The following is a 144,179-nucleotide window of genomic DNA, read 5'->3' as shown; positions in this document are numbered from 1 at the left end:
ACCTTCAGTTTGATGGCCCTTTAGTAATATTTCTAGCCATAAGGAAGAGGAAATAATTGCAGTGTAGCCTTTCTATCTTTATTTCTTAGTTCAATAAACACTACTGAATCCCTAGGATATGTTGAAAACAAGTGAAGCCAGACAGGAAACATGAGCCCAGAGTCTACTGCCCCAACACTGATGGCTGAAGAACAGCCCGGCCAAGAGCACTGCCTGAAAAAGATAGAGAAAGATGGACAAGAACACTCAAATGTAGTTAAATATAAAAGACACTGTGGATCTGACGTATTGTATATTCGAGGGTGAATAAGACAACATCCTTGTCTTCAAAGACTTCATAACCTAGTTGGGAAATAGACATTTATACAAATAATTACAATGGCTCCTGTAATTGTACAGCTCATTACACTGCAAGGAAGTAGATATGACATGCAGTGGATGTGAGATCCTCACTGCATGTCTACTACACTCAAACAAGAGCTGTTCAGAACTGTTTGTCAAGCATTGCCTGAACATAGTAGGTAAAAACAAAGTATGAGATCCTTAAAATGTCCTTACACTCAAGTTGCTGTCTTTCGAGCTTAGGCCAGAAAACTAACATACAAAGAATACTGGACAGAGCCCTGGCAAAGATGTAAATTCAACTGATATTTTAATCCAGCAATTGTAAAATCTCTGTGTTTCATTTTCAACATTCCCAACCCTGTAGAATTCACAAACAATAAAAGATCTTGCATCATGATCACACATACAAAAATATTGGATAACAGTGAGTGTTAATCTAACACTGACTGTAAATTATAGATTGCTCATAAAGGTGAAAATCTGTTTAAGCAGCAGTAGTCTAAGAGGAACGTTTGGAAGAGACACAATTTAGCTGTTAACCTCTCTGCTCTACTGAAGCTGCATTTTCCAGGGTCTACAATGAGTTCTTAACTGAAGGTTCAAACATTTTTCTGGTTTACATCATGCTTTACCTTTTGTTATGTCATTCTTTCTCTACCTCCTCACCATACCCAGCCAGACTGCAAGCCCTTTAGCTACCACCACAGTGTCTCTCACATCCTTCCGTTCTTTTCCAATCTCATTTTCCTGTATTACTGGCAGGATACAGAGTCCTCACCTTTTATTATAAGAGCAAAGGGAAGTGGGCTTCCCTGGTGGTGCAGTGGTTGGGAGTCCGCCTGCCAATGCAGGGGACACGGGTTCATGCCCCGGTCCGGGAAGATCCCACGTGCCGCGGAGCGGCTGGGCCCGTGAGCCATGGCCGCTGAGCCTGCGCGTCCGGAGCCTGTGCTCCGCAACGGGAGAGGCCACAGCAGTGAGAGGACCCGCGTACCACGAAAAAAAAAAAAAAAAAAAAAAAAAAAAAAAAAAAAAAGAGCAAAGGGAAGAAATCACCTGATTCTCTGCCCAGTGGGAGCCAAAACAGTAACATATGACCTATTCCCAGCCAATCATATGCTTCCACTTTGAACCTTGGAGGAATGACAAACAGAAACACGTTCTAATCATGACTTCTTATCTCAAGAATGCATCAGAGATGCCTATTAAGGTATTTCCTGTTAAGTATAAATTTTGGGGGCTGATAGTTCAGATTTGCCAGATCTTTCTTGTCTGTAATTAGACTAATTAAGTAAGAGCTGGAATTAGAGTTCAATGTCAGGTCAGTCCAACAAAAAACCTATGTTCTGCCCATATATCCCACTGTCTTTTTGACAGATGTTACCTGTGGCATCTAATGAGCGAATCAGACAAAAAGAATTAGTGAGTTGTGCAGATGTGTTTTTATTTTACCCTACAATCCAGGGAACTGATATTATAGTCACAAGATCTGTCTTTTAAATTTTCTAAACATGCCTTTCAAATGAGAATTTACTCTTTCATTGTGAAGGTGTCATGGCAACTTTTAACATTAAGAAGCCGTTTCTTTTCATCTTCTTTACGGAAAACAAGCAACTAAAAAAATCAACAACAGTGAAGAAATAGTGTACTTCTCTAACTGGTTTCATAAAATTGATTTTGGTTTTTTACAAAAGTCTTTAAATCACAAAGTAATAAATGGTATACGTGTACAAATGTCTTAATTGAACAGTTTTATTGAAAATTCACGACTAATTGATTAAAGAATAAGAAAGAAATAAACGTAGAAACAGCATTGAAAAAGATGTTTAGAGAATGGTGATAGTCATTTCTAATCCCAAACCACAAAATTTCCAGTTCAATTCAATCAGGGGAATATAAAAATATACATTACAATTGGCAGGTAAATCCTTGAGTGTGCCTCTGATCTGAGACATCATTCTTGCAAATAGAGGAGAACAATGAAACTAGAGATAAAGAATACAGGGCTATATCTAGGTGGCTCATATCTTAAGTTAATGATGGTATAAATAAAATAATAACTATAGGGCTTCCCTGATGGTGCAGTGGTTGAGAATCTGCCTGCTAATACAGGGGACACGGGTTCGAGCCCTGGTCTGGGAAGATCCCACATGCGGCGGAGCAACTAGGCCCGTGAGCCACAACTACTGAGCCTGCGCGTCTGGAGCCTGTGCTCCGCAACGAGAGGCCGTGATAGTGAGAGGCCCGCGCACTGCGATGAAGAGTGGCCCCCGCTTGCCACTACTAGAGAAAGCCCTCGCACAGAAACGAAGACCCAACACAGCAAAAATAAATTAATTAATTAATAAAAACTCCTACCCCCAACATCTTCTTAAAAAATAATAATAATAACTATAACCCACCACTTATAGGTCCTCTTAGTCTTTTATTAGCCTTTGTTTAAGATCCTGATTCTAGATCCAATATTAGCAATTAAGGAATGAATAATTTAGCTGGTGACTTTAAAAATAATATTTTTTCATGAAAAAAATCTCCCATTAATAGAGAGTGATTATAGAGCACTAGAAGTTAAGACAGATTATGGATAGAAAGAGACAGATAGATGATAGAAAATGATCGCTAGGTAGCTGTTCAGATAAATTGAAAGCTTACTGGTATGGTGTTAAAAATAACACTAATTTTCCTGGGCATAGTTTCCACTATATAAACATTAGTAAAACTTGAAAAATGTTTCAATACATAATTTCTGCAATTTATCTCAAGGAAACAGAAAACCCCTGAATGGTCCCCGGTGTAAGAAGAGTTTAAGTCATGTCATTTCTTATTAAGTCTGTACAAAGCACTTGTCAGCAGCATTAATACACCTACACTAGTAATTACTGGTATTGGTTTGCAATACTCCAGGATTTCTCTACTAATCTTGAAGGATGTCACGAAATTATCAAAACAAAATTAACACCCTTAATTAAAAAAAAAAAAAATATATATATATATATATATATATCTTAAGACTCTGCAAAAGGAAGCAGGGAATATAATCAAATAAATAATAAAATATTGCACTCCAAAATTGCAGGAAATCAACATTTTTTACATATCACAGCGAAGCAACTTGATGGCTGCAAGGCAGGGACATTCCTCCTTGAATCTACAGAAAGACCATTTGCTTGATACTACAGCGCCATCCAGTGGCAGTTAATGCTAACCTGACCAGGAGGACTCCAGCCAAAGAAGAGCAAAGGAAAGAACAAAGACGTTCACAGTGGGGAAGGGGCTTCTGCAAATGGTCAGGTTCCAATCACACTAGAACTGCCTTGGACCAACATGCATTATCTCAGACTGTTCAGAGAGTCTCAAAGCTGCAAGACCATTTAAAATGAGGAAATTAAATCATTCGAGACACCACAGTTATGTCTACGATGTGTAAAGAATCCGGTGGAAAGTGAAAAATTAGGTCAACTGTCCAGATATTTGACTCTCCATAAATAAGAACCCTGGGACTGACTTTTCCACTGTATATTCTTGGGTAATATATGTATAATCTGAGATTAGAATGTGAGCATTTTGCTTTCATTGTGTTTGCTCTAATTGATTTCCATGACATTTCTTGTGAAACGTGGCTCTCTTGGTACATAAGTTCAACGGAAGAAGAATCTATCTGTCTGGTTCACAGCTGTATCTCAGCCTCAAAACAGTGCCTGTCCCACATTATATTCTCAATGCACATTTATTGAATTAATGAAGAAATGTGATTCCTTCAACAATGCTTTAGAGATGCAGTCTTTTACGTTCACAAATACCTTTGAGGATATGATAAAAAGCAATAAACTCTTTATCCCCAAATATGCATGTATATAATTACGCATGCAGTTTCCAGGGTTTCTTGGACTCTCTGTCACTCATGTTTATGAACCACAGGTTAAGGAGCTCTGCTCTAAAAAGAACATCACGACCAACTTCATAATTGCGGAATTGAGATGGTCAAGGGCATGCATTAATTTTGCCTGTTTTGCTTCAGCTATCATTGTCCCAGATCCTGGTCTGAGAAATGCTGGACTTACTGATGGTGAAATTAAAACTAATGGGGGAAAAGAATCAGTTCTATTTGAAAGTTATACTAAACATCAAAAAATGTATGAGAACACAGAAAAAAAAAAAGATTTATCTGTGAACATAGAACATTCAGTGTACTGTTGCCCCTTTCTAGTCTTCTCAGGCATGTGTCCAAAGTGATCATAATGATCAGCAGGCTGAAAAGAATGAGACTCACCAGGTCCACAGGCTCTAAAGAAGGCACTCCTGGAATTCTACCTGAGTCCTGCCAAAAGGGCCAAGTCAGTGCCTAGACGTTTCCCCATAAAGCCATAATTCGGTTGTCAAAATGCCTTAACACCAAGACTCTGTCCGAGTTCTGGGCTCTAAAATCTTTATTGCACCAGCAGCTGTACAATCTCCCTTTTCTGTGACCTAGGTTTGCAACCTTTCCTTACCTTCAACTTTGTCGTAAAACATACGAATTTTCCAATGATTCTCTCCTGGAGCGTTTCTATGAGCAGACCTGGTGATGGCTCACAACCTTAGTCGTCCTAGGGGGGAAATTCGAAACTGGCCTCCCCTGCCATACACGAAGGGCAGGAAGGGAACAAAGAAAGAGGCAGCCACTCCGAATTGGTAGGTGGCAGCTTTAATAAGCAAGGGAACTTACTTACGAGGCTTGTCTTGGGCGGCTACAAGTAAATCTGCATACCCGCCCACCAGAACCTTAAAAGTTTATAGAGAGGCCTTAATGGGTTCAGTCACATACACCGTTCAGAGGGTTTCAACAACACTTTTCTCTCAAGACTGCATCCTTGAAGCGGCTGCTAGTATGGGAATAGTAGGCGGCCCATACATTCCAAGGACAGGGGAGGGGGTCAGGAGTCCAGCTCACAGTCAACCAGCAGTTGTGTCCTCTCGATGACCTCTTCCAACACCTGGCTATAGCCCATGACAGCCATCTACTTTAATTCAATTGAACCATTATTTATTGATACCACTTCTGACCGAGACTCTCTACTAAATATTGCAGAGATAGATAGAAAAAAAGAAAAAAAAAAAAAGATGGCCCAGCAATTCAACTCCTATGAATGTACCTGAGAAAATATAAAACATGCTCACACAAAAATTTGTTCATAACAGTATTATTCATAATATCCAAAAAGTGGAAACAACCCAAATGTCCATCAACTGATGAACGACCAAACAAAATGTGGTATAGTCATACAATGGAATACTAATTCAGCCATAAAAAAAAGTAAGTATTGACACATGCTAACTGAAGGAAGCCAAATACATATTGTTTGATAACATTTCCATGAAATGTCCACAGGGCTAAATCCATAGAGATGAAATATGTTAGTGATCGCCAGAAAATGTGGCAAGGGTGGAATTAGGACTAACTGCTAATATGTACGGGATCTTTTCTGTGGGGGGCAGTGTAAGGAGGGGAATGGAAAAGTTCTGGAATTAAACAGTGGGGATGGTTGCACAACATAGTAAATATACTAAAAACAACTGAAGTGTACACTTTAAAATGATGAATTTTGTACTGTGTGAAGTGTATCTCAATTTTTAAAATGCTAAAAAAATTCTAGTCTTTTGTTAAGGATGGTAAATGGGAAGGGACACACAGGCGGTTGGGGGAACTGGTAATATTTTACTTCTTGATTTGGGTGGTGGTTACACAGGTGTTTGTTTAAGATAATTTATTAAGCAATGTATTTATGTTTTATGTACAATTCTGAATGTATGTTATAATTCACAAGAGAAATTTTTAAAAGAAAGAAAGTAGGAGATAGTTACCCACACACTTACGGTCAATTAATCTACCACAAAGGAGGCAAGAATATACGATGGAGAAAAGACAGTCTCTTCAGTAAATGGTACTGGGAAAACTGGACAACTACATGTAAAAGAATGAAATTACAACATTTTCTAACACCATATACAAAAATAAATACAAAATAGATTGAAGACCTAAATGTAAGATCGGAAAACATAAAACTCCTAGAAAAAAACAGGCAAAACACTCTTTGACATAAATTGTAGCAATATTTTCTTCAGATCTGTCTCCTGAGGCAAAGGAAACAAAAGAATAATAACCAAATGGGACTTAATTAAACTTAAAAGCTTTTGCACAGCAAAGGAAACCACTGACAAAACAAAAAGACAACCTACGGGATGGGAGAAAATATTTGCAAATGATATGACTGACAAGGGGTTAATCGCCAAAATATATAAACAGCTCATACAACTCGACATCAGAAAAACAACCTCATTTAAAAATGGACAGGGGCTTCCCTGGTGGTGCAGTGGTTGAGAATCGGCCTACCAACGCAGGGGACACGGGTTCGAGCCCTGGTCTGGGAGGATCCCACATGCCGCAGAGCAACTGGGCCCGTGAGCCACAGCTACTGAGCCTGCGCGTCTGGAGCCTGTGCTCCGCAACAAGAGTGGCCGCGACAGTGAGAGGCCCGCGCACCGCAATGAAGAGTGGCCCCCGCTTGCCGCAACTAGAGAAAGCCCTCGCACAGAAATGAAGACCCAACATAGCCAAAAATTAATTAATTAATTTTAAGAAAAAATGGGCAGAAGACCTGAATAGACATTTTTCTAAAAAAGGCATACAGATAGCCAACAGGCACATGAAAAGATGCTCAACATTGTTAATCATCAGAGATATGCAAATCAAAACCACAGCGAGATATCACCTCACATCTGTCAAAATGGCTACCGTCAAAAAGAACACAAATAACAAAAGTAGAAAAAAGGAAATCCTTGTACACCGTTGATGGGAATGTAAATTGGTACAACCACTATGGAAAACAGTATAGAGGTTCCTCAAAAACTGAAAATAGAACTACCATATGATCCAGCAATTCCACTCCTGGGTATATATCAGAGAAAATGAAAACATTAATTGAAAAAGATATATGCACCCCAGTGTACATAGCATCATTATTTACAGTAGCCAAGATATGGAAGCAACCCAAGTGTCCATCAACAGATGAATGGATAACAAAGCTGTGGTATATATATACAATGGAATACTACTCAAACATAAAAAAAAGAATGAAATTTTGCCGTTTGCAACAACATGGATGAACTTGGAGGGTATTATGCTTGGTGAAATAAGTCAGACAGAGAAAGACAAATACTGTATGATATCACTTATATGTGGAATCTAAAAAATGAGACAAACTATTGAATATAACAAAAAAGAAACAGACTCACAGATATAGAGAACAAAGTAGTCATACCTGTGGGGAGAGGGGAGAGCGATGGGCAAGAGAGGGGTAGACGATTAAGAAGAACAAACTATTTACTAAGTATAAGATAAAAAACAAGGTCTTACTGTATAGCACAGGGAACTATATTCAATATCCTGTGATAAACCATAATGGAAAAGAATATGAAAAAGAATATATATATGTATAACTGAGTCACTTTGCTGTACAGCAGAAATTAACACAACATTGTAAATCAACTATACTTCAATAAATTTTTTTAAAAGTTAAAAAATAAAATAAATAAGCTACAAGGATATATTGCACAGCACCAGGAATATAGTCAATATTTATAACTATAAATGGAGCATAATCTTTAAAAATTGTGAATCACTATGTTGTACACCTGAAATTTATATAATGTTGTAAATCAACTATACCTCAATTAAAAAAAATCTTATGAAGAACAGAAAAAAAATGTAGGAGATAGTAAACTAATATCTATATGGCATTGTTACCAAAAAGAAATTAAAGTAACAAAATTAACATGGAATTTCATTTCTTTGGACATGGGATTAATGAATATATATTTAAGACAGTGAATTTTTATGCTTACTGTATACATTAAGAATATATACAGTGAGCATAAAAAATGCTTACTATAATATATTCTTATATTTCAAATAGGTATCTTAAAAGATGTGCATTGTTGGGGAAAGGATTATTTAAAACTAAAGTAAAATCAGAGAAATAATCATATACAAATAGAAAACACTGACCTTAAAATTTTACAAACAATAAAAAAGGTAATGATAACCTTCCATAAAATGTAAAAACAATGACAAATTAATTTGTAACTAAATCAAGAGTTTTGTGGATTGCGATAAAAATCATCAGAGAACTAGACAGAATTTTGTTTGAAAAATAAACACTAAAAATTACCTGTAATATATTGAATTTGTATTCTTTGCCCACTCACTGCTCTCCTTTTTCCTTCTTTTCTCCTTCTCCTCCTCCCCCTTCTCCTATTGTCATTGCATATTAAACGGGTGCGAAAAGGGAAGCAGAATAAAGTTGAATAAAGATAAAATGAATAAAGAATTACAAGGGGAAAAATTCCCTCAATTTCACCATTTCATGACTTTAAATAATGGGTGCAACTTATAAAAGGCTCTTGTAAATCAAATTACTTTAAATGTTCTAAAAGAGCTGCATGAAAGAATACTTAAGAATGTATCCTTCTGGGGCTTCCCTGGTGGTGCAGTTGTTGAGAGTTCGCCTGCCAATGCAGAGGACACGGGTTCGTGCCCGGTCCAGGAAGGTCTCACATGCCGCAGAGCAGCTGGGCCTGTGAGCCATGGCCGCTGAGCCTATGCGTCCGGAGCCTGTGCTCCGCAACGGGAGAAGACACACAGTGAGAGGCTCGCGTACCGCAAAAAAGAATGTATCCTTCTAAAAACTGAAGAGTTCTATTGCAGTTCAAATAAACATTTCCAAATTTTGTACCATTGGATTATTACTCTATATTGAGTTTTCTTAAAACAGGATAACATTTATAATATACTTATTATATAGATTTTTTATTTTTCCCATAATTGAAAATTTTTATTTTCATCTTGGATGGCAGTATAATGTAATAATTATGAACTATCACTCTCAAATCAAAATATTATTTTATATCCTAACTACACCATCGATGAGCTGTGTGATTTGGGGCAATGTAATCAGCCTATTTGGCTTTAGTCTCCTTATTTGTAAAAAGAGGATAATAATGATATATACCTTGTTGGGTTTTCGTGAGGAGTAAGTGAAATAAATATGGGGGGGGTGTGTGCAGAGAAAAAATAAATAAAAAATGAATAATGAATTCCAAGGGGAAAAAATTCACTCAACTTCATCATTTCACAACATTAAGTAATAAGTACAATTCATAAAAGGCTCTTGTAAATCAAATTAAGTATTCGGGAAGAGTAACTGCATAAAGGAATACTTAAGAATTGTGTATCTCTTTCTGCAGAGAGAGTTTTACACAATAAAATTTCAGCACATGATAAGTAATAGTAGAACAGGTAGTAATAATATTAATTACTTGACATACTATATATCTTTCTCCAAGAAGTCTGGCATTTCTAAGAATGCATGAAAAAAGTAAATCCTTCCTACTTAAAATCCTCCTTCCAACCAAAAAGCAAACCATGATAAAGGTATCCTTTAAATCTAAACCTATTTACTTAGCTACTATGCAGCTTAACGTACCAATATATTGGAAGTTATAAATATGCAAGGCTTTGTCCATGCAGAACATCATATTTTATCTGCCAGCTACTGACATTAATAGAATTGCAAAAAAAGAGAGAGGAAAGAGGGAATTAATCCTTTTACTCCTGTATGGTAACAAAAAGCTAAAATTTAGTCTGATGGTAGACCCACAGAACAGAGACCTCTTACTATATCTCACAGTACATGTAAAACATCATTACTTCCTGATATACCTAGTTCTGTAGTTAATTCCAAAAATCCTATATTTCCAAACAATTCTTTGTGTTTATTCTCTCAAGTGGGTACAATCTGTTTTAATCACTGAAGCCGGAGAGATTTTTTTTTAAGAAAAAGAACCTCCTTTCCAGCCTCATTGCTGACCACTGTCCCTTTAATCGCTGAGCCTTGGCGCCCAAACCAGCTTTTCACTCCTTCTATTCAGCCACCAAATATGCTGCTCCCTCTGAAATATTTTCCTCCCTGCCCTCTTCCACCCCCTCTCTTTCTTATATGCCTCCTACTCATCCTCCGAGTTTACTCATCCTCTCAGTTTAAACGTCTGTTCCTCAGGGACCAGGTTACATCCTCACATTATTATCTCACAGCACTTTATGCTTCTCCTTCATCACACTTAGCACAATTGAAGTTAAGCATTTGTGCAAGTGTTTGTCTAATATTTCTTGCACCCACTAGATTGTAAGCTTCATGAAAACAGCAAGCATAAATGTCTGAGTTGCTATTGTATCCCAACATCTAACCTGATACATGGTACTAAATAAATAAATAAGTGGAATATCGTATTTTTATTCCCTTGCAATCCCTTACGTTAAAACTCAAGAAATTTTACGATGAATTTAAACGCCAAATAAGACACCTGATACACATGCTTAGCCTAGGACAGTGCTCGGCTCCATAAATATTTATTGCTTAATAAATATTGAGCAATAGTATATGAGTCAATACATGGCCATAAAGTTATAAAACATTTACTATAAATTGATACTATTCTTAATCTCTCCTGAGATATTGAATTTCCATAAACAAGAGGAAAACTTAAATATAAGTCCTCTCTTTTAATATCTGTGACATTTAATCAAAACATAGTTCTATAGCAATGAAACCAACATGGCCCATATCCCAGGCTTGGAATGCATGTTTGATCACATCTTATATTTTTCCACTAACTCACTCTCCTGATCTGCCTTCATTAATAGAAGGTCCATTATCTCTCTCTTGAGACCTACCCATTCCCACTCTAAGCCCAGAGGGTTACTCACTCTAAATGCCTGGCCGATGGAGAAAAGAAAGCCTCCTTGGCCCAGCACAGCTGTTGTTTCTTTCACTGCCACAAGATGTCACTGTTGAAAACCAGGTCTTCACAGTTTAACCTGCAGCAAAATCCTTTCCATCTTAGTGCCTGCATAACTCCACCCTTGAATGTAAATTCATAGCTCTTTAATTTCCTCCTCAGATGCTCAGTCTTTTTTTGCAAAGCATGGCAATTACGCCAGAATGACTGAGTCTAAAGGGGTTTACAACCTCAGCTGTATACTATGCCATAACCAGCCCATTTGTGAGGTGCAAATCGGGGACCTCAGTTCAAACATGTCTACTTGCTTCGTTTTGCTTATCCACACTCTTTGAAAATTCACATAAAGTTTTTTACATAAAAGAGAATTTCCAGTGTCTCGTGAATAATATTGCAATACTGAGCTCATATCTGACAGAGACAACCTTCTGGAACTGAGCTACAGGTATAGTGGCCCCTCAGTATCTGCAGACACCAAAACCTGCGAAGTTTCAAGTCCGTTATACAAAATGGCTTAGTATTTGCATATAACCTATGCACATCCTTCCGTTTACTTTACCTCTAGATTACTCATAATATTTAATACAATGTAAATACTTTGTAAATTATTGCTGGCCTGGGGAAATTCAAGCTTGGCTTTTGTGTACTTCCTGGAATTTTCTTTCCAAATATTTTCAATCCATGGTTGGCTGAATTCTTGGATGTGAAACCTGCCTATGTGTTGGGCTGACTTTACCTCCTTCCACCTCCTACATGTCTGGTTACAAGGCAAGCACTTCACCTCAGTCTTTCTCCACCCCAGATTCTTTGATGTTGGCTGTTTACTGCCATTCAATTTATGATGCCTATTCTAGGCTAGGCCTTGATGATTATCCAAAGTCAACAGTCCAGGTTTCCCCCCTTTTCCCACAAGTTTCCCTATGTGGACCTGCGGGTCCTTACCCCGCAGATGTCAGTCAAGGCCACTTTTGTCATCAGAGAGGTCTCAGGGCCTTTCCTCCCAGAAGACTCACTTGACCCCCCACCCCAACCATTCAGTAACAAGCTCTGCAGACAAGGCCTGCTACATAATTGGCAAATCACAGCACAAAATAAAATTGTGGGATCTCTTGTTCAAAAATCAGGGAAAAGTATCAGTAAAAGTACTACAATATAAAACGTTTTCCTTTTTTCCACAGTCCTTTTCTCTCAGCATGTCATGGTGGGTTTTATTTGCTATTTAGTGGTGTTCACTCTTAGGCATGGGGGCACTCATATGGCAAGTACAGAACTTCACAGGTACCCGGGGCTCCTCTGTGACTCTGCACATGTGGCCCACCAGCTGCCAGGATCTGTTTCCCGGCAGCCACCAGGTGCCATGCCATAGCCAGGGGCAGGGAAGTCATCTTCCCTTCTCATGGCTCTACTGCTCCAACCCATGGTGGACAGGCAACTACCAAGGGACCACAACTTCCAAGCCAGGAGGCATGCAGTACCTGGATAGAACGTGAAAAAAAGACTCTCCCTCACTTACTGAGCTGCCAAATATACAATGGAATTGCCAGTCCAGGGCAGGGATAGCCACCACCTTGCCTTGCCTTATGGTGCTGCAAGGCACACATTGACCCTGAACTTCCCACATTTGTTCACAAGCCACTCCTAGGGCCAAAAAGTGGTGGCAGAATGCTGCCTACGGCACCTCCCAACTTCCTCCCCACCAATCCAACCTGGTTGCCAGCTCAAGAAGAGGGCAGCAGTAGTCATGGGGCACAGGCAGGGAGGGTGTGAGAGACTGGGGAGCAGACAGCCAAGAACCCATCCTGGGGAAGTGGAAGGAGGAGGGACCAGGAGTGAGAGTGAGCTGAGGCTCCAAGCCCCCAAAGCATGCTCCAAAATACAAACTCTAAGATCAAATTATTAAGAATTTCATAACAACAACGCAGACCATCAAACACGAAGTGTGGGCCTTCTGAGCAGGGGATCCTGTGTGACCACACTGGTCCCACACCTGTGAAGCCAGCCCTACCAGCAGACCGTGGAATCTAGAGAGAAGGATCTCTGTCAAGCCACAAAAAGTCTACTACACCTTTCCTCCAGGGTCATGGGTGTATACTCACTTTAAGTTTCATAACCTGGTGGGGTACTCAAGTGACTAATGTCTGAAGATGAAAATCCTGTTTCAAGGTGATTGGCTCCATCCACCTAGGCGTAGAGGTGGCTGGCAGCTTCTTACAAAAATAAATAAATAAATAAATTCTATATCACCAAGCACCGTAGTTAAGAAAAGCAAATGCTCTAAGAAATTCAAACTTTTTGAAGAGACTGATTAGATGATTAGTTAGATAAAATAACAACAATAACAATAATGATAAATTCATACACAACTTCTCCATCCATAGTGTCTCAGTAGAAGAAAGGATTTCACAAGCACATCTGTGTTCATTAAGATGTGACTGCTGTTCTTCACTTTTAACTGAATTTGGTAGAAAAGAGAACTAATAAAAATGCATATTTTCTCAAGTCACAGAAGAGAGAAAGTTAAATAGTGTGATACTGTGGCTTATAATAAGAAATATATATTTGGTCTTCATGCCTGCTTCAGGCATTGAGCTCCTAAAATCCTGGGCATTTCCTACATGATAAGAGCGATTAAGGTGTCAATATTCATAACAAAGCCCTTTCAACCACACCTGAGTTAATGTTAATGAAGTGACTTTTGGGAAGCACCTAAGCATGGGGTCTCCTTGCCAGGAGAACCAACTATGTGATTAGAAGATTAGAAGGTTGGAATTTTCAGTCCCATCTCCAGACCTCTGGGGAGGGGAAAGAAACTAGAGATTGAGTATAATACCAATGGCCAGTGTTTTAATCAATCATGCTATGTAATGAAGCCTCTATAAAAACCCAAAACGACAGGGTTCAGAGAGCTTCCAAGTTGGTGTACCAGAATGCTTCCACATGCCGCTGTGCCAGGCCCCAAACTCTATGACGATAGAAGTTCCTTTGCTCAGAACCTCGCTCTATGTATCTCTTCATCTAGCTGTTGATTCGTATCCTTTGATATCCTTTGTAATAAACCAGCAATCTAGTGAGTAAACTGGTTTCCTGAGTTCTATGATCTACTCTAGCGAATTAATCAAACTCGAGAAAGGGTCATGGGAATCTCTGATTTACAGCCAGTCTGTCAGAAGCATAGGTAACAACCTCGACTTGCGATTAGCATCTGAAGTGAAGGGCAGTCATGTGGGACTGAGCCATTAACATGTGGAATCTGATGCTATCTCTGGGTAGGCAGTGTCAAAATTGAGTTGAATTGTAGGATGTCCAGCTGGCATTGGAGAATTGCTTGGTGGTGTGAGGAAAACCCCTGGCCACACATTGTAATTGGTGACTAGAATCATTACATCGTATGTTTATTATGAGAAGTTATCGTCATATTGGCCAAAGTCTTCCAAAAATCATCAAGTAACAAATACTAAAACAATCAGGCTACAGCTTAGTGAAGAGGATCAGCTTTTCCTTCTTAATTAAACAGGCTCGTAAGAAGCAGAGAATCAATTTTCTTCCTTTGCCTCACCTCTTTTCTCTTTCCGTCTATGCACATTACATTATGAATATCTCTGAACTTTGCCACCTTTTCCTTTTTTCTACAACATTATTTTATCATGTTTGATAGTAAGCATATTTGACTGTGTTCCTGTTTCATAATTACATCATTTGAATTTAATGCTCGGTTAATGTCAACTTTGAGATTATGATAGTTTCATTAAACATATTTTATGCTATAGTATGTGTTGGTCACTGGTTAAGGCTACAGCAATAAGGATACTAAAGAAACAAAAAAAATTTTAGTTTTATATGAGGTAAATCATTATGCAAACATTCAACTTTATTTTATGGTCTGTTTATATTTCATAATTCCCTTCCCTGATGTCAATGGTTTTCATTTAAGTGTATGAATGCAACATACAATATGCAAATTGTTTTGTGTGGCTGTTTCAATAACAAGAAAACAAATAAAATGAAAGTAAAAGGGGCTTTTCCGGCTGGAAGTGGGATTTCTGTGGGTGCCGAGGCTAGACTGGAAGTGGTGCTGTATAGGGGATGGGGGCCGAGGCGCACCCGCGGGTCGGCAGGCGAGGCGTGAGGCTCGTGGCACTGGGCTGGAGGTCAAGGATGCATTCCAAGACAGTTCTAAAAATATGTCACCAGCTCCAACCTTATAGTTGACCTAGCCATGGAAAAACTCATTGGAACCTCATGAGACCAGACCATACGGGCACTCTTAAAAACCCTTCCCATCAAAAAGTATCAGGAATCAGGAATGATACATACCTACCACTTCAAGAAAGTTCCTGTATCAGCCAACAGTTTAGCAAATCAGCTAGTTTCTTTGATCATCAAGCAGACGTAGTCAAACCACTGACACAAAAGAGAGTGTCTCTATGTCAGTGTTTTTCACATTATACATGTGACCCATTTAGTAGGGCATGAAATCAATTTTGTGAGTCAGGACGAACATTTTTAAAAACAAAATAAAATATAAAATATCAGAGTGCTTTGCATGAATCCTTTGCCAGAAGTATATACCTTGCAAGGAATACTAAAGTCAGTTTCAATATGTGGAAAGATATTTGATGGAGGCAATATGATGAATAGAATGTACATTGATTGCCTAAGAAATGGTTTTTCAATCATATGCCCACTGACGTCTTATTTGGTTTTCATAATAACAAAGTTGATGTGCAGTCTAGTTGTATATTACCATGACTTGCACGTGGATATAAAGTCTGAGATGTTCCACTGAGATTCAGTTGCAAACTGCATTTTTTGGAAAGATGTTATCTAGCCTATAAATATATATATATATATATATATATATTAGTGGCAATTATAATATTTTATTCAAAATTGCTTTTAAAATGGATCATTTCTTTTTTAAAAGAAAGAGGAATAATGAAGCGAAATATGCAGAAGCATGTTCAAGTTCTACTGCTGGATCTGGAAGTATGAATAGTGACAATATTGAGAATAATATTGACTCTAATCTGCAAACATCAACTTGGTTTGAGCCACATTTCAAAAAGAAAAAAGTAGCTGCAATACGTTATAATGAAGATTATTTTAAATACGGTTTTATCAAATGTGAAAAACCCTTTGAAAATGACAGACCTCAGTGTGTTATTTGTAATAAGATTCTTGCAAATGAAAGCTTAAAACCTTCAAAATTAAAAAGGCACTTAGAAACACAGCATGATGAACTTATTGATAAGCCTCTTGAATATTTTCAAAGAAATAAAATAGAGGTAAAGTCATCAACACAATTTCTTAGCTGCTCTACTACTGTTAGTGAGAAAACCTTATCATCATCATATTTAGTTGCATATCATGTGGCAAAAGAGAAAATGGCTCACACAGCTGCTGAAAAAATTATTCTTCCAGCATGTTTGGACATGGTGCATACAATTTTTGATGATAAATCTGCTGATAAATTAAAAACTATTCCTAGTGATAACACAATATCTCTTCGAATTTGTACGATTGCCGAACATTTAGAGGCAATGCTTATTACTCGGTTACAGTCGGGAACAGATTTTGCAACCCAGCTTGATGAAAGCACGGATACTGGAAGCCGCACAGCACTTTTAGTCTATGTCAGATATGCGTGGCAAGGCGATTTTATGGAGGATTTTTTGTGTTGTTTAAACTTAACCTCACACCTAAGTGGATTAGATGTTTTCACAGAATTAGAAAAGTGCATTGTTGGTCAGTATAAATTAAACTGGAAAATCTGCAAAGGAATTACAAGTGACGGAACAGCAAACATAACTGGAAAACAGAGCAATTTAAAAATTGCTAGAAGTTACTAGTGCTGCATGGAATCATGGTTTTATACATCGTGAAGCGTTAGAATCCAGAGAGATTCCACAGAAGCTCATGGAAGTATTGAAAAAGGTAGTGAAAGTTCTTAACTTTATTAAAGGAAGCTCACTAAATAGCCGACTTTTTGAAACATTTTGTTTGGAAATTGGAGCTAACTATACCCACTCACTGTATCATACCAAAGTTCGTTGGTTGTCTCAAGGGAAAATACTAAGCAGGGTTTATGAACTCAGGAATGAGATCCACGTTTTTCTCATTGAAAAGAAATCTCATTTGGTTTTGAGGATGATATTTGGGTAACGAAACTGGCATATTTAACTGATATTTTTGGCATCCTTAATGAACTAAGTTTAAAACTATAGGGGGAAAACAGTGACATATTCCAACAGGCCGGACGTACCCAAGGATTCCAAAAGACATTATTGTGGCAAGCGAGTCTTAAAAGCAACTGTCCTAGCTACTACACGTTTCCAAGGTTTTTGCAGCACATTGAAGAGAATGTTATCAATGAAAATATTTGGGAAGAAATAAAACTAGAGATATTGTTGCATCTCACTTCTCTCTGTCAAACCTTTAACCATTTATCCCCAGAAGAGAAATTTCAAACATTAAGACAAAATTGTTGGGTAAAAGATCCATTTGCTTTTCGAAACCCAGAATCAATAATTGAGTTAAACTTGGTGCCTGAAGAAGAAAATGAATTACTGCAGCTCAGTTCTTCATATACATTGAAGAATGATTATGAAACATTAAGTTTATCAGCATTTTGGATTAAGATAAAGGAAGACTTTCCTTTTATAAGTCGAAAGAGTGTCCTGCTATTACTACCATTCACAACTAGTTTGTGTGAACTAGGGTTTTCAGTCTTAACCCAGTTAAAAGCAAAGGAAAGGAATGGATTAAATGGTGCAGCAGATATACGAGTAGGATTATCCTCCTGTGTTCCAGACTGGAATGAACTTATGAACAGGCAAGCACACCTACCACGTTAAATAAATCTTTTTTTTTTCAATTGGAGTATAGTTACTTTACAATGTCATATAAATAAATCTTACCTGGTTTTTATTTTTGCATTTCTTATTTTGTGATTTTTTATATGTTGTATTTAAATGTTAATATAGCACTGTATGTGATACCTTTGTTTTTATTTTGTTATGTTTTAATACTAATAAAATCATAATGTAATTTTTTAAAAAAGAAAGTAAAAAATTTGCCATCTACAACTTCAAAGGAATATTATCATATCAATATGCTTAATCTAATTAGTGCATAACTATGTGATTCTCTGCCTCTTTATTACTTTTTTACCTCTGGAGTAAAAATTCTTTTTAAAATCCTAGCTTCAAAGAGCTTTAATATGTCCTCCATTCTAGGAGCTTCAGTGTACTTCAGTAAGTCTGTCTTACATCCTCAATTCCAGTGGCTTCAATACACTTGAGTAAATCTCTCCCACAGCCCCACTTTGAACCTTGTCTTCAACTCCAACATTTAACCTAAAAATACCTCTCTCTGACTAAAGTTTCTATCACGCCAGCTCTCTCTTTCCTACACCCCACATTTAGACTTGGACTACATGCCACTGACTCCTCCAATGATCCATGCTGGCCTCATGTCCTTCCCTGTCTAACTGGGACACTGTGGTTTACCACTTGATGTATCATCTCTCTCCAAGTTTACCTCCCTAGACCTCTGCCCAGTTTCACAAGAACTTCAACACAATTTATTAAATTTTTTGTTGGTCTTCTCCCTCATTATTCACTTAACATTCACCTCGAGTTCCCAATCTGACCCTAACCTCAATCTCAGCAGATGGTCTTGTCTTAAACACCACTGCATAAATTGTTAAGTCTCAACAACTTTCCTCCCTTTGTCCGTGCTCAGAGAAAAAAACATGCCTCCATTCCTTCACAATCAATTCTCTACCATTTCATCATCTCATGCCTCCCCAATCTTCTACTACCTTGGAGACCTTGCCCTACTTCTATCTCTCCTATAGGTTCAACCTCACTCTCTCTACTAAATCCTTCCTTTCAGATTATAAGCATGCCCACCTTTCATCCATTTTTTTTAAAAGCACAATAAAGAAACATCTTCTGATGCCATAGTGGCTCACTCTCATTTCTACCTACAATATGAGTTTACATTTCACATCATATTTTTCCCACGTTACCCTCACCCTATCTCCCTTCAGCCAGTTAAACTCAACTCACATTTTGGGCATCAATACATGTATCATTTCCTTGGGAAATCATTCTTGCTGCCCAAGATGGATAAATATCCTTTGTCAAACACGTTCAATAATCTGTGTTCCCTTCCTTCAGAGATTTATCCCAATTTGTAATTATATGTAATTACCATGATTCATTTATTAATTTTTCTCCCCACTACTCTTAAAGCTTTGAGAGAGGAGGCACTATGTCTGTCTTTGATCAACAATGTCCCTTCAGTGTATTACATAGATCCTAGAACATATTTGGTGTTCAATAAATGTTTGTAAATGAATGAATAGGTTCATTGATTATTTCTCCTAGATACATCTTTTAAAAGTTTATTGTAGCTCTTAAATCTAGACAAACAAATATGAGTCTTTTAGGAAAAATAAAACACCTACTTTTTTCTTCTTAGTAGTGATGCTAAAAGGGGGAAAGCGGGAGGAAGCAAGATGGCAGAGTAGAAGGATGTGCTCTCACTCCCTCTTGCAGGAACACCAGAATCACAACCAGCTGCTGGACAATCATCGACAGGAAGACACTGGAACTCGCCAAAAAAAATACCCCACATCCAAAGACAAAGGAGAAACCACAATGAGATGGTAGGAGCGGCACAATCACAGTAAAATCAAATCCCATAACTGCTGGGTGGGTGACTCACAAACTGGAGAACACTTATACCACAGAAGTCCACCCACTGGAGTGAAGATTCTGAGCCCCACGTCAGGTTCCCAACCTGGGGATCCAGCAAAGGGAGGATGAATTCCTAGAGGATCAGACTTTGAAAGCTAGTGGGATTTGATTGCAGGACTCTGACAGGACTGGGGGAAATAGAGACTCCACTCTTGGAGGGCACACACAAAGTAGTGTGAGCATGGGGACCCAAGGGAAAGACCAGTGACCCCAGGGGAGACTGAACCAGACCTACCTGCTAATGTTGGAGGGTCTCCTGTAGAGGTGGGTGGTGGCTGTGGCTCACCGTGGGGACAAGGACACTGCAGCAGAAGTTCTGGGAAGTACTCCTTGGTGTGAGCCCTCCCAGAGTCCACCAATAGCCCCACCAAAGAGCACACATAGGGTCCAGTGTTGGGTTGCCTCAGGCCAAACAACCAACAGGGAGGGAACCCAGCCCCATCTATCAGCAGTCAAGTGGATTAAAGTTTTACTGAGCTCTGCCCACCAGAGAAACAGTCAGCTGTACCCACCACCAGTCCCTCCCATCAGGAAACTTGCACAAGCCTCTTAGATAGCCTCATCCACCAGAGGGCAGACAGCAGAAGCGAGAAGAATTACAATCCTGCAGCCTGTGGAACAAAAACCACATTCACAAAAAGATAGACAAGATGAAAAGGCAGAGGGCTATGTACCAGATGAAGCAACAAGATAAAACCCCAGAAAAACAACTAAATGAAATGGAGATAGGCAACCTTCAAGAAAAAGAATTCAGAATAATGATAGTGAAGATGATCCAGGACCTTGGAAAAAGAATGGACGTAAAGATAAAGAAGATGCAAAAAATGTTTTAAAAAGACCCAGAAGAATTAAAGAACAAACAAACAGAGATGCACAATACAATAACTGAAATGAAAACTACACTACAAGGAATCAATAGCAGAATAACTGAGGCAGAAGAACGGATAAGTGACCTGGAAGACAGAATGGTGGAATTCACTGCTGTGGAACAGAATAAAAAAGAATGAAAAGAAATGAAGACAGCCTAAGAGACCTCTGGGACAACATTAAACGCAACAACATTCACATTATAGGGGGTCTCAGAAGGAGAAGATAGAGAGAAAGGACCCAAGAAAATATTTGAAGAGATTATAGTCGAAAACGTCCCTAACATGGGAAAGGAAATAGCTATGCAAGTCCAGGAAGTGCAGAGAGTCCCATACAGGATAAACCCAAGGAGAAACACACCAAGAAACACAATAATCAAACTGGTAAAAATTAAAGACAAAGAAAAATTATTGAAAGCAGCAAGGGAAAAACGACAAATAACAAACAATGGAACTCCCATAAGGTTAACAGCTGATTTCTCAGCAGAAACTCTACAAACCAGAAAGGAGTGGCATGATATACTTAAAGTGATGAAAGGGACGAACCTACAACCAAGATTACTCTACCTGGCAAGGATCTCATTCAGATTCGATAGAGAAATCAAAAGCTTTACAGACAAGCAAAAGCTAACGGAATTCAGCACCAGCAAACCAGCTCTACAACAAATGCTAAAGGAACTTCTCTACGTGGGAAACACAAGAGAAGAAAAGGACCTACAAAAAACAAAAACAAAACAATTAAGAAAATGGTCATAGGAATATACATATCGATAATTACCTTAAACGTGAATGGATTAAATGCTCCAACCAAAAGACACAGACCTGCTGAATGGATACAAAAACAAGATCCATCCATATGCTGTCTACAAGAGACCCACTTCAGACCTAGGGACACATACAGACTGAAAGTGAGGGGATGGAAAAAGATATTCCATGCAAATGGAAATCAAAAGAAAGCTGGAGTAGCAATACTCATATCAGATAAAATTGGCTTTAAAATAAAGAATCTTACAAGAGACAAGGAAGGACACTACATAATGATGAGGGGATCAATCCAAGAAGAAGATATAACAATTAAAATTTTTATGCACCCAACATAGGAGCACCTCAGTACATAAGGCAACTGCTAACAGCTATAAAAGAGGAAATTGACAGTAATACAGTAATAGTGGGGGACTTTAACACCTCAGTTACACCAATGGACAGATCATCCAAAATGAAAATAAATAAGGAAACTGAAGCTTTAAATGACACAATAGACCAGGTAGATTGAATTGATAATTATAGGATGTTCCATCCAAAAACAGCAGATTACACTTTCTTCTCAACTGCACATGGAACATTCTCCAGGATAGATCACATCTTGGGTTACAAATCAAGCCTCAGTAAATTTAAGAAAACTGAAATCATATCAAGCATCTTTTCTCACCACAACGCTATGAGATTAGAAATTAATCACAGGGAAAACAAAAGTAAAAAACACAAACACATGGAGGCTAAACAATACATTACTAAATAACCAAGAGATCACTGAAGAAATCAAAGAGTAAATCAAAAAATACCTAGAGACAAGTGACAATGAAAACATGATGATCCATAACCTATGGGATGCAGCAAAAGCAGTTCTAAGGGGGAGGTTTATAGCTATACAATCCTACCACAAGAAACAAAATCTCAAATAAAAAATCTAACCTTACACCTAAAGGAACTAGAGAAAGAAGAACAAACAAAACCCAAAGTTAGCAGGAGGAAAGAAATCATAAAGATGAGAGCAGAAATAAATGAAATAGAAACAAAGAAAACAATAGCAAAGATCAATAAAACTAAAACCTGGTTCTTTGAGAAGATAAACAAAATTGCTAAACCATTAGCCAGACTTTTCAAGAAAAGAGGGAGAGGACTCAAATCAATAAAATTAGAAATGAAAAAGGAGAAGTTACAACAGACACCACAGAGATACAAAGCATCCTAAGAGATTACTACAAGCAACTCTATGCCAGTAAAATGGACAACCTGGAAGAAATGGACACATTCTTAGAAAGGTATAACCTTCCAAGACTGAACCAGGAAGAAATAGAAAATATGAACAGACCAATCACAAGTAATGAAATTGAAGCTGTGATTAAAAATCTTCCAACAGGGCTTCCCTGGTGGCACAGTGGTTGAGAGTCCGCCTGCCGATGCAGAGGACACGGGTTCGTGCCCCGGTCCTGGAAGATCCCACGTGCCGCGAAGCGGCTGGGCCCGTGAGCCACGGCCGCTGAGCCTGCGCGTCCGGAGCCTGTGCTCCGCAACGGGAGAGGCCACAACAGTGACAGACCCGCGTACCGCCAAAAAAAAAAAAAAAAATCTTCCAACAAACAAAAGCCCAGGATTAGATGGCTTCACAGGTGAATTCTATCAAACATTTAGAGAAGAGTTAACATCCATCCTTCTCAAACTCTTTGAAAAATTGCAGAGGAAGGAACACTCCCAAACTCATTCTATGAGGCCTCATCACCCTGATACCAAAACCAGACAAAGATATTACAAAAAAAGAATATTACAGACCAATATCACTGATGAATATAGATGCAAAAATCCTCAACAAAATACTAGCAAACAGAATCCAACAACACATTAAAAGGATCATACACCATGATCAAGTGAGATTTATCCCCGTGATGCAAGGATTCTTCATATATATAAATCAATCAATGTGGTAAACCATATTAACAAATTGAAAAATAAAAACCATATGATCATCTCAATAGATGCAGAAAAAGCTTCTGACAAAATTCAACACCCATTTATGATAAAAACTCTCCAGGGCTTCCCTGGTGGCACAGTGGTTGAGAGTCCACCTGCCGATGCAGGGGACACAGGTTTGTGCCCCGGCCTGGGAGGATCCCACATGCCGCAGAGCGGCTGGGCCCATGAGCCATGGCTGCTGAGCCTGCACGTCTGGAGCCTGTGCTCCACAACAGGAGAGACCACAGCAGTGAGAGGCCCGCGTACAGCAGAAAGAACAAAAAAAAAAACCTCTCCAGAAAGTGGGCATAGAGGGAACCTACCTCAACATAATGAAGGCCATATATGACAAACCCACAGCAAATATCATTCTCAATGTTGAAAAACTGAAAGCATTTCCTCTAAGATCAGGAACAAGACAAGGATGTCCACTCTCACCACTATTATTCAACATAGTTTTGGAAGTCTTAGCCATGGCAAACAGAGAAGAAAAAGAAATAAAAGGAATACAAATTGGAAAAGAAGAAGTAAAACTGTCACTGTTTGCAGATGATGTGATACTATACATAGAGAATCCTAAACATGCCACCAGAAAACTACTACAGCTAATCAATTAATTTGGTAAAGTTGCAGGATACAAAATTAATGCACAGAAATCTCTTGCATTCCTATACACTAATGATGAAAAATCTGAAAGAGAAATTAAGGAAAAACTCCCATTTACCATTGCAACAAAAAGAATTAAATACCTAGGAAAAAACCTACCTAGGGAGACAAAAGACCTGTATGCAGAAAACTATAAGATACTGATGAAAGAAATTAAAGATGACACCAACAGATGGAGTGATATACCATGTTCTTGGATTGGAAGAATCAATATTGTGAAAATGACTCTACTACACCAAGCAATCTACAGATTCAATGTAGTCCCTATCAAATTACCAGTGGCATTTTTTATGGAACTAGAACAGAAAATCTTAAAATTTGTATGAAGACACAAAAGACCCCGTATAGCCAAAGCAGTCTTGAGGGAGAAAAACGGAGCTGGAGGAATCAGACTCCCTGACTTCAGTCTATACTACAAAGCTACAGTAATCAAGACAATATGGTACTGGCACAAAAACAGAAACATAGATGGAACAAGATAGAAAGCCCAGAGATAAACCCACACACCTATGGTCAACTAATCTATGACAAAGGAGGCAAGGATAGACAATGGAGAAAAGACAGTCTCTTCAATAAGTGGTGCTGGGAAAACTGGACAGCTACACGTAAAAGAATGAAATTAGAACACTCCCTAACACCATACACAAAAATAAACTCAAAATGGATTAGAGATCTAAATGTAAGACTGGACACTATAAAATTCTTAGAGGAAAACATAGGAAGAACACTCTTTGACATACATCACAGCAAGATCTTTTTTGATCCACCTCCTAGAGTAATGGAAATAAAAAGAGAAATAAACAAATGGGACCTAGTGAATCTTCAAAGCTTTTGCACAGCAAAGGAAACCATAAACAAGACCAAAAGACAACCCTTAGAATGGTAGAAAACATTTGCAAACGAAATCAATGGATAAAGGATTAATCTCCAAAGTATATAAACAGTTCATGCAGCTCAAAATTAAAGAAACAAACAACCCAATCCAAACATGGGCAGAAGACCTAAATAGACTTTTCTCCAAAGAAGACATACAGATGGCCAAGAAGCACATGAAAAGCTGCTCAACATCACTAATTATTAGAGAAATGCAAATCAAAACTACAATGAGGTATCACCTCACACCAGTTAGAATGGGCATCATCAGAATATCTACAAACAACAAATGCTGGAGAGGGTGTGGAGAAAAGGGAACCCTCTTGCACTGTTGGTGGGTATGTAAATTGATACAGCCACTATGGAGAACAGTATGGAGGTTCCTTAAAAAACTAAAAATAGAATTACCATATGATCCAGCAATCCCACTACTGGGCATATACCCAGAGAAAACCATAATGCAAAAAGACACATGAACCCCAATATTCATTGCAGCACTCTTTACAATAGCCAGGTCATGGAAGCAACCTAATTGCCCATCGACAGATGAATGGATAAAGAAGATGTGGTACATATATACAATGGAATATTACTCAGCCATGAAAGGGAACGAAATTGGGTCATTTGTTGAGATGTGGATGGATCTAGAGACTGTCATACAGCATGAAGCAAGTCAGAAAGAGAAAAACAAATATCGTATATTAATACATGTATGTAGAACCTAGAAAAATGGTACAGATGAACCAGTTTGCAGGGCAGAAGTTGAGACACAGATGTAGAGAACAAATGTATGGACACCAAGGGGGGAAAGCTGTGGGGGGGTGGGGGTGGGGGTGTGATGAATTGGGCTATTGGGATTGACGTGTATACACTGGTGTGCATAACATTGATGATTAATAAGAACCTGCTGTATCAAAAAATAAATTAAATAAAATTCAAAAATTAAAAAAAAAAAGTAAAGGCAACCCAAATACCCCTCAAAGGATGAATGGGTAAACAAAATGTGATGCATCTATACAATGGAATATTGTTCAGCCATAAAAAGGAATGAAGTGCTGATTCATGCTACAACATCGATGAACCTCAAAAACATTATGCTAAGTGAAAGAAGCCCGACTATAAGGGCCAAGTATTATATGATTCCACTCATATGAATTATCCAGAATAGGCAAATCCCTAGAGACAAAAGCTAATTGGTTGTTGCCAGAAGCTGAGGGGGAGCAGGGGGAAGAAAGAGTGACTGCTTAATGGGTACAGGGTTTCCTTTTGGGATAACAAAAATGTTTTGGAACTAGAGATGGGTGGTGGTTGCACAACATGTGAATGTACTAAATTCTACTGAATTGTAAAAAAGAATTAAAAAAATAAAAATAAAATAAAAGGGAGAAAGCATGTGTAGAGAGAGAAAAAAAGGATTGGCTTGGGAATTGGGAAACCAATTCTCTGCCTCTGTCTCCCTATTCACTGTGAGAAATAAATGTGAATTTCTTGAAGCTTATATCTTCCACTGAAATCATCTAATTTTCATATTATTGTCCACTAAAGCAATTAATGGGCTATTCCTAGAAGGAAACTTTGAAAAAAGTTTTATATATCTACACATATTTTGAAGTTCCTTTCACTAATCAAGCACCTATGAAACAAATGTTAATTTGACCTATTGACTTGTTTTAAAATAAGATACTATGTAATAGGTCATGCATCCATGGTGACCTTCATTCCTGAATATAACTACTTTAATATGCTACAGAAAAAGTTTTCTTTAGCAGCCCAACTTCAAGTATACATTGAAACTGGGGACTTCAATACCATTTAATTTCTCTGATGAAAAGATGAAAAATATGTGTAAATATGTGTAAAATATGTAAAATATGTGTAAAAATATGATAATAGAGTGCCTATTTCTAGTTGGAAATTTTAACAATCTATTAGTAATTAATTTTCCATGGATTTTCCATTTTTCTTTTTCCTAGAAGATATGGTTTCATTTTTTTTTCCCAAGTAAGTTTCAAAGTGTGTCTTTTTCAATACTTTTATATTCTTATAATGCATCTTCCAACAAACTGTGTCTGCCTTGGATTTGTCTAAAAAAGGATAAAAAATTAAAAACTAACACTTTAAAAAAATTTTATTATGAGTTTACCAAAATGAAACTCCCATCAAAGAAAACTGTATCCCTCTCCCTCTCTTATTATTTTTTTCTTTTTTGAATATTAAGTAATAGACTGGCTGGTACTCCAATAGTTCTACCACAGAATAAATTTAAGTTAAATTCCTGAGGTAGGTTTCATCTGGTACTCCTATTTCTAAAGACACCACCATGTGGAAAGATGTTCTAAACTAATAAATGTAAACCTGAAGGAAAATACATAGCTGGTCTTTAGACAAAGAGTTCAATTGTGCTTTATGAAAGTAATGCCACTAAGCAAAAAAGAGAAAGCCCTTTTTAAAGTCCTCATAAGTAACTGTGTTAAGTCTCATATCCAGAGGACTGATATTTACTGAGATTTCCAAATGACATTTAGCAACAATGCTGACTATAAGAAAAGAGACATACCTCAGCAAAATATTTAGGTTGTAAACGTTTAGGGAATTAAAGAGCTTATAAGTGGTCATTAACACAAAGGGATGCATAGCTAAAGAAATAGAAAATGAAGCAGGAACTGTTAATGTTTTTCATAGTCAGCATATAAACCAAAGAATGTGGTTTGTAATTATCACGTATGCATAGATTTGTCTTTAAAGACACTGTGGTAAAGCCAATGTCAAAGTAAGCTCAGCGTGCTGGAACAAACACTTCTGTACACCACTGACCTACTAACAAAGGTATCGACCTCAATTTGCCTTGAAACTCTTAGCCTGTGCCAAATGAGAGTCATCTTTGAAGATTAAAACTAGGCAGCATTCACCAGTCCAGCTGATGCTCAAAACTAATATTGAGCATGGTGGTTCCTCAAAATATTAAACATAGAATTATCATATGGTTTCAGTAATTCTACTTCTGGAATTGGGTTTATACCCAAAAGAATTGAAAACAAGGACTCAAACAGATATTTGTACACCAAAGTTCATGGCAGCATAATTCACAGCAACCAAAAGGTAGAAAGAACCCAAATGTCCATTAAATGGATAAACAGAAAAACGTGGTATACACATACAATGGAATATCATTCAGCCTTAAAGGGGAAGGAAATTCTGACACATGCTACAACATGGATGAAACTTAGACATTATGCTAAGTGAAATAAGAAGCCAGTCACAAAAGGACAGATACTACATGATTTCATTTTTATGAGGTACCTAGAGCAGGCAAATTCATACAAACAGAAAGTGGAATGCTAGATGCTAGGGACTGAGAGAAAGGAATGGGAGTTGTTGTTTAATGGGTACAGAGTTTCAGTTTGGGAAGATGAAAAAGTTCTCAAGATGGACAGTGGTGGTGGATGCCAACGATAGGAGTGTACTGAAATGTGACTGAATAGTACACTTAAAAATTATTAAAATGGTAAATTTTATGTTATGGATACTTTACTATTGTTTTAATCTCATATAAGAAATAGCCATATAAAATTTAGAAAATACTGATAAGCAAAAAGTTCTCATAATTTTACAAGCCTCATGTAACTACTGTTAACTGTTATTGTAGGAGGAAAAAACCCTAAAACCAATGATTATGCTAAATTGACACACCTATTCACATCCCTCAAGGAAAAACAAAAAGTGGAATAGTTTAAGCAACAGTTTTAAACCAAGTTTAAAGGATCTTAAAACTCATCTTTTACATATGGAAAAAAAGAAATAAAAAAGAGTTCCAGAGGGGTTAAGGAACCTCCTCAACTTCATAAAACTGAAAATATATCTTGACTCTTATCTAGTACTCATTAACAAAATATCTATTTTATAAATATTTTATCCTACCTGGGAAAAAGCTACCTGAGTCCTAAACAAATTAAGTCTATCCATGTAGCCAATGTGTTTCACATTTAAAGCCTTGCTGAAGAGATATAAATAGTCCAAGGCTGTAGCACTTTAATAATTAGCAGATAGAAAGGAGGTGGAGAGGACCATTTAGATGACAGCAGATCTTCTATTAGGTATACAAGTACCGGAAATGATGTAAATTTGAGTCAAACATTATTGTTACTGCTTTGTGTTTTCATCTCTTTTTTTCCCATATTTATAGATTACTCATTGTCATATGGTTTCTTGAAAGCCTGAAAGTTAATCTTTAATGTGGAAAGGAAAATTGGTTAACACACTGAGAGCTTGTGCCGTGGCTCTTAATACTTCACGTGCTCTCACTGCAATAAGAGGGAAAGAATCCACTTGATCTGGAATATGGCCCCTGGAAATTGAACCTGACTTGAGTTTTAAACAAATATACACACTTTATGTGCACTGTTCAAAATTGAGGTTTATCGAGAGTATATGTCTATTAACCACGTGCTAAAAAGAAGAGTTGGGAGGTCTTTAAAGTACACATATCTGCATTTATCACACAAACTCGATCCAACTTATTTTTGTCTGTGTGGATTCTTCCATTCACACTTCATATCCCAGAGAAAGGCTAAGTAATTTGTTACTTAAAAACAAAACAAAACAAAAAATCTTGATGACACTTCTTGGTTAGGTCCCAACATTATTAAGGTATGAGAGGACAGCGTAGTAACCGATTCAGGAAGGGAATGTGCTCTCTTCTCAGTGACCCTTGGCCTCATTTGTGACCATGTTTCCTCCTCCCCTGAGTGCTTATCATTCCCGTGACCCGAGAGGAGAAATGATTCATCTCCTCAAAGATGAACTTTCCAGGGTGTTTATTATTTGGCATTTGGCTGACTCACACACACAGCAGAATTTTTTATTACTCTTCCTTTGATTTCTGTTTAATGCTTAGGTTCCCGAGCATGACCTTTTTCCCCTCCCATGACTTGTACATGCATTTCCTTAGGAAGAAATGCCCTTCCTCAAACACTACTCTCCTGGTGAGCACCCTCAAGTCCAGCTTAGTAAGGAACCTCCTCTGGGAAGCTTTCCAGGCACCTCCCTCCTATCTCTCATTGGATTGATCACACACAGCCCTGTGTTACAGGGGTGTCCTGACACAGACGTCTATTGTTCCATTTATTCCACTACATTGCAATGTTCTTACACTCATAAAAGAAGAAATATGGGCTAATTTTTGTCTCTGTATTACCTGCACCTAAAACAGTGTGACGTACTAACAGATCCCAATTAATTTTTGTTAAATGTTGATTATTTGAACTCTGAAAAGTAGTCTATTACTTTACCAGAGAAGCTGAGATTTAAATCTAGGTGTGTGTCCAAAGCCAGTATTTCCTCTCCAGCATGCTATCTGTGTATCTGCTCACTAAACTCCATTTCTTCTGCCTTCTGACCACACAGCTAGATTTCATTTCCCAGCCTTATATAAGTAGAAGTGACATATGCCCCTTCAGGGTCTGGCCCCTCAAAATAAGTTCCTGCCAATCTTCTACCACTATTTCGCCTCTTGTTTGCTGGCTAGATTCAGTAGATCCAATAGAGGGATCTAAGACCCTAGAAAATGGCAGAGCCACCCAATAGAGAAAGCCTAGGATCCCAAGTCACCATGTGAAGGAGACCAGGAACACCCAAGTAGAACTATTATGTGAGCAACAAATAATTTCATCTGGCTGTAAGCTCCTAAAATTTTTGAGGCTTTTTTCAGCAGTTTGCCTATCCTGATTAATACAATTCCAGAATTGTAATTTTCATACCTTTTTTGTTTTCATTTTTTAAAGCTATATGTACACTGTGGAAATTTAAAGATATAAAAAGAATAAAGAAGAAAAATAGTTCTCATCAGTCAGAGATAAACCCTGTTTTATTTTTCTTATATATCTTCCCAGTCTTCTTTCAGGGAGTGGGGGAGTGGGCCAGTGGGAGGTATAGATATAATAAAGAGAACAAAGAGATGTTATTTAAAAGATGGAAGCAGAGGTTTTCTTGAAGAGAACTTTTCATTTTGTTCCTTAATGGATTCTTTTATTGTGAAGTGATGGGCCTCAGGGCATAGTATGGAAAGCAGAAAAATGACTAAATTAGATCGCTTTGCATAATAAGTAAAAGGATTTTGAGATTCCCTGGGCCATGCAGGAGCTTAAGAGAAGAGTGAAGGAGCCAAGAGGAGGAGAAAGGAAAGGAGGCTGGTGAGGAAGAGAAAGGTTCCATCAGGACAGGAGAAGGCTAGGACCTGGACCTGGGAGAGCAATACCAATGAGAACTTCCCAGCACTGGGAATTCCCAAAACACATTTAAGAATAAGAGTGTCTATTATTTGGTCCTAACATTGTTGCCATGGTGTGTCCTGCTGGCCCATGATGCAAACCCCTTGCCATTTATACCCCTGAGTGTTTAATAAAGTCTCATCTCTATGAATGTTTATATGAGTTGTGTTTTAAGAAAGAAAATCAAGGGAAATGGCAAGAAGTGAGACGTAATAGAAATTACAATCTCAGAGGGGGCAGGATGTCAGAGAAAGAGATGACAAGGAAAAACTTAGCACTGGGGACTTCCCTGGTGGCGCAGTGGTTAAGAAGCCACCTGACAATGCAGGGGACACAGGTTTGAACCCCGGTCCGGGAAGATCCCACATGCCAGAACAACTAAGCCCGTGCGCCACAACTACTGAGCCTGTGGTCTAGAGCCTGCGAACCACAACTACTGAGCCCTCGTGCCACAACTACTGAAGCCCATGGGCCTAGAGCCCATGCTCTGCAATGAGAGAAACCACCGCAATGAGAAGCCCACGCACCGCAACGAAGACTAGCCCCCGCTCACCACAACTAGAGAAAGCCTGAGCACAGCAACAAAGACCCAAAGTAGCCAAAATTAATTAATTAATTAATTAGCTAGTTAAAAAAAAACTTGAGACTGCTTCATCAAATAACATGTCATGTACATTTGCCCAATCTTTAATGTCTCTGAAAATATGCTTTTTAATGGCTGCCTGCCATTCCAGTGTATGAACGCACCATCACTTACTTAACCTTTCCCTATTTGGTGCATTTAGATCGTTTCCAGTTTTCCACTGTTAAACATACTTCCTCACGAAACACACGCATGTATAAAACCTGGGTCCAGATTTTCTGGTTTAGCCAAGGTTTTGTGTGTTGTAATGAACAAAAAGTCACTCAGATCTGCTTAAGTAGAGAAGTGCAACTTAATATAAGGATCCAGCATTACTGCACAAAACCCACAAGCTCATGTATTCAGTCTCATGAGGAACCGGTACAGGAGGTGCTGCAAAATCACCAGAAATTGCCATCTCATTGCTTCTTTCAGAGGATACCCATTTTCTCTGCCTCTACACATGTGTATGAGAGAGAGAATTTACAATTGATGTTCATATTAAATAGTGTATAAAAGATACACAGTAGGTTCTAATAGCAATCTCCAATTCCTTCTAAGAAACTTCTAGATGTCATATAACTAATGTGACTAGGCTACTTTCCTTACCTGTCCTGTATCCTATACTTATGTCTCTTTTTCTCATGTGTATTCTTATTCCATGTGTTTGCAATGGGAGTCCTGTTTCTCACTTCAGGCCCAAGAGGCCCCAAAGTCTTATTCATTCACTGTTTATCAGCTCCAGAAATGGCTACTTAATACTTCCAACCCATCTGTCTCTCTCACTTGAGGGCTCTGTCCCTGTGGAATGACTGCTACATTCTCTCTGCAGAAGGAGCCTTCTTCAGTATGAGTGGTGGGGGCAGTGACAGTGGTCTGTGTCTCCTCCATAACCTCAGTCAACTTCTGCTGTCTTTGTGTCCACATTGGCATCTAACGTCTGGCAGACTCTTGACTTCACCCCTGTTCACTACTATGATTTTCCATTTGTGGTCCATGGAGGTGTTTACCTTGTTTTTGAGTTGGCAAGGTCCTCACAGATATCTCCTTATAAAGATTATCTATCATTGCTCTTTGAAGCAGAGAGGATGTGTTCTTAGCCTGGAAGTCCTCTTTGCTTAATTCTTCTCATCCTTGTACGTATTGACTTTCCTCAAGCACTATGACATGGGGTCTTCCCCCAGTGTCCAGAGAAGGAGGGCATGGGCTGGGCAGATACCACAAAAGATGTCTATACACATCCTTAGGATAAATTCTTAGAAGTGGGATTTTTGTTTGAAAGGTATGACACTTATAGCTTTTGATATGTATTGTAATATCACCCTTTAGAATGGTTAAATCAAGTTATGCTTCTACTAGCAGTATGAGAGAGCAGCCAGCCCTAGGCATTCTCAGGAGCTGTCATTGAAATCGGCATTTATTCAACATTACTTCTGATGAGGTCAAAATCATGCATCACCTTTCCCTTTCATCAGGGTCATACTTCAGGGAAAGCCACACTGAGATAATAGTTTGGCACTTCCTGGATGGGGATCACAGAGTTCTCTTCCTGTCACTTTGCATCTTTGGACTACCTTCACATTCTTGCATAAACGCAACTGGGCATATGGGATGTATAATATTGTGTTTTATAATAAGAAATATGTATTTGATCTTTGTTTCTGGCATAGAACTCCTAAAACTCTTGGAATTTCCTAAATGATAAAAGTCATAAAAAGTGTTTTGATATTCACAACAAACCCCTTTTAACCACACCTGAATTTATGTTAATGAGGTGACTTTTGGAAAGCACCTAAGGATGGGGGCCCATTGTCAGGAGAACCAACCATGTGATCAGAGGGTTGGAACTTTCAGCCCCACCCCCTGACCTTAAAGGGGAGAAGGGCTGGAGGTTGGATCAACTGGCAACACCAATGATTTCATCAATCGTGCCTATGTAATGAAGACTCCATAAAAACACAAGAGGACTGGGTTCAGAGAGATTCTGGGTTGGTAAGCATGTAGAGATTTGGGGAGAATGGCAAACCCAGAGAGCCCCTTCCCACATACCTCGCCCTGTACATCTCTTCTATCTGGCTCTCCCTGAGTTATGTCCTATTATAATAAACTGGTAATATAGTCGTAAAAGGTTTCTCTGAGTTCTGTGAGCCACTCTAGCCTATTAATAGAACTCAAGGAGTGTGTCATGGGAACTTCAGATCTATAGCCGGACGATCAGAAGCACAGGTGAGAACTTGAACTTGCGATTGGCATCTGAAGTGGAAGCAGCGGACAGTCTTGTGAGACTGAGCCCTTAACCTGTGGGATTGGATGCTATCTCCAGGTAGGTGGTGTCAGAGTTGAATTAATTACTTGGTGGTGTTGGAAAAAACATATACCAAAGAATGCATAGTTATTATTACATAGAGTCTGTGGACTAAGCATTAGTAGTTTAGTACAAATTTTACCAGAATATATGATGCTAGATCCAGGTCACATAACATTCTAAAGGCATATAGGCATATGCTTATAAATTTTTATTATTCATAATTTCTAGACTAAGCTTTCTAAAGGCTATGTTTACAACCATCCAAAGCAATTATGCTGGAATTTTAGGAGATTTTATTGAGTATAAGACACTGCCTCTGGCATTTCCTCCAACCTGGCTGGGTCTCCTCCTGGAGGGCATGGCCACATAACCCCACGTTTGACCCTAAGAAGCTGGGAAGTTAGGCTCACTAAGCATACCCAGCTGATAACTCCTGTTTTGTTTTCGTTTGGTTTTGGTTTGTTGGTTTTTCTTTTTTTCTGAGCATGTGTTCTTTGCATTTTTCTCAATAAATCATAATTTTATACGACTTAGGGTCAAAGGGCTCCCTTCCACCGAGCCCCCATGGGACCACCATAGCGCTTTTACACACATTGTCTCACCAAATCCTCAGAGTAACACTTGAATAGATATTGTTATCCTTCCCATTTCACAAATGAGAAAGCTCAGGGTGCTCACCTTATAGACACAACCGACATAAATTATGTAGTGGGAGTTTGTTGTTTCTGCCTCAGGCTCAGGTTCCCCGTTTGTGGTATTTGCATCCGGATTTTGTTTTGCAGCAAGTTCTTGTCAGTCCGTGGAATGCAAGTGTGTAGACTCCGCATTACCTTTGGAGGTGTCCACGTGACTCAGGCCACTCCACTGTCTTCTGGACACAGAGAATGGTTCAGGGATGGACACCATTAGGAAGGAGTAACTTCTTCCTCACTCTTGATAGTTCCCTTGTGTCTTAAGGACATTCAAATATTGTAACCAGCCCTCTTTTCCCCTTTCCTCACTCCACCCAAGGAGAGGTGAAGAGACTTACCTGATTGTTACAGTTGGGAAGAGAACACTGGACATGTTCATCTCCACAACTCCAGGTATTCTCTTAAGAGCCAGGTCTGTGAAAACAAGGGGTCTGCTTTGCCTCCCAAGGGACAGGCTGAGCCCTTACAGGGGGAAAAAAGGCTGCCAGAAAGGCTTGGGCCAATTTACTATTGTCATGGCCTGGTGGCTAATCTGCAATAGTCTCGGGTTCAGTTGTTAAACCCATTTTGTTCTCACACTAAGATAAATTTTAAGGTTTTTGGAGAAGACCTATAGTTTAATAAATCAATAAGGTGCTGAGGGCTTTGCTGGTGGTGCAGTGGTTAACAATCCGCCTGCCAAAGCAGGGGACATGGGTTCGATACCTGGCCTGGAAGGATCCTACATGCTGCGGAGCAGCTGGGCCCACACCGCAGCTGCTGAGCCTACACTCTAGAGCCCATGCTCTGACACAACGATAATGAGAAGCCCACGCACCGCAATGAAGAGTAGCCCCCGCTTGGCTTGCCTCAGCTAGAGAAAGTCCATGCACAGCAACGAAGACCCAACACAGCCAAAAATTAAAACAAATAAATTAATTAATTTAAAGTAAAATATGCTGCTCACAAGCATATCTTCTTTTATCTCACTTTTTTTTTTTATCAGGAGGCCTGATTAAAAGCAAATCAGGGTTTCCCTGGTGGTGCAGTGGTTGAGAGTCCGCCTGACGATGCAGCGGACACGGGTTCGTGCCCCAGTCCGGGAAGATCCCACATGCCGTGGAGCAGCTGGGCCCGTGAGCCGTGGCCGCTGAGCCTTCGGGTTTGGAGCCTATGCTCCGCAACGGGAGAGGCAACAACAGTGAGAGACCCGCGTACCGCAAAAAAAAAGCAAATCAATATAGGGGGGAAAAAAGGGAAGCACCTGTACCACCACCATTAACTGCAACACTGATCACTGAAGCCAAACCCTCAGCCTTGCTGCCAATAAAGCACTGAGTGCTCCTGACCTCCTGGCATATGTCTTGTCGATTAATGCAGTTCATGGATGGATTGCCACTTCAGCTGATGTCTTGAGTTTCTGCAGCTGATAAGAGCAGTGGTTCTCAAACTTTAATGGATACAAGATACTCAGCTACTATTTGTTTTACTGGTTGCAGACTGTACCCCCAGAGATTCTGAGTCAATAAATCTGGGGTAGGAACCTTTCATTGATCACACACCCTAGATGATTCTGAGGCAGGAGGAGCTCCATGTACCTTGTTTTAAAAATAACTTGCTAGGGCTTCCCTGGTGGTGCAGTGGTTGAGACTCTGCCTGCTATTGCAGGGGACGCAGGTTTGAGCCCCGGTCTGGGAAGATGCCACATACCATGGAGCAACTAGGCCCGTGAGCCACAACTACTGAGCCTGCGCGTCTGGAGCCTGTGCTCCGCAGCAAGAGAGGCTGCGACAGTGAGAGGCCCGTGCACCGTGATGAAGAGTGGCCCCTGCTCGCCACAACTGGAGAAAGCCCTCGCACAGAAACAAAGACCCAACACAACCAAAAATAAATAAATAAATATATTATAAAAATAACTTGCTATCTTACTATGTTGTAAATATCTGGTTCAGGCTGTGAATCTGACAATGTGATATGGGCTCTAATTGGGGAATAGTGGCACAAATGAGAGACTAATTTTGCTCAGTGAAAAGGAAAGGCAAGAGGAAGGTAAGAGAGACTCTCAAATATTTGACCTCTTATTTAAAAGATGAGAAGAAATTTTACAGCTAGGAAGGGGCAAGAAGAGAAAGAATGAGGAGGGAGGAAAGTGCATACAGAAGAATGACAAGTACGATAGCAAAATACTATCCTGTGGGCTTGTGGTTCCCAAATACAACAGCTGCACCAGAAATCTCCTAAGATATTTATCAAAATGCACATTCCCAGAGCCTCCAACAGACTGACTCAATAGAATCTCTTAGGCAAAGACCTGGGTATCTGGACTGGTAACAAAGGTCACCAGACATTCCGATAAGCAGACAGTATGGGAACTATTGGTAGACCAAGAACTGGTCCAACCTGAGACTCTAGGTCCTTAAGAGGATACAGCATCTGAGAGTTAATGTCAGGAAATATACAGCCAGGGGATAAAAATATAGCCAAGAAGAAATTCCAAAGCCAGTAATAGGTCAGTCAGAAATTTTCCACAGAGAAAGGGATAGATTACAAAAATGGGAGTTAGGTAAATGAGCTGAACTTCAAAAACCAGAAGATGTAGACAAAGAAGGCAGTTTCTAGAAATAAAGACAAAGTGAGACTGAAAATCACCCTGTGAGAGATCAGGCAGAGGTAGACTTCCTGAACTCTACAAGGTACTGTGCAAGGAGATGGCTTAACAGCAGCCTTAATGTAACTGACCACTTCCACCTGGAGTTGAAAAGCCATCCAGTTCAATTAGCTGCTGAAAAGACAAATCTGAGGAAAAATCAGGATTTTCAGAGATTAGAGATTACGGAGTTCCAAGATTATGGTTCAGTAGAAACCTGACTTTTAAAAGACAGAGTGAAGAGACACTGAATCATCAAGAGGAGAAAAGGGTAGTGTGAGCTGTCTCTCTTCATTTTATAAATTACCAGAGCCACAGGATTCAACTCCTGGTTCCCCTTAATCTATGCATATAGAACTGTTCTTTAAACTACCAGTAGGTGGCACTGTGGTTTTGGTTTAAAAAAAGCGTATTGCCAATGATAGTAAATTTAGTACCCTGTTTTAAAAAAAAAGAACAAGACAAACTTGTGTTAAGGAAAGACTAAAAACAAATTAAAATACCAGATCAATATCTGAAGGCTTATGTATTGTCCTTACTCAGAATTCTACACACTACGCTAGTTTTAATTTATGACCAATAAATTGCATAATTTAGCCAGAAATGGAACAGATCATCAAATCGACAAACATAAAAATCTGAAGGATGTCAAATATGGTTGTAAGTTAAGAGATGTTTATTTGCAGTAAAGCAGCTAGCAAATTTCCGTGTGTATTCTGATTTTTGTGAACTTTAGGTTCTATTGCCTTCATGGGCTCTTTCCTCCAGAAAACATATAAATTATAAAATATTTTATGATTGCTTTGATATAAAGACACATATACTCCAGGCTAGATTCTTTTTTTTTTTTTTTTTTTTTTGCGGTACGCGGGCCTCTCACTGTTGTGGCCTCTCCCACTGCGGAGCACAGGCTCCGGACGCGCAGGCTCATACGCCATGGCTCACGGGCCCAGCCGCTCCGCGGCATGTGGGATCTTCGCGGACCGGGGCACGAACCCGCATCCCCCGCATCGGCAGGCGGACCCTCAACCACTGCGCCACCAGGGAAGCCCCTCCAGGCTAGATTAATCATTAAATGTTTTCTTTTTTTTTTTACTGAACTTAAAACAGAGTTAAAATATTTTTGTGGGCCGCTAACCATGCCATGGGCCCTATACCCTGTGTCTACTATGTCCAATGAATAAGTCCACCCTGGCTCCTTTAAGTTATCCTAGGAAATGAAACCTAGAGAATAAAACTAGAAGGAGAGAATGAGGGTGAGCATGAACATAGCCTAAGCTGTCCACAGCAAAAGTGAAATTTCTTTGAAGCTTTGTGCATTAGCTTAAAGTTATATTCAAATATTGCAAGAAGTATGTTTAAAGTTACTTCCCATCAGGGAAAACTAAGGAAAACAAAACTTCTTACCTGAGTCACTGGTCAGTGGATAAGATGCAATTGCAATGAGTTGATTCTTCTCTGAGAGTTGTTACTCAGGAATTCCCTGCTGAGGGAAGCAGAATTAAGTGTACACACAAGACATTGATCAAGGGCAGTTGCAACAGGAAAGTAGAACCAATTTATGAGAAAGAATATTTTCATTCTGAGAGTTCTAGGTTTCTATTTTGTCAAGGGGGGAAGAATGAAAGCAGAAGGGAGCTGCTGTTATTTTTCTCAGGATCTAATTCTGAAAAAGAAAGTATATGAATTTGAGAGTCTACAGTTTTAAGTAAGGGTCTACACAGTATAATAATAGCAACTTTAAATAGAATCCGGGGAATTTCCTGGTGGTCCAGTGGTTAGGACTCGATGCTCTTACTGCCGAGGGCCCAGGTTCAATCCCTGGTCAGAGAACTAAGATCCTACAAGCCGCACAGAGTGCAGAATGAATAAATAAATAAAATCCAAGAATCAGAAACCCCGAGAATAGGAGGGGCAGATAACAGAGATTCTTGGGGAAGCAAAGAGAGCCATTCTAGGGCATTCTGAGAGACAATAAAATAAGGTGAAGCAGTGTTGGGTGTCTGGAGCCAGGGATCCCAATCAGGGATCAAGGGTCAGGAGTGTGGAGCAACTCTCCTAGGGCAGTGATAACTTTGAACACCATCCTTGAGGTGATTACTTCAACTGAACCTAACTCATGATATTTTGCTAGACTTTGGGTACAAGTATTTGATGGATAATGTTTTAGTTTTTCATTTGTGCTTAATAGTTTACATATTAAAATAATAATTCATCAAAAACTTTCCATATTGTCAAACAAAAAAGTCCTTCATTCAGTTTGGAATGACATGATTTGCTTCATTTGAACCCTGATTTTCTTTCAATGTTCACACTTCACAAAGATTATGGGGGAAACACTTATATAATTAATCCTCACCATGACCATTTTCAAATATTTAGAGCTACCAAAAAAGAAAAATCTTAAGAATGGAAATAGTGGATTTCTGGATTTCCTGTTGTAATAAGAAGTTAAAGTCAAATTAGGATGTACTTAAATTCCAAAACAAATACTCAATTATTTATACTCAACTTAAAGACTGTTGGCACTGAAGCACTTGTGTAGGCAAAGACTTCCCAGAACCTGAGGCATTAATGATTCAGAGAAAAAAAAAAAAAAAAAAACTTAAAGAATGATGGTCTTCTATTCAGGAGTAATTCTCAGGGGATTTGAGTCAATGCAAGGTCTCAAAGAGAAGATGGTGAAAGAGTAGCCCGCTGTACTCTCTATTTTTCTCAAAGAGCGTGTACCGTTCCCCCCCTTCCAAGCTTTACCCCATGAGAGGTGGAGAAGGAGGGAAATAATAGTCAGTCTACCAGTTCCTGCTCTTTCAGACGCCTGAGGAACAAGGCGACCTAACGACTTTAGCAGCAGTCCTCCAGTTCCAATACACAAGTCTGATCGTTGGATCTGGGGAGATTGGAGTGGCTGCAGGGTTCTTAGGGAGTACTTTGCACATGAAGAACAAGCAATATAGATTGTTTATGCCAAACATTCCTGACCTGTGGCAGTTTCACTCTCACCTGCATAAGTCTAATATAGGTCACATAGCATTAAACATTCATCTACAATTCTAGCCATTAAGCTTGCACTACATCCATCACAGAGAGTGAATTCTCTGATGACCAGCCATTAAGCGAGGTAGTACAGGGTTTAGGATCAAACCACCTGGGTTCAGATCTTGTCTCTGTTACTTATTAGTTGTACAGCCTTAGGTAAGTGGCCTAGCTTCCTTAAGCCTCCAGTTTATATCTATAAAATGGAGATGACAATAATAATACCTACATCAGAAATATCTAATGAGGATTAAATGAAATAATCCATATCAAAGTTCTTAGCTCATAGCACCTGGCAAGAATAAGAGTTCAAAGTTGGATATTAGCCACACTGCTTATTATTCCAGGAAACGGCACTTCAGGACACGTCTGTTATGATGGCTGAGGCCATCTGTATATTACACAGAAAGAGCAGGGACAAAGGAGAGTTCCTCCATGCCCCTGCCAAAAGCAACTTGAAAGTTCAACGTTCAGTGGCAGTGAACAAGATGTAAAGGTCAACAGCCATTTCCTCTGGAACCTGGCTAGTAATCTGACGTCTGGAAATTGGCTCAATTTGTGGGTAGAAATAAACAAATTTTCTTCCCTGTGACCTTACAAACCAAACTTCATTCTAACCCTCGTTTCTTCCTAATCCCACTTCCTCAAAATTTATAAAATAATTTCCTCACATAAGCCCATGTGGTACTTTTGGGGTATATCCTAAATTGCAAGGTTATGAATCATTGTGCGAATGCTAAATATTTCTATTCCATTGTAGGATTTAATAACAATGATAAAGAAATGCTCTATATTAAAAAGAAAATTAACCTCTTGATTTCAAATTCTGGCCTTTTTTTCCTTTCACAGACCACTTCTTATTCCACAGCATGTTACTATACTATTATTTATAAAGCATTCTTAGTCAATATTTATTTGATTCAAAATCATTATAAAGGCTAGAGTTGTTGCGCCCTAATTTCAGTTCTACATGTTTTCCACCATACACAATTTGTTTCAAACAAAATAGAAAGATCCCTACCCCCACAATCACTTTGCTTTTTCTTTTTTACAATAGGTCATTTCATAAGTGTTCTTTAAGGCCTCTCAGAGACATAGAATCAAGGAGCATAAGAAATGAAGTCTGTTTCACAAGTAGTATCCAGCTCTATTCATTGAGGCTACTTGAAGAATTTTTTTTAAATCCCTTGCCTCAAGCCTGTGCTTCTATCCTTTAATTTATGCTGCACACCACCTAAATTGAAGTTGCCCAAATATCCATTTTCTAAATTATTCATTCTCTCTCGCTATTAGTAGCCTGGTCACAGAAATACTGTGAAAGTTTTAGCATAATCAAGCAAACACTTTGCTCTATTCCTATTTCAAAAACAAATATTCATTGAATACTTCCTGTTTCAAGCGTTCTGCTAGGTGTTGCTTATATAGTGATGAATAAAACAATTATAGTCTCACCTTCATGAGGCTTATCATTTAGTTGTGAAATCAGACATGAGACAAATAAACACAAAAATAAATATATAATTACAAATTATAGTGAGCCAGAAAGAAAGAAAGAAAAGACAGAGGGAACATATGTGATTATAACAAGGGGGCACCCAATTTACGCTGAGGGAGTCAGAGAAGATCTCTCTAAAAACAGAATATGTTATTTGAAAGCTAAAGGATTCACAGAGTTTAGCTAGGAGAAGATTTGGCAGGGGGGGTGGGGGGGGGCAGTCTTCTAAGCAGAACACATGCAAAGGCCCTAGGACAACAAAGAACTTGCCACATTAAGAAACTGAGGAAGTCTAACATGGTGGAGCTTAGTGAGCAATGGGAAAAATCCTATAATATGGACTTGACCTCATATACCTCTTCTGAAATCAATTTTTTTCTTTAATCCGGAATGTCTATTCAAAAAACCATATTGCTAGATAATTTACAGTCTGGTTTCAAATTTCAAATTCTCATCAAAATTATATTACAAATAAACCTGTACTCAAACCTGCCAACTTCCACACTCCCATTCACCACTCCCCTAAGGTCTGTCCCTACTAAATGATGCTTACATTTTAAAAATTATTTATCGAATGATCTAAAATTAGTGGAGTAGAAACATGAAACAATTTTTGTTTTACTCCTTTTCACCATGCACTATAAAATCTCTCTTTCCTATATTTTAACATATTAAGCAGATTTCATAGGTTGGTGGTCACATCCAGCTGTTAATGTCTAACCTTACCTAATCCAAAATTTAAAGCATCAATCTCAGTCCAATTCTGTGTTGGTTCCTTTCCCTCCTGGCACCTGCCATATTCGGCCTGAGTGATTAGGGAAGGAGAAGGATAATTCTGATCACTCATTCATCCTATCCCACGCCTGGGTTCTTTCTTCCTCCAGTGTATTGGTGAGAGCTAGGGCTTCAAAGGTTGCCACGGGCTAGATCCTGAAGAATCTTCTATGTCAAACTAAAGAACTTGGCCTTTATTTTTAAGGAGATACAGAAAACATTAAAGGAGAATTACACAAACAGATTTTCACTTTAGAATGACCCCTTCACCACACTGTAAAGAGTAGATTAGAGGAGACAAACAAGGATTTGGATTACAAAGAGAACACGGGCCTCTTGAAATCTCTCCCAAAGCTCCCTTCATACGTTTCTTCTCACAAACTTGTCTCAAAATGCCATGTGACCTCCACTGGCTTTGAAATACTCCTGAAGAATCCTTCCTCTAAACTTGGGCAAGTCTGACCAACCATTTTTAGGACTTATTAAACCCCACTATGAGGAAAAGGGCATTCTGCTTTATTAATCTTGGCTGAAGGGTAGCAAGATATTCAAATACAACTCTTTTGTCTTGGAGTTTCACCAGTGGCCCTGAAGTCTAAGCACAATGTCCAAATTAAGGAGCAAGACCTCTGAAGCAATACATCCTAAGGACTGTGAAACTGAGTCTACCAACATTGCTTAATCTCCCACCTCCATTTCTGTAAATATTGAAACTGAAAAAGCCTATAAAGGGAGGGCCTTTGGAAATTGTTCTGGGTGCTACGGAGGGGAGGAGATGGGGAAGGAGAGGAAAAAGTACTTTCCTTCACCTTAGTCCAGGTGACAGGAGCTTCTCTGAACCTCTCAGAAAACTTGGCCTACAGCCTCTGAAGATTGGGAGACCAGAGACTGGACTCTGCCTCTGCTGCAAGAAGTCCAAAGATGCAAGGCTGTAAATATTATTAGTCTGTAAATAGCAGAGAGAGCTGCGTTAGCAATATTTACGGTTCCAATGACAGTAGGCAAAGGAGCTTGTCTCCTGGGACCCAGATGTGGATCCAGGGTCAGAAAGGCAGCCTGGTGTGTGAGAGGCGAGCCTGGAGAAGCCAAAGGCCCCCAGTAGGGAGACATATTGCTGGAAGCTTATGGCTAAAGGGGGACTCAAAAAGAGCCAGATATGAGAACATTACTTGTTTAAAGGGAACTGCAGTCACAGGTCCTTTAGCAGGAGGGTCCCAGGAAAAAAAGCACCCCAAGAGAAGAAGAGCCAACAACTGTCTAGCTGTCATCTTTGACACACGTCTTATCTATGCCCCCTGCCCCTAACCCTGGGTATCCTGTGACTCTCTTTTAACCAGCTGGATGTGGCAGAAATGACATTGCAGGACTTTTGAGGCTAGGTTAGAGAAGGCAATGCCGCTCCCACTTTATTGCCAGATACAACTATATCAGTCAAGTAAAACTTTTCTTACCTCTTATCTTTCTTCTCCAGAGAAATGGGAAATCATACCTAGGAGTGGAAGAGGAAGTAGAATTACGAAATTATAAAGAGGTAGAGCATGCTTCCCCCGTTCCTGGTCAGGCCTAAGCTGGGGGACAGGAGAACCCTAAATTAGATAAGAATCCTAAATTTTGATACTATACTTGACAACAATTTTTATTTGCTAAAACGAGACTTTCTTGTGATTGAAGGAACCAGAAAGCCCTTCTACCTACCAAATATTTCATCCAGGGCAGGAAAGAGTAAGTCCAAAAGCAGATTTGAAAGGAAAGAATAAAAATAATTCACACACTACTGAGTCCAGTTTATTTGATAAATGTGTACACGATTTATGATATGTTTTGAAGCAGACGTAAAACAAGAGCTATGGAGTCAGCAGAGAGCTGGAATTACATAGAAAGCAAAGGCCATAGGGTGACTATATCAAGGCCAGCTAAAATCCCTGGCCTGCTCAGGGTTAGGACTTTTTATGAAATAAATAAATTAGCTAATGTAATTGTTTGGACAAGTCATAAAAACAGAAGAAAGCAAAACTGGGTTATACTTGCTCTTTATTTTATACGTTTCTGTTAAAACTTTTTGGTGTTTTTTTTTTTTTTTGGAGGGGGGTAGGTAATTCCTGGAAGCCCAGTGGATGTTGAGTAATATGGGATTAATTTTAAGAGCATAAATTATTCTTATGTTGTGGGAAGACACACTTGACCCGTAGATGAAGTGGCATTTCTGCAAGCAATCTGTTTTCTATTTCTTTCCAATAGCAAGACAAAAAACTTGTTTTTCCCTTATGTGGTCTTTTACAATATATCCTATAATTTAAATTTCCTCTAAAGAGATATGTGTTCCTTTTTTCTTTTAATGATCAGAAATTTTCATGTCAAGAAAGATATGGTGCCTATATCCCCTCCTCAAAATCTGGGTGGGCATGTGACCCATTTTTAACCAATAGAATGTGGCAGAAGTGACATTGCATGACTCCCAAGACTAGGTCAGAAAAGGCAATACAGCCCCCACTTTGTTTGCTGAGATAATGACTTTGGGACCGCTGATGCTACAGAAAGGGGATTACCCTGAGACTGCCATACTTTGAGGAAGCCAAGGCAACAAGGAGAGTCCAAGTAGAGGTGGTCCACTTGACACCCCTGTTGATGTCACAATTGACAAATAATGTCAACCACCAGGGAACTGAGAGAAGACACCCAAGTGACTCCAGCCCCCACCCCTTGAGCCATCTCTAGCCACCAAGTCTTCTCAACCGAGGTCCCAAAGTATGAGCCTCTGCTTTCAAGCCATTGAACTATGCCTCATCCACATTTCTGAACCTCAGGATCTGTGAGCATAATAAAGTGTTTATTTTAAGCTGCTAATTTGGGAGTAATATGTTACACAGCAGTAGTAAGTACAACAATAGAAATTTTGCAAAATATTGACTGACCTGGTCAATTTCTAGAATTCACAAGTTCCACCAGTTGCTTTATCCTATAGTTCTAACTTTCCCTTATACATCTGTCATGCATTGAGTTCTGTCCCCCAAAATTTCATATGAAGTCCCAGCCCCAGTACATCACCTTACAGAGGATGGTCCTTTACAAATTCTCAGACAGCTGTCTGTCTCCCCTGAGTATACTCTTCAACAAAAGAAGCTTCCCCAGGCTCATGCAGACATTCCTTATATGATATGATTCCTTGTCCCTTCACCACCATGATTATTCTCCTCTGAATTTACGTCCATTTATGCCAAAACAAGAAATAAATTTCCTATAATAAAAACTGTACAGTTGGGCTTCCCTGGTGGTGCAGTGGTTGAGAGTCCGCCCGCCGATGCAGGGGACACAGGTTCGTGCCCGGTCCAGGAGGATCCCACATGCCGCGGAGCGGCTGGGCCCGTGAGCCATGGCCGCTGGGCCTGCGCGTCCGGAGCCTGTGCTCCGCAACGGGAGAGGCCACAACAGTGAGAGGCCCGCGTACCGCAAAAAAAAAAAAACAAAAAACTGTACAGTAAAACCACAGACTACCTCACAAAGCAGTGAGTTTACTGTCACTGAAAGAAGAGCTTTGAAGACCCACAGATGCTGTAGAGCAATTACTAAATCAGAGAACATATTAGACTCACTGTCCTCAAGGATACCTTTTGATTTTATGATTTAATAATGTATTAGACACCTGAGATTCTGTTTATATTCTCTCGTGAACTGAGTAATAAATGAAGAACAAAAGGGGCACACAATTAAAAATTCTGATGATAGTATATTTTAGTAAGGCTTCACAAAAGAGGAAAACTGCAGAAATAGAAATGAGGACATTCTGAACGATAAGCAGCAAGCTAGTTATCTATCATAGCATCTCATTTACCTTCCCTTTGGATAAGCTAGGTCTTTAATCCTACCACCAATGCTCATGAGAACATTTTTACAAATGCAGGTTTATGGAATTAGATCTAATTGCTTGATTCTTTTTATTGATGTTGAAATCAGAAAGCTCAGAGGAAGATTTCTTTCACACGGTTAGCCCCGTGGCATTTTCATACAAACCTATCTATAGATCAATCTCTAAAATATGGTTCCTTTTAGTAGAACATATTTGAATAAAGCTTTTACCTTTGAACAAAAAATGAAAAGGCTGAAAGGAAGTTATTGTGTGCCTGACCCAATGCACAACTAGGTTGTGAATGGTTCTAAGCCATCCAGCTTCCTGCATTCCTTAACAATGCTGCTGAGCAAGAGAACTTGTCTACAGATAGAGAATTCCTAAGGTTCTGTGTGCCTACGTTCAAACGCCTATTCTGCTCATAAAGCTAAATGAGCTTCAGCTGTGACACTTGCTATAAAATAGCAAATACAGAATATCATACCCTCAGCATACCAATATTTCTGTCATGATCCCACCTTTGCTCTGGAGATAGGGGCTTTTCCAATTCACAAGCTCTTCACTCCTTGAAAATACTCCAGAAAAGAGCAGGGTAGGGGCCAGGGGAAAGAGTTGCCTAAGGAGAGTGAAGGGGCCTTGTACCTTTGTATGATTTCTCAAAAAAGTGGCTTCATTCCTTAGCTCAAAATACATTTAAATTTAACGTCAAAGATTTAAATAAAACAAAACAGAAACCACAAAATATCCAGGAAAAAAAAATGAGGGATTCTTTTTGAATCTTGAAATATGACCCTTATAAACATGACCCCAAACACAAAATCCATAAAAGTAAACTGTTTAACATCATAAATTTCTAAACTCTCTGAATGACAATAAATAATCAAACAAAACAAAACCACTGGCAACAGTTTCTATATGAATAGAAACTAATATAAACAAACAAAAAATGCTTAATTTCATTCATAATTTTTAAAATGGAACTCAAAGTGAGGAAATTGCATATTTTACCTATCAGATTAGTATTCATTTTAAAAGTAAAAGCCAGTGTTGTCATGAGTGGAAACAAACAGGCCTTTTCATACACTGTTAATGAAGCAGTAAATTGTTGCAAAAATTTCGAAGGGCAATTTGGCAACATCTATCTCTGATGCTTTTCATCAGTTTTGGAAAATATTGGCCGTTATCTATTTGAATATTGCTTCTGTCCCATTATCAATCTTCTTTTAATACTCCTATTATGTATATGCTACCTAAAATAATCTTGAAGAACAGAGCTGAACAACTTACACAACCACAGATCAAAAACTATTATAAAACTATAGTAATTAAGACTGTGATAATAATGCAAGTATAGACAAACCAACTATGGTAGGCAGAATTCTAAAGATACCAACTTCCACTTCAAGATCACTATTCACTGTTATTTAATCAAACCTAATCAAAATACTGCTGTGAAGGAACTTTGCAATATTATTATGGTTACTAACCACCTGACTTGAAAATGGAGAGATTATCCTGGATTCTCCAGGTGGGCCCAATATAATCACATGAACCCACAAAAGCAAAAGAGGAAGGCAGAAGAGCCAGTCAGAGTTGCAGCAGAAGGGGTAGTAGGAGAGATTCTAAGTGTGAGAGAACTTGACTTGCTGTTTCTGGAGGGCCACACAGAAAGCATGAAAAGGAATGCACAGCCCTGAGAAGCAAAAACTAAACCCCAGCTGACAGCCAACAAGGAATTGGGGAACTCAGTCCTACAACCACAAGGAATTTAATTCCACCAACAACCTGAATGACCTAAGAAGCAGATTCACCTCCAGAGCTTCCAGATAAGAGGCCAGCCCTGCCAACACCTTGATTTCAGCCTTGTTAGACTTTAAACAGAGGACCCAGAAGAGCCACACTGTACCTAGGCTTCTGACTCACAGAGCCGTGAAACTTAAAATAGGTGCTGTTTTGAGCCACTAAATTCATGGTAATTTTCAATGACAATGTAATATATTCTCAACATGGAATACTATACAAAAAAGAGAATGAATGATCTACTACTATATCTAATGATACAGATGAATCGCAAGAGCAATGAGTGAAAGAAGCCAAATACAAAAACAGTGTATAATGTATGATTCTCTTAAGAAAAATATAAAAGCTGATAAAACTAATGTATGATGTTTAGAAGGACAATAGTCACCTGTGGGAAGATGGTGAGGGTTTGGTTAGTGACTTTGGAACACAAGGAGAGCTTCTGCAATACCAGTAATATTCTGTGTCTTGATCTGGGTTTCATGACACGGAAGTGTTCAGTTTGTGAAAATTCATCGAGTTTTACAATTACAATATGATCACTTTTCTGTATGTTTATCATACATCCATAAAATATTTAAACAATAGTGGAAGCTAATGTTTGCAGTCCAACTGGACATTCTCAGTAAATTTACATCATAAAAATATTTTTATATATGCAAAAAAGTGGTAGAGACATGAGTAATTTATATTTTTTAAATTAAAATTGTTTAAAATTAAAATATATAAAAATAGGCACTGTACTTTTTCTTAAGTCTTTTTACATAATGCGTCACGTTTGTTTTTGTACTCTTATCTCATTTCTTTTATAAACTGTAGTGTACTAACTAAAACATTAGTCACACCTTTAGAGCACTCAAGCTAGGTTCATCATCATGGTTTTATAAGGATATAAGAAGGAGATGATTTAAGTAATGAATCATAATTTATTCTTGAAAACTTGCCAAATGTTTTAGATCTTGGTTCCTATCTTCCCTTTCAGGTTGTAGTCCCTAATATCTACAAATAATCTACAATTGCTTTTTATTTGCTTTAGTTCTAGCTTTTTATATTCCTTTCCCACACTCCATCTGATTGACTATACTTGTTACATCTTCAATCTCCCTGATACAATTCACACCACTGGGCTGGACTGTTTTCTGCATCAATGCCTCTGGATGCCTTCTATCTGATTGTAGGCCAGACTTTCCCACAACATACCCTGAAGGATCGTCATCCACTCAATATTTTCCTCATCCCCATATGCAAGTCCTCACCCTTCTCTATCTCCTAGGTTCTGCCCTTTCATGAGATAAGATTCATCTGAAAGAAGACTTTTGATAAATGAGCACACTATAAAATGAGAGCCCAGATCAAGACACAAAATATTACCAGCATGTCTCATAGGACAGTTCACTAAAAGTTTGGATGAGAATCTATTAAAATCATTTATTCATTTAATCAGTATTTATAGTATATCTACAGTTCCAGTCAGGCTTCCAGGTGCTGGTACTACCTTAGAAAATCATGAGGCCCAATTTTTGGTCCTAGCTCTGCCACTTTCTAGCTATCTGATCTTAAATGCATTATTTAATGTTTCTGAGCCTTAATTTCTTTACATCTAAAAATGTGTTAAAACATTTCTAAGATTTCATAACTATCTAAGGAAAATCAGATAAGCCTTACTTAGAAAATACGGGTTGGTTTGGGGGTGGGGAGAGGTGTGGGGCAAAGACTTCCAGTTAAGCAGAGTTAATTGACCATGTTTTTTTAAAAAATTTATTCTTTTCATAAACCTCACAAAAAAAAAAAAAAAGAAGAAGAATTCAAAGGAGATAAACTATGAGAAAAAAAAAAGAATGGACAACAGCAGACAGAAAATATTTTAACAAATTTAGTGGAAAAGAAGATGGAGAAGGGATAAGTAACTTAGCAGTGTGACCTAAGTGTCTGCAGAGAGGTATACCAGTAAACCAGTCAGTTTGTAGGCTAGAGGCTCAGGGCTAAGACAGTCCAATTCACATGGAAAAGGGTGGGGGTGGGGGATTGGGAGTGGGGGGAGGGGGGTGTCAAGCTGAAGCCAGAGCCCAGCTGAAGGTCTGTATGTTTGTACATTAAGTAGTTGGCAGTCTAGATCTCCTTCCCACCTCACCCATCAAGGACTAGAAATGGACTCAGAGAAGCACTGGACTCTCATGAAACCAGAGAACAGTGTGGCGGGTGGAAGGCTGAAAACAGAGGAGAGGATTAAGAGAAAATCTGAATACCAGAAGCGGAGACTTTTTTCTATCCTACTCTCTACACTACTTTTTTCCACCCTATTTTCAACAGCAGCTGGACATGCAAGCCAACTCCCTCACATTTACCCCCTCCTCCCCAGTTCATGCTGCGTTTAAATATATTCAAAACGTTGTTGCCGGGCATGTGACAGAGATGTAATATTTGGAAAAATTAGCAAGGAAATCTGGCAAATGAAAAGATGAGAGAATTATTAACTGCAGGGAAAAGTATTATATGAGAAAGAGGAGTGATGTCATATACAATGTGGCTTACATTTGCACAGTCATAATGTAAACAATGAGTTGATTTAACCCAAATTTATTGTGTTACTACATCGACCAATGTAGTAGAAGGGAAGGAGAGTGGTGGGACTTGGGAGTGTGCTAGGTATGATCGTTTGATCTTCAACATACATTCTCACCCTTTCAATGTACCCCCTTAATCACAGAGGCTAGGAAGATAAAAATGACCACATTTCCCAATTGGTCTTGACGCTACAGTTCTGCATATAATTTAAGCTCTGTCATAAGATGCACTTGCTTGAGATTTGGAAGGCAGAAGTGAGGCAAAGCCCATTTCCTTGTAGCTGTGGTTACTGGTAAACAAGGTTGGACAGATAAGAATGTTTGCAGTGGGCAGACTTCACATTCCAATGTCTATTCAGGACTTAATGGGTGTGCCATGCACTCTGCAAGTACACCATTGAACCCAACAGTCCTGTGTGGTCTTTGCCTCCACTCAGTTGTTGCCTGCCCACCCCGGTAACAATTTGGTAATCACCTAATTCCCTACTCTGAATCCCTAGCCCAAACCAAACACTGAGAAAACTTAAGTCCTAAATGACAAATTGAGAAATAGCGGTATGAGCACATTATTGAGAAACCTAGAATTTCTTTTTTTTAATTTATTTACTTATTTGTTTTTGGCTTCGTTGGGTCTTTGTTGCTGTGCGTGGGCTTTCTCTAGTGGGCTTTCTCTAGTTGCAGCGAACGGGGGCTACTCTTCATTGGGGTGTGTGGGCTTCTCATTGACGTGGCTTCTCTTGTTGTGGAGCACAGTCTCTAGGCGCCCGGGCTTCAGTAGTTGTGGTTCATGGGCTCTAGAGCACAGGCTCAGTAGTTGTGGCGCACGGGCTTAGTTGTTCCGAGGCATGTGGGATCTTCCCTTACCAGGGTTCGAACCCATGTCCCCTGCGTTGGCAGGCAGATTCTTAACCACTGCACCACCACGGAAGTCCTGAGAAATCTAGAATTTCTTACCAGGGAAATCAGTTAGCAGAGTGAGAGTGAGTAGAGTAGCATTGGAGAGCAGACCTGGGGATACACAGAAGTGAATATAATTTATAGATTATACTGCAGGTATCCTAAAAGCATAAACTATGTCTGGCTTCATGCCCCTAATATTGTTGCAAGGTTAAAGGTAATACTGAAACAGGAGGGAAGGAGGCAGGGCACAGCCTTTGAAAGAATGACATAGCCCGAGGACATGACATAAACTGATTAGAGCCAAATGGATCCAAGATGGCAGACGAGTCAACTTCCACAAGACCTTGAGTCTCAGTATACACTCACTGTGACACATCATCAACTAAATGACACACCCACAGGCGCCATGACAGTTCCAAGGTCAACCATAAGGATCAAAAAGTGGGCAGTGGGGGCTTCCCTGGTGGCACAGTGGTTGAGAGTCCGCCTGCCGATGCAGGGGACACAGGTTCATGCTCCGGTCCGGGAAGATCCCACATGCCGCGGAGCGGCTGGGCCCGTGAGCCATATCTGCTGAGCCTGCGCATCCGGAGCCTGTGCTCTGCAATGGGAGAGGCCACAACAGTGAGAGGCCCGCGTACCGCAAAAAAAAAAAAAAAAAAAAAGTGGGCAGTGGCCCAATTCCTGGAAATCCCCACCCCTTCCTGAAATAGTTGGAATACTCCTCCCACTCATTAGCCTATGAAATTACCCACCCCTATAAAAACTGACAACCCCATATCCTGGTGCCTTTCTCACCTTCTGAGATGGCCCACGCTCTGTCTGTGGAGTGTGTTTCTCCCAAGGCTGCTCTTGCCTTCTGAGATGGCCCACACTCTGTCAGTGCAGTGTGCTTCTCTCTAAATAAATCCACTTCTTACCTATCACTTTATCTCTCACTGAATTCTTTCTGCGATGTGACATCAAGAACCTGAGCTTCATTAAATTCTGAAACCAGGTGTGTGATCTCACTTGGAAGACTGTGGGTTTTGGCCGGGTTCCAGTCCCAGTACATGGGTTCAAGTCCCAATCTGAGGGTGCACGGTTTCAATATTACTATAGGGCAGTTTTAAACACCTACACAGATGCCAATTCTCTTCTCCAAAAATTTTTCTTGTGTCATGTTTATAGTATTCATACAGCCAAAGGAGGAGGTACATCCAAGTATTTCACAATGTATACGTCTCACCATACATCTCTTCATTGTCCTCTGAAAACAAAAGAAATAGTATGTGTTAATACAAACAAAATGTTTTGATGCTTTCTTTTTACCCCATTAACAAGGAGTTTTACTCTCTCCCAAATCTCTAAGAATTTTCAGGAAGCTTAAGGTCCTATGATCATTTCTGGTTCTGCATCTACTGAATTACCACTTTGCATTTGCTAATTCTTCAGCCCAAATGGGTTCACACAAGGAACTCACCTTCTGTTTTTGCTTTCTCTGTCTCATCCCTTCAACCACCCAAAACAAACATTTATGTACACACTTTCACACATGCTTTTGAGAAGAGCTGACTTTGTCAAGTTCTGGGGAATATAGAGGGAATTTACCCTGGATAAATATAAACATCTGAAAAATAAAGTTTTAAATTCTTGTTCCTAAAAAGCCCTGTGATCATTTCTACAACTGCCTCCTGCTTTTAGCTCTTCTCTTCCTGGTACCAACCCACACAGGAAAAAAAAAAATCGTATTTTCTTATGTGGAAAAACTGAAGTCACTCCAACTCTCTATTTCAAACTCATCTCAGGGCCTCCCATTACACAGCCCAGGAGTCAGTAGAAACTTAGAAATTACCGCTGTCCGTTCAGCCACAGCACATTTTCAGAAAAGAGCCAAAGCTTTTCCCTATTTTTGTCCCAAGGTAAGGTGTAGAAGGTTTTTAATTCAAATGGTGCAAAGGATGACTTTCTGATTATCAGGACAATAAAATAACAAGAGGAATGCCAAAAGGAAATCATAATGTGCCATACTTGAAAATACTATAAAAAAGAGAAATAGTAAATCTCTCCTGGATGGTTTATGTCAGGTTTTGACTGTCTTTTTGCCATTGGGTGGTAAATCTTCATTCACTGCCTCCTTCAGGAGCCCACAGAATAAGATTAGGTAAAGAAAGCCCAAGTTATCCTTGAAAATAAATCCCTTCCTCTGTGTCTGTGTGTGAGTGTTTTTATTTAATCATGTCTTCATATCGTTAACATTTTTTCTGCATGGCAAACATGTCATAGGCACTATCTCTCAGTTTTCTTATTTTGATTTCTGCATAAGTAGTCATTGGATTATAATGTAGCTCAAAAGTACTTTCATTCAGGAAGCCAGTTTCTGAAACTGCAAAGTGGTAAATATTTTATTCTTTAGACAAGTACACTTATTGAATGTTTCTAGACCCACTTTCCTCATTAAAGATTGAAAGAATCTGAAGACTGAAAGGTTAAATACCTTGAATACTTATTTATTACTTTCATTTATTAATGAGAAATATATAAGTGAACTTGTGATTTTCAGGCTTTAAAACACCTTGAGTCATAATTAACATATTCTAAAATTTGCCCATTGTAAGTATACAATGATTATTAGTAAATTTATAGACCTGTACAATCACCATCAAAATCTAATTTAAAAACATTTCCATCACCCCCCAAAATTCCCTGGTGCCTCTTTGCAGGCACTCCCATTCCTACTCTCAGGCCCAGGCAATAACTGATTTATTTTTTGTCTCTGTAGATTTATCATTTCTTAAGATTTCTTATAAATAAAAGGATGCAATATGTAGTCTTCTGTGTTTGGCTTCTTTCACTTAACATAGTGTTTTAAGGTTCACCCATATTGTGGCATGTATCAGTAACTATTCCCATTTATTACTGAATGTACAGGTAGATACACCACATTTTGTTTATCCATTCATCACTTGATGGACTTCTGGGTTGTTTCCACTTTTTTGGCTAATATAAATAACGCTGCCATGAACAGTCATGTGCAAATTTTTGTGTGAACACATTTCCAGTTCTCTAACAGCTGGGTCATATGGTAATTCTATGTTTAACTTTTTGAAGAATCACCAAACTGTTTCCAAAGTAGCTGCACTATTTTTGCATTCCTACCAGCAATACATAAGAATTCCAATTTTTACACATCCTCACAAAAACTTGATATTGTTAATCTTTCTTATTATAGCTATTTTAGTGGGTAAGTAGTAATATCTCATTGTGGTCTTATGTTGCGTCTTCCTAATGACTAATAATGTTGAGCATCTCTTCATGAGCTTATTAGACATTTATATATCTTCTTTGTGAAATGTCTAGTCATATCTTTTCTCCATTTTTAAGTTGGGTGGTTTGTCTTCTGGTTACTGAGTAGTTGTGTTCTTTATATAGTCCAGATGCAAATACTTTACCAGATGTATTATTTGCAAATACGTTCCCCCAATCTGTGGCTTGTCTTTTTAAGACTTTCAGGTTTTGAAATGGGGGAAAAAATGTAATGGACTCAATATTATATAAGAAAGATACTTAATCTCCTAATAATTTTATTCTTTTAAATCCTCAAATGCAAATTTTAGAGCTTCTGGGTAATAATGCAGACCAAATTTGCTAACTGGAATTAAAGTTTACCCCCTAGAGGATGAACTGTAACACAAGAAAAACCTTTTATAATATGTTTTGATATGACTAGTAGCATACTAGCCTCAACTGGCTAACTGTCTTGTGGAGGGTAGGGGCAGAGGGGATTGGGGGGGGACGGGGGGGGGGACGGGGGGGGCTGGGTGGGCAGAAGGAGATCCTAAGTTGTGTCATTGCCAATTTCCATGGTGTAAATACTTCCCCTTGGACCTTTCAAGGTACTAATGGTTTAACAACCAGCTCACAAATTCCTGAATATTCAGCTATTGACTCTAGAGAGCCAGAAAGAGCTAGCTCTAGCACACTACTGAAAATCCATGATTAGACTGACAATAAGAAGTCTTGAAGAGAAATCCCTTTAAAATTTAAAACAAACAAACAACCAACCAAAAAAAAACTACTGCTCTGAAGGAATTTACAGATTACCAATAAAGAAGTCACTGATCCTTTACATAAGAATGAAAGGAAGATGAGTTTTAAAAAATCTAGGTCTACAGATTATAAAAATATATTTTATGGCTTCCCTGGTGGCGCCGCAGTGGTTGGGAATCCGCCTGCCGATGCAGGGGACGCGGGTTCATGCCCCGGTCCGGGGGGATCCCACATGCCGCAGAGCAGCTGGGCCCGTGAGCCATGGCCACTGAGCCTGCGAAAGTTCTACAAAGGATGAAAATGAATATAGAAATATTCTCTAAAGCAGAAAATGGAGAACATTTTATAACAATGGTATCACTCCATTAATCAGGCAAACTGACTGGAGCAAACTGTGGTAGCTATGGAGAATTCATTCCATATGGTTTGGGTAGTGCTGACTTTTCCCATCTTTCTACAGCTGCAAACACACAACCCTGGCCCTCCAATCAGAATATTTCACCCCCTTATCCTCTGAGATTAGTTCAGAAAAGGCAAATGAACCAATCCAGAGACCTACCTAGAACTTTCACTGGAAGGAGGTGTACAGGTATGCCCTGTTTTTGGAAGGTTTGCTTTATGCCACTTCACTTCTACTAAAGACCTACATTAGTAGGTCTTTTACTAACCAAAAGAAATCCAAAGAGGACTTCTGCTTTTACGAAAGAAGGCAAAAAGTGAAAATAGCATTCAGGGTTTGTTTTGCCGTGAGCTGTTACAAAGGAAGTTGTGCACTCTGAGCAGTGACAGTGGCACTGCCAAGCTCCCTCCCTAGGAACTACACTCAGTATCTCATCTAGCCGCCAGAGCTTTGAACTGTGTATGTGAGCATCTGTGCCTTATGGAGATTTATTTTGTGCATTCACTAGCAAGAGGTGTCCTAAAATAATTGCTTCTTTGCTTTACACCACTTCAGCTCACGAAACGTTTTATAGGAATGCTCTACTGTTGGATAGCAAGGGAAACCTGTATTCTGTTAGCTGAGTTCACTAGGCAGGAGGACAATGAAGCCTGGAGTTGTAGTTTCTCAAATGGTGAACCATTCTTCTCCCACTATTTAGTTATCAGATTTGAAAGGGAATTTTTTAAAAATCAATTATCCCATCCCTCTTTCTACAGTGCAAAGCGTTCCCCCTAGCTACTGGTCTAGAAGTGATCCAGTCAGGGCAAAGGTTAGAACTTTCAGTTAGTGGTTAAGGAAGTTAAATGCTCTCTTTTCCAGAAAGTGACCCAGTGGCCTCTAGCAGTCATGAGAAAAGTCAAGCTGAGGATAAACCAAACACAGGGAGGATGGCAAAGCCTAGAGAATTTCAGAGAAAGATCCAGAATCCTGATGAAGCCTTTCTTGAAGAAGTTGTGTGGACAAATCTTTTTTGTTTTAGTTTTTGCTTTTCAGCCAGTTTATATTCAATTTTCTATTACTTGCAACAAAAGCAACTTTATCTGGTTGAACATCTTTCTGACCTGGTTTGTTTTGTTTTGTTTTGTTTTTTAACTTCTCTGTATTATTTGACTCTGCCAGTCACTTTTTGGAATTTTGTCCTTCTGGGGCTTCAATCTTTCAGTCATCTTCTGCTCTTTAAAGGCAATCAGCACATCCCTGGAAACAAGCATGTAAAGACATGTACAGCACAGCACACTGTTGTTGATCCAGGGTCATCTCTCTTTTTTCACCAGCAACCTCATTTCACACAGGTCTATGTGACCCAGTTTTGGACTGTATCCTCACTCTAACATTTACTGACCTAAAACAAATAGAGTGCCAGTTATTTCTCCAGCAAAAATGAGTTTATTCAGGGTCAACAAAGAATTGCATGAGCAATCACGGTGAGCTACATTTGAGTACCCTACCCCCACCCCTCAGCAAAAAGGAAAGGAAAACTATTTTAGAGAGGGGGAAGGGAAGTTGGGAGGTCTATAGTACACAAAGAGTCTATTGGAGGAATTGAGAGTTCAAAGTATAGTGGCTTTTCATTAGCTAACTCGTGACAATCTCTCATAGGTTGAGCTCTTGCCAGGCAAGAAGAGGAAGTCTTTCTTCTTCCTGTTGGTCTCCACTATCACCCTAGGGTTTGAGCGCTCCCCCTTCTGGACTCCCAACACTATTTTAACTGAAATTTCAGTTTATTAATTTTTACTTGCCCCCCTTTTGATCAAGATTTCTCTCTCTATCTCTCTCTCTCTCTCTCTCCCTCTATCTCTCTCTCTCTCTGAAAGCATTGCTCATTGAGAGTTAGGTTTTCCAGTTTTTAGCAGTTTTTTGTCCCTTGATGCCAGGAAGGACCTTTTCTGGGTATAGTGTCCCATGTCAGAGGAAAAGTGCATAGACTGGAAACTTCTTGAGGTTACATGTGAGTAACAATGAGGGATAGGAGGGAGAATTTTCAGGTACTTTTTATCTAAAGTTTATATGGGATCAAGATCATAGACATTGAAGATCATCTGAAACATTATGTCATCATCAATGGTTTGGCAGGCAAACTTCCAACAGGCCTGGTCTAAATAGCTTGGAAAAGCTGTATCATCAGATGCCATCTGCTTTAATTCCAGAAAATCTTTACTTTCAGGTCACCAGATGATATGCAGGTCCAGTCATCATTCAGCATTTTCTTTAGGTGTGTCACATGAATCCAAGAATCTGTTCCCTGGAGTTCGACAGCACAAGGATTGGTTTAGCAGTACCTGATAGGGGTCTTTCCAGTGAGACTGAAGAGTCCTTCTGAAGGTATATTTTCCAATAGACAAAATCTCCAGGTTGCAAAGTGTGATGCTTAAGGTCTTCGTCTCCTGAGAGCACACCATGATAAGATTGCTCTACCAAAACATGGTTATTTTTAATAGAAGCAATTAGGCCTTTGCATTATTAAAGTATCTCTCCTTTTACCTGTTGGGGGGTTAAAAGAGGCAGGAGCCAAGAGACCATGGGGCATCCTGTGACTGTCTCAAAGGGTAAGAGTTTATAAGTTCCAAAAGGGGTGAGTCTAAGATTTAAAAGGACCAATGGCAATGCTTTTGGCTGTGGTGTTTAGAGGGCATCTACAAATTTTGCCAGTTGAGTTTTAATAATGCCGTTAGTGTATTCAACTAAACCAGAGGATTGAGGGTGGCAAGCACAGTGAAAGCGTTGTAAAACCAGACAAACAGTACAGATGTGACAAAGTACCTGACCAGTAAAATGGGTTCCTAGATCATGAAATTCAAGAGGAGTTCCCCAGGTAGGGATAATCTTTTCCAAAAGGATTTTAGCCACAGAAGAGGTAGTAGCCTGTCTGCAAAGGAAGGCTTCAGTCCAGTGTGAAAACATACAGACATGACTAAAATATATTTATATCCATGAAACAGACGCAGTTGTATGAAATCCATCTGCCAGATCTTGAATGTTCCATTAGACAGTTTGAAATTTCGAGAGCAGTACAAACATGCTTCCCTGGGTTGTACTTCAGACAAATGGGATAAGTGAGGTAGGCAGTTTTTGCAGCCTTGTTAATGGTTCCCAACCAATATTGATTTATGAATGCTACCATTTTGTCAGTAGACCAATGGTTTAATGCATGTACAATGGTTAGGAGTGGGAATGACAGAGTCTCTGATAGGACTGGGTTGTTATTTTGTCCAAACCAGAGCTTTCTCTCTCTCTTTTGTTTTAACTCCATATCCCCTTCTAATTGCCACCCAGTTTTTCTGCTTGCTTTTTTTTTAAAGAGGCATTGAAAAAAAATCTTTAATTGAGATATAGTTGATGTACAATATTGTATAAATTTCAAGTGTACAACATAGTGATTCACAATTTTAAAAGGTTATGTTCCATTTATAGTTATTATAAAATATTGGCTATATTCCCTGTGTTGTACAATATAGCCTTATAGCTTATTTATTTTATATATAGTAGTATGTACCTCCTAATCTCCCACCCATATCTTTCTGTTCCCCCTTTCCTTCTCCCCACTGGTAATGACTAGTTTCTTCTCTCTGTGAGTCTGTTTCTTTTTTGTTATATTCAATAGTTAGTTTTACTTTTTAGATTCCACATATAAGTGATATCATACAGTATTTGTCTTTCTCTGACTTATTTCACTTAGCACAATACTCTCCAAGTCCATCCATGTTGTTGCAAATGGCAAAATTTCATTCTTTTTTATGTCTGAGTAGTATTCCATTTTGTGTGTGTGTGTGTGTGTACACAGAGAGAGAGATGTGTGTGTGTGTGCTGTGTATACCACATCTTTATCCATGCATCTGTTGATGGACACTTAACGTTGCTTCCATATCTTGACAATTGTAAATAATGCTGCTGAACATCGGGGTGCATGCATCTTTTCAAATTAGTGTTTTCTTTGTGTGTGTGTGTGTGTGTGTGTGTGTGTAAGAGAGAGAGAGAGAGAGAGAGAGAGAGAGAGAAAGAGAGAGAGAGAGAGAGAGTGTATGCAATAAATACCCAGGAGTGGAATTGCTGGGTCATGTGGTAGTTCTACTTCTAGTTTTTTAAGAAACCTCCATACTGTTCTCCATAGTGGCTGTACCAATTTACATTCCCACCAACAGAGCAAGAGGGTTCCCTTTTCTCCACATCCTCACCAATATTTGTTATTTGTGCTCTTTTTGATGATAGTCATTCTGACATCTGTGAGGTGATATCTCATTGCGGTTTTAATTTGCATTTCTCTGATGATTAACAATGTTGAGCATCTTTTCATGTAGCTGTTTGCCATCTGTACGTTTTCTTTGGAAATATGTTGACAAAATTCAATATTCATTTATGATAAAAACTCTCCAGAATGTGGGCATAGAGGGAACATACCTCAACATAATAAATGCCATATAATAAACACACAACTAACATCATAATCAACAGTGAAAAGCTGAAAACATTTCCTCTAGGATTAGGAAAAAGACAAGGATGCCCACACTCATCACTTTTTTTAACACAGTATTGGAAGTCCTAGCTGTCAGACAAGAAAAAGAAATAAAAGGAATCCAAATTGGAAAGGAATAAGCAAAACTGTCAACTGTTTGCAGATGACATGATATTATACATAGATAATCCTAAAGATGCCACCAAAAAACTACTAGAGCTAATCAATGAATTTGGTAAAGTTACAGGATAAAAAATTAATATACAGAAATCTGTTGCATTTCTATACACTAACAATGAACTATCAGAGTGAAAATGAAGGAAACAATCTCATTTACAGTTACATCAAAAAGAATAAAATACCTAGGAATAAACCTAACTAAGGAGGTAAAAGACCTGTACTCAGAAAACTATAAGACACTGATGAAAGAAATTGAAGATGATATAAACAGATGGGAAGATGTACTGTGTTCAGGGATTGGAAGAATTAATGTTGTTAAAATGACCATACTACCCAAGATGATCTACAGATTCAATGCAATCCCTATCAAAACACCAATGCCATTTTTCACAGAACTGGAACAAATAATTTTTAAATTTGTATGGAAACACAAAAGACCCCAAATAGCCAAAACAATCTTGATAAAGAAGAACAGAGCTGGAGCAATCACACTCCTTGACTTCATACTATACTACAAAGCTACACATCAAAATAGTATGGTACTGGCACAAAAAGAGACAAAGATCAATGGAATAGAATAGAGAGGCCAGAAATAAACCCACACACTTAGGGTAAATTAATCTATGACAAAGGGCGGCAAAAATACACAGTGGCGAAAGACAGTGAGACTTATCTCTTCAATAAGTGGTGCTGGGAAAACTGAACAGCTGCATGTAAAAGAATGAAATTAGAACATTCTCTGATGCCATATACAAAAATAAAATCAAAATGGATCAAAGACCTAAATGCAAGACTGGAAACCATAAAATTCCTAGAGGAAAACATCGGCAGAACACTCTTTGCCATAAATCATGGCAATATTTTTGGATCTGTCTCCTAAAGCAAAGGAAATAAAAGCAAAAATAAACAAATGGGACCTAATTAACCTTAAAGGCTTTGGCACAGCAAAGAAAATAATCAACAAAATGAAAAGAAAACCTACTGAGTGGGAGAAAATATTTGCAAATGATATGACCAATGAGGGGTTAATATCCAAAATATATAAACAGTTCATACAACTCAACATCAAAGAAACCCCAAGCAATCCAGTTTTAAAATGGGCAGAAGACCAGAGCTTTATCTCTTTTATCAAACAATTGTTGAATTTCCAATCTTATTTTTCCCTTTCTGAGGCCAATTGTTGGGCTTCTCTAACCAGTTTTTCTAAGTTATCTTTTGGGGAAATATGCCTTTGGACCACAGCAGAAGTTTGGCTGCTGTTGGTTCCTTTATAGGCAGCATAACTTGTGGAAATGTCAGCAAGGTGATTTCCCTTAGCTTCCAGAGAGTCAAGTTTAGAATGCCTCAGAATATTAATAACAGTTAAAGTATTGCATCCAACAATTCCTGAACATAGGGGCCATTTAAAATTTTATTTCCACCGGAAGTAAGGAAGGCACATTGCTTCCACAACATTCCAAAACCATAAAATATTCCAGAAACATACCTACTATCAGTATAAATATTGGTAATTTTGCCCTTGGCTAAAGTACAAGCCTGTGTAAGAGTGTATAGTTTAGCCTGTTAAGCCACAGTAACCACAGGTAAAGATGCTGTCTCTACAATATTGAAAGAAGTTGCAATAGCATACCCAGCACAATATTTAAATGAGAACCATCAGTGAACCATGAGAAATCAGCATTACCCAAAAGAATTTCTTACAGGTCATCACAAGGAGTCAAGAGGTCATCAGTCAGTGTTAAGCAGTCATGAGGGACTTCATCACACAGAGAAGAGTATCAGGGTTAAGGTGCCAACAATGTAAAAAGTTATGTGAAGAGCAGTTAACAAAAGGCCTTCATAGGAGTGAGCTGGCTAAGAACTGTTGCATGTGATGAGAATTCAGGAGGGCTTCTACTGCATGAGGTACAAAAATAAAGGGATCCCATAATGATTTTCTCAGTGGCCTTAACCAAAAGGGCAGTGGCAGTAATGGCTCTAAGGCAAGGGGGTTATCCCCCTGCCACAGGGGGTTATTTGCTGGCCATAATACCCTATAGTTCAATGGTAGTCCCTGTGTTTTTGAGTGAGTACCCCAAGGGCATTCCCTTCATTATCATTACAAAGAGGAAAAAGGGAATCTGATCATTGGGATGCCAAAGGATAGGTGGGTTCATCAAACTTTGCTTTAAGGTCTTAAAGGCCATGTCATCCAGTTCTTCCCATAAAATTGGGTTGTTGTTCTTAGTAAAACAGAGATTTGGCCATAAGAGATTAAGATTTGGCCAATAGATTGGCCAATCTTACGGCCATAAGATTTGGCCTATTTCAGCAATAACTAAGTAGCCCAAGAAAACCTTGCAGTTGGCACTTAATTTGGGGTTTTGGGAAACTTAGGACACCGCGAAGTTTATCTCAGTTTAGGTGTAGCCCTTGTTCTGATATCAGATGTCCTAAATGTCAAACCCAGGTTTGGACAAATGGCAATTTTTCCTTGGTGAACTTACGTCCCTTTAAGACTAAAAGCTTTAGCAAATGGATGCTGTCTTCTTGTGATAAGGCTTGAGAAGGAGAGCAAAGAAGAAAATCAGACACATATTTCAACCAACTTTATATCATCCAGGTCAGCCTTCAGGATTACTGAGAAATACTCAGTAAAACCCTGAGGCATTACTGTTCAGGTGAATTTTTTTTTCCCCAAGTGAGCACAAAGAGGTATTGGTTAACTTTATCAACTGGAATACTAAAGAATGCACTGCATAAGTCAGTTACAGTTAAGGATTTGCTGGGACTTCTCTGGTGGCACAGTGGTTAAGAATCTGCCTGCTAATGCAGGGGACAAGGGTTCTATCCCTGGTCCGGGAAGATCCCACATGCTGTGGAGCAACTAAGCCCATGCGCCACAACTACTGAGCCCATGTGCCACAAATACTGAAGTCCGTGCGCCTAGAGCCCGTGCTCCACAAGAGAAGCCACCACAATGAGAAGCCCGCGCACTGCAGTGAAGAGTAGCCCCCTGCTCACCGCAACTAGAGAAAGTCTGCTCAGCAACAAAGACCCAATGCAGCCAAAATAAATAAATAAATTTTTAAAAGCCAATGCTGTCCCAAGAATTTGCTTTTGGTGGAAGTGGGTGTTAGTAAGAGTGTGAGGGTTAGAAACAGCAGGGTGTGAAGGTAAACCTCCACCCTTTGCCCTTAGGTTTTCTGAGCAGTAAAACAGAAGAATTACAGGGACTAGTACAAGGGATAATGAGGCCTTCAGCTTTGCAATTTTCTATTATGGGCTTTATATATCCAAAGGCTTCTTTACTCATAGGATATTGATTATTTCTGGGGAGAGGTTCTGAGGGATCTATTTGAATCTTGATGGGAGGTGTGCCGCGAATTTTGCCAGGATCAGTTGGAGATTTTGTCCATGAGGAGGGTGATAGGTGATTCAATAGGGACAAATTGATCAGTGTTTCCAAAATCAGCTATAGTACTGTAAGAGATGGAACGGATAAAAGACATCAAAGGGTCATTTAATTCCCTTGGTTGGCTGCTTTGACGACTATTGTCAAATCCTAGAATTATTTCCTCCTTTTGGGAGAAAGAAATTCTGGCATGATACTTTTCTAAGAAGTCTCGGCATCATAAATGAATGGGGTGGTGGAACTAAGGAGAAAGGGGTGTGTATTTCTCAAAGGGCCTTAATAAAAGGGAATAGGCTCAGAGACAGGAATCTTTTGAGGTTTGTTAGAGATCCCCCACTATTTGAACTCTTTTAGTACTCTGAGGCAGAGACTCTTTATAGTAGTGGGATGGAGCACCAAGAGTGTGGCTACAGTGTCAGTTAGGACTGGAAGAGATTCCCCAGTCCGGAGACATGTTCTTGCAAGCCAATTAAGAGAGAGGACTGGGAAGAGCCCCGGCGGTTCTTCAAGGCTCTGTCATTGAGAATTGGTAGGGCGTTGAAAAGACTGGTTCAAGGGCTGAAGGAGCTTGAAGTACTTACATTTATAGCAATCTCTTTTCCAAAGTCCTGGCTCTTTGTAATAATACCAGAAACTAGGAGGACTTTCTTTTTGTTTAGGGGCCTTCATTTGCTGGAGTTGAAGAATTTTAGCGGTCTTCTTTTAGAGGACTCATCTAGGTTGTGAGAGAGCTTCTTAGCCAGATTAACTAAATCTGGAGTGGACATAGTTTTCCATTGCATTCTGGTCCTTTTTACTAGGAGGGAAAGGCCCTGGTTGAGCCCATTAATGAACAGAGTTAAAATCTATCCAGGTGGAATGAAGGAAGGAAGACCAGAATTCTCTTTAAAAATAATTTGAAGTCTATTGTAATAATTATGAACAGTTTCCTCAGATCTTTGTGTGCAAGCATGAATTTTGCTCCAGTCAACAGGCTTTGGAGAAGTCTAGGAATTGCCCAGTGAAGTTGCCTACTGATTGCATAAGCCTGATCACATAGTAAGTTAACAGGCTGGTCTTCTGGTTATAATTCTAGAGGCTTTCAAAGTTTTTCCAATTAGCGGTTTTCATGCAATGCTGGGCCTGGCCTTCATTAACAAGTATATGAACTAGCTGACATAAGTCAGAGAAACCAGGTTGAAGAGTTTGAATGACTATATTAAATTCCTCAGCAAATCTGTGAGGATCTTCAATTACTTTGAGAAAATCTTTGACTGTGGCTTGCAGTTCAGCTTCAGTCCAGGGCATGTAAGAAATTAAGGGTTTAGCCTCTAGATCCTCAGAAGGCTTAATTTTAAAGGGATAGGTTCTGATAGGTTGAAAGGAAAAGGTAACAGGGAGAGTTTCAGAGAAAAGGGGAGGTTTGACAAGGGAATTAGTATGGGAGAACGGAGGGTAGAGAAGAGATGTAGGTGGTATAGAATGGAAGGAGGAAGATGGCACCAGAGTTCGGGCCTGAGCACGAAGAACCAAGGGAGACGAAGAAGATGGCGCTGGAGGCGGAGCCTGAGAAAAGCAGCAGGGGAAGAGGAGCACGAGGCTTCAGAGCCACCTTACCTTTCTTTAACCGTTTGTTTGCCTCAGTTAATCTTAAAATCTTAATTTGAAGGGCTTCCCTGTGGTGCAGTGGTTGAGGGTCCGCCTGCCGATGCAGGGGACACGGGTTCGTGTCCCGGTCCGGGAAGATCCCACATGCCGCGGAGCAGCTGGGCCCGTGAGCCATGGCCGCTGAGCCTGTGCGTCCGCAGCTTATGCTCTGCAACGGGAGAGGCCACAACAGTGAGAGGCCGTGTACCGCAAAAAAAAAAAAAAATCTTATTTTGTGGAGAAGTAATTTTAGGCTCCTGATAACACTTGGAAACCTCAAAAACCAATCAAAATAAGCATTCTGTTCAGTTTTGGAAATTTTAGAGCTATAGTGTCAAATTTTGTTTTAAGAAAAGTAAGTTTGGGGGTTTCAAAAGTTCCCCATGATAGCCAACAATGTTCTAAATTGCCTTTGGTTAGGTAAGTTAGAAATTTAGTTAGAAATGCACATGAGGGAGGGTCGTGGTTTTTAAACATAAAATTGGCCAGGGTCCATGTAGGGGAGGGCACCCTCAAAATATTTAGATAATTGGAATCTCGTTTCTCAGAAGTTTTTCTCTAAAGAATAATTTTCAAACAGTCTAAACAGATCAAACAGTTCAAATAGTCTGCAGGCCTAATACAAGCCAGTCCTAAGGAACAGTCTGGTCCCAAAAAAGCCAGGCTAAAGGCTGCACAGCACAGTTCATATGAAATAGCCTAATTTCAAGGGGGTCACGCCAAAAGTTTAACAAGCACAGTTCCAATAAAACAGCCCCTACTGCAAAGAGAATTGGGCTGAAGGCTGAAATGGCACAGTTCCAATGAGATAACCCATGTTCCAAAAGGAATAGGCCAAAGGCTAGCCAGTTCCAGGAGGAACAGCTCCTGTTTCAAAAGGAATCAGGCTGAAGGCTAACACAGTTTTGAAACAGGAGGGAAGGGGGTCAGGGCACAACCTTTGAGAGAATGACATAGCCCAAGGACATGACATAAACTGATTAGAGCCAAATGGATCCAAGATTGGATCCAAGCAGACGAGTCAACTTCCACTAGACCTTGAGCCTCAGTATACACTCACTGTGACACATCATCAACTAAATGACACACCCACAGGTGCCATGACAGTTCCAAGGCCAACCATAAGGATCAAAAAGTGGGCAGTGGCCCAATTCCTGGAAATCCCCACCCCTTCCTGAAATAGTTGGAATACTCCTCCCACTCATTAGCCTATGAAATTACCCACCCCTATAAAAACTGACAACCCCATATCTTGGTGCCTTTCTCACCTTCTGAGATGGCCCACGCTCTGTATGTAGAGTGTGTTTCTCCCAAGGCTGCTCTCGCCTTCTGAGATGGCCCACACTCTATCAGTGCAGTGTTTCTCTCTAAATAAATCCACTTCTTACCTATCACTTTATCTCTCACTGAATTATTTCTGCGATGAGACATCAAGAACCTGAGCTTCATTAAATCCTGAAACCAGGTGTGTGATCTCAGTTGGAAGACCGTGGGTTTTGGCTGGGTTTGAGTCCCAGCTACGTGCACTCAAGTCTGTCAGGGTTTAGGCTGGGTTAGAGTCCCAGCACGTGGGTTCAAGCTCCAGTCTGAGGTGCACGGTTTCAGCTTCAGTTGGAACCACCTATTGCCAAAGTGCCAAATGAGTACCTGTATACAGAATAAGGCCTTAATCAGAAAGGGTGAAGCCTTAACATAGATTCCAAATAAAACCTGAAGAGTTTCAAAACACAAAAAAGCAGAGGCTGGAAACCAGGCTTACTCTCAAACCCCAGGGTCTTCAAGAAAAGCAGCACCAAAAATGTACTCAATGTAAGTACCATACCTGTTCGCTTACCAGCACTGAAGTCATGAAGGGTCTTCTCTGGATCCCCATATGGGCCACCAAAATGTTGACCTAAAACAAATAGACTACCAGGTATTTCTCCAACAAAAATGGGTTTAATTGTTATCAACAAGGAATTGAAATTTGGGGTCTATAACAATGGTGAGCCACATGCAAGTCTCCCCCCACCGCAACAAAGAGAGGAGAACTCTTTTAAAGAGGAGAAAAAGAAGTTGGGGGGGTCTATAGTAAAAAAGACTACATTGAGGAATTGAGAGTTCAAAGTATAGGGGCTTTTCAGTGGCTGAGTTGTGAGAGTCTCTCATTGGCTGAGCTCTTGCCAGGCAAGAATAGGAAGTCATTTTCCTTCCTGCTGAGCTCTGCTTTCCTCATAGAGTGTGAGAGCTTCCCCTTCTGGCCTCCTGACTCTATTTTAATGGAAGTTTCTGTTTATTAATTTTTACACCTTGCACACCATTGGAACACTGCATGTCCTAATTACCCGCTGACTCCCTACAGAGATCTCTTGTCCCTCGTGTAAGAAACATCCTGCCTTGGAGCCCAGCCCAGGTTCCTGCAACTTGTCCAAGCTGAGCTCATAGGATACACCTGTCAAGAGAGGGAATCAGATATGTGTCAGCTCTTTCTACTGGTTCCCTTCCTGCTTTTTTGACAACTCCACTTCAATTCTTTTCAATAGCCATGCCTACTCCCTAAGCATCAGCATTTCCTCAGGTTCAAGTGCCACATAGTATTCCCAATACATACTGTTAAATAAAACTGAATCCACAGAAACTGCATAATCTGTCCATATCCATTATGACATAATTGGGCTTGGTATTCAACTTTCTAAAGCCCAAGAGAGTGGTTTACTTTCTACAGCATATAGGGCAGTCTCGTAATTGCCTTCATGGGACAAACTCCACGAAGCACTTTATATTTGATTCTGGAGGTGACATTTTAAGCAGCATATTGATATATAAGTCATTGTAAGAGGGAAGGATCCAAAAGGCATTATCAAGTACAGAAAGTAAAGGGACTAAGAACGTTCTCTCTTGGGAAGAAAATTCTTAGGAGAGAGTAGACAGTGGTCTCAAGTATCTAAACATCTGGGCTGTATAAAGTAAACCAGATTTATTTCATGCTCCTCAGGAGGAAGACAAGGAACAATGAGCAAGAGATACAATTAGGGCTTCCCTGGTGGCGCAGTGGTTGAGAATCTGCCTGCTAGTGCAGGAGACACGGGTTCGAGCCCTGGTCTGGGAAGATCCCACATGCCACGGAGCAACTAGATCCGTGAACCACAACTACTGAGGCTGCGTGTGTGGAGCCTGTGCTCCGCAACAAGAGAGGCCGCGATAGTGAGAGGCCCGCGCACCACGATGAAGAGTGGCCCCTGCTTGCCACAACTAGAGAAAGCCCTCGCACAGAAACGAAGACCCAACACAGCAAAAATAAATAAATAAAATTTTATATTAAAAAAAGATACAATTAATTCAATCTGGGTTAAATGCATAATATGAGAAATTTCCAATAATTAGAATTGTCCCAAAATGTTGTTACCTTGTGTGGTAGTAAGCACCCATCAGTAAAAAAATTTCAAGCCGAAGTTAGATGACTCTCTATCAGGGATGTTGGAGACACAAGCCTGATTTGAATTCATCAAATGGCTCTTAAGATTCCAGATCCTTTTTAAATTCTAGAATGTGTCTCAAGTGAAATGTAATCAGTCAAATTTTAATTGGTGCTTCTCAAACTTCAGTATGTACAAGAATCACCTAGAGAGCTGGTTAAAACATATATTTGGGGCCCAATCCCCCAGAGATTCTGATTCAAGGTGGGGCCCAAGAATTTGTTTTTCTAATAAGCTCCCAAATGATGCCAGTTCTGTAGGTGCAGAGACCATGCTTTGAATAGCTCAGCACATCATAATTATTTATTAGATATTTGTGAAGAGATGAAGGAAAATTAAAAGGCTTTGGCAAGCAAAAAGGGAAATGAAAAGTAATGTATACTTGGCATTCATATAGGAAAGAAAACAGTGTAATGACTACTTCAAAGGAAAGGATCCTTCCAAAACATAGGCCACATCTACCCAACAGTATAAAAATATCTGGAGAGGAAATTAATTGGTACATGTGGCTGTGGATGTTCGTTTCTAACCATTCTAAACACTCCACCAAAGTCTTTCTTTTAAACATTTGGTTACGTAATTCTAATGAGATGATACCATTTAAAAACCTCCTGGTAGGGCGGCGGTGGGGGGAAGGGGGGGGTACCCACTCAGGCCCAGGTATCTCTTCTGCACATCTCTAACACCTTCACTAGCGATTCCACCCAGACCAGCAATAAAACCTGGGGAGCTTGTCAGTTAGGAGTAAAGGGCAGCTGTTTGAGACAAACAGTACAATTCAGTTTGTAGATGTTTTTAACCCTTGAAATGGAGATCTGAGGTGACCACCTTAAAAATACAAGCTCCCTAATGGCAAATTCAAAGGAAATACTTATCCATCCTTCAAAATTCATCTCAAATTGCACTCCCTCATTAAATCTTTCCTGATCCCATCAACAGACTGTGAGCTACAAATCCTTATCTCACATTCAGATCTCTTAAGATACTACATACTTTATTCTGACTTGCAAGCAGTATTTGTTGTATTAGTGTAGGCCAGATCACACAGTGGGTTAAACAGAGAATGCATATATAAAGAATGATCAAATTCTGATAAACGAGTGCCTAGGAACAAGTGTAAGGAAACTTCGTGCTACTCTAGGGCTGAGGGACAGTAGCCAGGGAAGAACAAAGTTGGAAGGGGTTCTCCTCCCCAGGGTTCAGACCTCATTAAAGAAGGTACGGTTCAGGCCACTAGATATCAGAAAAGTTCACTGGGTTGTTTTAGCCAGAGCTGATTGGGGTCACTGGGAGAGCAGGAGGCATCCCTCCACAGTGCGGGCCGAGGATAGTTAACCAGCAAAGAGAAGTGGGTGTGCATACGGGATGGGAGCCCTGGGAGCAGGAAGGCCACAGGGCTTGGAAGAGGAAGTAATGGCTCAGTGAAACCTTCCAGGCTCCCAGTAATCCACACGTGGTACTGCACAGGGAATGAGGGCCCTGATATGGACAGGAAACCTGTGAAAAACCAGCTTCTATGTCAAAGATGGGAGTGCTGTGGGAAGCTTACTGCCAGGGTAGGCTGAGGCTACAAGGTCACCTAGTGACCACACATTAAATTCAAAACCTTTGTGCTTCAAAGGACATCATCAAAGAAGTAAAAGACAGCCCACAAAATGGGAGAAAATATTTACAAATCATATATCCGATGAAGCACTTGTATCCAGAATATATAAAGAACTTTTACAAATCAACAATTAAAAAATAATGACCCAATATTAAAAATAGGCAAAAAAGGAACAGACATTTTTCCAAAGAACATATGCAAATGGCCAATAAGCACACAAAAAGAAGCTCAATGTCATTAGTCATTATGAAATGTGTATCAAAACCACAGTGATCTATTTACCTCATACCTACTAGGAAGGCTATAATCAAAAAGAGACTAATAAATGTTGGGGAACATATGGAGAAATTATAACCCTCATGCATTGCTGGTGAGGATGCAAAATGGTGCTGTCACTTTGGAAGATCTGATAATTTCTCAAAATGTAAAACATAGAGTTACCATGTGATCATCAATTTCACTCCTAGGCATATACAACAAGAAAATTGAAGACATATATCCATAACAAAAACCTACACACAAATATTTTTGCATTCACAATAACCAAAAAATGGAAACAACTCAAATATCTATTAAATGATGAATGGCTAAACAAAATATACTATATCCCTGCAATGGAATACTAATACTACCATTAAAAGGGAAGAAGTATTGATACATGCTACCACATGAATAAACGTTGAAAACTATTCTTAGTGAAATAAGCCACACACAAAAGGGTACGTATGATTCCATTTATATTAAATGTTCAGAATAGGAAAATGTTCAGAGATAGAGAGTAGGTTAGTGGTTGTCAGGGGCTGTGGGAGGGGGAAGAGAATGGGAAATAACTGCTAATGGATACAGGGCTCTGTCAGGAAGCGATGAAAGCATTCTGGAATTAGATAATAGTGATGTAAGCACAATATAGTGCACAGACTAAAAACCATTGGATTGTACACTTTAGGGTGAACTTTGTGGTATGTAAATTATATCTCAATATAGCTGTTATTTATTTTGAGAACTAAGATTTTGATATTTGCCTCCATTTTCTTCTTTCCTTTCCAAATACAGAGTTACATCCAAGAAACATGTACTGAAAAATTAAAAATTCTTTCTTTTCTTGGAACAATTAAGATATATAGAGAATTGGAATGTGATAATCAGTGACTTCAATTTTCATATATTCTTATAAAATGTTTATTGTTACTGGTTGCCATGAATGCTGAAAGCTCATGAAAATAAGTGAGATAGTGGAGAGGCTATGGGGCTGAATACCCAATGGAAGAGAAGACGAGCAAGCCACCTAGTCTCTCCCTGGGCCTCCAATTTCTCAACTGTGAAATGAGAAATTTGGGCGAGATGACCTCCAGCATCTGCATGCTGTTAACATTTGCCCTAGAAAATTAGCTTTAGAATCAAATTTTCAAAGATGTTTAATATTTATGAATTAAATAAATAGTAATAAGGATTATTTCCTGACACCCGCCAAAATACTTCTTATTATATATGGGTGGAAGTATATATTATGCTTTTCTTTTTCTCCTGATGGAAACTGTGTCTCTTTATTACTAAGCTAAAATATATAATTCTAACCCTCTGTGTGTGTGTGTTTGTGCGTATTATTATGCTTGAATGTTTAAGTATGCTTTGAAGGAATCTTTACCCACTTAACAACTTAGGCCTTCTAATTCTATACATACTTGTGCATACTTTGCACAGATTCTATTTTCTTCTGTGTAAAATTAAAATTCAGACAGCTAAAAAAATCATGAGCCATTTCTGCCAGCCCTCTCCTGGGACTCTGTTCCCAAGATAGGCAGTTATTTAAAATTGAGCAATTGTACTGCCTTTTTTTCTAATAGCTATCATTTCAAAAACTGAAAGCCTTTTTTTCTAATAGCTATCATTTCAAAAACTTTTTAAAAAAACAGAGAATAAAGCAAACCTTCTTCAACTGGTCAGTGTGTTCCCTTGAACACAGCAGATACTCTTCTATCCATCTATATTTGGATTTAAGTATATATTTAGACTCTTTATCCTAGGGAGCTGAGTGCTTGCACTCTCAAAGCATGTTCTCTTCTGTTCTTGGTCATCTTAAAAAATATCATTATTTTATCCTTTCCCATTTCAAGAAAAATTACGGGGGCTAATAAAAAAGAAAAAATTTGGGCTTCCCTGGTGGCACAGTGGTTGAGGGTCCGCCTGCCGATGCAGGGGACATGGGTTCGTGCCCCGGTCCGGGAAGATGCCACATGCCGCGGGGTGGCTGGGCCCGTGAGCCATGGCCGCTGAGCCTGCGCGTCCGGAGCCTGTGCTCCGCAACGGGAGAGGGCACAACAGTGAGAGGCCCGCGTACCGCAAAAAAAAAAAAAAAAAAATTTGATTAAGAGCAGGAAAAGAGGATAAGCAGTAAGAACAAAAATCACAGCTAATCAAGTTCCTTGAATCTGTTATGTCCACCCATCTGCTCTCCACAAGAGATCATTGCCTGCTCGTGAAGCCCTTCCTGATCACTAAAGTCACAATTAACCCTGCCTTTCCTCTGTGGACCCTCAGCATGTTCCTTGAGACTCCATTTGATGCTTATTTGATTTTGCTGTATATTATGTGAGTTAGTTAAATGTTTGTCTTCCCCATCAAAATTATTTTTCCTTGAGTGTTGTGTCAGAATATTCCTGAGTCACAGTGAATAAAAAACTAGCCATTTCCCAATTTAAAGCTCTCCAAATTCTCCTAAAATGGGGAGGTATGTCTAAATGATACTTATATTGCTTGAACAGCTCTTTGTACAATGATTTCATAAAGTGTGTTCTCAATACAGTTCATTGAATTAAATTCACTTGTGAGATCATTCTGTTAAGCCTTATCAAATGGCCATTTCCTCAGGTTAAAAACTGGCAAGAATTCCATTTCCTGGCCCAAATGAATTTCATTTCATTTCAACGGTGGGCCCAAACCCACTGTTTGGTGTTATCTTACCCTCCTTCCCTGTAAACGAGCTCTCCCATCAGGTACCTCACCTTCAAGTGATTTTTGTCAACATTTCATATGGCTCGATTTAATAATTTTCACTAAGGAGTTTTAAAGTTATAGAAGTATTTGAGTTATAAAAGCACTATTTGAAATTAATTTCCTCTTGTCTCTCACAAATTTGGTATTTAAAAAGTGAAGCAGGGCAACAACAGCCAGTAAGAATGGAACATAAGGTGGAACAATGTTTGTTAGTCTTTTGAGTTGTTGTAGAGCCTTTGAGACTCTGACAGAAAATATGGACACACTTCCCAGAAAAATGTACACACACACACACACACACACACACACCATTTTGCATATAATTCCAGCTATTAATAGATCTTTCCATCCCTGTCAAGCTATCGTTTAATAACTTCTCTTCTAGAGGACTACACTCAGAAGATGAAGAAAGTATTGAGTAATTGTCCAGTAATTTCAACCGTTTCCCAATTTTAGATCAAGAAAAAAATAGTTTATTCTGGGATCTACCCAGTCCACAAATTACCAGACGGTTGCTACTTTTTGCCTGCATAAACACTACTAAACTGGAAGAGCATATGATATAGTGTCCAAACTGAGACACTTTCGAGGGTGAAAGGGGCACTAATAATTACACCAAGACAACAGAACCATGGTCTATAAAAAGAAAATGTCATCATTAAATATTTGTAGAGTTTATTTTAAAAATGTATCAGACCTCTATTATCCAGGTGACCATCCTATTTCTCCTCTTTCCAAGAGGGGCTAATGTCTACCACCATAAAAGACAACGTTCAAATTTATGGGTTTTTCTTCCTTTTATATTTTAACTAGAGTAAGTCAGTTAAATTCTATAGGACTCAGCCTCCTCACTAGTAAATTAATAGGCAGAAGAGATGATCTCTTAAGTATGGCTCTACAATCCTATAAATCCAATTTTAAAATAAAGTTTTTATCAGAAATGTTTCTAAGTAAAAAGGTTTTTAAGCCTTCTGCTTAGGAAAAAAAAAGCATTTACAATCACAGTATATTTGTTAAAGGCAAATAAACTTGACTGAAAGTAGCTAATACCTTACAAACTTACAATCTACCATCTAAATAATCAGTCTGTAATTTTGAAGTGTAATTTGTTAAAATGTCTTGTTATTGATTACCATATTAACTAACATTTACAGAGTATTTACCATGTGCCAAGCACTATGCTAAGTACATCATATATTTTCTCATATAATTATCACAATGAGGTAGGTACCTTAGTCCCACTCTAGAGACAAGGAAAACAGAAACTTGACGGAGGTTACATTGCTAGTGAATGACAGAATCAAAATTAAAACTCAGTCTGTCTACAGAGCCTCAGCTCTTCACTGACGCACTAAAGCTAATGAATTCACCAAGTAATGTCCAGCTTTGAACTTAGCTGTCATTCTACTTGTAGCCCTGACATATATAAAAATGCCATATTTCCTAACTTCATAACAGATATCTCTTGCGCAATTACTTAACTGCTTATTATTACAATAAGTGATAATAGTCATGCTTTTGGTTTAGATGGGGGGGAAGTATATTCAATATTTGTTAGTACATTTTAAAAATATCAAGTCTATTGAGACCAGTTATCTAAGGAATAGTTCATAATGGACTACGTCCTTGAATACAAAATAGCTACAGTTGTGAGGGATATTATTCCACCTGAAAGAATTTTTTAAATGACAACCCAAAAACTATACTCTGTATTTTTACATGTGGTATTTAAAACCAACTTCTACAGGCGGAGTCAAGATGGCGGAGTGGGAGGATGTGGAGTTCGTGTCTCCCCACAACTAGGGCACTTACCAGATGCTGGTGGGGGAACTCGACACCCCAGGGGACAGGAGGAACCCCTGAGCAACTGGGCAGGATGTGACGGGGAGAGAGGGGAAGGAGGGGGGAGCAGGGGGGAGGAAAAGAGGAGGCCGGATGGGACCAGCACCCCTGAGGGGTGGCTGGGGGATGGGAGGAGTTCCCCACACCTGGAGGGACCCTCGGGGGTTCAGAGGATGCGGGGGGGAACGCAGCTAGTGTTTCCCCTGCCCGATCCGGCCCTGGGAAGCCTGCTGGGCTCCCGGGTCAGGTCCTCCCCTCTTCAAGGCCCCCTCTGGCTGCATTGGTCCTAGGGGCATAGGAGGGAGGGAGGAGGGGGGAAAAGGAGGAAAGGTAGACAGGGGTGGGGAACCCTCTGGGACGAGAGGATCAGAGGAAGCGCAGCTATTTTCCCCTGCCCACCTGGGCCCTGGGGAGCCTGATGGGCTTCCAGGCCTGGTCCCCTGCCTTCTGGGGCACCCTCTGGCCACGTGGGTCCTAGGGGCATAGGACGGGGGGAGAAGAAGAGGAGAGGAGAATGGGGAGGGATCCTCTGGGATCAGAGAATGGTGGGGGGAATGTGCCTGGCATTTCTGCCACCCACTGGGGCCCAGGGAGCCTGCTGGGGTCCTGGGCCTGGTCCTCCACTCTCTGAGGCCATGCTGAACCTAAGCCCCACCCCACCCCCAGGGCCTTTTCTGGCCACATGGGTCCTAAGCCTAGACCCCTCCTGCCACCTAAACCCTGCCCCTGCCTAAGCCCCATCCCCCACAGCCAAGGCCTTTTCTGGCTTTTCTTTCTTTTTTCCTCTTTTTTGCTATTGTGGTTCTGTTTTACCTTCCAGTTGTTGTTTCATCTATATTTTTATTTCTTCTAACATATCTGTTAGTTTTCTAATCTTATTTTATTTCATACTCTTTGTTATTGTTCTGCTCCCTTTTTTACTTTTTTTTTTTTGCAGCCAAGCTTGGCTTGCAATATCTTGGTTCATGAGCTGGGGGTCGGGCCTGAGCTCCTGTGGTGGGAGCTCCAGGTCTGAACCACTGGACTAACAGAGAATCTCAGACCCTAGGGAATGTTCATCAGAGTGAGGATTCCCAGAGGTCCTCAGCTCAGCACCAAGACCCGGCTCTACCCAACAGCCTACAAACTCCAGTGCTGGAAGCCTCAGGCCAAACAACCAGTAAGACAGGAACACAATCCCACCCATCAAAAAAAAAAAAAAAAAAAATGAGATGACAAAACAATATGTTACAGATAAAGGACAAAGGTAAAAATCTATGAGACCAAATAAATGAAGAGGAAATAGGCAACCTACCTGAAAAGGAATTCAGAGTAATGATAGTAAAGATGATCCATAATCTCAGAAATAGAATAGAGGCATGGACTGAGAAAATACAAGAAATGTTTAAAAAAGACCTAGAAAAACTAAAGAACAAACAAACAGAGATGAACAATACAATAATTGAAATGAAAAATACACTACAGGGAATCAATAACAGAATACCAGAGGCAGAAGAACCAGTAAGTGAGCTGGAAGACAGAAAAGTGGAAATAACTGCCAAGGAGCAGAATAAAGAAAAAAGAATGAAAAGAATTGAAGACAGTCTCAGAGACTTCTCAGATGACAATCAGTGCACCAACATTCGAATGACAGGGGTCCCAGAAAAAGAAGAGAAAAAGAAGGGCCTGAGAAAATATTTGAAAGATTATAGCCGAAAATTCCCCTAACATGGGAAAGGAAATAGCCACCCAAGTCCAGGAAGCACAGAGTCCCATACAGGATGAACCTTAGGAGAAACACACCAAGACACATATTAATCAAACTAGAAAAAATTAAAGACAAAGAACAAATATTAAAAGCAGCAAGGGAAAAGCAAAAAACAACATATAAAGGAATCCCCATAAGCTTATCAGCAGAGTTTTCAGCAGAAACTTTGCAGGCCAGAAGGGAGTGACAGGATATACTTAAAGTGATGAAAGACAAAAACCTACAACCAAGATTACTCTACCCAGCAAGGATCTCATTCATATTCAACAGAGAAATCAAAAGCTTTACAGACAAGCAAAAGCTAAGAGAATTCAGCACCACCAAACAAGTTTTACAGCAAATGCTAAAGGAATTTCTCTAGCTGGGAAACACAAGAGGAGGAAAAGACTCACAAAAAAAAACCCGATTAAAAAAATGGTAATAGGAACATACATATCAATAATTGCCTTAACTGTAAGTGAATTAAATGCCCCAACCAAAAGACACAGACTGGCTGAATGGATACAAAAACAAGACCCATATATATGCTGTCTACAAGAGACCCACTTCAAACCTAGGGACACATACAGACTGAAAGTGAGGGGATGGAAAAAGATATTCCATGCAAATGAAAATCAAAAGAAACCTGGAGTAGCAATATTCATATCAGATAAAATAGTCTTTATTTTTTTATTTTTATTATTATTATTATTTTTTTTTTGCGGTACGCGGGCCTCTCACTGTTGTGGTCTCTCCCGTTGCAGAGCACAGGTTCCAGACACGCAGGCTCAGCGGCCATGGCTCACGGGCCCAGCCGCTCCGCGGCATGTGGGATCTTCCTGGACTGGGGCACAAACCCGTGTCCCCTGCATCGGCAGGCGGACTCTCAACAGCTGCGCCACCAGGGAAGCCCGATAAAATAGTCTTTAAAATAAAGATTGTTACAAGAGACAAGGAAGGACACTACATAATGATGAAGGGATCAATCCAAGAAGAAGATATAACAATTATAAATATGTATGCACCCAACATAGGAGTACCTCAATACATAAAGCAAATGCTAACAACCATAAAAGGGGAAATCGACAGTAACACAATAATAGTAGGGGACTTTAACACCCCACTTACACCAATGGACATATCATCCAAACAGAAAATAAATAAGGAAACAGAAGCTTTAAATGACACAATAGACCAGGTAGATTGAATTGATATTTATAGGCCATTCCACCTGAAAGTGGCAGAATACACTTTCTTCTCAAGTGCACACAGATAATTCTCCAGGGTAGGTCACATCTTGGGTCACAAATCAAGCCTCAGAAAATTTAAGAAAAATGAAATTACATCAAGTATCTTTTCCACCCACAACGCTATAAGATTAGAAATCAATTACAGGAAAAAAAAACTGTAAAAAACACAAATTCACTGAGGCTAAACAGTGTGCTACTAAATAACCAAGATATCACTGAAGAAATCAAAGAAGAAATTTAAAAATACTTAGAAACAAATGACAATGAAAACACGATGACCCAAAACCTATGGGATGCAGCAGCAGCAGTTCTAAGAGGGAAGTTTATAGCGATTCAATCTCACCTCAAGAAACAAGAAAAATCTCAAATAAACAATCTAACCTTACACCTAAAGCAACTAGAGAAAGAAGAACAAAGAAAATCCACAGTCAGTAGAAGGAAAGAAATCATAAAGATCAGAGCAGAAATAAATGAAATAGAAACAAAAAAAACAATAGGAAAGATCAATAAAACTAAAAGTTGGTTCTTTGAGAAGATAAACAAAATTGATAAATCTTTGGCCAGACTCATCACGATAAAAAGGGAGAGGAATGAAAAAGGAGATATCACAACTGACACCACAGAAATACAAAGGATTGTAAGAGACTACTACAAAAAACTGTATGCCAATAAAATGGACAACCTCGAAGAAATGGGCAAATTTTTGGAAAGGTACAATTTTCCAAGATTGAACCAGGAAGAATTAGAAAATATAAACAGACCAAGCACAAGTACTGAAATTGAAACTGTGATTTAAAAACTTCCGTTAGGGGCTTCCCTCGTGGCGCAGTAGTTAAGAATCAGCCTACCAATGCAGGGAACACGGGTTTGAGCCCTGGTCCAGGAAGATCCCACATGCCACGGAGCAACTAAGCCCGTGTGCCACAACTACTGAGCCCACGTGCCACAACTGCTGAAGCCCACGTGCCTAGAGCCCGTGCTCTGCAACAAGAGGAGCCACCACAATGAGAAGCCTGTGCACCGGAACGAAGAGTAGCCCCCGCTCGCCGCAACTAGAGAAAGCCTGCGCACAGCAACGAAGACCCAATGCAGCCAAAAATAAATAAACAAAATAAATAAATTTATTAAATAAAAACTTCCGACAAACAAAAGTACAGGACCAGATGGCTTCACAGGCGAATTCTATCAAACATTTAGACTAGACCTAACACCTATCCTTCTCAAACTCTTTGAAAAATTGCAGAGGGAGGAACACTCCCAAATCTGTTCTACAAGGCCACCACCGCCCTGATACCAAAACCAGAGAAAGATATCACAAAAAAAGAAAATTACAGACCAATAGCACTGATGAACACAGACGCAAAAATTCTCAACAAAATATTAGAAAACAGAATCCAACAACACATGAAAAGGATCATACACCATGATCAAGTGGGATTTATCCCAGGGATGCAAGAATTCTTCAATATATGCAAATCAATCAATGTGATACACCATATTAACAAACTGAGGAATAAAGAGCATATGAACCTCTCAATAGATGCAGAAAAAGCTTTTGACAAAATTCAACATCAATTTATGATAAAAACTCTCCTGAAAATAGGCATAGAGGGAACCTACCTCAACATAATAAAGGCCATATATGACAAACCCACAGCAAACATCATTCTCAATGGTGAAAAACTGAAACCATTTCCACTAAGATCAGGAACAAGACAAGGATGTTCACTCTCACCACTCTCATTCAACATAGTTCTGGAAGTCCTAGCCACAGCAATCAGAAAGAAATAAAAGAAATAAAAGGAATACAAATGGGAAAAGAAAAAGTAAAACTGTCTCTGTTTGCAGATGACATGATACTATACATAGAGAATCCTAAAGATGCCACCAGAAAATTACTACCACTAATCAATGAATTTGGTAAGGTTTCAGGACACAAAATTAATGCACAGAAATCTCTTGCATTCCTATACGCTAACAATGAAAAATCAGAAAGAGAAATTAAGGAAACACTCCCATTTACCATCACAACAAAAAGAATAAAATACCTAGGAATAAACCTACCTAAGGAGGCAAAAGACCTGTACTCAGAAAACTGTAAAACACTGATGAAAAAAATCAAAGATGACATAAATAGATGGATAAATATACTATGTTCTTGGATTGGAAGAATCAATATTGTGAAAATGACTATACTACCCAAAACAATCTACAGATTCAATGCAATCTCTATCAAATTACCAGTGGCATTCTTCACAGAATTAGAACAAAAAATTTTACAATTTGTATGGAAACACAAAAGACCCTGAATAGCCAAAGCAATCCTGAGAAAGCAAAACAAAGCTGGAGGAATCAGGCTCCCCCAACTTCAAACTGTACTACGAAGCTACAGTAATCAAGATAGTATGGTACTGGCAAAAAAACAGAAATATAGATCAATGGTACAAGATAGAAAGCCCAGAGATAAACCCATGCACATATGGTCACCTAATTTATGACAAAGGAGGCAAGAACACACAATGGAGAAAAGACAGCCTCTTCAATAAGTGGTGCTGGGAAAACTGGACAGCTACATGTAAAAGAATGAAATTAGAACACTGCCTAACACCATACACAAAAATAAACTCAAAATGGACTAAAGATCTACATGTAAGACTGGGCACTATGAAACTCTTGGAGGGAAAAATAGGAAAAACACTCTTTTACATAAACCACACCAAGATCTTTTTTGACGCACCTCCTAGAGTAATTAATATAAAAAAAAATGGGACCTAATTAAACTTAAAAGCTTTTGCACAACAAAGTAACAAGATGAAAAGACAACCCTCAGAATGGGAGAAAATATTTCCAAACAAAGCAACAGACAAAGAATTAATCTCCAAAATATACAAACAGTTCATGGAGCTCAATATCAAAAAAAAAGCAAATGACCCAAGTAAAAAATGGGCGGAAGACCTAAATTTAGGAAGACCTAAATAGAGACCTAAATAGAAGACCTAAATAGAAGACCCAAAGGAGACATATAGATGGCCAAGAGGCACAAGAAAAGATGCTCAACATCACTAATTATTAGAGAAATGCAAATCGAAACTACAGTGAGGTATCACCTCACACCAGTCAGAATGGCCATCATCAAAAAATCTACAGACAATAAATGCTGGAGAGGGTGTGGAGAAAAGGGAACCCTCTTGCACTGTTGGTGGGAATGTAAATTGATACAGCCACTTTGGAGAACAGTATGGAGGTTCCTTAAACAACTAAAAATAGAACTACCATATGACCCAGCAATCCCACAACTGAGCATGTACCCTGAGAAAACCATAATTCAAAAGGACACATGTACACCAATGTTCATTGCAGCACTATTTACAATAGCCAGGGCATGAAATCAACCTAAATGTCCAATAACAGATGAATGGATAAAGAAGATGTGGTACATACATACAATGGAATATTACTCAGCCATAAAAAGGAATGAAATTGGGTCATTTGTAGAGATGTGGATGGACCTAGAGTCTTTCATACAGAGTGAAGTAAGCCAGAAGGAGCAAAACAAATATCGTATATTAACACATATATGTGGAATGTAGAAAAATGGTACAGATGAACCTATTTGCAGGGCAGGAATAGAGACGTAGACGTAGAGAATGGACATGTGGACACAGTGGGGAAGGGGAGGGTGGGACCAATTAGGAGATCAGGATTGACATATATACACTACCATGTGTAAAATAGATAGCTAGTGGGACCATGCTATAAAGCACAGGAAGCTCACCTTACTGCTCTGTGATGACCTAGATGGGTGGGATGTGGGGTGGGTGGGAGGGAAGCCTAAGAGGGAGGGGATATAGGTATACATATAGCTGATTCATTTCATTTTACAGCAGAAACTAACACAACATTATAAAGCAATTATACTCCAATTTTTAAAAAAGTGCTACAGTGCTTATCTATAAAACAATGAAAGAACTGATAAAAAAAATTTTTTTAATAATAAAAACAAATAAAACTTCTATCAAGATTTTTTAACCTTAGGGACTTCCCTGGTGGTGCCTTTGTTAAGAATCTGCCTGCCAATGCAGGGGACACAGGTTCGATCCCTTGTCCGGGAAGATCCCATGCCACGGAGCAACTAAGCCCATGCACCACAACTACTGAGCCTGCACTCTAGAGCCTGCAAGCCACAACTACTGAGCCTGCGTGCTACAACTACTGAAGCCTGCGCGCCTAGAGCCCGTGCTCCGCAACAAGAGAAGCCACCACAATGAGAATCCTGCACACCACAACGAAGAGTAGCCCCCGCTCGCTGCAACTAGAGAAAAGCCCACACATGGCAACAAAGACCCAACATAGCCTAAATAAATAAATAAAATCTATTTAAAAAAATTTTTTAATCTTAATAAGAATTTTAATATACATATATATAACATATACATGTAAAACTGTCCATGTTTTTCAGCATTGGGAAGATACATTAGCACAGCATGTAGCTACTATTACTATCACTTTAAAAGAGACCACCTACATTACCTAAATATGTACTACCTTGGAGAAAGTCATAGGCCTTTATGGATTTTTTTTTTTTTTTTTTTTTTTTTTTTTTTGCGGTACACGGGCCTCTCAGTGTTGGGGCCTCTCCCGTTGCGGAGCACAGGCTCCGGATGCGCAGGCTCAGCGGCCATGGCTCACGGGCCTAGCCGCTCTGCAGCATGTGGGATCTTCCCGGACCGGGGCACGAACCCGTGTCCCCTGCATCGGCAGGCGGACCCTCAACCACTGTGCCACCAGGGAAGCCCCTTTATGGATTTTTAAACCTAACTAATAATAGGTTTAAGGTTTTAACCTTGAAACCTAATATGGTAAGTTAATATGCAAGATTATAATGCAGATTTTCCTGGAGATATACAGAAAAGCCAAGCAAAATTTAATAAAGGACATTTCATTAAATAACCAAAGTGAAGCAGTTCACCAACACTTAAATAAAAATTGCTGAGTACTGCGTCATTTAAATGCTCAGGACTATACAGTAACCAGTTAACAATGTAAACAATCATATGGTTTCTAACCATAATTGCCCTCCTCTCCTTACATGAGTCAGCCAGTGTAGGTCTAGAACAAGGCAGAACGAAGATGTTTTTTCAGAATAGCAATCTTTGAAGACCCTAGAGATGTTCCATTAAATTGTTTTGACATTTTCTCAACTCCAAAACACTTATTCTTAGTTGTGTAAATGTTTTATAGTCCCTATTAGATTTTAAGCACCTGACAACAAGGAGGATCTAAGTATGTGTTGCTAGCTAGCAAAACAACAAGAAAAATATATCAGAAGATGTAAATGTTAAGTTGGCCTATATTCTTGGTGACCCGAAAGCTATAAACTTCAGGGGGTATTTTACAAAAAACTTAAGAGTATCATGCCTTTCATGCAGAATGTAAGTTAAGTCCATGTAAATCATAACACAAACAAAAATTATAACCAGTTCATTCCCTCCCCCACAATTAGGGTGAGAGTAGTATAAATTTTCATTGGGAGATCATTAGATTTGCACCCAATTACATAATTAAAACTAAAAATAATAAACATGTGCATGAAATGTATCTAATGGAACACCAAAGCTGGAAACAGTCTTGTAAAATACATGAAAATATAGGTCCAGAACCAAGGGCAATATTGAACACAGACCTGAAATCTTACTATATCAAAGGCAAAACTTGAAGGCTGTTTTAGCACTACTGCCCAGAAACTTAAAACCAGCTGGGCACAGAGAAAGCAGAGTGAGGTTTCTTCAAAACCACCTACACAGTGGCTGTCTTCCTGCTCCCACGTCTGCCTGTGGAGACAAGCTTCCAGCTCAAGCATGAGGAGCACATGCATATGGAAAACTGTGAAGTCAGCCAAACTCCCACCCACACCAGTTCCTCTCCTCAGCAGCACCCTGACAAACCACAGAAACCAAATGGCTCAATGTGATGGCGAGATGAAAGCAGGGCCCACTTCTCTTATAAACAGAAATGTTTAGGTACATTGCAGACACTAACCAACCCACAGAGCAGATGAATGAAGTATCAAGAGTTTTAAAAAGCAAAAGCTATAAAAAGATACACTTCATTAGAAGTGGAGACTTTAAACATGAAGGAATGGTATTTACCTAATTATAAATGGAAAAAGTAGAAAAGATATTAAGTGATCACATAAAGAAAACTAATATGAGAAATAAAATCCATTTCAAAGGAGTTAGAAAAGGAAAAAAAACTTTGAGTAATGTTATCAAAAATTAAAACCTTGTCTCTCCAGAATCACTAGTGAATGAATTATGGTGAGCAGATTTCTCAAGAGCTGGATGTTTATCCTTCAACTAACACATTTGAGAGAAGTTTAACTATCCTGAATGCAAATCTTTCTAAATCTATTATTTTATTATCTGTTATTATCTATTACTTCGACTCCTTTTTTTTTTTTGCGGTACGCGGGCCTCTCACTGTTGTGGCCTCTCCCATTGCGGAGCACAGGCTCCGGACGCGCAGGCTCAGCGGCCATGGCTCACGGGCCCAGCCGCTCCACGGCATGTGGGATCTTCCCGGACCGGGGCACGAACCCGTGTCCCCTGCCTCGGCAGGCGGACCCCCAACCACTGCGCCACCAGGGAAGCCCACTTTGACTTCCTAAATTGTTTATTCTTAAAGGCTCATGATAAGAAACATTGTGCAATGATTAACAAACTCCAGCCTGAGATCAGGTTCCAGGTTAACTCATAAGAATCACCTGAGAAAACCTCATAAAAATATGGAGAAGATATTCTGATTTACTAGGGCAGGAGTGAAGCCCAGAAATCTGTGCTTTTAAAAATCTTCCCAGGGGCTTCCCTGGTGGCGCAGTGGTTGAGAGTCTGCCTGCCGATGCAGGGGACGCGGGTTCGTGCCCCAGTCCGGGAAGATCCCACATGCTGCGGAGCGGCTGGGCCCGTGAGCCATGGCCGCTGGGCCTGCGCGTCCAGAGCCTGTGCTCCACGACGGGAGAGGCCACAGCAGTGAGAGGCCCACGTACCGCAAAAGAAAAAAAAAAAAATCTTCCCAGGTGATTCTGGTTCACAGCCAGTTTCACGAACCGAGAGTATGAGAGGAAGAACACTTGCCTGACCGTTAATATTCAGGTAGCTTTATTTCCAAGAACTGTGCATGCGTTCAACCACAATGATTGGACATCTGATATGTCCTAAAATTGAGCACCTAATATGGTCTTTGGTATACAAAGATGGATAAAACAAGGTCTGGCAAAGAGTTCACATTCAAACAGGGTAGCCAAATACGTAATTATAGTATAAGTCAGTCCAATAATAGGATATAATGAAAATCCATCACTGGATAGGGAAGACCTCCTCTACCTAAACCTGGGCTTCCTGGAGGGGATGGCATATGAACTGACTCCTAAAGGTTGAGATTTTATCCAAGTGAATTTTGAGAGAGAGTGAGGAGGAAGAGGGGGACAATGTGCCAAACCCCGCCTCCCCCCCATTATATATATAGTATAAGGAGTGGTAGAAAGCAGGGAAGGGCTGGATAGGAGTTCGAAGTTCATCTTGCAGGCAATGGGAAGCTGTTGCAATAAAGTCAGTGAATGTTACCATCAGATTTGCATTTCAGCCAGATGTCTCTGGCTGGGTAAGTGGTATATAGATTTAAGAAGGATCAGAAATAGAAGGAGAAAGATGAGTTAGGAATCCATGGAAGAATTCCAGACAAGAGATATCAAAGGTCTGATATAAGGCAGTGAAAACTGAAATGGAAAAGGGAATATAAATTTGAGGAAAATGGAGGCAAAAAGACAAGGTGATTGCCTAAGTGGAGATGGCAGGTGGGAAGAATGGGAAAGGTGAGGGAAAGAGTAAAAAGGAGTCAAGTATGAGCCCCTCACCCCCGCTAGACTGAGGCAAGTAACTTACCCTTTCTAAATGTCATTAATAAAATGTGGAGCCTAGACAAGCTTTAAGAGAACTTCTAATTTTAAAGTCTATGAATCATTTTACAGCACTGATTATTGCATTACTCAATGATGTCCTCAAAGCCTCTAAAAGTTGACCTTACATTAAGTGGCTCCTGGATATTTTAAGTTCACATACCTGCTTTCTAGAATATTGCTAATTTACTTCTTGATGTTAACTTATCAGCTGTAATGGCAGTGGCTGACAGCATGCCTGCATATAGCAGTTCTTCCCTCTTCTAAATTTGCTACTTCAGATGTATACTGTTAAGGAAGTTCGGTAACTAAGTAATCTCCCTCTCTTCTGAACTACAAAGGACTTCGTTTGTAATTCCTTATGACACTTTCCTCATTCTACACTGCTTTACTCTTAGTTGTGTAAATGCTTTATAGGGCTTATTACGATTTAACCACCTGAGAATAAGAAGAGTCTCAATATTCTTTGTGCCCCTTCACATAAATCATTCCATACACAACCACCTTGCATACAGAATTTAAACAATATATAGGTGTCTTTTTGCACCAAGATTGTTAGAATGTGAATAGATTGTGAATAAACAGACTCTGAGTAAGGACCCAAGCAGCATTTTTTTCTGAGTAGAGGAACTATAATGCTCAGGAGTCTTTCAGAAGGTCTTTTGTTTGGTTCTTTATTCTCAGTTGTGTTCTCGACAGATAAGGTTATTAAGAGGCAGAAATAGAAAACAGCAAGACATCATTAAAGCAAGAAAAACTGAAGATATTCAAGTACAACTTGAGAAAAGAGGTAACTATCAAAATAAATAAATATAGGCAGTCCGTACTTTTGCATATAATGGATTTCTGAAGAGCTATATGAGAGTAAGCTGTGTACATTCTCAGAAAACAAATACCGTATGCTAACACATATATATGGAATCTTAAAAAAAAATGGTTCTGAAGAACCTAGGGGCAGGACAGGAATAAAGACGCAGATGTAGAGAATGGACTTCAGGACACAGGAAGGGGGAAGGGTAAGCTGGGAAGAAGTGAGAGAGTGGCATGGACTTACATATACTACCAAATGTAAAATAGATAGCTAGTGGGAAGCAGCTGCATAGCACAGGGAGATCAGCTCCGTGCTTTGTGACCACCTAGAGAGGTGGGATAGGGAGGGTGGGAGGGAGATGCAAGAGGCAGGGGATATGGGGATATATGTACATGGATAGCTGAGTCACTTTGTTATACAGCAGAAACTAACGCAACATTGTAAAGCAATTATACTCCAATAAAGATGTTAAAACAAAACTGTACATTCTCAGAAGGCTAAAGACTATAAAAAATGTAGGTACATCTAATTGGTGCAGTTTGAAAATATATGTCATGCAATTTGAAAATACATGTCTAGCAATTTGTATCAACACTTTATTTTTACCTTCCCTGATAAATGAATCTCACAGATAAACTGAACACGCTAAAGCTAGTGTACTGTCAATGCCAAAATTGTGCCATGAGGGACAAGCCGGATGATTTTTACCTTTGCCCAATTGCAACTAAGTTTATGAGGCCTATACCTCTTACATTTCAACAGAACTTTTATTTTTCTAGAACACTGCCTCATATCTATAAAAATGTTATGTCAAGATTCAACTGAATACAAACGTAAGGTAGATAGCTAGTGGGAAGCAGCCTCATAGCACAGGGAGATCAGCTCGGTGCTTTGTGACCACCTGGAGGGGTGGGATAGGGAGGGTGGGAGGAGAGGGAGACGCACGAGGGAAGAGATATGGGAACATGTGTATATGTATGGCTGATTCGCTTTGTTATGGAGCAGAAACTAAAACACCATTGTAAAGCAATTATACTCCAATAAAGATGTTAAAAAAAAAAAGATTCAACTGAATAAATCGTCACTGTTGTTCAGAAAAAGGTGACAATGGGGCCAAAACTGAGCTATTGGTCCTCTTCCTCTAATGGCTCAGAATAATCATTCTCAGCTGCTGAATATAACAGTACCCATTTTTTTTATGAGTGTCAATTAATGATGTGGAAATTAAAAGTTGGACAAAGTCTCAGAAATTATGACTTAACTACTATCTACAATTTTAATATTTAGGAAGACAAAGAATCATAGAATTTTGATTTTGTTTTTTAGTTTTTAATAGATACTGTGTCTAATGGGTTGCAGAAGTAGAAAGGAGCTGGTTAGTATGCACAGAAGGCCTACAATTTGCATCTCCAGGGTCTTCCATATCTCTATTCCCTACCTGAATTCTGTCCTACATGAACTCTGCAAAAGGGTTTAGTAATCAGGGACTTACTGCTCCCTCTCTATTCTGATTAAAGTTTGGCAAACATCTTTTTGCTCTTAGTTTACTTGCTATAAGATGGAAATTTTCCAAAGATATTTTTAATAGGAAACTAAACAGAGCAGGAGGCTCCAAAATAAGCATAGAAACAGAATAAGCCTTACAGGATAAGGACTTTCAACCCAAACCTAATAAAAATTTAGATATAGCTGAATCAGCTCAAACGTTGATTATGTACCTCCTACATACCTAGCAGTTTGTAAAGCATGAAGGATAATAGTGGATCTTCCTTCTGGAAACTTATATTACAGTTGGAGAGACAAACACATAAACAAAGGAATTACTATCAATATAATGTGGTAAATGCTAGGATAGACATACGCACATTTTACTGCTTTGCTAACAGCCTTGACGGAATACTTCATTTAAATCTGCTAATTTTTCTCTCTCCTCAGTCTTTTTTTTTTTTTTAGTGAATTACCATTTTATACCCATCATATTGGCAAAACAAAATTTTTTTTAATACAGCAGGTTCTTATTAGTCATCAATTTTATACACATCAGTGTATACATGTCAATCCCAATTGCCCAATTCATCACCCCACCACCACCACCACCCCGCCACTTTCCCCCATTGGTGCCCATACGTTTGTTCTCCACATCTGTGTCTCAATTTTGCCCTGCAAACTGGTTCATCTGTACCATTTTTCTAGGTTCCACATATATGTGTTAATTTACAATATTTGTTTTTCTCTTTCTGACTTACTTCACTCTGTATGACAGTCTCTAGATCCACCCACGTCTCTACAAATGACCCAATTTCATTCCTTTTTATGGCTGAGTAATATTCCATAGTATATATGTACCACATCTTCTTTATCGATTTGTCTGTCAATGGGCATTTAGGTTGCTTCCATGACCTGGCTATTGTAAAGAGTGCTGCAATGAACATTGGGGTGAATGTGTCTTTCTGAATTATGGTTTTCCCTGGGTATATGCCCAGTAGTGGGATTGCTGAATCATATGGCAATTTTATTTTTAGTTTTTTAAGGAACCTCCATACTGTTCTCCATAGTGGCTGTATCAATGTACATTCCCACGAAGAGTGCAAGAGGGTTTCCTTTTCTCCAAACCCTCTCCAGCATTTGTTGTTTATAGATGTTCTGATGATGCCCATTCTAACTGCTGTGAGGTGATATCTCATTGTAGTTTTGATTTGCATTCTCTAATAATTAGTGATGTTGAGGAGCTTTTCATGTGCTTATTGGCCATCTGTATGTCTTCTTTGGAGAAATGTCTATTTAGGTCTTCTGCCCGTTTTGGGATTGGGTTGTTTGTTTTTTTAATATTGAGCTGCATGAGCTGTTTATATATTTTGGAGATTAATCCTTTGTTGATTCGTTTGTAAATATTTTCTCCCATTCTGAGAGTTGTCTTTTCATCTCGTTTATGGTTTCCTTTGCTACGCAAAAGCTTTGAAGTTTCATTAGTCCCATTTGTTTATTTCTGTTTTTATTTCCATTACTCTAGGAGGTGGATGAAAAAAGATCTTGCTGTGATTTATGTCAAAGAGTGTTCTTCCTATGTTTTCCTCTAAGACTTTTATAGTGTCCAGTCTTACATTTAGGTCTCTAATCTATTTTGAGTTTATTTTTGTGTATAGTGTTAGGGTGTGTTCTAACTTCATTCTTTTACATGTAGCTGTCCAGTTTTCTCAGTACCACTTATTGAAGAGACTGTCTTTTCTCCATTATATATCTTTGCCTCCTTTGTCATAGATCAGTTGACCATAGGTGTGTGGGTTTATCTCTGGGCTTTCTATCTTGTTCCATTGATCTATGTTTCTGTTTTTGTGCCAGTACCATATTGTCTTGATTACTGTAGCTTTGTAGTATAGTCTGAAGTCAGGGAGTCTGATTTCTCCAGCTCCGTTTTTCTCCCTCAAGACTGCTTGAGGCTATTCGGGGTCTTTTGTGTCCCCATACAAATTTTAAGATTTTCTGTTCTAGTTCCATAAAAAATGCCATTGGTAATTTGATAGGGATTGCACTGAATCTGTAGATTGCTTTGGGTGGTATAGACATTTTCACAATATTGATTCTTCCAATACAAGAACATGGTATATCTCTCCATCTGTTGGTATCACCTTTAATTTCTTTCATCATGTCTTATAGTTTTCTACATACAGGTCTTTCATCTCCCTAGGTAGGTTTATTCCTAGGTATTTAATTATTTTTGTTGTAATGGTAAATGGGAGTGTTTCCTTAATTTCTCTTTCATATATTTCATCATTAGTGTACAGGAATGCAAGAGATTTCTGTGCATTAACTTTGTATCCTGCTACTTTACCAAATACATTGATTAGCTATAGTAGTTTTCTGGTAGCATCTTTAGGATTTTCTATGTAGAGTATCATGTCATCTGCAAAGAGTGACAGTTTTACTTCTTCTTTTCCAATTTTTATTCCTCTTATTTCTTTTTCTTCTCTGATTGCTGTGGCTAGGACTTCCAAAACTATGTTGCATAATACTGGTGAGAGTGGACATCCTTGTCTTGTTCCTGATCTTAGAGGAAATGCTTTCAGTTTTTCACCACTGAGAATGATTTTTGCTGTGGGTTTGTTGTATGACTTTATTATGTTGAGGTAGGTTCCCTCTATGCCCACTTTCTGGAGAGTTTTTATCATAAATGAGTGTTGAATTTTGTCAAAAGATTTTTCTGCATCTATTGAGATGATCATATGGTTTTTCTTCTTCAACTTGTTAATATGGTGTATCACATTGATTGATTTGCATATACTGAGGAATTCTTGCATCCCTGGGATAAATCTCACTGGACTATGGTGTATGATCCTTTTAATGTGTTGTTGGATTCTGTTTGCTAGTATTTATTGAGGATTTTTGCATCTATATTCATCAGTGATATTGGTCTGTCATTTTCTTTTTTTGTAGTATCTTTGTCTGGTTTTGGTATCAGCGTGGTGGTGGCCTCATAGAATGAGTATGGGAGTCTTCCTTCCTCTGCAATTTTTGGAAGAGTTTGAGAAGGATGGGTGTTAACTCTTCTCTAAATGTTTGATAGAATTCACATATGAAGCCATCTAATCCTGGGCTTTTGTTTGTTGGAAGATTTTTAATCACAGTCTCAATTTCAGCTTGTGATTGGTGTGTTTATATTTTCTATTTCTTCCTGGTTCAGTCTTGGAAGGTTGTGCTTTTCTAAGAATTTGTTCATTTCTTCGAGGTTGTCCATTTTATTGGCATAGAGTTGCTTGTAGTAGTCTCTTAGGATGCTTTGTATTTCTGCAGTGTCTGTTGTAACTTCTCCTTTTTCATTTCTAATTTTATTGATTTTTTTCTTGATGAGTCTGGCTAATGGTTTAGCAATTTTGTTTATCTTCTTAAAGAACTAGCTTTTAGTTTTATTGATCTTTACTATTTTTTTTGTTTGTTTCTATTTCATTTATTTCTGCTCTCATCTTTATGATTTCTTTCCTTCCTCTAACTTTGGGTTTTGTTTGTTCTTCTTTCTCTAGTTCCTTTAGGTGTAAGGTTAGATTGTTTGAGATTTTTCTTGTTTCTTGAGGTGGGCTTTATAGGTATATACTTCCCTCTTAGAACTGCTTTTGCTGCATCCCATCGGTTTTGGATCGTCGTGTTTTCATTGTCACTTGTCTTTAGGTATTTTTTTATTTCCTCTTTGATTTCTTCAGTGATCTCTTGGTTATTGAGTAACATATTGTTTAGCCTCCACGTGTTTCTGTTTTTTACATGTTTCCCCTGTAATTCATTTCTAATTTCATAGTGTTGTGGTCAGAAAAGATGCTTGATATGATTTCAATTTTCTTAAATTTACTGAGGCTTGATTTGTAACCCAAGATGTGATCTATCCTGGAGAATGTTCCATGCACACTTGAGAAGAAAGTGTAATCTGCTGTTTTTGGATGGAATGTCCTATAAATATCAATTCAATCTATCAGGTCTATTGTGTCATTTAAAGCTTGTGATTCCTTATTAATTTTCTGTTTGGATGATCTGTCCATTGGCGTAAGTGAGGTGTTAAAGTCCCCCACTATTATGGTGTTACTGTTGATTTCCTCTTTTATAGCTGTTAGCAGTTGCCTTATGTATTGAGGTGCTCCTATGTTGGGTGCATATATATTTATAATTGTTATATCTTCTTCTTGGAATGATCCCTTGATCATTATGTAGTGTCCTTCCTTGTCTCTTGTAACATTCTTTACTTTAAAGTCTATTTGATCTGATATGAGTATTGCTACTTCAGCTTTCTTTTGATTTCCATTTGCATGGAATATCTTTTTCCATTCCCTCACTTTCAGTCTGAATGTGTCCCTAGGTCTGAAGTGGGTCTCTTGTAGACAGCATATAGATGGGTCTTGTTTTTGTATCCATTCAGCAAGTCTGTGTCTTTTGGTTTGAGCATTTAATCCATTCACGTTTAAGGTAATTATTGATATGTATGTTCCTATGACCATTTTCTTAATTGTTTTGGGTTTCTTTTTGTAGGTCCTTTTATTCTCTTGTGTTTCCCACTTAGAGAAGTTCCATAGCATTTGTTGTAGAGCTGGTTTGGTGGTGCTGAATTCTCTTAGCTTTTGCTTATCTGTAAAGCTTTTGATTTCTCCAGCGAATCTGAATGAGATCCTTGCTGGTAGAGTAATCTTGGTTGTAGGTTCTTCCCTTTCATCACTTTAAGTATATCATGCCACTCCCTTCTGGCTTGTACAGTTTCTGCTGAGAAATCAGCTGTTAACCTTACGGGAGTTCCCTTGTATGTTTTTTTTTTTTTCCTTTTTAGAAATGAGCTTTATTTTCAATGCTCTTTAGTTCTAAGAGCCTGTATTATTATTTTTTCCTCCCACCAGGTTAACTGCAAGTTAGGATTTCAAAAACCACAACAAACAAATCAAACACCTATAGGATCCGGGCACTGACCACCCAAGTGTCATGTTGGCAATTAAACCAGGACTCCCTTTCAAAGAAGCTTCTATGCAAAATGCTGTATTTCCTCCAATGAGGCTTGTTTTTCAACCTTGAAATCATCCACTTGAAAAGCAGACCCCAAAACCCAAGCTTTCAGAACTGGGTCCCAATATCACCACATAAATCACTCTCATTCTAAAAACTATACAATTAATGGGCCCAAAAGTTACTTTAATAGAGGGCTTCAAGGCAAGCCAAAGTTTCTTATAAAACCCCCATCCACCCTGCCAACTGCTCTGCACCTCTGTTCCACAGGAACCCATAACACTTCACCCTTCAAGTCCTGGGGACAACCTCAGCAGCATGGAGTGGTCAAGCAGAGCCCATTGGGATAGGGAATGAATTTGGACACAGACGCAACAACAATGAACTTGTTCATTCCTCACAAATGTAGTCCAATGAGAGGCTGCATCAAACTTAAAAGCCAACTTTCCTGCTTCAGATTCCTGGATACAAAAGATTTTTTAAAATCTGTATAATTTGAACCAAAAAAATGATGGTTATTAAAAATAAACCAAGAAATACCCAGAAATGGGTTTCCTGTGAAAGTTTGGTAGAAGAGGGATTCCGATCTGATTAAACAATCTAGACACCACAGCCCCTCACATAAACACCCTTCAAACTCTTTTAAGTAGACAGCATTTCAAGGCAGAGGTCAAAATGAAAATATCTTTGAAAAGACAACAGTGACGTGGCTGGGAAACTGTGTTCATCTTGGCAAACATTTTTTCCACCCACCACAAGCTTGGACTTTCTGGGAAGGTCACTGCTTTTCTGGTCAGAAACATTCTTGAAGTCGTCAGGATGGAGGAAGAGACACTCTGTGAAGGTGTGTTTCCGGTTCTGTACCTGGAGCTCAGGAGCCAAAGAGCACGATCATGCAGAACATCATGAAGACATTCCATAGGGCAATGAAGGTTCGAAAATATCTGAGGCTCAGCAAGAACTCCTGGATGTTGTCACCTGTGCTGGGCTCCCTCGACTCCTCCTCAAAGCCTTGCGTGTCCTTCTTTTTCAGCTTAAAGTTGAGCACTGCCCCAGCGTTCATCAACAGCATCCCAAACAGCAGGATGTCCCCGATCATTGTTACTGCCGGAGCGTCCATCAGAACAGGAAGCCCTTTGTATGTTATTTGTCATTTTTCCCTTGCTGCTTTCAAGAATTTTTCTTTGTCTTTAATTTTTGCCAGTTTAATTTCTATGTGTCTCGGCGTGTTTCTCCTTGGGTTTATCCTGTATGGGACTCTCTGTGCTTCCTGGACTTGCATAGCTATTTCCTTTCCCATGTTAGGGAAGTTTTCGACTATAATCTCTTCAAATATTTTCTCGGGTCCTTTCTCTCTCTCTTCTCCTTCTGCGACCCCTATAATGTGAATGTTGTTGTGTTTAATGTTGTCCTAGATGTCTCTTAGGCTGTCTTCATTTCTTTTCATTCTTTTTTTCTTTATTCTGTTCCACAGCAGTGAATTCCACCATTCTGTCTTCCAGGTCACTTATCCATTCTTCTGCCTCAGTTATTCTGCTATTGATTCCTTCCAGTGTAGTTTTAATTTCAGTTATTGTAGTGTTCATCTCTGTTTGTTTGTACTTTAATTGTTTGTACTTTAATTCTTCTAGGTCTTTGTTAAACATTTCTTGCATCTTCTCGATCTTTGCCTCCATTCTTTGTCCAGGGTCTTGGATCATCTTCACTATCAGTATTCTGAATTATTTTTCTGGAAGGTTGCCTATCTCCATTTCATTTAGTTGTTTTTCTGGGGTTTTATCTTGTTCATTCATCTGGTACATAGCCCTCTGCTTTTTCATCTTGTCTATCTTCCTGTGAATGTGGTTTTTGTTCCACAGGCTGCAGGATTGTAGTTCTTCTTGCTTCTGCTGTCTGCCCTCTGGTGGATGAGGCTATCTAAGAGGATTGAGCACGTTTCCTGATGGAGGGACTGGTGGTGGGTGTTACTCTGGTGGGCAGAGCTCAGTAAAGCTTTAATCTGCTTGTCTGCTGATGGGTGGGGCTGGGTTCCCTCCCTGTTGGTTGTTTGGCCTGAGGCAACCCAACACTGGAGCCTAGCTGGGCTCTTTGGTTGGGCTAATGGTAGACTCTGGGAGGGCTCACGCCAAGGAGTACTTCCCAGAATTTCTGCTGCCAGTGTCCTTGTCCTCACAGTGAGCCACAGCCACCACCCGCCTCTACAGGAGACCCTTCAACACTAGCAGGTAGGTCTGGTTCAGTCTCCCCTGGAGTCACTGCTCCTTCCCCTGGGCTCCTTCCCCCGCACATTACTTTGTGTGTGCCCTCCAAGAGTGGAGTCTCTGTTTCCCCCAGCCCTGTCAGAGTCCTGCAATCAATTCCCACTAGGCTTCAAAGTCTGATTCTCTAGGAATTCCTCCTCCCATTGCTGGACAACCAGGTTGGAAATCCTGGCATGGGGCTCAGAACCTTCACTCCAGTGGGTGGACTTCTGTGGTATAATTGTTCTGTGAGTCACCCACCCGCCAGTTATGGGATTTGATTTTACTGTGATGCACCCCTCCTATCTTCTCATTGTGGCTTCTCCTTTGTCTTTGGATGCGGGGTATCTTTTTTGGTGAGTTCCAGTGTCTTCCTGTGGATGATTGTTCAACAGTTAGTTGTGATTCTGGTGTTCTCGCAAGAGGGACTGAGAGCACGGCCTTCTACTCCGCCACCTTGGTTCTCCTCCAGGCTCAGGGTCTTCTAATGTGGGCCCCCAATTACTCAAGTCCTTACTCTGGGTTGACCTCCATCCCTGAACAGACTGCCTTTGGAGACACAGCACAGGTCCTTGCTTGGTGTCCAAACACTGATGCTGCCCCCACACCCACAGGGAGGACAGGGTGGGAGGGCAGATGCTGCTTCTCGGAACGGGTTTCATCCTAATAATTAGGGACTGTGGCACCAAGGTGGCACCGCACCAGGAAAGTCAAGGATGCAGTAGGATGTAATTTCCGCAGACGCCCTGTGAGCTCTGGTTAAGAGTGCAAACACTCCTCTGGGTGCAAGAGGAAAAGGGACAGGCTCTGGCTGCCAGCAGCCTGGCTGGAGGGAAGCTTCCAGCTCACAGGAACGGGCAGAAAATCTCAGTTTTAAATGTATTTACTAGCCAGTTGTCAAGTTCACTTCCCATCCCTGAAACTTGCCTCCTTTGTCTTTCAGACCTAGATCGGAGGGGCAAATACATGGCACTTGTGCCAGTGCTCATATCTCCCGTGCCATGGCAGTTATTCTTTCCCAAAAAGTTCTCACAAGCTATCTTATACAGTGTACCAGGCAGCCATGAAGAGTAACTGGCACATGAGATAAACCCATCTGCTACCCTTATCTAGTTTTACTTCCACTAGTACCTTGCTGGCAGATGCTATTTGAAATTTTCAGCATGGGGTCTAATTTCTTGCCCAGCCAAAAACACATATTCTTTCATTTCCGTTTCAGCGCTTTGCATTCCCTTTTGAACCAACCACAAATTTATTTCCCATGTGAGGAAACTCAAGGTCCAACGTCATTAGCAGAGCACAGATAACTATGGTTTCCCACAAGCAATGAAAAATCACAAACATCTCATGTGAGCTCTACTCACATAATAATACTAATCAATGTATTTAATAGTAATACTAATTAATTAATACTAATTAATAGGTGCCAATAATACCCATATTTCACAAATGTGAGAACTGACGATTAGAGAGAGCCAGGATTGAAATTCAGGAAAAGTGAAGACTCTGAATTGTTAGTCCCTACCCTGTACAAACTCTACTTTTCCAGATCCTTCTAAATGGTTCCAGGAATCCTCTTAGAAGTCCTTACTTTTCTTAATACATACTGTTTTAAAGACACATTAAGAATAATAGATTTATTTAGGAAAAGACACACAGGAAAGCAAATACAGAAAAATATCAACAACAGGCCAATCTAGGTAAAAGCTCTGCTGGTGTTCATTGCACTATTCTTGCAATTTTTCTGAAGGTTTGAAATTTTTCAAAATGAAAAGTTAGAGACAAAAGGGTAATAGACCTAATTTTCACTGAGTAAAGGGAGTTATTTCATGACAAAGTCTTAAAATTATAGATGTCTTAGAATCATATTAGGACAATTTATATGTTCATTAAAACATTTTAAAAGATTGAGGGGTAGGGAATAGGGAAAATAATTTAAACATGAGTGATTAAAAAAAGATGCAGCATAGGAAAATTCTTTCTATCCTTTTGCTTTTGAGAGTTAACCCCTCCGAGAAGAACAACTTGACCAATTGGAATAAAAGCAAATGACAGCAGCCAAGACACTCAGGTTAGATCTAGAGGAAAAGTCATACAGAAATCATAGAAGTTTAAAGGAGGAGGAGGTTTTTCAAATTGTCCAGTTAAACTTGTTCATTTTACTGATGATGCAATTCAGTACCAGAGACTTTAAATGAACTGCCCTCATTTCTGCAGTCTGATAGTAGCAGAACTACTTCATTTCCTCTGTACCCTAGTTTAGAGCTTGTATCATTCTAACTTCTTTAGTAAGTGATAAAAAGCCAACCCAAGGGCTTCCCTGGTGGCGCAGTGGTTGAGAGTCCGCCTGCCAATGCAGGAGACACAGGTTCGTGACCCGGTCCGGGAAGATCCCACATGCCGCGGAGCGGCTGGGCCCGTGAGCCATGGCCGCTGAGCCTGCGCGTCCGGAGCCTGTGTTCCGCAACGGGAGAGGCCACAACAGTGAGAGGCCTGCGTACCACAAAAAGCTCATCTCTTAGTCATGCATTCTGCTGGACAGACTTCATTCTCAGGCCCTTATAAGATGGTTCTCCTGTAGTTCCAAGCTCATATCACCACACACCAATCCTGTAGACAAGACTTTGCTTTTTCTACAGTACAAACAAAAATCCCAGAATTGAGTTTCACTGGCCCTGACGGTCCTGATTTGGGCCATGTGCACATCCTCAAATCAGTCACTATAGCCATGGGAGGTAGGAAGGGTGAAATGCATTTGACTTACTTAGTAAAGGTGTTATTCTCCACTCCTGGATCCAGGAATAGCGTCATCTTCACTGAAATCACAGACAGAGTGGGAGAGAGTTGAATCAATAAAAAAGCTGAGGTACTGTTAACATAAGAAGTAGGTACAGATAATAAATGGCAAAATCTACAAATTCTACATCTATCCATAAATAACAGCTGAAAGAATAAAGGCTAAGAGAAGACAAAAACTGCCTTTTAAAAAACATTCAAAAGACTGTCTTGAGGGGAAAAAAAAAAAAGATTTATCAGTTCTCTTGTACTTCAGGAAAGAATTAGGACCAGTAGGCAGAGGAGACAAGGATACAGATTCAACTCAGTAGCTGTTAAGAACTTTCTAACAACTAGAGATATCCAGTAATTGAACAGGTGGCATCATGAAGTAGTGAGTTTCCCATAGTTGGAAGCCTTCAAACAGAAGGAGGGTGACCGTCTGTCAGGAATGTTATAGAAGGGATCCCTATACTGGTGGGAGGTTGTTCTAAAATGCTTCTTAGATTCCTTCCAACTTAAGATTCTAAATTATTGAGAACAGCATGAATAAAAGATCCAAACCCATTCAACAACTAAATTATTCAACAAAAGGTAACAACTTTCAGCTATGAAGTTGAGGCAACCAGGCTTTGCGTGCCAGCCATTCAATTTTACAAAGAAAACAGAAACAGATCTTTAAAAATGATTATTTTTAAATTACAACGTTAAAATTAATTTTACTAGGAAACACACAACCCAGAAAACATTTTTAAAATTTCTCTTCCAAATTTGATCTATATGTTCACATAATTTCACTTCTGTCAGACTTATTCCCTAAATTGAACAGAATTAAGTTCCGTATTACACTTTTTATCTTCCCAGCTCCTGAGATACGGGCTAAGTGGCTCTGCTACTGTCAGGCTGCACTTTTCCACTTAACATCATATTAAATGTGTTTATCACATTGATATAAAATCTTTATCATTACTATTTCCAGGCCTTATACATTTAATTGTGTTGGAATTCCATAGTTTACTCAGACATGTCCCTACTGGAGAGCATTTAGGCTTCTTTCAACTTTTCACTATAGTTTTGCCTTGAACACCAAACAGTTTTGTTTTTTTTTTAACCTCTTTTGAATTTTTTTCTAGGTCTGCAGTTAGTGGCCAAAGAGTATGAATATTTTTATGGTTCTGAATATGTACCACCAAAAGAATGCCATCAGTTTGCAGTGCTACTAGCAGTAGTTGAGTTTAACCATTTCTCTAAGGCTTGTCCATATTAGGTTTTGTTCAACACTTTAAAAATTGCTAACATATATTAAGTAGTACTTTATAATTGTTTACTTTTCCATTTTTTTCTCTACTAGTGAGTTTGAATAACCTTCTCAACTCTTTTTTTTTTTTTTTTTCAGTGAAAACACAATTCTTAATCTACATTCCTACTATAAGGAGAGAACTCAGTAGTACATGTGGATGCAAAGAAGTCACACCAGAAAAAGAGAATAAAACAGTTAAGGTAAACAGATTAGGCTCAAGATGAAGTCACTCATGCTAAACACCACATCGACAAACCAAAACTTAACTAAATTTCGAGCCTCAGAGAAGGAAGGCCTAGGTCAACTGATCAGCCCTTGCCTGCCCAGCACAAGTTACCTCACCAGGCCCCAAGACTTCCTTTGCTCCATATAAGGGGATAACCCAGCATTAACCAATCAGCGAATGCCCAGTATAACTTTCCTGTTCCTGCTCACTTTGGTCTATAAAACCCTGTTAAGTTGTACACTTCTTTGGAGTTCCTTTCTATCTGCTAGATTGGATGCTGCCTAATTCATGAATGGCTGAATAAAACCAATAAGATCTTTAAAATTTATTCAGTTGAATTTTGTTCTTTAACAAAAGAGAGAATAGAAATTAATTCCAAGAAGAAAGGTAAATTTTTCCTTCTCCCAATCAGAATGGACTCTCTGGAATGGCTAGAGAACATTGAGAAAGCATTGGTTCACCATGCTTCTGATATAGCTTCCTTAAAATAAAGGAATGATAAAGGAAGTGAGTGTTCTCCAATAAGTTCCTTTTCCTTTAAATTCACATGTTGTCCAGAAACCATAGTTTTTCCTGGGATTTTAGTTAAGATTTCAAACATCTCAAAAATTATTCCCCATACCAAAGGCTCTGCTAAACGGGAAGGAAACAGATTTTTTAAAAAAAATGAGAGGCAAAAATTAAAGCACAGGAAGCATATAATAACATCATAGTATGTCAAAAATTAAACTGAAAAATGAAGTTTGGCGCAGTTTCTACAAATAACTGCATTTGTTTCTAATATTATATTACTAAATGAGTACAGATCACTCTGATTTGTTAACTTTTCTCTCTGGAAAGTTGTACACATAAGAGTGGAAGAACGTTAAAAATAAGATATTAAAGGTGTGAAAGTGAGAGAGTTCCCACAGCAACTGCACAAGACACCTTTGCACTACACAGGCCACTCCTGAGAAATGAGTCTGTTTTTTGCCACTCATTAATTCCTGGGAAAACACAAGGTAAATACACTAATAAAATCACAACTAAACTGCATACAATTTGAGACCAACACATTATAGTTGCCTAGGTAATAAGAATCTTATATTTCCCATGGGAAACGGGAAGTAATAGCTTTATATATTTATTATTCATAGTATGCAACAGAGGGAAAACAGTCCTCCCCTCTCATAAGACACACTTGAAAGTATGTTATCTGTGATGTAACCTGAATAATGTCTTTTGTATAAAATGCTACTACTGGGTTTTTTAATAAGAGGTGATTCTCTAAATCTTCAGGAAAGACTAAAGTCTCTATAAACAAATGAATAACAGTTCAAAGAGGAAACCCAAGCACTAAATAAAATAAGAAAATGAAGAGGTTCTGACATCAGTCCTAGGCAGGAATCAGAGGATTCTGGCCACCTTTTGGTGAAAGTTCTTGGCTTTTGCCAGGGAAAGCAGAATAGAACTCAAAAGAAAATTAAATGGAAGCTACGTGAGAGGAGGGACCTAGACCTGGGCCTAATGCCTAGAGGTGTTCAATAAATATCTGCTAAATAACTGAATGAATGAATACACTTCTCAAAGAATCGAGAAGCCTGACTTTCCAAAAGGCCAGACAGTATGTTCTAAAGCACTTAAGTAAGACTTGTCCCCTAAGTTGAACAAAGCTAAATTCTGTATTATTCTTTTTTTCCTGGCCAGATATATAAATTCTATGCCTTCTGAGTCCTCAAGTATAGAAGGAGTTTCTGTTCACCCTGTAACCTGATTGAAGAGTGCATAGCCGCTCGATTTACCAAGTTAACAGCTACAAGCCAAAAGAGGGTGAACTTCAAAATGTGCCTTAAGCTCCACAGAGTTGGCAGTAAAAAGCGGATATTCTCTGTGCCACATACATAATCCTAAAGTTTTGTTTTAAATATATATATAAGGTCATTTTTTATAAGAAACACTACTAAGAGTCAAAGCAAAATTTCAGGAATGTCATTAGAAGAAAGCAATGAGGTCCAACAGGGAATGCTTTTGGGTTCCCATGGTGACATTTGTTTCTGATTATATATATATATAAAATATTAAATACTTTCCTCTGGGGTTTTAAAGGCTTTTAAGAAAGGAAATAAACCAAATTCATTTTCTTTCTAATTTGTGATAGCCAAAGGCATATTTTCTAGCTTCTACAATCCTGATTACCAAAACCAGGAAACAGGTCTTTAAAATAAGTCTTTACATTCCCGCCTATTTTAATTCCCTCTGGGCCTAGAGACGTTTTAATAGAACATCTCAAATAATTCAGTCTTCTCCATACCTAGGCATATTTACTTTCCATTGAAAGATAGCCTGATATTTTATCTATACAATAGTCTATTATCTTTTCAAAATACAGATAAGAGATATACAAAATTTGATACATTATTTAAGTGCCCTCAACTTCCCTTTAACAAAATGTGTTTTTCAACACCACTAAGCAGTTAACTCAGTTCTGGCACTACCTATCTGGGGATAAGTTCACAGATCTTACAGGCCAAGGACTCAGTTCCGCAAGGCTGCCCCTCCCCCCCCCACCTCCCCCTCGCTCCAACTCCACCCACCACACACACGTCAGCTGCCAATTGCAACTCCGGGCTGTTACCTGTGCTTCTACCAGCCACCTATATATTGAAGGTTCCCACGATCCCCTCTATGGGTTCCACTAATTTGCTTAGAGCTGCTCACAGAACTCAGAGAAACGTTTACTTACTTTTAGGAGTTTATTATAAAGGATATTACAAAGAATACAGGGGCACAGTCAGATGAAAAGGTACATAGGGCGAGGTATGCAGTAAGGGGCGCAGAGCTTCCATGCCCTTTCTAAGCTGCCACTCTCCCCCCACCTCCACGTGTTCACCAACCCGGAAGTTCTCTAAAGCCCTATCCTTTGGGTTTCTATGGAGTCTTCATTACAAAGGCATGATTGACTAAACTACTGACCATTGGTGGTCAATTCAACCTCCAGCCCCGCTCCCCTCCCAGGAGATCAGAGGGGGGACCGAAAGTTCCAATCCTCTAATCACAAGGCTGGTTCTTCTGACAACCAGGCCCCACCCTTAAGTTACCTAGGGGCTATCAAAAAGTTGCCTCATTAACATAACAAAAGACATCTTTATCCCTTTCACCACTTAGGAAACTCCAAGGTTTTAGGAGCTCTGCGCCAGGAATGGGGACAAAGGCAATATATATATATATATATATATATATACATATATATATTACTTATTATAAATTGCGATACCACAGGTAGCATGAAAAAGAATTATAAACTAGATGTCTCCCTTACCACACAATGAGTGACATATTCTTACCCATTTATAGAAATATACACAAAGGCAGATACACCACCAAATGCTCCCAAGGCTCCAACAACCAACACACACCAGGGAAGCACTCAACAGAGAGAGACCTTCAGACCTTCAGAGAGACACAGAGAGGAGGCAAAAGGAACAAAATAGACGGAGAATGTGTATTACTTGTAAAGGATGGACAGCCGGCATCACACCCAGGCACACTGCCAGTGCCAGGCAAGCACAGAGGGGCCCCGCTGGAGTGTGGAGCTCTGTGTCTGCGTGTGTTTCCCTCTCTCACACACCTACCAACACACGCTCTCCTCTCTCCCTCACAAACGCATACACCGCGTCTTTCACAGTCTCTCTCAACACAGTGCCTATCAGGCTCTCACACACACGAGCTCTCACACACACAGTCTCATGCACATACAATTTCTTATACACAATCTCTCACAGTCTTTACGTACGTAGTCTCTCATATACACACTCTCTCTCATAGTCTCTCACACACACACACACAGAGCCTCTCTCTCACAATCTCTCACACACAGTCTGTAATGTACATAGTCACACTCATATTCTCTCACAAACGCGTGCGCGCGAACACACACACACACACACACACACACACACACACACACGCGCGCGCGCGCGCGCGCGCGCGCGCGCCCCGTTGGCCCCGCCTCTGCCCTGGCCCCTCCCTTCCCCGGGTGGGCTCCGCCCCGGCGGCCGAGGGCGGGGCGAGCCGGTGACAGGAGAGGCCGGGCCGGGCTGGTACTTGCGGCGCCCAGGCCGCCGGGGCGCGCTCCGTAGGCTCCTGTCAGCGGCGAGTGTGGCCGATCCCACGGCGGCCCTCGGGCGGCGATCGCTGCCTCCGGCTTCGTGGCTTGGCCCCTCCGGCGGCCGTCCCGGGCGGCAGGAGTTGGCGGCGGGATGTGCTCGGCCGGGGAGCTGCTTGGCGGCGGCGGCGGCGGCGGAGAGCGCGACGAGGACGGGGACGCGCTGGCGGAGCGGGCGGCGGCGGGGACCGAGCCGGATCCCGGGGCGAGCCCGCGGCGGCGCGACCGGCGGCCGCAGGAGGAGCAAGAGCAGGTGATCCAGGAGGGGCGGCGCGGTCCGGCCGGTTTCCCGAGCCCCACGCGGCGGCAGAGGGAAGTGGCCCGGAGGGCGGGCGGCGCCGGGGCTGTGCTCGGCGTGGGGCGCTGGTCGCCGCGGCGTTCTGGGAAGCGGCCCCGGAGAGCGTTTGGACGGAGCCCTCGGGGCCGGGCCGCGGGGTCGCGTGTGCGCTGCCAAGTGCCGGCCAGGAGTCGCGTGCCTGGCGGGGTCAGCGCCGCCCTTACCCACCCGTCGGGCAGAGGCTTCTCAGGCCGGAGCCCGGGGGTCTGTGGAAGTGCCCTCCATAACGGTCACTTATCTAAAAGCCTTACATGTAAACATTCTTCAACTTCGAGTTCATACCCCGGTGCTGTGTTTTAGGGGCCAGTGGCTCCCCTCCCGACTTCCATCTTGTCATTTCTGAACTCACACCTAGCGCCTCTTGTAAGGTGTGGGTGTATTTCTCTAGACATGCAATCAGTATCTGAAGACGTGTAGGAGCGAGTATTACAATAGGTGTCTTGACAGGGACTCTCCGAGAGCAAGTTTTTCACATGAACCCAAAGGGGATCTAAACTTCATTTAAAAACTGAAAAAGCTGAGTAATAATTAAGTTAAAAAAATAATGCCTAAGGCAGAAAGAAAAAAAAACTGAAAAAGCAAGAAAATTGCTTTCAGTTGGTACCAAAGGGGAAAAAAGTATGAGTCCAGCCATAATAAGGGAAAAGAGAAGTTGGGTAGTTTTTGAAACTCTCAGAATTTGCTTTCACTAAGTTAAGTATGTGATAATAGGCATTATAACACATCATTTATCTTCAAGATTAGGCAAGAAGTTTAATAAAAGAAATTGAATTATATGTGGGATGAATTTTCACCAGCAAATACAGTAATTAGACCTTCAAAAATAACCAAGATAAGCTAGCCTTCAGAATCACAGTAAAGACCAAGAATTAAAATGATTATTTGCCTTTATTACAGTGTATACTGTTGAGATCAGTTGATACCTGTCTCCTCTCATTATCCTTCTGCATCTGTTCTTTTTGTCACATTTCACAAACTCCAACATCATCAGTAAATGCATTAATAGATAAAGTATAAGTTCTAGTGTCTCAGCATTGTTTAGAAAACAGAAATAATCGTGTGGCACGTACAAAATATGCCTTAGCATTAGGTTTGCTCACCATGTGGAAGTGTAATTTTTCATTCTTTTGACAATGTAAGAGATGGTGACTGAAGCAAATAATTGGTAGCTAGGAGATCTTCCTGACTGCTTTCCTGGTAGTTTTACCCCATTAACTGTACCATGACTCAGTAGCTAAAGGACTGTTTCCTCTTACTTTAGTTGTTCAACTGGAAAAGTGAAGAAAACAGCAACAGGAACTCCCTGGCGGGGAGCCGGGGGCGGATGTATTTGAGCTAAAGGACCCAAAGTAATTTTCAAGTGGTTTTAAGGGAGCATGTAAAATACTTCATTTAAGCTTCTGTGGATTTTTCATCATCAGTAGCTCTGGTCTTAACAAAATTGTTTATGGTACAACGACAAGGGATGAAACGAAAAAAGAATGAAACATATAGCCTAGAAAACAGATATACTTTGCATACCTGCTTCTTTCATTGCATGTCATGTAAATTTATTTTCCTGTACTCCTTTGAAAATGTTATCATTTATTTTTATCACATGATTTATTTATGTACTCTAAGTCCACATACACAATACTTGAAAATTACACCTGAGATATGCATTTCCTCCTATATCAGCACCAAAGAAGAACTTCTTATAAAGAAGTCAAAAATGAACAAAAAATTGATACAACCCAACTCATTGGTGTAAAAAGCAAGCTTTTGTGATAAGTCATTTCTTGGTAATAAGTGTAGCTTTTTTTTCAAGTCCTGAAAATGAAATTCAAAATTTGTATGCACTGCCTTGCAATGATGGTAGAGATATAAAGATATTTGAGGGAGAGGTAAATGAAATTAACAACTATAAAACATAGTCTAAGGATTTGTTTTATTTTGTTTTTCTTTAGGCAGATGGTGTGTGTTTGTTTTGTTGTTTTAAGGACACATGGACTCCAAATTACAAACAGAGTATTTTTGAAAACTTGGTTTGTAAACTTGTTGCTTAGAACTTAAAGTGAGCTTTTCCATAGAAACAGTGATATAAACAGAAACAGAACCAAAACTAATTAGCTGGAAATGAGACAGAGGCCATCTCCCTGCTGTCCTTTCTGCTTAGCACACTCACTTAATGTTCCAGAATCTGAGTAGCGTCGCGGATGTTAAGAGAGAATTGGTAGTAGTGGCAGCGGCAGCAGTAATAGCAGAGGCTCCTTTATATCTGGATCAGGGTTACAGGTGGTGTGCTCTTGAATGCAACAGCTCCAGAAGGCACCTGACTTTTGCTCCTCCAGCTCTTTCAAAGATTTTTGTCAGCCCCTAATTTGCTGTATTAAATCCCTTTCTATTTCTAGTTCCTTCACAGTTTGCCCTTAGCTGATCATTTGATGAAGGAGCTTTCTTCCTTTGGCTATTCCCCAGCCTAAAGTCTCCTCTACATATATCCTTACCTTCACTGATTCTTCTTTCTATTCCTGTCTGAAAGACTCATGCCCTTCCCTCTACCTGGAAGCCTCTTGCATCAGCTTTGACTTTACAAAACGTATCTTTGGCTTATTGTTATTATGATACCAGATCAAAATGGTATTTATTTCCTGTAATACCAAAATACCAGTATTTATATAGGTGTTTTCTTAATAACTAAGATAAGCATCTTTTTTTTTTTTTTTTTTTTTACCATTTATCCTTAAGTACTACTCCATCTGAGAGAAAACTAAGGTTCCTCTGTCTTTCTGGCCTAAATCTTTCCAGGTACATGATTGACAAAGCAGCCTCTATCCTAGGAAAGGAGGACTTGAAAGACTGGACCAGGTTCCCTAGATGAAAGAACTGTCAAGTCTGAAGTAGGAGTTTGGCCTCTAAGAAAGATAAGCCAGGGAGAGAGGCAAAACGCCCAAGGAACTGAAGGGACAGGGCATAGCTGTCCTACATGTGTGTTGGTAATTGTGTGCATGAGAGGTGATCCAAGTATGTTCATGACTGTGAATGCCAGGTCCCTTTAGGTAAGAGAGTCTCTGCCCTGCTGCATACCTGGAAGGTTAAATATCTCCAGTTCTTTTATTACATTTATGTATGTATGTGGCATTTTACAACCTGAATAACCTAAGATGGCCCTGCCTTAGGTGGGATAGAAAGGTCCCACCGTCCTTGGATTGACTTTAGAATCATTAGTTTTAGCTTTAAGGTCTTTCTTTATGATTATAAAAGTAATGTGTACTTCGGAAAATGTAGAACTATAAAACAATCTAGGGGGCTTCCCTGGTGGTGCAGTGGTTAAGAGTATGCCTGCCGATGCAGGAGACACGGGTTTGTGCCCCGGTCCGGGAAGATCCCACATGCCGCGGAGCGGCTAGGCCTGTGAGCCATGGCCGCTGAGCCTGCGCGTCCAGAGCCTGTGCTCCGCAATGGGAGAGGCCACAACAGTGAGAGGCCCGCGTACCGCAAAAAAAAAAAAAAAAAAAATCTAAAGAAGAAAACAAAAGCATTTGATATCTCACTAAGTAATATTGTGCTATAAAATATGAAACATTTGATGTTACTACATTCATATATCTCTCTGTATGTGTATATGCATATATACACACATATTTTTTAACATGTTTTAATGTAATATTTGGATTTGGTATCTTGTTTTTATCTACTTAGCATGTTGTGTCATTTTCCCATGTTATCAAAAATTCTTTGTAAAAATTATTTTTAGGGCTGCCTAATAATCATTCCCCTAATACTACATATTTAAGTTGCTTCAAACCTTCTTTTATAGATAATGCTGTAATGAAAATCTTTGCTTATAAAGTTCTACCTTTTTCTCACAGTTCCACCTTGGAATATATTCCTAGAACTGGAAGAACTAGGTCAATAAGTCAAACTCTTTGAATCCTCTTGAAACATCCTAAAAAACTGCATTCAGAAAAGGTTGCACCATTGTGCTCTTCTGGCATTAGTATGTAAGAGTGCCAGTTGGAAACCATCCATTCCAGCAACAAACAATATAATTTATAGATTAATCTTTGCCAACTTAATAGGCAAAAATTATCTTATTGTCGTAAGATACTGCTGGAGAGGTTTACTAAACCATTCGTATATTTATTGAGCATTTGTATTTCTTTTTGTGTTCTTTGACCATTTTTTCTTTGGGCATTATTCTAAGATATTAAACTCATATTTCACATTGATTATAATTATTTTCCCTGCTTGCTGTTTACTTTATAATTTTGTTTATGATGTTTTTGACTTAGAAATGCTTTAAATTTTTATTAGCCAAAGGAATTTTTTTGTTAGTTTCATACACACACATCTCACACCCTTATACATGCACACACACACACCCCACACATACATACATATATCTATTATATTTGTTTAGAAAATTCTTTCTAATCCTACACTTAAACTATCCACCAATATTTTCTTATGTGTGTTTATAGTTTTTTTTTTTTTACTCTATATATTTAATCTCTTTAGAATGACTTTATGTATTGTGTGAGGTATGGAGCTGATCTTTTTTGTTTTTCCTAATCATTGAATAATCCACTTTCTCCCTGGCTTTGCAATCCTTTATAGTAGTTATAAATACTGAAGTCTATATCAAGCTTTTATGTTTCTGTTGGCATTGTGAAAGGGATTTCTTCTTTTTCCACATCATGTTTTTGCTGCTGGTTTCTAGCTATTGGTTTTTATTTAGTTCTTTTTAAACTAGCTACCTTTCTGAATTCTTTTGTTAATTCTAATACTAATATATACTAGTATCTCTTAGACTTGATTCTTTTGCATCTTCTAGGTATATAATCATCCACTCTGTAGATAAGGTTGGTTTTGTTTCCTTTCAGATGGTAATGCTTCATTTCCATTTCTTGCCTTTTGCAATGCTGGAACTTTCAGATAAATGCTGGCTTATAGATATTTAAGTAAATAAATGAAGGAACCTGTATAATGGCATTTATCAAAGAATGTTCCACGAGATCATCTGTAAAAAAAAAAAAAATAGATACCAGAGGGAAGCCTTATACCTCCTTTTTGATCTATCATCAAAGATATGATTAGCAGTACATATTCTAGATCCAGAATACCTAGGTTTGAATCCTAACTCTGCCACTTACTAACTGTAACTTTGGGCAAGTTAATTAACCTCTTTGGCCTTCAGTTTCTTCATCTGAAGAAGTTGTATCAACACCATAGAACTGTTATATGTATGTATGTAATATATGTAAAGTGTTAGAGCAGTACTTAGCATATAATAAGTGTGTAAGGGTTAGCTTTTGGACCTAATTTTCAACTAGAACCTAAGTGAAAAGATATCTGAGAAATGTTATTTTTAAGTTTTCCAGACTCTGCAGTTAGAAAGCCACCCTAGGAGAAAGGTGGAATAGAACAGTGCTCCTCAGTTTTAATGTGTAGACAAATTATCTCTTGTTAAATGCAGGTTGTGATTTTGTTGTTCTGGGGTGAGGCCCAAGATTTTGCATCTCTAACAAGCTCCTAAAGTGATGCTGATGCTATGCCCAAGGACCACACTTTGAGTGGCAAGAGAATAATAAGCAAACCAATCCACAGTATTCAACAAACTTGCCCTTCGACATAGTATCAGTAATAGATATATATACATAAGGAAGTTATTTTACTATTTCCCTAGAAGGGTATATTAGAACTCTTGGTAAAGTGTAAGAAGCCAACAAGCCTTGCTTCTCCAGGCCAAGTGATCTGCCCTAGGGCTTACAATTAACTAGTACTAGAGCACACCAGAACCCAGGTCTCCAAACTCCAAAGCCGGCTTTGTTTTTGTTTCAGAAATGCAAAGAGCCCTCACCTATGATGGGAGAACAGTCTGATAAATCTGCTGCTCCCCCTTAGATTGTATAGTTCAAAAATAGATATCTGTTTATACCCACTTCCTTTCACATCTTTTAAAAGCAGTTTGCAAGCAATACTGTAGCAAGTGCTTTGAGTTTAGATGAACTCAGCCCTAAACTTAAATCTAATTTTTTTCCAATGGGCATCTAGTCACTAACTCAGGGAATAATTTTGTATATGGTAGATATCTTTTGTCCATTTTTTATCATTATTTCAAAAATGGAACTTCTAAATCAGTGGTTCTTAACTGGGGGCAGTTTTGCTCATGGGGGACATTTGGCAATGTCTGGAGACATTTTTGAATGTTAAGACTAAGGGAGTACAGTACCGTCAGCATCTAATAGGAATAGTCCAGGGTTACTGCTAAACATCCTATAATGTGCAAACAGTCGCCTACAGCAAAGCATTGCCTGACCCAAAATGTCAGTAGTGCTGACGTTAAGAAACTCTGCTCAAAATGTATTAGGATTATAGTGGTTTGAGTTGTCAAGAATAATTACTCTGTTGATAGATATTCCAATGGATAGGTAATAATTGTTTATTTTTTTGACACCTACATTCCAAACAGGTAGTCTCCCTACAGATCTTTTCTTGCATCTCTTCTTCCAGCAACTCCTTATATGCAACTTTCTCTATTTTGCTTTCCCTCTTTGTTGGAGAACAGAGGGAACAAAAAGTGCCCACCAAACTGAGAAGTTATCTTGAGACTGAAAAACAAGGCAGGCAGCTCCATATAATCAATGGATCAGTATATTACAGGATAACTTGCTCACAGGGTGGGATCAGGCAGATGATCTGTAAGCGTTTGCAGCTGCACTCCACACTGCCAAGGGGCCACTGAGACAATTTTATAGTTAACATAGGGTATAGGGGTATGTGCTTGGAAACAGGAAATGCATTCCTAAGTCAATATTTATGAATGGGTAACTAGTCTTGTGGACCAGCAGTCCCCAACCATTTTGGCACCAGGGACCTGTTTCCAGGAAGACGGTTTTTCCACGGAGGTTGGGGGATGGTTCAGGCGGTAATGCCAGCGATGGGGAGGGATGCGGAGCAATGGGGAGCGATGGGGGGCGATAGGGAGGAATGGGGAGCGATGGGGAGGGATGGGGAGCGATGGGGAGCGATGGGGAGGGATGGGGAGCGATGGGGAGGGATGGGGAGCGATGGGGAGGGATGGGGGGCCATGGGGAGCCATGGGGAGCGGCAGATGAAGCTTCACTCGCTCACCCACAGCTCATCTCCTGCTCTGCGGCCCGGTTCCTAACAGGCCTAGGACCGGGAGTTGGGGACCCCTGTTGTGGACACAGGGAATAAGTCAGCAAAGGTTTTCATCACTGTTTGAGGATTACAGAGCAAAGAGGCCAACCTGGTCCCAATGATTATTAAACAATATCTATTAGCTACAAAGCCCTTGACAACAGAGATGTGATTTACCTCACAGTACTGTTCTGGGTGGGATCAGCGGAAGGACAAGAGGAACTGTATGGGCCCAGGATGGCATCAGTTATGCTAACGGCCATATACTCCCATATTCTTTTTCTGCTCCTCTGTCCTACTACCCATCGTTTTTTCATCTCGCCCTACTGTGTCTCATTCTCCCATTGTCTGTTATTCTTCCCCACCTCCCATCTCAGCCACTTTCTCTTTTATTCTATACGTCTTCTCCACCCCACTGCCTCCTTGTTCTGTAGAAGCTGAGCATTATGGAGCAATGAAAAAGGTTTTGGGTAATGACAGTTCTAAGTTTGAGCCTTGTCATCCTAATAACTTAATCCCTCAGAGACTCAGTTTCCTCATTGTAATGGGTATAATGCTATCCACTTAAAGTTCTTATGAGGATTCAGTAACATTTTGTGTATGAAATGCCTAGCATACAGTAGGTCCTCAGTGAATATTAGCTCCCTATTTTTTTTTTTTTTTTTTTTTTTGCTGTACGCGGGCCTCTCACCGCTGCGGCCCCTCCCGCTGCGGAGCACAGGCTCAGCGGCCATGGCTCACGGGCCTAGCCGCTCCACTAGCATGTGGGATCCTCCTGGACCGGGGCACGAACGCACGTCCCTGGATCGGCAGGCGGACTCTCAACCACTGCGCCACCAGGAAAGCCCCTAGCTCCCTATTTTGCCCTGATCTTCTCTTCCATCTTTTTTTTCTGGTTCCCTTTTTCTTCTTCTTAACTAACCACATCATAGAACTATTTTTAGTACATGTAATTTTCAGATTTATAGAATAAATATTATTTATTGAACAAAATATTAAGATTTACTCATCTAAAAATCAGGTATTTCTTTAAAAAAATTTAACCCACCAACCTAAATTATTAATATGTTGCTTTTTGTATAGATCGCCAGTTGATTTTTTTTTTTCTGTTGTGGATCACTGACCCTTGATGAGAAAAATACCCACCCTCCTCTGTACAAGTTATTCTCAATTTACTATTCAAGAGAAGTGGTAAAGCAAGGTTAAAGGGTAAAACTTAAAGTAGTACCATGACATTAACCTTGCCCTAAGAGACCTAAGTAGAAACTGTATCTTTCCAAGGCCTTCTTTAAGCCCCATCCACACTAGCTTTGGCTCCCATCGTTGTCTTCTCTGGAGTCTGGTCTTGCAGTAACAGCCACATACCTTCAAAAACCCTTAAGAGTCTCCACTAGTCATGTTTTGGTTCATTAAGTGTGTGCTGTGTTCGTGTGCATGTGCGTGTGTGTAAGGCAATTAATAAGATAATCAAAGAGTAGTTTCATCCGAGCAGAGAAAATGAATTTCTAATTAACTTAATGCAGAAGTTACTTTCTATCTGCTGATCTAATTTTTCCCGTATCCAGTGTTTTGGGTTTTTTTTTCCATTTAACATCATTGTCAGCTGTGCCTTATCTTGGCTAAGGAAGAGGAAACGGTTGGCTTTATTTGTCATTGCTGTTTTCTTATAGCAACAACTTGATCTTATCAGATTTCTGATCAAAGAGAAAGCATGGTGCAAATATTTTGAACTTTACGGGAAATAAAGGATAAACTAATTATTAATACTTAATATCTAAACAATATTAATACTTAATATCTAATATCTCTTAATACTTAATACCTAAATTTTTTTTAAAACAGTGTTAAGAAAATTAAATTTCCATTTGTGGTTTTTACTATATTCCATTTGATATAATTTTTTCTAACATCTGTGAAATTTTTTTTATCCCCTCTTCCAATTAATCCAATTAATTTGTCTTTTATCCTCTTGATCAAAATTTTACTGGGATGTATGCAGACCATCTACAGAAGCAGGGAATTTAAGTTTGATTTCCCATGGCTGGCAAATTTCATCAGTTTGATTGAATTCAGAATTCCTTATTCCATGGTTTTCAGAGGTAATAAAATATAACAGAAGCTATTGTCACTGTCACAAATTGAGAATTGAGAAGGAAAGTCATTTTTAAGGAAAAATGTTTGGTTTTGGCTACTTTAAATAAACAAGCAATTCCACCTGTGGTAGCAGCCAGCATACAAGGTACTCAGTAATGTCACCAGAAACTTCATTTCTTTAAAAAATAAAAAGTAGATTTTAGAGAAAGTACAAAATGTAGAAATTTTTAATTTGCAGCTTGAATTAATCATATTCTTCACTTCATGGCCTATTATTATCTATCATTAGTTCATGCACATCATTAAATTTTAATTAATTTATATTTTCATTGCAGAACCATTCTCTTCTACTACAATAGGCAACTCTTTTAATATTTTTGGTAGGTATGCCTGAAGATGGTTCCATCTGTCTACGTTTGTAACTATGATTTAAAATATTGAATTCTATTGGTTAAAATGAAAATGAATACAAATTTTAGTATTTCTCCATTTATAATCATTTCAAAGACTTATTCAAGAACTAGCTGATGTTCTCATTGATTTGTATCCATCCCCCCAAAAGTTTTTTTCCTTTATTGGTTATATGTAGTTTAGTGGAAGATATGTGTAAATAAATGTTATAACTTTGCATTTAATTAAAAAATAACAAACAAGTTATAAATACAATACCTAGTAAAATTTTATATTTAACATATTATTTTTGTACATTTTGTAGGAAATAAAAACTGCAACTACATTTAGTATCCAATGAGGAGGAAAACATGTCCAGCCTCACTAGAAATAAAAGAAATTCAAATTAAAACTATTAGGAATAATATTTCATCTATCAAGTTGATAAAGATTAAAAAGATGAATGGTGTGGGTTTAAAGAAACAGTGTATGAAATAAGAATACACTAAAGTTAGAAGTAAAATTGATTCAGTCTTTCTGGAGGGAAATCTGGTTTCAACCCTCATGGGTAGAGACTGCTGTTGCCCCTCACTCTATAGGTGTAAAAACTGCAGCACAGGGATGTTAAGTAACATATTGAAAGTATCACAGCTAGTAAGTTGCTGAGTTAAGATTCAAACCCATGCTTGAAGCCTGAGTTCTTAACAACCAAGCTAGTGTTGGTCCATGAAATCAATTTAGTGGATTGTGAACAGGATAGGATAGGACAGAAATTGTTAGAATGCATCACACATGGTATGAATGTCATTTCGTGGAAATTTATATGTACTGGGCCAAGAAACAAAATATCTTATTGTGGACCACAATCAAGATCACTGCACTAGCCCAGGAAGCTCAATTCTGTCTCAAGGCCTCTGCCTAGACTCTTTTCCCCAAATCTTCCCTTGGCAGATCTTCATATCATCAGCTTAACTATAACCTTTCTGAGATCTCAGCTCAGCTCTAATATATAGAAAGAACCTCCAGTCTACACCCTCTTCCTCTCCTCCATTACTCTTTTATTTTCCTCATAGCTCTCACACTATTTGAAAGTATTTTATTTATTTGTTTGCTAACATGTTTATTCTCTGCCACTTCCCACTCTCTCCTTCACAGGCTAACACTAAAACATCATCTCTATGAGAGCAGAGATTGCATAAGGCAAATGCTTCGGACATTTATTTTGGCATCTCTGAGGTAGTACAGAGTCTATAAAAATTTCAATCTAAAATGACACTGCTGGTAAAAACTCAATTGATGTTTTTGCTGAAGCAATGTGGTTTCCCAGGGGAAACTTTCATAACAAAATTTAGTTTTGAAGAGAGAGAGGACTTTGTGTGTAACAGGAACATACTCTATTGTCAGAATCAACAGAAAAGAAATGAGTGGTGTTAGTTTGTGCATTGAGCTAAAGGTCCCTGTAAAACATTTGTAAGAATTTAGGCAAGGATTGTGTTCCTTGATGTGATGTGTTTAAAAGCCACCACAATATCAAGAAGGTGAAAGGCTGACAAACAGAATCTTGGAATACTAACTGGCATTAATTTATGTAATTGGTAAAACCTTGCAATTTTGTTTTTAATTTTTCTTAAACTAAACATAGGAAAGACAGTAAATGAAACCCAAAGCTAACATAGATTTAAATTCAGATCAGCCATTTCAATAATGGCAAAATGTTAAAGGATAATTTTCAAAAAGAGGTAAAATTATAGTGCTCATTAAATATAAAATGAACACATGTTAAGGAGTTTATTTAACTCGTCATTGAAGAGGGAACCAGGCAAATGTTACAACTGCTTCAAAGGAGAAATCAGTCAGAAATGTATGTGGAGAAAAGGTATGTTGAAATGAATTTACAAATGGCCACGAGACTGGCTTTTTCCATAGGCAGGGAGGAAAGACAATTGAAACTCTGCTGGAACAGAATTTGTTTGCTTGTCTATAGATATGAATTATTTGCATTGCTATTGGTTATCTGTAATTTACAGACTTGTTAAATATCTCAAAAGCCATACAGACCAAACAGTAGTATTATAAACAATGCAGTTTTCCATGGAGACACCCATAATTTTTTTTTGCTTATTCTTAATTTTCTTATAGTAATAAAGAAAAAAAGTAATTTCTAAAATTTGCTACACAGAGTAGATTAATTTGTGGATAGTGAGGGTACTTGATCTCTCCCTTTACAATGTCTCATGCTGCTAGAAAAGATTAATTCTATTCTAGTCTTCTTCCATGGTAGTACTGTATACATACATTCAATGTACATGTGGAAATGTATGATTTGTATGCATGTGAAAAGCAAGGATTAAGTTATATTTGAAGTTCTTTCTGTTGAGTTATAACTAAAATTAACCTGATGGTCAGATAACTACTAAAAACAAATTTTGATAAGAACAAGATGGCTGCTCCAAGGATTCCATATTCATGTCTATTTTTTATTCAGCACACAAATCCCAACTGCTTGTTCCTAGCATCCTAGCATACTTTCTCCACATGTTGAATTGTTACTGGTTTCACAGACAACTTTGTCTACTAAGGAGTTTCATGGGAGTGTAGAAGCACATTTGGTTTAAGCTTTTAAATTTAAAGGAGGGCAAGAATGAAGTGATTTCTTCATAGAGAATTAACCATTTAGTTATAACCATTTTTGATATCAATAAAAATACTCAGTGTAAAACACTTGAGAATAAATATATGAAGAAAAATTAAATACTAAAATTCTTTCTTTATTATTCAGTATGTAAACTTTATTTAACAGTAATATCATAAAAATGGTATAATGATTGTGCCATTTCTGGATGATAGTATTTTCCCTTTGGAGTTTAAATGACTAAGTATTTGGAAATCAGTCTTTGAGTACGCTATGTTAGGCTCCTAATTTAAGACTTCAGTTGTGCTAACAACCCGGCCATATACTAAAGATATTTTCCTTATCCATTTGTGTCACATGGAACATCAATTGCTTTAACAACTGATAACAGTCATTGTATTATGGATGGTTTTCTGTATTTATTATTTGTATTCATTATTATTTATCAGTTATTATTTGTTTGTTCCTTATTTTCTTGGTAGCTTTTAATTCATTCACTCAAAACATTTATTGAGCTCCTACTATTTCCTGGGCAGTGCTGTAGGCACCGGGACACAAAGAAACAAACAGAAACAGGCCAAATCTCTCCTCTCATTAATCTTGCATTGTAGTAGTGAGAGGCTACGAATAAATAAACAAGTACATCAGTGGGTTATAAATGCTATGGAAAAAAAAATAAAGTAGGGAAGGTGGATGGGGAGTATGTGTATAGGGTAGGGGTGCTTTTTTAAATAAGATGATCATGTAAGTGCTCACTAAGGTAAATATGAGCAGAGTCTTAAGGAAGTGAGAATTACTGGTTTGCCCCCTCCTTTTGCTTTGACTCCATGGCGGGTAGAGCCAAATTTGAGGCTCAGTCGAAGTAATCATGGTAACATATCTTTCCCCAGTCTAGACTCTCAATTATCTCTCATCCTTCCCCCCTTCCAGTTTTCTATATTTTATTACTATTTTATTCATTTATTCCTACTATAAGCAAATTCAAATCCCTTGTGGAAAGATGAGAGGAAAAACCAAATTAATTATGGACTTAAGTAAATTAACTAAAGACTTCATCTTTTAAAAAGTATATTTCTTGGGCTTCCCTGGTGGCGCAGTGGTTGAGAGTCCGCCTACCAATGCAGGGGACACGGGTTCGTGCCCCGGTCCAGGAAGATCCCACATGCCACAGAGCGGCTGGGTCCGTGAGCCATGGCCGCTGAGCCTGAGCGTCTGGAGCCTGTGCTCCGCAACGGAAGAGGCCACAACAGTGAGAGGCCTGCGTACCGCAAAAAAAAAAAAAAAACAAAAAGTATATTTCTTAAGGAGTATTATATAATCACACCTTATAATGAATTTGTTTAAATATTTTGCTTTCTTCTTAATACCTGGTTTAGTTCCTTTGTACTAAGGGATTTAGAGGTCTGCAGTGCAGTTTATTGGAAAGAGCTCAGAATTTATAGTCAGAAGACTCCTGTGCTCAAATTCTGGCTGGTTGTCTGATTCTGGGGAAGTCACTTGACCTCTAGAGTCTAGAAATACCCACCTTACGGTATTTTTGTGATGAGGAGCAAATGCTTGGAGTATGTGTGTTTAATAAGTTTATTGAACAAATGACTAGTAAGCAAATAAAATGGGGAGAGGATTCCATTTAAAAAATGGTTGCAGGGAGGGCTTCCCTGGTGGCACAGTGGTTAAGAATCTGCCTGCCAATGCAGGGGACACAGGTTCGAGCCCTGGCCTGGTAAGATCCCACATGCCACGGAGCAATGAAGCCCATGCACCACGACTACTGAGCCTGCGCTCTAGAGCCCGTAAGCCACAACCACTGAGGCCCGCAAGCCACAACTACTGAAGCCCGCACGCCTAGAGCCGGTGTTCCGCAGTAAGAGAAGCCACCGCAATGAGAAGCCTGCGCACCACAACGAAGAGTAGCCCCCACTCGCCACAACCAGAGAAAGCCCGAGCACAGCAATGAAGACCCAACGCAGCCAAAAATAAAAATAAATAAAATAAATAAATTTATTTTTAAAAAATGGTGAGGGGAGAATCAAAACTACAGGAATATTTTTCCTGAAGAAATTAAAAATATTTCACTAATAATTTTCTCTTGGCCCGGGTGTGATTTTAAAAGTGAGAGTCTTCAACATATAAACCATCTAAGAATTAATAAAATCATTAGAGTACATGAAAGCTCCATGAAGAGAGACTGTAGAGTAAGAAGAGAAGAAGGCCTATAGGTAAGTCCCTAAGAAGTTCCAACACAGACTCAGAGGGAGATGAGCCCGCAAAAGTCGACCAAGCAAGACAAAGGAGGTAAAGACATCTAGAATGACTAGCAGGCTTCTTGCTTGTACTTCTGGGTTGTGCCATTCACTGAGGTAAGGGACGCATGGAGGAAGACCAATTTTAAGGCAGATCATTATGAGTTGAGGGCATGTTGAGTCTGAGGTCCTCTAAGACATCTGGGAAATGTTGAACATGCAATTGAGCATACAAGTCTGGAAATCTGAAAAATTGCCTGAGCTGAGAAAGATCAGAAGGAAACTATGAATCTTTTATAAAAGTATGGGTCATTTTAATTGTTAGGGGATTTGAATATGGTGATTTGAGTACATATCTTTCCTTATATATTAAGCAGCTTAATGGCAAGGAGTATAGGTTATTTGCTTTCTGTACCTCACAGCACTTGCCTTGTTCATGGTAGGCATCCTATTATTATTTATTGAATTGAACTAAATTGCCTAAAGGATTTATTTTGCAAGCCAGACTATTCTGTGAGTCAAGGGCTGTGATTATCAGAGTTGGAGTTTAGTAATCAAAGATTAGTGATACTCAGGGAGGACGTGACACGCACTAAGAACCAGAGTGCGGTTTCCTGAAAGTAAGCAGCTGTCAGTCTGGCAAATCAGTCAGGTCTGTGCAGGCTTGCCACAAGTAGCACACAACACATCTTGCATAAAATGCAGGTGTAAAACATGCTGAGAGGAGAGGATCATAACTTCAGAACATGACTACAGACTTCATTACAGTAGGCAGAAAACTTGTCATTTTCACTATATCACTATTCACCCAAAATTTAAATAACTAATATATTCCATTATAAAATAAGGTGGCTTTATATAGATATACTGTTCGTCAAAGAATTTCTTCCATAAGAAATTTTATAAATCCACATACTTTTATTTACAAAACTAGATTCCTACAGATTCTTTAATGTCATAAATAATGAGAAGCAATTAAAATTTTTCCCCACTTAGTCCAAATGGTTGATTAATAACTCAACAGGCATTTCATTTCATAAGAATTGCACTGCAGTGGTTATTTCAGAACACAAAGAAAAATATCAGCCAAGTCACTGGATTGGACAAAAAGTGCAGTATATAAAACAAGAAGCTGTTATTGTACAGAACACAATAAACAACTCCCAAACATTGTTATGTGAGTGGCATTTTCATAGCTTTCTTAAAAATTGTCCCACTCATAAGTACTGTTAAATTTTCTTTGAGACAAAATCCCATTATGGATCTTAGTAACAAATTAATGATAAAAAGCTAACTTTAAAGGCAACTTAATTCTAACAAGGATGGATCATATTTTTGCCTAGTTCTATTAGACATACCAGCCATATTTATCTTTAACTCTTCAAATATAATATGGAAAAGATATTTAACAGCATAAGCAAGTAGAATTTTCAACTTTCATAAAGCTAAATACTTCCTTTGCAACCTTAAAACTCCTATGATAAAATTTAATTTTAAAAGAGGGCATTCATAAAGTCACAAATGTTGATGATTCTTTCAATAGATATGGTCAAGCAACTGGAACAGCAGTGACAGACCCAGTGCTTTTGAGAATCAGTCCTCACCTACTTAATGCCTCAGATTCTGACCAGTGTCTTTGATTTTGTAATATCTTTGCCTTTCTTGGTTTTGTCTTAAAAGGAAGTGTGACTTGCCTAATGCACAAATGTTCCAGTTTCAATCAGGATCTCTGTTTTGCTTCTTTTGCTTTAGGAATGAAAGTATGTTACAGTATAAAATCCATTTTTGTACTTAAATGTATGGATGTGAGAATTTGGGATTATGAATCTTGGTTAACCTTAAAAACAAACAGCAACACCTCTAAGAAGGAGATGATAGAGTGGGAAAGATGTGGAACAATAAATATTTGGAATTGGATGGATAGTTACCGAGAGGTGACTCTCTCCACTTAAGAGTATAGAAGTAGTACCAAGAACACTGAGAGAACATGATTTTATAACGAGTCATCTCAGCACAGTTTTTAGCAACAACAACACTTAGCAGCCTAGAAGAAGCAGCAGGGAAATCGGAGGCTGCTGAAAGTCAGAAAGTACGGGAGAATATGTGGCTATGAATTCGTGGTTGAAATGGTAGACTGTGGTTTCTAAACTGCAAGGAGAAAATAAGGAGCTAAATCTATAACAAATCCAGAGGCTTTTAAATTTTATAACTACTTCTTTCTTAATATCTATTTTCACAAAGTTGTTTATCACAGTATGATACTGTCTCTTGATGTTTTGCAAATGTGAGACTCCTGCCCTTTTAAAAGAAAGCAACAAGATCTTTTTCAAAACAGGTCTTTCTTTTGAGAGGTCCAGTGGACTGGTGAGATGGATTGAGAGAAACAAAATTACAGTATTTTTTTGAGGGGAAGACTTTCAGTCTAAAATCCCTCTGAAACTGATTCCCAGCTTGTTTCTATTGTGGTCCTTCATCTGTCATTTTTGTCTCTCCATAATTATATTCAATCAAAAATTACGTTATTTATAAAGGCAGCCTTTCTAGGATCATTGGAGCACATTCTACTATGTTACAAGTTCATTGTTCATACTATGAAGGCAAGAAAATTTCAAAGGGAAAGAAAAGTTTATTTTATGTCCAAATAAAATATATGTTTCTCTCTTAACTGGATGTAGTTAAAAAAATGAAACCAAAAATCTGCTTCAATAGTGTTCTATGTGCTTAGTCTTTATGCCAGTTTATGTTGCTTTTCTTCTGGGGAGAAGTGGTGGAATTAAGAATTCGATGTTGGTTTGGTTTTTAGTTTTAAAGAAAGAAAAATTTTAAATCTGGTCAAACTGTATCACAATTAAACCAGTTGCTATATTGTACAGTGAGTCAAATGTAACCATCACAAAACCATTTTTAAATGACATTATTTTTACTGAATATAAATTAATCAAGACAAGTGTAACTGTTTGAACTGCTGTTAGAAACTGATATATTAAAATAAATAGAAGGAGGGACTTTCCTGGTGGTGCAGTGGTTAGGACTCCGTGCTCCCAATGCAGGGGCCCCGGGTTCAATCCCTGGCCAGGGAACTAGATTCCACATGCATGCCACAACTAAGGAGCCCGCCTGCTGCAACTAAGACCCCATGCAACCAAATAAATAAATATTTTTTAAAATAAATAGAATGTGAGTGATTACAGAGTGATTTTATATTTATAAGAAAGCATATAGTATAGGGTTTTAGAACATGGGTTTTAGGGCAGAATGCCTGAATATGTGTCTTCACCAGTTATTAGGTGATCTTGACTAAATTACATAATCCTTCTTCTTCAGTTTTCTTTATGTTTTGAAGGTCAAAGTACTTAAGACACTATCCAACACATAATAGATATGCAATAAGTATTAGGGCTTTTAAAATTAATATATTGTGAAATTCATTAAAAACTTCATTTTAACATTATTTATTGTATTTAAGGCTTATATATCAGAGCATCTCCACAAAGAGCCAGCCTTTGCAATGAAGAGGAACAAAAAGCAAAAAATGAGTCTTTTTAGGTAACTAAATGCTGAAGTAAAGATGGTTTTTGTTTTTGAAGTAAAGATGTTTTAACCACAGAATCAATTTGCAGTACATTAGTGCTATAAACCACTACTCTGTTATATGATAAGACAAAAGCAGTTAAACATGCCATATCATTTTTTAAAACATCATCTAAATATTTGAAAGCATTGCATTAACTTTTTTTTGCCAGCTCTCCTGATTTAATTTTTTGACTATACTGACGCTTTTTGAACTAAATGCCAAGCATTTTGCAACACATCATATTTTTGCCTTAAAATATACTTACTTTTTTATAAATGTTAACCTTTTTATTAAATTCTTAGCTTCTTGAAGTTAAGGATATAGTCTTATTTATCTAACACATTTTAGGTATCACGAAAATTTTGTTGAATTGAATTGGCTCTATAAAGCAGAAGTGTTTTTACAGTAAAATAATCTTAAATATTTTACTGAATATATATGATAGCTTAAGATAGTTTTATTTGTTCTTATATGTATTAGTATATTTATTTCTTTGTTTATTATTTTCTTTCTGGGCTGCCAGATATTTAATATGGGGAGTTAGGAAGGAGGAGATGATTTTAATGCTCACAAAGCATTCTTGATTTACTTCTGACATTTCTGCAACTCTTAGAAACTTTTCCAGAGGGTTATAAATACCGATAAAAAGTATTTTACTATGTTAAAAATTATTTTAAAATACAGACTTGGGTGTAAAATTTAATGTATTGGATGCAACTAAAGGGAAAATCAGGACTATTCTGAGACTAGAATTTCCAGTTAACTTTCCTTAGACTTAATTTTTTAAAAATGAGTTAATTACCAGCTGAAGTTCAACTTTTGAAGTTCCATTTAATCATATGGTTCTTATACTAACCCTTTTTTGAAAAAAGTCTTTAAATATTTACTTATATTTAAAGCTTAAATGAATAAAAAACAATCGGTTTCTTTTCCTTCTTTCTCATTTCCTTTCATACCAACCATTAAAGAGGCAGTTTTCCTTCTTTGCTTAGCAGAGTCTAGCAAATATGTTAGCTGGCCACAACTACTGAAGCCTGCACGCCTAGAGCCTGTGCTCCACAACAAGAGTAGCCCCTGCTCGCCGCAACTAGAGAAAAGCCCACGCACAGCAACGAAGACCCAATGCAGCCAAAAAAACCCTCAAATTTCACTTTGTTTAAAATAAAATAAAATAAATACTCTTCAAAGTGCTTAAGGTTCTATGGATGATTCCAGAAAACTACCTGAGTACTACCCAGGATCCCCTGGTTCATCCTTACAGGAATTATCCTTCAGTTCACCATCAGAAGTAATTAATGTCCAGAAACAACATGGCAGGACTTCCAGAACAATGAAGTAAGGAACTCAGTAGATTTTATCCCAGCAAAACAACAATTTAACTGGTGAAAATTATTTAAAAATAAAATATCATTTAAAATCTTTGGGAATCACCCTAAGAGCATACAGCAAATGAAGGAACATTCATTAAAGAAAATCTACAAAATCTAGGTAAGAACAGTGAGTATTTGTGGCATTTGAGCCACAACCTAACCCATTACCTCCCCATCACAGTGCTGTGTTATAGAAGCTGCAACCCCAGCATGTGTAGCCAAGAAGCTGAAATTCCCCTCTCCCGCTAACTCCCAGTCTAGGGCTACAGTTTCACCTGCAAGGGTAGGCCTTCTCATCCCTTTCCTCCCTTCCCCCTCAGCTCCATGTTACAGGAAGTCTATTCCAGGCAAGCATGGCTAAAAGGACCAAGTCTCCCTCCTCCAAAGCAACCCCCACCCTAGGCACAGCAAGCTGAGAACACTGAGGCCGAATTACCCATCCCAACTCACTATAATGTAGAGATTCCACAACAAGAGAGGCAAGCCACGACCAAGAGCTGCTCCCCACCCCCAGGACCTCCTTATAGAGCCAGACTGTCACTCTAGGAAAATAGGGTCCCTGACCCCAACTCCAGTGCAGTGGTGCAGGTGTTCTGCCCAGGAGAAAAGGCAGACCATAGAAGTAAAGAGCTCTTTGGATCTGCCTGAGAAGACTGACTTCAACTGGAAGAAGGAATGGAGAACTCCATGCCTAAAGGTGTTGTTGAAAACAGTACAGATATTGATGAAGAGCAATTAAGAGGAGGCTGGTAGCTCCATAATACATCAAAACACCAGAGCAGCCAGAGGTTTTAAAGAAAGAACCAGGGAAAGAGTCGGCCGTGAAGAACCTTCTTGGGATCATAGTCACCTGTGAGGATCAGGAAGGCAAGTGTGCATGTGTTAGGCTGCACCCACTCAGGAACAATTGTAGCAGGATGTGGGGCAGACTTGAAAGCATTCCCTAAGCTGCACACAGACCCATCAACACAGGGAAGAAGGCTTACAAAGAACAAGGGGCTTAAATACAACCTGTGACCAAACACTGATTGAACAATATGCTACTCTGACCCAGGGATAACTCCTAGGAAGCAGGGCTCCAAAATATCACAATCACCTGTGACAGTCGGAAAATTGTATACATGCCCAAGGCTATACCCTCTCAGGGGTAGTAAGAGTAGGACCCTCCAAGCTACTAGTCCCTCGTTGAATGTGGGGCAAAGAAGTAAAATCTCTGAACTATGATAGCAGTTTCCAAGCTACAGATACAGCCAATGGTAAAGCATGAAAATAATTGGCTAAGGGACCGTAAGCACAACCGCTAACCAAGAAATGGCTATACTAGCCCAGGGACAACCCCTAGGTAATGAGACTAAAAGATGAAAATAAGGGGAAAAAATGTGAGTAGGAACATCAGAGGCTGCACACTGCAAAGGAATAGACTTTGCAGAATTAGTTCAGCCAAGTCACTAAACAAATAATCATGAGAATAACAACCACCGCCACCCCCAGAGTAGTGGTAGGGGATCAGTATATAGTGTTGCAAAAATATATCTAAAATGTCCAGTTACTGACGAAAAAAATGATGAAACATGGAAAGAAACAGGAAAGTATGATCCATAAGTAGGAAAATAATCAGACAATAGAAAATGTCTTTGATGGGGCCCAGTGATATACTTAGCAGACAAAGACTTCAAAAGAGCTCTTATAAATATATTCAAAAAACTAAAGGAAACATGCTTAAAGAGTTAAAGTATGATGACAGTGTCCATCAAATAGAGAATATTAATTAAGAGAAACTGTTTTTCTTTTGAATTAAGTGGAAATTCTGGAGTTGAAGGTACAGTAACCCAAATGAAAATTGAGTGGGCAGAAGATAAAAATCAGTGAACTTGTAGATAGAGCAATATAAACTATGCAATCTGAAGAACAGAGAGAAAAAAGAATGGAAAAAAATGAACAGAGCCTCAGAGAACTGTAGGACATGATTAAACACATCAGCACACAAATAATGGGACTATGAGGAGAGGAGAGAAAGGGACAGAAGAAATATTCTGAGATATATATGGCTGAAAATGTTTCAAACTTAATGAAAAGCATTAAGCTACACATACAAGAAATTTGATGAAATTCAAGGAGGATAAACAGAGTGATCCACATCTAGACACATTATGGTCAAAATGTTGAATGAGAAAGAGAAAATCTTGAAAGCAGCAAAGGAAAAACAAATCACATAAAAGGAAACCCCAGTAAGATCAATAGTTGATTTCTCATCAGAGACTTGGAGGACAGATGCAATTGGACAACACATTCAAAGCGCTAAAAGTAAAAACCTGTCCACAGTCTTATATCCAGCAAAATTACCTTTCAAAAATAAAGGTAGCGGCTTCCCTGGTGGCGCAGTGGTTGAGAGTCCGCCTGCCGATGCAGGGGACACGGGTTCGTGCCCTGGTCCGGGAGGATCCCACATGCCACGGAGCGGCTAGGCCCGTGGGCCATGGCTGCTGAGCCTGCGCGTCCGGAGCCTGTGCTCCGCGACGGGAGAGGCCACAACCGGGAGAGGCCCGCGTACCGCAAAAATAATAATAATAATAATAAACGTAAAACACATTCCCAGATAAAAACAGAATTTTTTGCCAGCACACCTGTCTTACAAGAATGATCAAAGGAAATTATAAGGATGAAAGCATCTGATATCAGACACTACTTTGAATCCACACAAAAAAACAAAGAGCACTGGTAAAGGCAATAATGTAGATAATTACAAAGGATAGTATAATCGCACCATCTTCTCTTGACTGATTTAAAAGCAGTTGCATAAAACAATATGTATATATAATTATATTGTTGGGCCTATAACATACTGAAATATAATATATTTGACAATATCAGCACAAAATACAAAGGTGGAAACAAAGTTGTATTGGAGTAAGGAAATGACACCAAATAGTGACTCACATCCACAGGAAGGAATAAAAAGAACCAGAAAGGAAGGTGTTGAGAAGACAGATTGTATACCAGCCAACAAACAAGAAAGATTAGAAAACTATAAATGCCTGAGATATTTAGGATTTAAACTCAACAGAACCCACTGATAATTTGGATAATAGGAAATTAGGAAAAAGAAGGTTTTACAGATCATTCCTGAGTTTCTTACTTGCAGAAATTAAGGATGGATTTTATTCCTGAGAATCTGTTCACTGAATGAAGACCAGTTTTGAGGAGGAAAATCATGGGTTTGGCCTTGGGTGTGTTGAATATTGAAGTATATTCAAGATATCCAAGTGTAAATGTCGAGAAGGCAGTTGAATATATGGGTCTAGAGTGCAGAAGAAAGGTCTGAGCTGGCTATAATACTTAAATAACTGATTTACTGGTGGTAATTGAAACTGTAAAGTTTGGATGAGCTTATTTGGGAAGAGAATATGGAAAGAAAAGAGATAAGGGCTGGGGACTTCCCTGGTGGCGCAGTGGTTAGGAATCCACCTGCCAATGCAGAGGACACGGGTTCAAGCCTTGGTCTGGGAAGATCCCACATGCCGCAGAGCAAATAAGCCTGTGCACCACAACAACTGCTCCTGCGCTCTAGAGCCCGCGAGCCACAACTACTGAAGCCCGTGCTCCTAAAGCCCGTGCTCCTAGAGCCCGTGCTCCGCAGCAAGAGAAGCCACCGCAATGAGAAGCCCGTGCACCGCCAGGAAGAGTAGCCCCCACTCGACGCAACTAGAGAAAGCCCGCGCACAGCAACGAAGACCCAATGCAGCCAAAAAGCAATAAGTAAATAAACAAATAAATTTATTTAAAAAAAAGAGAGAGAGAGAGATAAGGCCTTAAGACCAGAGGTTGAGGATCAATATTTAATAGCTAGGTTGAGGATGGTGAACCCACAAAGCAGACTGAGAAAGGCATACCCAGAGGGATGAAAATAGAACGAGTAGAACCAGGAGAATGTAATACCATATAATTCAAAAGAAAAGAAAAAAATGGTTATTAATTCTGCTTAGGGTTTGAATAAAATTAGAACTGAAAAACTCTAATTTTTTTTTCTTTTTTTTTGGCCCCGCTGCGTGGCTTGTGGGATCCTAGTTCCCCGACCAGGGATTGAACGTGGGCCCTTGGCAGTGAGAGCGTGGAGTCCTAACCACTGCACCGTCAGGGAGTGCCCCTCCCCCCTGCCACCAAAAGAAACCCTCTAATTTACTGATACGGCAGTTTACTGGTAACCTTTTCAAGAATTGTTTTGGTGGTGTAATAGGAACAGAGGCCACATTGGAGTAAGTTGAGGTCTGACTGGAAGATTGTGGGGAGCAATTCTCCATGGATCTCTTGCATTGAGAACTTTTGTTTAGGACTGTTTTTCAAGGATGTTTGTTAAATGAACAGACTTGGAAGATCGGAATATTGTCTCCTTTTGGAGCAGAGGGCAGATTGTCTGCTACCCAGTGTAATAAAAATGATGTCTCCCTCTGGGACAAACATCAGGCAGATTTGCTTATAGCCCATTGTAAAAGATGAAAGTTCCCTAAGCTCAGAGTTCTTCAGCTGAGACATAAGCCCACTGCATGCAGCATCTACCTGTGCCACTCTGTCACCCTGTGGGACTTAGGAGGTAAAGGGGACCAACATCAACATGAAACTCAGGCTGCTTCCTGTGGCATGAGGAATAAAGTCCTTTGTCTCTGACCGAGGAGGCTTGTGTCTCCTGCCAGTATCCATGAAACCAAGACAGGCTAACTTGTTAACTTGCAAGTAGGATAAAACATCAGCCCCTTCACAGTTCCTGACAAAGATGAAAATATGGAAACAAGCAGAGTGAATTGTTTCAAACAGTTTGGTTATGAAGGAGAAGAAAAGGCAAGGCAGAGCTAGTGGCATTAAGGGGGAAAAATCTAAGCATGTATAAACACTGATGAGAAGCAGCCAACTGAAAGGGGAAGGTTGAATATATATGAGACAGAGGGATAATGGAAAAGGTATAATATAAGGTAGAAAAGGATGCGAGCCTAAGCATAGGTAAGAGAAATTGGACATAGAAAGAGGAATACGTCCTTATTCCTTTATCTGTAACAAAAGAGAATGAAGAGAAGTTGGATGTAAACTTTGGTAGTTGATACATTTAGTATCACAAAGTTAAGGAAACTCTTCTGACTGCTTCTCTTTTTCCTGAGAAATAGGAGGTCAGGTAATTTGCTGGAGGAGAGGGATAAAGAGAGGAGTAGGAGGCAGTTCAAGATTTTTAAAAGAAGAGATTTGAAACAGCCCTGTGTACAGAGCAAAAAAAAAAAAAACCCAAAACAAAAAGAGTAGAGCAGAGAAATGAAGTAGGAATGTACTTGAAGATCTGTTTGGGGTTGTCATAAACTCTTGGCACCCTATGGTGTGACTTTCTCTAGCACCACAGGTACTCAGGTGCAGACATAGAAAATAGTTGTTACTCTAAGATTAGGGTTTCCCGTATGAGACAAAGGAGTTTTATTAAAGTTTTTTAAACTTTGCATCATAGAAATCAAGCTGAATGTGAAAAGTGAAGAAGAGGGCTAGTGGATTGAGAGAAGTTAGAGACGGGACTACAATCCCAGTGAAGTTGAAAAACAGTGGGAGTACAGGTATTCCCTGCTTTCGAAAATTTGCTTTCTGCCACTTCACTTTTATGAAAGACCTACATTAGTTTGTACCTGTTTTCGATAAGCAAAAGAAATCCAAAGAGGATTTTTTGCTTTTAAGAAAAAAAGGTGTAAAGCAAAAATAGCATTCAGCATTTGTTTTGTAGCAAGTTAGAGAGGCAGCACACATCCCAAGTAGCTAGAGTGACAACATCAAGCTCCTTCCCCAGTAACTACACTCAGCATCTCAGCATCAGGCCACCATAGTTTTGAACTGTGTCTGTGAGCATCTGTGCTTTTTCTCATTTTGTTTTGTGTATCCATTAGCAAGACGTGCCCTAAGATAATTGCTTCTTTGCTTTACACCATTTCGGTTTATGAAAGCTTTTTTTTTTTTTTTTTTTTTTGCGGTACGCGGGCCTCTCACGGTTGTGGCCTCTCCCGTTGCGGAGCACAGGCTCCGGACGCGCAGGCTCAGCGGCCATGGCTCACGGGCCCAGCCGCTCCGCGGCATGTGGGATCTTCCCGGACCGGGGCACGAACCCGTGTCCCCTGCATCGGCAGGCGGACTCTCAACCACTGCGCCACCAGGGAAGCCCTACGAAAGCTTTTATAGGAACACTTTACTTTTGGATAGCAGGGGAAACCTACAGTTGAGTGAACAAGTTGAAAGGAGAAGAGGTTGCAGCAAGAAGATTTAGGAGTTGTTCATTCATTCATTTGTTTCTTCATTCATTTAATAAACCTCAGTTCACAGACTACTATGTGCTATCCAAAAATACTTTTGCTCAGTATGCACATCTTGATATGTATACCAAAATAAATTTACCTTCCCAGTTATGATTTCCATGGACTTGGGTTACTGAGACTGGCTCTGCTTGATAGCTAGGGAAGGTTAACCTAAAGTGGCAAGGAGAAATCAGCATCTTAGTCTTTACTCTGTATTCGTGTTATCTGAATACAATAACCATTTATCCATGTATTCTTACGTAGTTTTTAAACACTTTTAGAAAGTTATATCTAAAAATTTCTACTTGCATAACCCCATTATTTTTAATATTATTAATACATTCTTCATGTTAATTATTTCTAGTAGCAATAAGACCAAATTAATGAGGAAGTTCTTGAGCACTATAGTTAAAAACACAGGCTTCGAAATTAACTAGTAATACTTATTATAATAAATAATAATTAGATGGCATAATGAATGTAAAGTGCTTAACACAATATCTAGCAGTAGAAAACATTCAGTTAATGGTAGTTATTACTACTTTTTTTTTTTTTTTGGCTGCATGGCATGTGGGAACTTAGTTCCCCAACCAGGGATCGAACCCATTCCCTCTGCACTGGGAGCATGGAGTCATAACCACTGGACCACCAGGGAAGTCCCAAACCCTACTTCTGCCTCCAAGTTTCAGGCCCTTTTTTTTGCCTGCACTGTGCAGCATGTGGGACCTTAGTTCCCTGACCAGGGATTGAACCCACATGCCCTGCATTGGAAGTGTAGAGTCTTAACCACTGGCCTGCCAGGGAAGTCCCTAATGGTAGCTATTACTACTTTTTATCATCATAATCATCATCATCTATAGTCCGAACTCTTAGTTCCAAGCAACAAAAATTCAACTTTTACTAGGTTTTGCAAAATAGGAATTTACTGGCTCATGTTATTAAAAAACAACAACAACAACAACAACAAAAGAAAACAGGTAGATGACCTAGCTGGATTCAAGTATTCAAACAACATCAACTATGTAATTTCTTGGCTTTACTTTATATTAGCTTCATTCATAGCCAGCTTTCTCCTCATTGTAATAGTGGGTTGGCCAAAAAGTTTGGTTAATGAGTATGTTGTTCAATAAAGTTCTTGGTAAAAATGAAAAATGTGTCTTTTATTTTTACTTAAAACCAAATGAACTTTTTGGCCAACCCAATAAGATGCCCTCCATTTTGCCAGCTAACCAATATCAGTGGGGGGAAAAAATGTCACTTTTTCAATAGTTGCAGCAAAAGTCTCAGGTAGAGCTTTCATTGGCCTGTCTTGGGTCACATGCTCATTCCTTAACTAATCATATGCCCAAGGAAATGAAATGTTCTGATTGTTCAGGCCTGGAACTGGGGAATGGGCACACATTCAACCAAAACACATGAACCAAGAGTGGGTGGGGGAGGGTTTTCCCAAAGTTAAATCAAGGTGATACCTGCAGAAGAAAGTAGCATAAAAATCAGACAGGCAAAAACAGCAGACTTCCAATACTGCACTCGGGAAAACAGCTGAAAGTGAATCTTAAATTGTCACCCACTCAGTGAAAGCCTGTTTATAGAATGTAGCTTGTACTCTTCTTAAAGTAAATAAGAGGCTCTGCCATACTAATGTGCACAGATTGTTCCACAGGTAAGGATGTGCCATAGAAAACATCCCACCTCAACTTCTATATAATGAAATTGTCGTTAACACTTGAAGAGAAATACAACTGAATTTAATTATCACAAGAAAGGTGATCATAAGGTATTAATTGTCTCAGGCAGCATGTTACAATAGAAAGAGAATAGAAGTAAAAATCACAAGACATAAATTCTACCAAAACTGTAGTAATAATATTAGTTACCATATACTGAATGACTGTTGTATCTATTCTAAAAGCTTTTTATCTGCTTCCTCATTTTATTATCACAACTCTATGAGGTAGATATTAACATGCTCCTTTCATACCTGGGGAAACTGAGGATCAGCGGTTAAGTAATTTGCCTTGTATAAGTGACAGAGAAAGATTTGAATCTGTCCACCTTGCTTCCAAAGCCTTTGTTTTTTGTTAATAAGCTGTGTGACTTAACCTCTTATTTCTTGTTTCTGAAGTAAGAGGCTTTGTTTAAATTATCTTTAAGGACCCTTTGCTCTTAATAATCCTATGATTATTTAAGGGTTCACCTTTAATTTCTTTTTTTAAAAATAAATTTATTTATTTATTTTTGGCTGCGTTGAGTCTTCGTTGCTGCACGCGGGCTTTCTCTAGTTGCAGCGAGCGGGGGCTACTCTTCATTTCGGTGTGCCAGCTTCTCATTGCGGTGGCTTCTCTTGTTGCAGAGCACAGGCTCTAGGCACGCAGGCTTCAGTGGTTGTGGCACGAGGGCTCAGTAGTTGTGGCTCGCAGGCCCTAGAGCACAGGCTCAGTAGTTGTGGCACATGGGCTTAGTTGCTGTGCGGCCTGTGGGATCTTCCCGGACTAGGGATGGAACCCGTGTCCCCTGCCTTGGCAGGCGGATTCTTAACCACTGCACCACCAAGGAAGTCCCCACCTTTAATTTCTCATCACTAATTTTGCATATTTTTAAAGAAGGATTTTCAATCAATTATAACACCCCTATGTCATTAATCATGGACAAAAATAATATCACTATTTTGCTGAGAACACTTTTTAATGTGCATGTCATAGTCAGTACTATCATATGATCATGAAGGAAACTGTACATTTGACAAATATTCTTCCATTGGGACCTCACATACAAAGAATAAAATTTGGCAAAGACACAAAGTGACTAATGTTAGAACAGGGGGGAAATGCCATCTGCACTTTGCATTGGTTTATTTTATGTGTGAAGTGTTTGTGTGTGTGCGTTTGGTTGGTTGGTTGGATTTTTGCCTAATTGCAACTCGGCCAAGCCTATCTCCTCATTCTTGCTTGGAGTCTTTTCTTTTTTTCTCACATTTGAATCTGAATTCTAATCAATACTGAAAGGGCTATGAAAAATTTGCTAAACTGCTGCAAATAGCTTTACCTTGTTTAAATTTTTATATAAGAGGAAAATTAAAATTTGAGCAAGTTTTGTGCTTGATAAACTCACCTTCAAGTGTAAACTGAAAAAAGATGTAATGCAAAAAAGATACTGATGTTGATTTCACTATGTTAAGTGTACTCCTTCTATGAAAAATGAAAATGTGCTTATATAGCTTGTCTTTTTTCAGAGATCAGTATTTCTCTCTGCAGCATTAGACAGCTGCTAGCTATTAATAATATAATAATAACTGGAGGGAGTATAACATAGGGATTAATGGTGTTGTCTCTGGAGTAAGAATGTCTGAGTTCATATCATAGCTCCTTCAGTTACTAAGTATAAGTCAATGGCCAGACATTTAACTCCCCTGCAAGTTAGTTGCCTTATCTGCAGATGGGGAAAATAACAGTGCCTCCCTCACAGCCTGTTGGAAAGACTAAACAAGAGAATACATGCACAACACAGTGCCTGCCATATAGTAAGCACTGAGTGTTAGCTGTTCTACTATACCGTTAACAATAGTACCACCACTACTATTACTCTGAAAATTACACACATCTGAGAGTGAGCCAAGGACTCAAGAACTCATCCGTTCATATTAGCCTCTGCTCTTAAAATGCAGTGGTTTAGGAATTGAACTGAGCATGTGAATTTTAGCTAACAGCTCCCATACCTTATAATCTAAATCTAGAACTTATTTATAAATATTTGAACAAATTCACAACTGTACTCATGGGGAAAATAAAATAATTTATGTTACATGTAAAGTTTGTTTTTATTTTTTGAGTTATTTTTTACCTGATATGTTATTATAGAATATTTCTATTGTTTATTCAACGAATATTTTTTATGAGCCTACAATGGGCCAGGCACAATGCACTATACTAAGTACTCATGTTAGTACTATATGATATGGTTCTTGCCTTGAATGACGTGACCTTTCCTATCAAAGATAGTAAGAATAGATATATAAAGAAATAATTTTAAAATCAAATATTGTCGTGCACAGAATAACGGTTTCTCCCCAACCCCCCCCAAAGATGTCCACATCTTAATCCTTAGTACCTATGAATATGATACCTTACATGGCAAAAGAGATTTTTGTAGATGTGATCAAATTTAAGGACTTTGAGATGGGGAAATGATCCTGGATTATCTAACTGGACTAGACCTAATCACATGAGTTCTTAAAAACAGAGAACCTTCCCCTGCTGTGGTCAGAGGAAAAAGGTAACTACAGAAGGATGGTCTGAGAGCTGCAACATTGCTGGCTTTGAAGACAGAGGAAGGGGACGAGGAGCCAAGCAATATGGACCTCCTCTAGCAGCTAGAAAAGGTAGAGAAATAGATCCTCTCCTAGAGCCTTCAGAAAGAAACACAATCCTGATGACATAACTTCTAACCTGCAGAACTATAAAGTGATACATTTGTGTTGTTTTAAGCCACTAAATTTGTAGTAATTTTGTATGGCACCAATAGAAAATTAATACAAATACAGTAAATTCTCTCTACTTAAGGTCTGTATGTGGAGAAATAGAATAAGGATCACTTTCCAAAGTTGTATCAGAAGAGCTAGGAAGAATTTTCCCAGAAAACCCACAAAAGTCATCATTCCAAAGTAGATCACATGGCCTTTCCAAAAGCCAGCTTCTAGTAAAGGGAAGGGGATTACTATTAGACCCATCACCTCTGAAACTGTAGATGGGATTTTCCTCACATAAAGAATGCAGACTGGATTAAGGTTCTAATAGGAAAGAGGAAAGAGTGAATGGATGCTTATTAATATCCACAACCAAAAAGGACTGCTAATTCCATAAAAATTGATACATTGTTTTGAGATTACTATAATAAATAATACTTTGGAAAAATGAGACCATCTTTTGTTTGGCAAAAAGTGGAGCAGGTAGAAAACCTATCAAGATATTGCTTTAATGCTTGCCAGACACATGATAAATTCTCTCCATCTATTCAACAAATATTTACTGATACAGAAAATACTGTAATGAGATTAACTGTAATGCCAGTGATTTAAGAATGCTGCCTATTTTCTTTTCCATGTTTTTAAGTGTCTTTCCTCTAGGATTATTCAAACCCCCATCCAGTTCATTGCTGGATATCTTTGATGTTTCCACAGAACTTCATTTGTGAACATATGCCGCTTTTAGGCATTCTTCTAGTGACTTGACTTTTTTCCTCTCCTTTAGATTGCCCAGATTAAGAAGTGCTTCAGTAAAGTGGCAAATTTTTAGTAATTATTTAATCTGGTTGATAGGTATTTAGGGGTTCATTGTACTATTTTCTCTAATTTTGTGTGTTTGAAATTTTTCATATTAAAAAAAGAAGCAGCAGGCTGCCACAGCACGCCTAGGCCAGTCCTTATTAGGCCTTCTACTTCCCTTCTCAGTCCCCCCAGCTGCTCCCAGGATCTGAGATGATATGATTAACTGCTGCCTCCCCACCTGGCCTCTAGGAGTTAACTAAGCATTGCAACACCTACCTCTTCCCCTGAAAAACCCACAAGCAGTTTGTAAAAGAATTCAAAGAAATCTTCAGAAAGAACCATTTCAGATTAGGGTACTTGCTTTGTACTAAAACCACAAAAATACTGAAAAAGTCTTAAAAAGCTTCAGTAACAACAGAAAACCCCGAAGTACAATAAGTGCATAGATTAAAAGAAATTAGAGGTGGTAAAAAAGAAAAAAAACTTTAATTAAAAAAAAGAGGCCAAAAATAATACCAGCAATGCTAGACACTGGAGTAGAAGAGAGAGTTGAGGGACCAGAAGAATTACAAACTAAATCAAGAACTGTTCAAGTTCTGTCCTAAAGAAAAGAAAGCCTTAATCTCAGGAAAGAACAAGATTTTTGTTTTTCTTTTTTAATATAGTATATTATCATGGAACACATAGAAAAGTATGAGAAGCTGAGAAACATAAAATTGATTACAGCACATCAGTGAAGGAAAAGATAACTTAGAAGTTAAAATACAAAAAATAAGGAAAGGTTAACAAATTATAATTCAAGAGGGTATTATCAGTATCAAAAGGGGTTCAAATAAATCCCATTTTATGGATTAGAAAACTGAAGCTCAGGAAAATGAAGTAACTTGGTCAAGGTCATTCAGATGAAGTGTTGGGAGACTAAATCTGAACTCTCCAGATATCTCTACAACATTTGGTTTTTCTCTTTTTTTGGTGGAAATGGAAATCCAAAAGTAATTTATTAAATTATATGTACTTGTTAACTCAAAAATAATTCTGGCTTAAACTTAAAATATAGTCTTAACAGTGATGCCCCTTTGAGTCTCATTTTTCCACAACACCAATGACACTCTGTGTGCTACACAAATTACTGTTATATGGGAAAACACCACCTTAAAATCATATTGAAAATCATTTTTTCTGACTATTGTGAATAAAATTAGATTTTTTCACTCTCTTTCCTTAAACTGTATATGTAGAACAGAAAATAAGGCATTTTTTTAAATGAAAAAATATTTTTAGTTATTTACATACTGATTACTGAAATGGTTAAGCTTTGGTTTCTACTAAAGGAATCTAAGTTTGATTCATGTGTTTGAAGAGTGCCTCAAGTTAAGCTAATTAACTTTTTTTGGCATAGACAGCAAAATTAATGGCATTTAATACTTACCTGTTATTATGTGAAACCCTATACCCAAAGTCTTCTTTTTACACATGAGTAATTTTCTACCTTGCACCTACTATGAGCAAGTATATGTTCAATAAATAATTACTGATTTGAATCATCACTCCTAAAAGAAATTAGGTTTAATAAATTATAATTACAACTATGTCATCTACATGACAGTTTTTCTTTTGTGACTGCATTAGGGGCTAGTGAAGAGAGGGAAACTATACCAATTATTTTAACAAAGATAATCTAATATAAAGAATTGTTGGAAACAACCTAAGTGTCCATCATCGGATGAATGGATAAAGAAGATGTGGCACATATGTACAATGGAATATTACTCAGCCATAAAAAGAAACGAAATTGAGCTATTTGTAATGAGGAGGATGGACCTAGAGTCTGTCATACAGAGTGAAGTAAGTCAGAAAGAGAAAGACAAATACCATATGCTAACACATATATATGGAATTTAAGAAAAAAAAATGTCATGAAGAACCTAGGGGTAAGACAGGAATAAAGACACAGACCTACTAGAGAATGGACTTGAGGATATGGGGAGGGGGAAGGGTAAGCTGTGACAAAGCGAGAGAGTGGAATGGACATACATACACTACCAAAGGTAAAATAGATAGCTAGTGGGAAGCAGCCGCATAGCACAGGGAGATCAGCTCGGTGCTTTGTGACCACCTAGAGGGGTGGGATAGGGAGGGTGGGAGGGAGGGAGACGCAAGAGGGAAGAGATATGGGAACATATGTATAACTGATTCACTTTGTTATAAAGCAGAAACTAACACACCATTGTAAACCAATTATACTCCAATAAAAATGTAAAAAAGAACTGTTAAGTAGGCATTGAAGAATAGAAAAGGCAAAAACATTAAGGCAGTGATATTCAAAAGATGGTAAAAAGACAGCATCATAAGCATCCCCTGGAAACTTGCTAGAAGCACAAATTCTCAGACTCCAAACCCCACTCATGGCTTACTAAATCAGAAACCCTGGCAGTGGGCCAGCAGTCCATGCTTTAAAAGCCCTCCAAGGGATCGTAACTTATACTAAATTTTAAAAACCACTGCACTAAAGTAGGCTAGAGGGCCACAGATAGTAACAGCAGGAAGCAGCAACCACTCCTGGGCCTGAGGGAGTAAAGAAGAGAGGTAGAATACTAAAACTGAGAAGACTGGGGACGGCCCCATCCCATGCAGCTGAAACTCAGACCTCCAAGAACTGATCACTGCTCACCTGGTGCTGGTGTTTCTGAGCTCAAAGGAGAGACACCATAGGCCTTGGGAACCAGATATCTGAGGAAAAGGAACCCACAAGTTTGATCTGGTGTCTCAAGAAGGCACATTGAGATTGGTTCTGCAAGTGTTGGGAAGCCACTAAATTGAGATCAGTGGCTGCTACCGGAAGGACCTACTACTGCCAGAGTGAACTATGACTAGAGACTGACAGGATCAAGAAACCCATGAGAGGCAAACAAGGAAAGAGCAAATCCCTTCCTCCTCCAGCTGTGCAGTGTCTCTCTAGTTCCTCTATTGGCAGAGCCTAACAGGGAGACAGATTGTTTCCAGAATTCCAAAGGGTGGGATTGAAGCTGAGAGATAGTAGCTTAATTAACTGACATAAAGACCGTAATTGTAGTAAGACTGAGAGGTAATAGAAATAGTACTTAATTTTTGGTATCTATAATTGGGTACAGATGGACATTTTCTAGGCGACTGATATCTAGGTAGATTTTTGGGCTTATATTACAAAATGATTCCTATTTGGAGACTATATGTTTCTCCTGATGAGATTAATAAGAAACATTTAGGACATCTATAGAATCTGGACAGGAAACTACGCAAGGACCTACACTGAAGTGTTCTTAGCTCCCCAGCTAAAACTGAAAGATCACAGCTGTAATAGCTGAGGATGGCTCAATAGTAGCAGCAAGCCCTGCTCCAGTCAGCTGAGGCTGGGTTCCTTAAAGTCTTAGTGTCAAAGGAATGGACTAAAAAAGAGGCTTATTTACCAGGACAGAGCAATCAGAGCCTGCCTCTGTTTTTGATGACAATCAAAAGGAACATCCCCAAGTGTTATTGAATAATTATCAGAAGTGTGCCCAGTACATACTTTGGAAGATAAAGAAGAACTGTGAGATAGTCATTATTCTTAAAGAACTTCACCTATTTCTCATTTTATGTTTATGTTTTGTTTTGTCTTGTTCTGTTTTTTTAAGGATATTGAAGAATCACAAAACCCCACTGGCGAGCCTGTTGGAGATGACTACAAAAAGATGGGAACACTTTTTGGTGAACTGAACAAAAGCCTCATCAACATGGGCTTTACAAGGATGTATTTTGGAGACCAAATTGTAGAACCAGTAATAGTCATTTTCTTTTGGCTTATGCTGTGGTTCCTTGGCCTACCAGCCCTTGGACTAGTTGCTATTCTTTGCCTTGTCATTATTTATGTGCAACAGTAAAATATGGCCGAATGAACTACTGACATTTGGCAGCCATATATGTAATTAGTGAAGTTATGTATTTCACCACATAAAGGCTGAAAATTTTGCCTTGTTTCAAATTGTGTGCTGTTTTGTAATTAAATTTATAAGTTGATGTTGTTATAAAATTAAACTCAACTCGATTATAACAGGGTTGAATATATATTTTGTAGCTTATTCATAACTCTTGTTTAACTACTGTGATCTGTGCCCACTTTTAAACACTCCTATTCCCATGCCAAATCTTGAATAACACCAAAAAGTGAGCAGGGAATGTTCCCCTGTTCACTCTTCTAAATGTTCTAAAACATTTTAGAAGAAAAAGGATGAAACAAGCAGCTAAAAATAAGTTGTAATTGGAGAACTGCTCCCCACCTACCCCCACCAAATAAACCCATATTATCTGGGAAATAATTTGAACTTCCATTGTCCCTGCTTAGCCCAAACCAATATAAATGATAACTTCTATATACTACCTTAATATTTTGATGAAAATCAGTAAAGCTAGCACATTTTCTAAAGATTGAAAAGAAATATATTTATTATTGCTGGGGAAACTTCCCAAGTTAAATGTAACTTTTTTATAATGTAATATTTGGGCTTAGAATCACTTCAGTATGTCATTTGGAGTTTTAGACAGTTTTGGTGCTAATTACTTTTTGTGAATTTTTAAAGTCTCATAAGCCAGGTTCATATTTGGCTGTACCCCATGGTAATGAATATTTTCTTGTATCTAACCAGTTGTGTATTTTTTTCCTAGAGAGGCATTTTCAGTGTATTTTTTTTCAGAAATTTATATTTTTTAGTTCTTTTATAGCAATTATTCTAAGATTTTAAAAATCTATTTCCTATCTTGACATGGATATTTTTCCCCCAAAATTGATTTGTATTATGGCTGAAATTATTTACTATTTCTTTAAAAAAAAATCATCTCATTTTCTTTGATATCTGTATTAGAAAGTACAGTATTACAGTATAAAACCAAGTGCTTAAATTTGGAACTCAGCAGCCAATTGTATAATATTCCTCTAAGGCTAAAGCCAAGATAGTAATTGGCCAGGCATGTTATTAATGTGTCTTAATTCAGCACTTTGGGGTTTTATATTGAAATAAGCATTTCTTTCAATATACTTAGAAAATGAAAATGGCTTACTGATATTTTGGATTTTGTTAGAGAATCTAAAATCTTTACACTTTCATCTGAAAGACTTTCTATGTAGACAAAGGATAGGTAGTTACGATAATTATCTAGACATTTAAGTTAAATAGAGGAACAATGGAGCATTTTTATCTTTGGCAGGGCAATAACTAAAGTGTGTAATGTGTTTACTATTCTACTTTATAAAGTTTTTATCCAATCCTAGTTTTAAAATTTATTCTATAAGTTCTCAGTGTCTTCCATTCCGAAGCAGAAAAATGATGAAAATGTTCAATTTAGATTTCTAAAATTAGATCATCCTGAACCAACAATACCAGTCAGAGGGCACTAAAAAGTATTGTGCATTTGTATAAATACAGAACTTTTAAAGTTTGACTTAAAAAAAAGACTTTGTACTATATTATTGTGTTTTTATTGGATTTGTAATATTTTTATAGAATATTTTATAGAACCTGGCGTAAGTGCGAGTTATTTGAAAAGGTGTCTTTATTTGTGTCCAGTAGAATTGAGAGGTTTTTAATAGAAGTCATGAGATTTTGTATATCTGCATTCAATATTAAAAAGTGTATTCTTTTCTAATACTACTAAGAATTTTAATTTCCTTTTGGAATGTAAAAAGATATAGTATGCATAATAAAAGCTCTGGTTCCACCAGTGCCTAATATTGAAAATATTTTAAAAGTAAGTTTTAATTGTAATTATTTAGTATACGGTCAAATACTATGCATCTACACACTGCTGTTAATAGAATATATATTAAATTCTATAAAGAAATGAGATATTTTGCTGCTATTCTTTTGGCATATATTATTAGAGCAGTATACCATCAAATTATTTGCTTTTATAGGGAAAAAACAAACTTTGCTCATTTGATGGAAATAAAATATTTTCTCTTATGAAATATAATAGAATGCAAATTATACTGATACCTTGAAATGAAAAGAAACTGGTCATTTCTTTGCTTCATGATATAAGGCAGGGGTCCCCAACCCATGGGCCACAGACCGGTACAGTCGGGGGCCTGTTAGGAACAGCAGGAGGCGAGCAGCGGGCGAGCGAGCAAAGCTTCGTCTGCCGCGACGCACTACTGCCTGAACCATCGCTCACATTACCGCCTGAACCATTGCCACCCGCCTCACCCTGTCCATGGAAGAAAAGGCTTTCACAAAACCGGTCTCTGGCGCCAAAAAGGTTGGGGACCACTGGTATAAGGAATTTGTTCAAAAATGGTTCTCAGGGACTTCCCTGGTGGTCCAGTGGTTAAGACTCCGTGCTTCCACTGCAGGGGGCCCAGGTTCAATCCCACATGACGCGCAGTGAGGCCAAAAAAAAGTGAGGGGGAGGAGAAAAAATGACTCTCCATCATTTCAATCTCAGATACGAGCCAGTTTTAGAAACCAGTACTGCTATGAATAAAGAGATAAAAGTTACAAGGCTGCATTACTAGATTAGTGTATATATCACTCATACCACCAGCCCTCGATTCAAAGGGAAACGGTCAAGACCTACAAGTAAACTGACTATAGTTGAATAAATCAATTTTCATTAAGGGAAAAACTCAGTTTTGTAGAATTCAGTTGTCTCATATGGTAAGCTGTCATATACAAGGCATTCTTCCGTTCCTAGGCACCAGTCAGATCATTCTTGGTCCAGTAGTGTGCTGGAGCCAGCATTCACTGGCTTGCAAGAGCCAACTGCATACATTTTATCCCTACTCTGCCTTTAGTGACATCAAGTTGGTGGCTTGTCATTGAGTATGGGGGCAGTATTTACACTATAAAAACTGGCAAACACAACAAATCAGGGCTCTTTTTTCCCAGCAAGCCAGTTGTTAAACATATGCCAGCACATCACTGATTAGCCACTCTAGAGGCCCCATTTCCATTTCTACTCCTACAAATATAAAGGAAGCATATTAAGGGAAATCCCCATGGACCCATCCAAAAACTGTATTTGAATCTTTTCCATGTGGGAACTATGGACCATGGTTGTCTTCTGACCACATATATCTCTGTTTAATCACATTTTGATCAGAGAAAATCTCTCCGGGCTATCACTAATCTGCAAATCCATTAAAGACTATCCAGATGATCAGGAAATAAGAAACAGTTACAGAACTGATAGAGGGCAAATTACAGCCTAAGTAAAGGTCTGTTGTAAAGTATTAACCTCAAAATAATCAAAGCTAGGTATTGAGCAATAAAGGACTGTTTGTTTGGTTTGTGATTATTTTGAGTTATTTTACAAAAGTTTATTGATTTCACTTTATTTTAAATGTTTTCATTGCAAACTAATGGCTTTACAAGGTCAAAGAAGAGAAAAAAATCAAATAAGACTTTCATACCTATTAGGACTTCTAGTACTGGACTTGACCAAGGAGAATATAAACTAATGTACAAATTACGGCTTCAGTATTATTGCTGGACTGAAGTGTATTTTGTAAGTCATATTTCTCTGCCCAACCCTTAATTTTTGGTGTTTTGATGGTTCTCTCATCTCTCTACACCTTGCCCTGGACAGTATCACCACTCCCATGGCTTCAGTTACCATTTCATACTAACAGCTCTCCAGTCTACATCTCCAGTTCAGAGAGTTCCATACAGAATATAAGATTCATACATTCAGTTGCTTGCCCAACATTTGTACTTGCTTATCCCTTAGTACCCCAAATTTAATATGTCCAAAAAGGAACTCAACATCCTTCTCCCAAACTTTTTCTTCTTCCTATGTTTCCAGTCTCAGCAAATGACAAAATCCCCTCCTACACTGCCCGCATTGTAACCAGTCACCAAGCCCTGCTCTTTTACTTCCTAAAAATATCTT

General features: G+C 39.0%; 2 protein-coding genes across 2 annotated transcripts; one reads left to right on the top strand and one right to left on the bottom strand.

Annotated features, from left to right (window-relative positions):
- Positions 1–95,084: 95,084 nt before the first annotated feature.
- Positions 95,085–95,352, bottom strand: LOC309960785 (small integral membrane protein 7-like; the record flags this gene model as incomplete). The annotated part of the gene is made up of 1 exon (XM_082837713.1): positions 95,085–95,352. The coding sequence occupies one exon, from the start codon at positions 95,350–95,352 to the stop codon at positions 95,104–95,106; it is 249 nt and encodes an 82-aa protein (XP_082693839.1). The 3' UTR covers positions 95,085–95,103.
- A 9,563-nt stretch (positions 95,353–104,915) lies between these two features.
- FAM241A (family with sequence similarity 241 member A) lies at positions 104,916–143,770 on the top strand. Its single transcript, XM_082838528.1, has 2 exons — positions 104,916–105,170; positions 139,931–143,770. Exons 1-2 carry the CDS (start codon positions 105,012–105,014, stop codon positions 140,174–140,176), a joined length of 405 nt encoding a protein of 134 aa, XP_082694654.1. The 5' UTR covers positions 104,916–105,011; the 3' UTR covers positions 140,177–143,770.
- The last annotated feature ends 409 nt before the right edge of the window (positions 143,771–144,179 follow it).

Source organism: Leucopleurus acutus (genome assembly GCF_964270905.1).
Source record: "Leucopleurus acutus genome assembly, chromosome: 4".
NCBI lineage: Eukaryota > Metazoa > Chordata > Mammalia > Artiodactyla > Delphinidae > Leucopleurus > Leucopleurus acutus.
The sequence above is the reverse complement of the archived record's forward strand: the minus strand, read 5'-3'. Positions and strand labels throughout refer to the sequence as shown.

What these genes read in the sequence shown, in the direction of transcription:
- FAM241A (XM_082838528.1), top strand. Translation starts at nt 105,012, where the DNA reads ATGTGCTCGGCCGGGGAGCTGCTTGGCGGCGGCGGCGGCGGCGGAGAG. An exon ending in CGCAGGAGGAGCAAGAGCAG is followed by an intron (nt 105,171 to 139,930) that starts GTGATCCAGGAG and finishes TGTTTTTTTAAG; the next exon opens with GATATTGAAGAATCACAAAA.